The sequence below is a fragment of the Schistosoma haematobium genome, chromosome 4 (genome assembly GCF_000699445.3).
Source record: "Schistosoma haematobium chromosome 4, whole genome shotgun sequence".
Lineage (NCBI taxonomy): Eukaryota > Metazoa > Platyhelminthes > Trematoda > Strigeidida > Schistosomatidae > Schistosoma > Schistosoma haematobium.
This window is the reverse complement of record NC_067199.1, coordinates 35,812,827-35,957,005: the sequence shown is the minus strand read 5'-3', so window position 1 is coordinate 35,957,005 and position 144,179 is coordinate 35,812,827. Positions and strand designations below refer to the sequence as shown.

The 144,179-nt window shown below is 34.9% G+C and overlaps 1 protein-coding gene across 1 annotated transcript; it reads right to left on the bottom strand.

The window, feature by feature from the left end:
- Positions 1 to 47,331: 47,331 nt before the first annotated feature.
- On the bottom strand, positions 47,332 to 127,415 carry MS3_00007956 (uncharacterized protein). The gene is made up of 22 exons (XM_051216297.1): positions 127,073 to 127,415; positions 112,010 to 112,506; positions 108,490 to 109,119; positions 107,898 to 108,088; positions 105,384 to 105,656; positions 102,394 to 102,847; positions 100,555 to 100,618; positions 96,165 to 96,276; positions 92,199 to 92,313; positions 90,930 to 91,333; positions 87,471 to 87,581; positions 85,562 to 85,630; positions 82,811 to 82,922; positions 76,000 to 76,142; positions 73,637 to 73,935; positions 68,976 to 71,116; positions 66,786 to 67,375; positions 62,338 to 62,955; positions 61,030 to 61,482; positions 56,700 to 57,250; positions 55,901 to 56,044; positions 47,332 to 48,142 (listed from the first exon to the last, which is right to left on the bottom strand). Exons 2-22 carry the CDS (start codon positions 112,476 to 112,478, stop codon positions 47,827 to 47,829), a joined length of 8,259 nt encoding a protein of 2,752 aa, XP_051066874.1. The 5' UTR covers positions 112,479 to 112,506; positions 127,073 to 127,415; the 3' UTR covers positions 47,332 to 47,826.
- Between the last annotated feature and the right edge of the window lie 16,764 nt (positions 127,416 to 144,179).

Here is a 144,179-nt window from a genome sequence, read left to right as displayed (position 1 = left end):
TTTTAAATCACTAAAATAAGTACGAACAAACCCTGATATTGTCTTGTTAAAGCCTGATAAAAGATCAGGCGTGATTGTCAAGAACAAATGTGAATGTAAAAGTAAGACATTATCCATTCTCAGTGATGAAAGTAAATTAATGCCTGATGGTGAATTTGCAGGTATTAGCAAAGTAGAGGGAAGAATAAATTCAAACCTAGTGAAACTGTTACACATGAATATTATTGGTAGAGAGGAATTTAATTTCCTAAAGCCTATTGGTTCTGAGTATCGTCATTTACATGGATTACCTGAAATTCACAAACCAAACATTTGTTTACGTCAAATTTTATCAGTGCGTCGATCACCTACACATAACCGAGCTAAATTACTGGATCCTGTTGGAACACGTTTATATAAGTATTCTGTGAAGGATTCTTTTGAGTTGGTCAATCATTTAAGTGATATTAATATCAAGAGAAAGACAATGTGTTCATTTGACGTGAATTCCCTGTTCACAAATATACCACTGAAAACGACTATTGATATATTATGTGACCACATATCTTTGAACAGCCTTAAAAAATTACCTGTTCCTTTAAAAATCCTTAAAGATTTAGCACTACTATGTATTGACAACGTCCAGTTCATGTTTGAAGGTGAATAGTTTTGCCAGGTCGACTGGTTGCTATGGTTGGTCCATTAGACCATTATTAGCAGACGTGTTCATAACACACGTTGCAAATCTAGCTGAAGACCTAGTCGTAAACATGTCTGTTTATAAGAGATATGAAGATGACATCTTAGTTATCTGGGAAAGAAATAACGATATGGATTGTTTATTGAGTAGACTTAGCACTCTGCAAAATCACATCAGCCTTTCATGTGAAGAGGAGAAGAATGATCGGCTTCTCTTCTTAGATATGCTAATAAGTAGACGAGAAGATGGTTCAAGCAAACGATCCATCTTTCGAAAACCAACATTGACGGGCCAATACCTTGGTCACAATAGTTACTACCCGGTGCAATACAAATGAGGTTCGATGAGCGGTCTGTTTACTAGAATTAATCGTGTTCGCACAAACGACGCTATTGATGGGGACGTTAGGTTGTTAAACAAAACACTAATGGAAACTGGCTATCCCTTACAATTCATAAATAGATGGAAAGGTCACGGTATACTGAGGCCTACTATAACCTTGGCAGAAAGAAACCTGTCTACATCATTTTTCGATTTAGAGGTGATTCAAATAGCTTTTTACTGAAACAAAGGCTTAAATAAGTTGTTAAGAGGACGTGTTACGCAGCAAAGGTCTTTATGAAAGAGAAAACAATGTGCATGTCTCAGCAAAAACGTAAAACACATGGAAACGATTGCGTCACATGCCACTGTGTTTATCGATTTGAATGTGTGTGTGGCCACATATACATGTGGAGGAGTAATCGTGATCTCCAAATTAGGGTGTGCGAACATGTAGCTAAGTGGTTGCAAAAACAAATAAAATCAAGTGATCCAATAAGAGTAGATGATGAACATCCATTCATGGAGGAAATTCACTGACTAACGTTAATATTCGTAATAATAACAATAATAGTAATAATAATATCACTACTACTACCACCACTACTGCTACTCGAACTACTGCTATTTCAAAACTACTACTATTACCACTACTACTACTACTACTACTACTACTACTAATCTACTACTACTACTACTACTACTACTACTACTACTACTACTACTACTACTACTACTACTACTACTAATGCGACTACTACTACTACTACTACTACTACTACTACTACTACTACTACTAGTACTAATACTACTACTACTACTACTACTACTGCTACTACTATTTCTTCTATTGCTGCTACTGTTTATCCAAGACCAAATACTGTCGTGAACGCTCAGTACTCGAGATTCCTTAGAATATGTGCTCTGATATGGTCGACTTCCTGGAATTTATTATTCATGAGAATTCCATGCGATTTACATTCATCCCACAGTAACACGTACGATACCCCATACACTATTGACCGGTGAAACAATCAAAAACACAAATGTGAATAGTTAGAAAATTTATTTTCATTTTTTATATTACAAAATGGACATGACGTCCAGGCTTTTTGATTGTTTGGCCTGGACGTTTTAAACACGTCCGGGTTTTGCATAGCTTTAAATCATTGTTTGGCATTTTTCTGCCTGATGGTGTGCATCTTCCTTGAAAAACCGTGTTTTTTTCTTTTATTCGTTCGTCACAATCAGTAGGTTCTTTTGTAGAATAGTGATAATAATAATAATTACAACAGTTGCAGTAACAGTAATAGTGATAATTGTAGTAATAGTAGTAGTAATCACAATGATAGTATTGGTAGCAGTAGTAGTAGTAGTTCCAGTAGAAATAATGGTAATAACAATCATTAAGACATTTTTGTCCACAATCCATCTGACTGTCCATAAATATAATCACTTATTTGAGAGCGTTATATGATTACACCGCTCAGCAAATGCGTTTTTACAAACTGATTATCATCGCTCTAGACTGATATTATATAGACTTGACATATGTTTAGACTATTTCCATTCAAATTTGAATAGAAAAAGTCAATCGAGTCACGTGACTGTAAATCAATCAAGAATGTATGTTCGAAATCAATGTCATTTATGAGAACGATGATGAAAGTAAGGAGTAAAATGACGGAAACGTTAGTCAGTCAGCCATTTACGTTAGTCATGAAGGCTGATTTGGTGAGCATAATCTCATTCTGGAATAAGAATGAAAAACGTGAGTTTAGATTAAGCAAATGGTCAGAGTAGAGGTGGACATTGTACAAACATCTTAGGATAAGAAGGATGATCAGGTTTGTTCAAACACTGCTTTCGGACTGGTTGGAATATGACTGACATTTTCACGAGAACTAAATTTAACATCAAGTAGACGGGAATTCGGTCGACCTTGAGGATGCAGTATAGTCGTCCGTAATAAGAATAATAGTAGGTCAGATGACCTGTGTTAATCCTGGGTGTATGCTTACAAGTGAAGATTCAGTTTTCCTGGTAGACTCCTTCATATCTGTGTATGTTTTCTAATTTTGGTCCGAGTGTAGATTGTTATTATTGTTGCTGTTGTTGTCACTTTGACCAAGGCACCTCTGGATGTGTCCGATGCTGTGAGAGTATTTTCGTGGGGTGTTTCTCAACTCATTGGCATCGGCCACACTGTTTTGGCAGTTTCTGTCGAGGTGAGAAAGTCCATCTATCAGTACAGTTATCCGCGCGATTTTGAACAAGTGAGTGAGGCTATCGACCATCTACGGGAATTATAATTCAGAGTATGAGTAATCGGATGATAGTGGTTGTTGATTGAACTGATCATTCAGTTGATAGCGGACACGTGTAACAAGTGGAAGCTAATCAAGTAAGTGATTTTAATTTTAGTTCTGTTTTGTGTGTAACTAAATTTTTTTATGGTGTAGATAATTGTGAACTTGAGACAGGTAGTTGCAATTTGGACACCGATGATTCCCTGAATAATGATGACTCTGTAGATAAATGCTGATTTCAGATAAGAGAAGAAAGCGAGAATAAGAATTTTGAACAAAAGAGAGGATCTGACAATTACAATTACAATGAACTAAGAGCACATTATAGATACGTGGACAGACAAACAGTCTGTGTCAGTTGTGGTAATCGGACAATATAATTACTGTACAGTTAAATGTTTTTTGTTGTCTTTTAATCTGTCATAATTATCCAATACAGTTTTGTTGTGACTACTTGGAATTGGACTTCTTGATTGGGTGTTGTGAAAGTTCTAGACTATTTGAGATTGTTGGTAATTCGTTAGACCATTTCGAATCCACAGGCAATCATGTTGGTAATGAAAGTGAATGAAAGCGAAATATATATTGAATTCCAGTCGAAATAACTAAAGTTTGATGAATATGTATCCGTGTCACGTTCGAACTTGTTGGTTTAGCAGAGGGCATGAATTAGTTTTTATGTGGATGTAGGATTTCACCTGTTCTTACTTGACTAATTGACATCCAGTGTCGGATACTGGATCAACTGTGTACGCTAACCCCTACGTCTTTAAATAATCAAAGCTGAGACAAAGCTAAACTGTTGGATATAGCTCACCAATTCCTTAATCGTGGACCAAAGCAGAGAAGCATATTAACTATTCAGTATTTTAAATCACTAAAATAAGTACGAACAAACCCTGATATTGTCTTGTTAAAGCCTGATAAAAGATCAGGCGTGATTGTCAAGAACAAATGTGAATGTAAAAGTAAGACATTATCCATTCTCAGTGATGAAAGTAAATTAATGCCTGATGGTGAATTTGCAGGTATTAGCAAAGTAGAGGGAAGAATAAATTCAAACCTAGTGAAACTGTTACACATGAATATTATTGGTAGAGAGGAATTTAATTTCCTAAAGCCTATTGGTTCTGAGTATCGTCATTTACATGGATTACCTGAAATTCACAAACCAAACATTTGTTTACGTCAAATTTTATCAGTGCGTCGATCACCTACACATAACCGAGCTAAATTACTGGATCCTGTTGGAACACGTTTATATAAGTATTCTGTGAAGGATTCTTTTGAGTTGGTCAATCATTTAAGTGATATTAATATCAAGAGAAAGACAATGTGTTCATTTGACGTGAATTCCCTGTTCACAAATATACCACTGAAAACGACTATTGATATATTATGTGACCACATATCTTTGAACAGCCTTAAAAAATTACCTGTTCCTTTAAAAATCCTTAAAGATTTAGCACTACTATGTATTGACAACGTCCAGTTCATGTTTGAAGGTGAATAGTTTTGCCAGGTCGACTGGTTGCTATGGTTGGTCCATTAGACCATTATTAGCAGACGTGTTCATAACACACGTTGCAAATCTAGCTGAAGACCTAGTCGTAAACATGTCTGTTTATAAGAGATATGAAGATGACATCTTAGTTATCTGGGAAAGAAATAACGATATGGATTGTTTATTGAGTAGACTTAGCACTCTGCAAAATCACATCAGCCTTTCATGTGAAGAGGAGAAGAATGATCGGCTTCTCTTCTTAGATATGCTAATAAGTAGACGAGAAGATGGTTCAAGCAAACGATCCATCTTTCGAAAACCAACATTGACGGGCCAATACCTTGGTCACAATAGTTACTACCCGGTGCAATACAAATGAGGTTCGATGAGCGGTCTGTTTACTAGAATTAATCGTGTTCGCACAAACGACGCTATTGATGGGGACGTTAGGTTGTTAAACAAAACACTAATGGAAACTGGCTATCCCTTACAATTCATAAATAGATGGAAAGGTCACGGTATACTGAGGCCTACTATAACCTTGGCAGAAAGAAACCTGTCTACATCATTTTTCGATTTAGAGGTGATTCAAATAGCTTTTTACTGAAACAAAGGCTTAAATAAGTTGTTAAGAGGACGTGTTACGCAGCAAAGGTCTTTATGAAAGAGAAAACAATGTGCATGTCTCAGCAAAAACGTAAAACACATGGAAACGATTGCGTCACATGCCACTGTGTTTATCGATTTGAATGTGTGTGTGGCCACATATACATGTGGAGGAGTAATCGTGATCTCCAAATTAGGGTGTGCGAACATGTAGCTAAGTGGTTGCAAAAACAAATAAAATCAAGTGATCCAATAAGAGTAGATGATGAACATCCATTCATGGAGGAAATTCACTGACTAACGTTAATATTCGTAATAATAACAATAATAGTAATAATAACATCACTACTACTACCACCACTATTGCTACTCGAACTACTGCTATTTCAACAACTACTACTATTACCACTACTAATACTACTACTACTACTACTACTACTACTACTAATGCGACTACTACTACTACTACTACTACTACTACTACTACTACTACTACTACTACTACTACTACTACTACTACTACTACTACTACTATAATGCGACTACTACTACTACTACTACTACTACTACTACTACTACTACTAATACTACTACTACTTCTACTACTACTGCTACTACTATTTCTTCTATTGCTGCTACTGTTTATCCAAGACCAAATACTGTCGTGAACGCTCAGTACTCGAGAGTCCTTAGAATATGTGCTCTGATATGGTCGACTTCCTGGAATTTATTATTCATGAGAATTCCATGCGATTTACATTCATCCCACAGTAACACGTACGATACCCCATACACTATTGACCGGTGAAACAATCAAAAACACAAATGTGAATAGTTAGAAAATTTATTTTCATTTTTTATATTACAAAATGGACATGACGTCCAGGCTTTTTGATTGTTTGGCCTGGACGTTTTAAACACGTCCGGGTTTTGCATAGCTTTAAATCATTGTTTGGCATTTTTCTGCCTGATGGTGTGCATCTTCCTTGAAAAACCGTGTTTTTTTCTTTTATTCGTTCGTCACAATCAGTAGGTTCTTTTGTAGAATAGTGATAATAATAATAATTACAACAGTTGCAGTAACAGTAATAGTGATAATTGTAGTAATAGTAGTAGTAATCACAATGATAGTATTGGTAGCAGTAGTAGTAGTAGTTCCAGTAGAAATAATGGTAATAACAATCATTAAGACATTTTTGTCCACAATCCATCTGACTGTCCATAAATATAATCACTTATTTGAGAGCGTTATATGATTACACCGCTCAGCAAATGCGTTTTTACAAACTGATTATCATCGCTCTAGACTGATATTATATAGACTTGACATATGTTTAGACTATTTCCATTCAAATTTGAATAGAAAAAGTCAATCGAGTCACGTGACTGTAAATCAATCAAGAATGTATGTTCGAAATCAATGTCATTTATGAGAACGATGATGAAAGTAAGGAGTAAAATGACGGGAAACGTTAGTCAGTCAGCCATTTACGTTAGTCATGAAGGCTGATTTGGTGAGCATAATCTCATTCTGGAATAAGAATGAAAAACGTGAGTTTAGATTAAGCAAATGGTCAGAGTAGAGGTGGACATTGTACAAACATCTTAGGATAAGAAGGATGATCAGGTTTGTTCAAACACTGCTTTCGGACTGGTTGGAATATGACTGACATTTTCACGAGAACTAAATTTAACATCAAGTAGACGGGAATTCGGTCGACCTTGAGGATGCAGTATAGTCGTCCGTAATAAGAATAATAGTAGGTCAGATGACCTGTGTTAATCCTGGGTGTATGTTTACAAGTGAAGATTCAGTTTTCCTGGTAGACTCCTTCATATCTGTGTATGTTTTCTAATTTTGGTCCGAGTGTAGATTGTTATTATTGTTGCTGTTGTTGTCACTTTGACCAAGGCACCTCTGGATGTGTCCGATGCTGTGAGAGTATTTTCGTGGGGTGTTTCTCAACTCATTGGCATCGGCCACACTGTTTTGGCAGTTTCTGTCAAGGTGAGAAAGTCCATCTATCAGTACAGTTATCCGCGCGATTTTGAACAAGTGAGTGAGGCTATCGACCATCTACGGGAATTATAATTCAGAGTATGAGTAATCGGATGATAGTGGTTGTTGATTGAACTGATCATTCAGTTGATAGCGGACACGTGTAACAAGTGGAAGCTAATCAAGTAAGTGATTTTAATTTTAGTTCTGTTTTGTGTGTAACTAAATTTTTTTATGGTGTAGATAATTGTGAACTTGAGACAGGTAGTTGCAATTCGGACACCGATGATTCCCTGAATAATGATGACTCTGTAGATAAATGCTGATTTCAGATAAGAGAAGAAAGCGAGAATAAGAATTTTGAACAAAAGAGAGGATCTGACAATTACAATTACAATGAACTAAGAGCACATTATAGATACGTGGACAGACAAACAGTCTGTGTCAGTTGTGGTAATCGGACAATATAATTACTGTACAGTTAAATGTTTTTTGTTGTCTTTTAATCTGTCATAATTATCCAATACAGTTTTGTTGTGACTACTTGGAATTGGACTTCTTGATTGGGTGTTGTGAAAGTTCTAGACTATTTGAGATTGTTGGTAATTCGTTAGACCATTTCGAATCCACAGGCAATCATGTTGGTAATGAAAGTGAGTGAAAGCGAAATATATATTGAATTCCAGTCGAAATAACTAAAGTTTGATGAATATGTATCCGTGTCACGTTCGAACTTGTTGGTTTAGCAGAGGGCATGAATTAGTTTTTATGTGGATGTAGGATTTCACCTGTTCTTACTTGACTAATTGACATCCAGTGTCGGATACTGGATCAACTGTGTACGCTAACCCCTACGTCTTTAAATAATCAAAGCTGAGACAAAGCTAAACTGTTGGATATAGCTCACCAATTCCTTAATCGTGGACCAAAGCAGAGAAGCATATTAACTATTCAGTATTTTAAATCACTAAAATAAGTACGAACAAACCCTGATATTGTCTTGTTAAAGCCTGATAAAAGATCAGGCGTGATTGTCAAGAACAAATGTGAATGTAAAAGTAAGACATTATCCATTCTCAGTGATGAAAGTAAATTAATGCCTGATGGTGAATTTGCAGGTATTAGCAAAGTAGAGGGAAGAATAAATTCAAACCTAGTGAAACTGTTACACATGAATATTATTGGTAGAGAGGAATTTAATTTCCTAAAGCCTATTGGTTCTGAGTATCGTCATTTACATGGATTACCTGAAATTCACAAACCAAACATTTGTTTACGTCAAATTTTATCAGTGCGTCGATCACCTACACATAACCGAGCTAAATTACTGGATCCTGTTGGAACACGTTTATATAAGTATTCTGTGAAGGATTCTTTTGAGTTGGTCAATCATTTAAGTGATATTAATATCAAGAGAAAGACAATGTGTTCATTTGACGTGAATTCCCTGTTCACAAATATACCACTGAAAACGACTATTGATATATTATGTGACCACATATCTTTGAACAGCCTTAAAAAATTACCTGTTCCTTTAAAAATCCTTAAAGATTTAGCACTACTATGTATTGACAACGTCCAGTTCATGTTTGAAGGTGAATAGTTTTGCCAGGTCGACTGGTTGCTATGGTTGGTCCATTAGACCATTATTAGCAGACGTGTTCATAACACACGTTGCAAATCTAGCTGAAGACCTAGTCGTAAACATGTCTGTTTATAAGAGATATGAAGATGACATCTTAGTTATCTGGGAAAGAAATAACGATATGGATTGTTTATTGAGTAGACTTAGCACTCTGCAAAATCACATCAGCCTTTCATGTGAAGAGGAGAAGAATGATCGGCTTCTCTTCTTAGATATGCTAATAAGTAGACGAGAAGATGGTTCAAGCAAACGATCCATCTTTCGAAAACCAACATTGACGGGCCAATACCTTGGTCACAATAGTTACTACCCGGTGCAATACAAATGAGGTTCGATGAGCGGTCTGTTTACTAGAATTAATCGTGTTCGCACAAACGACGCTATTGATGGGGACGTTAGGTTGTTAAACAAAACACTAGTGGAAACTGGCTATCCCTTACAATTCATAAATAGATGGAAAGGTCACGGTATACTGAGGCCTACTATAACCTTGGCAGAAAGAAACCTGTCTACATCATTTTTCGATTTAGAGGTGATTCAAATAGCTTTTTACTGAAACAAAGGCTTAAATAAGTTGTTAAGAGGACGTGTTACGCAGCAAAGGTCTTTATGAAAGAGAAAACAATGTGCATGTCTCAGCAAAAACGTAAAACACATGGAAACGATTGCGTCACATGCCACTGTGTTTATCGATTTGAATGTGTGTGTGGCCACATATACATGTGGAGGAGTAATCGTGATCTCCAAATTAGGGTGTGCGAACATGTAGCTAAGTGGTTGCAAAAACAAATAAAATCAAGTGATCCAATAAGAGTAGATGATGAACATCCATTCATGGAGGAAATTCACTGACTAACGTTAATATTCGTAATAATAACAATAATAGTAATAATAATATCACTACTACTACCACCACTACTGCTACTCGAACTACTGCTATTTCAAAAACTACTACTATTACCACTACTACTACTACTACTACTACTACTACTACTACTACTACTAATGCGACTACTACTACTACTACTACTAATACTACTACTACTACTACTAACTACTACTACTACTACTACTACTACTACTACTACTACTAATGCGACTACTACTACTACTACTAGTACTAATACTATTTCGACTACTATTTCTTCTATTGCTGCTACTGTTTATCCAGGACCAAATACTGTCGTGAACGCTCAGTACTCGGGAGTCCTTAGAATATGTGCTCTGATATGGTCGACTTCCTGGAATTTATTATTCATGAGAATTCCATGCGATTTACATTCATCCCACAGTAACACGTACGATACCCCATACACTATTGACCGGTGAAACAATCAAAAACACAAATGTGAATAGTTAGAAAATTTATTTTCATTTTTTATATTACAAAATGGACATGACGTCCAGGCTTTTTGATTGTTTGGCCTGGACGTTTTAAACACGTCCGGGTTTTGCATAGCTTTAAATCATTGTTTGGCATTTTTCTGCCTGATGGTGTGCATCTTCCTTGAAAAACCGTGTTTTTTTCTTTTATTCGTTCGTCACAATCAGTAGGTTCTTTTGTAGAATAGTGATAATAATAATAATTACAACAGTTGCAGTAACAGTAATAGTGATAATTGTAGTAATAGTAGTAGTAATCACAATGATAGTATTGGTAGCAGTAGTAGTAGTAGTTCCAGTAGAAATAATGGTAATAACAATCATTAAGACATTTTTGTCCACAATCCATCTGACTGTCCATAAATATAATCACTTATTTGAGAGCGTTATATGATTACACCGCTCAGCAAATGCGTTTTTACAAACTGATTATCATCGCTCTAGACTGATATTATATAGACTTGACATATGTTTAGACTATTTCCATTCAAATTTGAATAGAAAAAGTCAATCGAGTCACGTGACTGTAAATCAATCAAGAATGTATGTTCGAAATCAATGTCATTTATGAGAACGATGATGAAAGTAAGGAGTAAAATGACGGGAAACGTTAGTCAGTCAGCCATTTACGTTAGTCATGAAGGCTGATTTGGTGAGCATAATCTCATTCTGGAATAAGAATGAAAAACGTGAGTTTAGATTAAGCAAATGGTCAGAGTAGAGGTGGACATTGTACAAACATCTTAGGATAAGAAGGATGATCAGGTTTGTTCAAACACTGCTTTCGGACTGGTTGGAATATGACTGACATTTTCACGAGAACTAAATTTAACATCAAGTAGACGGGAATTCGGTCGACCTTGAGGATGCAGTATAGTCGTCCGTAATAAGAATAATAGTAGGTCAGATGACCTGTGTTAATCCTGGGTGTATGTTTACAAGTGAAGATTCAGTTTTCCTGGTAGACTCCTTCATATCTGTGTATGTTTTCTAATTTTGGTCCGAGTGTAGATTGTTATTATTGTTGCTGTTGTTGTCACTTTGACCAAGGCACCTCTGGATGTGTCCGATGCTGTGAGAGTATTTTCGTGGGGTGTTTCTCAACTCATTGGCATCGGCCACACTGTTTTGGCAGTTTCTGTCGAGGTGAGAAAGTCCATCTATCAGTACAGTTATCCGCGCGATTTTGAACAAGTGAGTGAGGCTATCGACCATCTACGGGAATTATAATTCAGAGTATGAGTAATCGGATGATAGTGGTTGTTGATTGAACTGATCATTCAGTTGATAGCGGACACGTGTAACAAGTGGAAGCTAATCAAGTAAGTGATTTTAATTTTAGTTCTGTTTTGTGTGTAACTAAATTTTTTTATGGTGTAGATAATTGTGAACTTGAGACAGGTAGTTGCAATTCGGACACCGATGATTCCCTGAATAATGATGACTCTGTAGATAAATGCTGATTTCAGATAAGAGAAGAAAGCGAGAATAAGAATTTTGAACAAAAGAGAGGATCTGACAATTACAATTACAATGAACTAAGAGCACATTATAGATACGTGGACAGACAAACAGTCTGTGTCAGTTGTGGTAATCGGACAATATAATTACTGTACAGTTAAATGTTTTTTGTTGTCTTTTAATCTGTCATAATTATCCAATACAGTTTTGTTGTGACTACTTGGAATTGGACTTCTTGATTGGGTGTTGTGAAAGTTCTAGACTATTTGAGATTGTTGGTAATTCGTTAGACCATTTCGAATCCACAGGCAATCATGTTGGTAATGAAAGTGAATGAAAGCGAAATATATATTGAATTCCAGTCGAAATAACTAAAGTTTGATGAATATGTATCCGTGTCACGTTCGAACTTGTTGGTTTAGCAGAGGGCATGAATTAGTTTTTATGTGGATGTAGGATTTCACCTGTTCTTACTTGACTAATTGACATCCAGTGTCGGATACTGGATCAACTGTGTACGCTAACCCCTACGTCTTTAAATAATCAAAGCTGAGACAAAGCTAAACTGTTGGATATAGCTCACCAATTCCTTAATCGTGGACCAAAGCAGAGAAGCATATTAACTATTCAGTATTTTAAATCACTAAAATAAGTACGAACAAACCCTGATATTGTCTTGTTAAAGCCTGATAAAAGATCAGGCGTGATTGTCAAGAACAAATGTGAATGTAAAAGTAAGACATTATCCATTCTCAGTGATGAAAGTAAATTAATGCCTGATGGTGAATTTGCAGGTATTAGCAAAGTAGAGGGAAGAATAAATTCAAACCTAGTGAAACTGTTACACATGAATATTATTGGTAGAGAGGAATTTAATTTCCTAAAGCCTATTGGTTCTGAGTATCGTCATTTACATGGATTACCTGAAATTCACAAACCAAACATTTGTTTACGTCAAATTTTATCAGTGCGTCGATCACCTACACATAACCGAGCTAAATTACTGGATCCTGTTGGAACACGTTTATATAAGTATTCTGTGAAGGATTCTTTTGAGTTGGTCAATCATTTAAGTGATATTAATATCAAGAGAAAGACAATGTGTTCATTTGACGTGAATTCCCTGTTCACAAATATACCACTGAAAACGACTATTGATATATTATGTGACCACATATCTTTGAACAGCCTTAAAAAATTACCTGTTCCTTTAAAAATCCTTAAAGATTTAGCACTACTATGTATTGACAACGTCCAGTTCATGTTTGAAGGTGAATAGTTTTGCCAGGTCGACTGGTTGCTATGGTTGGTCCATTAGACCATTATTAGCAGACGTGTTCATAACACACGTTGCAAATCTAGCTGAAGACCTAGTCGTAAACATGTCTGTTTATAAGAGATATGAAGATGACATCTTAGTTATCTGGGAAAGAAATAACGATATGGATTGTTTATTGAGTAGACTTAGCACTCTGCAAAATCACATCAGCCTTTCATGTGAAGAGGAGAAGAATGATCGGCTTCTCTTCTTAGATATGCTAATAAGTAGACGAGAAGATGGTTCAAGCAAACGATCCATCTTTCGAAAACCAACATTGACGGGCCAATACCTTGGTCACAATAGTTACTACCCGGTGCAATACAAATGAGGTTCGATGAGCGGTCTGTTTACTAGAATTAATCGTGTTCGCACAAACGACGCTATTGATGGGGACGTTAGGTTGTTAAACAAAACACTAGTGGAAACTGGCTATCCCTTACAATTCATAAATAGATGGAAAGGTCACGGTATACTGAGGCCTACTATAACCTTGGCAGAAAGAAACCTGTCTACATCATTTTTCGATTTAGAGGTGATTCAAATAGCTTTTTACTGAAACAAAGGCTTAAATAAGTTGTTAAGAGGACGTGTTACGCAGCAAAGGTCTTTATGAAAGAGAAAACAATGTGCATGTCTCAGCAAAAACGTAAAACACATGGAAACGATTGCGTCACATGCCACTGTGTTTATCGATTTGAATGTGTGTGTGGCCACATATACATGTGGAGGAGTAATCGTGATCTCCAAATTAGGGTGTGCGAACATGTAGCTAAGTGGTTGCAAAAACAAATAAAATCAAGTGATCCAATAAGAGTAGATGATGAACATCCATTCATGGAGGAAATTCACTGACTAACGTTAATATTCGTAATAATAACAATAATAGTAATAATGATATCACTACTACTACCACCACTAATGCTACTCGAACTACTGCTATTTCATAAACTACTACTATTATCACTACTACTACTACTACTACTACTACTACTACTACTAATGCGACTACTACTACTACTACTACTACTACTACTACTAATGCGACTACTACTACTACTACTACTACTACCGTGTTTTTTTTCTTTTAATCGTTCGTCACAATCAGTAGGTTCTTTTGTAGAATAGTGATAATAATAATAATTACAACAGTTGCAGTAACAGTAATAGTGATATTTGTAGTAATATTAGTAGTAATTACAATGATATTATTGGTAGCAGTAGTAGTAGTAGTTCCAGTAGAAATAATGGTAATAACAATCATTAAGACATTTTTGTCCACAATCCATCTGACTGTCCATAAATATAATCACTTATTTGAGAGCGTTATATGATTACACCGCTCAGCAAATGCGTTTTTACAAACTGATTATCATCGCTCTAGACTGATATTATATAGACTTGACATATGTTTAGACTATTTCCATTCAAATTTGAATAGAAAATGTCAATCGAGTCACGTGACTGTAAATCAATCAAGAATGTATGTTCGAAATCAATGTCATTTATGAGAACGATGATGAAAGTAAGGAGTAAAATGACGGGAAACGTTAGTCAGTCAGCCATTTACGTTAGTCATGAAGGCTGATTTGGTGAGCATAATCTCATTCTGGAATAAGAATGAAAAACGTGAGTTTAGATTAAGCAAATGGTCAGAGTAGAGATGGACATTGTACAAACATCTTAGGATAAGAAGGATGATCAGGTTTGTTCAAACACTGCTTTCGGACTGGTTGGAATATGACTGACATTTTCACGAGAACTAAATTTAACATCAAGTAGACGGGAATTCGGTCGACCTTGAGGATGCAGTATAGTCGTCCGTAATAAGAATAATAGTAGGTCAGATGACCTGTGTTAATCCTGGGTGTATGTTTACAAGTGAAGATTCAGTTTTCCTGGTAGACTCCTTCATATCTGTGTATGTTTTCTAATTTTGGTCCGAGTGTAGATTGTTATTATTGTTGCTGTTGTTGTCACTTTGACCAAGGCACCTCTGGATGTGTCCGATGCTGTGAGAGTATTTTCGTGGGGTGTTTCTCAACTCATTGGCATCGGCCACACTGTTTTGGCAGTTTCTGTCGAGGTGAGAAAGTCCATCTATCAGTACAGTTATCCGCACGATTTTGAACAAGTGAGTGAGGCTATCGACCATCTACGGGAATTATAATTCAGAGTATGAGTAATCGGATGATAGTGGTTGTTGATTGAACTGATCATTCAGTTGATAGCGGACACGTGTAACAAGTGGAAGCTAATCAAGTAAGTGATTTTAATTTTAGTTCTGTTTTGTGTGTAACTAAATTTTTTTATGGTGTAGATAATTGTGAACTTGAGACAGGTAGTTGCAATTCGGACACCGATGATTCCCTGAATAATGATGACTCTGTAGATAAATGCTGATTTCAGATAAGAGAAGAAAGCGAGAATAAGAATTTTGAACAAAAGAGAGGATCTGACAATTACAATTACAATGAACTAAGAGCACATTATAGATACGTGGACAGACAAACAGTCTGTGTCAGTTGTGGTAATCGGACAATATAATTACTGTACAGTTAAATGTTTTTTGTTGTCTTTTAATCTGTCATAATTATCCAATACAGTTTTGTTGTGACTACTTGGAATTGGACTTCTTGATTGGGTGTTGTGAAAGTTCTAGACTATTTGAGATTGTTGGTAATTCGTTAGACCATTTCGAATCCACAGGCAATCATGTTGGTAATGAAAGTGAATGAAAGCGAAATATATATTGAATTCCAGTCGAAATAACTAAAGTTTGATGAATATGTATCCGTGTCACGTTCGAACTTGTTGGTTTAGCAGAGGGCATGAATTAGTTTTTATGTGGATGTAGGATTTCACCTGTTCTTACTTGACTAATTGACATCCAGTGTCGGATACTGGATCAACTGTGTACGCTAACCCCTACGTCTTTAAATAATCAAAGCTGAGACAAAGCTAAACTGTTGGATATAGCTCACCAATTCCTTAATCGTGGACCAAAGCAGAGAAGCATATTAACTATTCAGTATTTTAAATCACTAAAATAAGTACGAACAAACCCTGATATTGTCTTGTTAAAGCCTGATAAAAGATCAGGCGTGATTGTCAAGAACAAATGTGAATGTAAAAGTAAGACATTATCCATTCTCAGTGATGAAAGTAAATTAATGCCTGATGGTGAATTTGCAGGTATTAGCAAAGTAGAGGGAAGAATAAATTCAAACCTAGTGAAACTGTTACACATGAATATTATTGGTAGAGAGGAATTTAATTTCCTAAAGCCTATTGGTTCTGAGTATCGTCATTTACATGGATTACCTGAAATTCACAAACCAAACATTTGTTTACGTCAAATTTTATCAGTGCGTCGATCACCTACACATAACCGAGCTAAATTACTGGATCCTGTTGGAACACGTTTATATAAGTATTCTGTGAAGGATTCTTTTGAGTTGGTCAATCATTTAAGTGATATTAATATCAAGAGAAAGACAATGTGTTCATTTGACGTGAATTCCCTGTTCACAAATATACCACTGAAAACGACTATTGATATATTATGTGACCACATATCTTTGAACAGCCTTAAAAAATTACCTGTTCCTTTAAAAATCCTTAAAGATTTAGCACTACTATGTATTGACAACGTCCAGTTCATGTTTGAAGGTGAATAGTTTTGCCAGGTCGACTGGTTGCTATGGTTGGTCCATTAGACCATTATTAGCAGACGTGTTCATAACACACGTTGCAAATCTAGCTGAAGACCTAGTCGTAAACATGTCTGTTTATAAGAGATATGAAGATGACATCTTAGTTATCTGGGAAAGAAATAACGATATGGATTGTTTATTGAGTAGACTTAGCACTCTGCAAAATCACATCAGCCTTTCATGTGAAGAGGAGAAGAATGATCGGCTTCTCTTCTTAGATATGCTAATAAGTAGACGAGAAGATGGTTCAAGCAAACGATCCATCTTTCGAAAACCAACATTGACGGGCCAATACCTTGGTCACAATAGTTACTACCCGGTGCAATACAAATGAGGTTCGATGAGCGGTCTGTTTACTAGAATTAATCGTGTTCGCACAAACGACGCTATTGATGGGGACGTTAGGTTGTTAAACAAAACACTAGTGGAAACTGGCTATCCCTTACAATTCATAAATAGATGGAAAGGTCACGGTATACTGAGGCCTACTATAACCTTGGCAGAAAGAAACCTGTCTACATCATTTTTCGATTTAGAGGTGATTCAAATAGCTTTTTACTGAAATAAAGGCTTAAATAAGTTGTTAAGAGGACGTGTTACGCAGCAAAGGTCTTTATGAAAGAGAAAACAATGTGCATGTCTCAGCAAAAACGTAAAACACATGGAAACGATTGCGCCACATGCCACTGTGTTTATCGATTTGAATGTGTGTGTGGCCACATATACATGTGGAGGAGTAATCGTGATCTCCAAATTAGGGTGTGCGAACATGTAGCTAAGTTGTTGCAAAAACAAATAAAATCAAGTGATCCAATAAGAGTAGATGATGAACATCCATTCATGGAGGAAATTCACTGACTAACGTTAATATTCCTAATAATAACAATAATAGTAATAATAATATCACTACTACTACCACCACTACTGCTACTCGAACTACTGCTATTTCAAAAACTACTACTATTACCACTACTACTACTACTAATACTACTACTACTACTACTAATGCGACTACTACTACTACTACTACTATTACTACTACTAATACTACTACTACTAATACTACTACTACTACTACTACTAATGCGACTACTACTACTACTACTACTACTAATGCGACTACTACTACTTCTACTACTACTGCTACTACTATTTCTTCTATTGCTGCTACTGTTTATCCAAGACCAAATACTGTCGTGAACGCTCAGTACTCGAGATTCCTTAGAATATGTGCTCTGATATGGTCGACTTCCTGGAATTTATTATTCATGAGAATTCCATGCGATTTACATTCATCCCACAGTAACACGTACGATACCCCATACACTATTGACCGGTGAAACAATCAAAAACACAAATGTGAATAGTTAGAAAATTTATTTTCATTTTTTATATTACAAAATGGACATGACGTCCAGGCTTTTTGATTGTTTGGCCTGGACGTTTTAAACACGTCCGGGTTTTGCATAGCTTTAAATCATTGTTTGGCATTTTTCTGCCTGATGGTGTGCATCTTCCTTGAAAAACCGTGTTTTTTTCTTTTATTCGTTCGTCACAATCAGTAGGTTCTTTTGTAGAATAGTGATAATAATAATAATTACAACAGTTGCAGTAACAGTAATAGTGATAATTGTAGTAATAGTAGTAGTAATCACAATGATAGTATTGGTAGCAGTAGTAGTAGTAGTTCCAGTAGAAATAATGGTAATAACAATCATTAAGACATTTTTGTCCACAATCCATCTGACTGTCCATAAATATAATCACTTATTTGAGAGCGTTATATGATTACACCGCTCAGCAAATGCGTTTTTACAAACTGATTATCATCGCTCTAGACTGATATTATATAGACTTGACATATGTTTAGACTATTTCCATTCAAATTTGAATAGAAAAAGTCAATCGAGTCACGTGACTGTAAATCAATCAAGAATGTATGTTCGAAATCAATGTCATTTATGAGAACGATGATGAAAGTAAGGAGTAAAATGACGGGAAACGTTAGTCAGTCAGCCATTTACGTTAGTCATGAAGGCTGATTTGGTGAGCATAATCTCATTCTGGAATAAGAATGAAAAACGTGAGTTTAGATTAAGCAAATGGTCAGAGTAGAGATGGACATTGTACAAACATCTTAGGATAAGAAGGATGATCAGGTTTGTTCAAACACTGCTTTCGGACTGGTTGGAATATGACTGACATTTTCACGAGAACTAAATTTAACATCAAGTAGACGGGAATTCGGTCGACCTTGAGGATGCAGTATAGTCGTCCGTAATAAGAATAATAGTAGGTCAGATGACCTGTGTTAATCCTGGGTGTATGCTTACAAGTGAAGATTCAGTTTTCCTGGTAGACTCCTTCATATCTGTGTATGTTTTCTAATTTTGGTCCGAGTGTAGATTGTTATTATTGTTGCTGTTGTTGTCACTTTGACCAAGGCACCTCTGGATGTGTCCGATGCTGTGAGAGTATTTTCGTGGGGTGTTTCTCAACTCATTGGCATCGGCCACACTGTTTTGGCAGTTTCTGTCGAGGTGAGAAAGTCCATCTATCAGTACAGTTATCCGCGCGATTTTGAACAAGTGAGTGAGGCTATCGACCATCTACGGGAATTATAATTCAGAGTATGAGTAATCGGATGATAGTGGTTGTTGATTGAACTGATCATTCAGTTGATAGCGGACACGTGTAACAAGTGGAAGCTAATCAAGTAAGTGATTTTAATTTTAGTTCTGTTTTGTGTGTAACTAAATTTTTTTATGGTGTAGATAATTGTGAACTTGAGACAGGTAGTTGCAATTCGGACACCGATGATTCCCTGAATAATGATGACTCTGTAGATAAATGCTGATTTCAGATAAGAGAAGAAAGCGAGAATAAGAATTTTGAACAAAAGAGAGGATCTGACAATTACAATTACAATGAACTAAGAGCACATTATAGATACGTGGACAGACAAACAGTCTGTGTCAGTTGTGGTAATCGGACAATATAATTACTGTACAGTTAAATGTTTTTTGTTGTCTTTTAATCTGTCATAATTATCCAATACAGTTTTGTTGTGACTACTTGGAATTGGACTTCTTGATTGGGTGTTGTGAAAGTTCTAGACTATTTGAGATTGTTGGTAATTCGTTAGACCATTTCGAATCCACAGGCAATCATGTTGGTAATGAAAGTGAATGAAAGCGAAATATATATTGAATTCCAGTCGAAATAACTAAAGTTTGATGAATATGTATCCGTGTCACGTTCGAACTTGTTGGTTTAGCAGAGGGCATGAATTAGTTTTTATGTGGATGTAGGATTTCACCTGTTCTTACTTGACTAATTGACATCCAGTGTCGGATACTGGATCAACTGTGTACGCTAACCCCTACGTCTTTAAATAATCAAAGCTGAGACAAAGCTAAACTGTTGGATATAGCTCACCAATTCCTTAATCGTGGACCAAAGCAGAGAAGCATATTAACTATTCAGTATTTTAAATCACTAAAATAAGTACGAACAAACCCTGATATTGTCTTGTTAAAGCCTGATAAAAGATCAGGCGTGATTGTCAAGAACAAATGTGAATGTAAAAGTAAGACATTATCCATTCTCAGTGATGAAAGTAAATTAATGCCTGATGGTGAATTTGCAGGTATTAGCAAAGTAGAGGGAAGAATAAATTCAAACCTAGTGAAACTGTTACACATGAATATTATTGGTAGAGAGGGATTTAATTTCCTAAAGCCTATTGGTTCTGAGTATCGTCATTTACATGGATTACCTGAAATTCACAAACCAAACATTTGTTTACGTCAAATTTTATCAGTGCGTCGATCACCTACACATAACCGAGCTAAATTACTGGATCCTGTTGGAACACGTTTATATAAGTATTCTGTGAAGGATTCTTTTGAGTTGGTCAATCATTTAAGTGATATTAATATCAAGAGAAAGACAATGTGTTCATTTGACGTGAATTCCCTGTTCACAAATATACCACTGAAAACGACTATTGATATATTATGTGACCACATATCTTTGAACAGCCTTAAAAAATTACCTGTTCCTTTAAAAATCCTTAAAGATTTAGCACTACTATGTATTGACAACGTCCAGTTCATGTTTGAAGGTGAATAGTTTTGCCAGGTCGACTGGTTGCTATGGTTGGTCCATTAGACCATTATTAGCAGACGTGTTCATAACACACGTTGCAAATCTAGCTGAAGACCTAGTCGTAAACATGTCTGTTTATAAGAGATATGAAGATGACATCTTAGTTATCTGGGAAAGAAATAACGATATGGATTGTTTATTGAGTAGACTTAGCACTCTGCAAAATCACATCAGCCTTTCATGTGAAGAGGAGAAGAATGATCGGCTTCTCTTCTTAGATATGCTAATAAGTAGACGAGAAGATGGTTCAAGCAAACGATCCATCTTTCGAAAACCAACATTGACGGGCCAATACCTTGGTCACAATAGTTACTACCCGGTGCAATACAAATGAGGTTCGATGAGCGGTCTGTTTACTAGAATTAATCGTGTTCGCACAAACGACGCTATTGATGGGGACGTTAGGTTGTTAAACAAAACACTAATGGAAACTGGCTATCCCTTACAATTCATAAATAGATGGAAAGGTCACGGTATACTGAGGCCTACTATAACCTTGGCAGAAAGAAACCTGTCTACATCATTTTTCGATTTAGAGGTGATTCAAATAGCTTTTTACTGAAACAAAGGCTTAAATAAGTTGTTAAGAGGACGTGTTACGCAGCAAAGGTCTTTATGAAAGAGAAAACAATGTGCATGTCTCAGCAAAAACGTAAAACACATGGAAACGATTGCGTCACATGCCACTGTGTTTATCGATTTGAATGTGTGTGTGGCCACATATACATGTGGAGGAGTAATCGTGATCTCCAAATTAGGGTGTGCGAACATGTAGCTAAGTGGTTGCAAAAACAAATAAAATCAAGTGATCCAATAAGAGTAGATGATGAACATCCATTCATGGAGGAAATTCACTGACTAACGTTAATATTCCTAATAATAACAATAATAGTAATAATAATATCACTACTACTACCACCACTACTGCTACTCGAACTACTGCTATTTCAAAAACTACTACTATTACCACTATTACTATTACTACTACTACTAATACTAGTAATACTACTAATACGAATACTAATACTAATGCGACTACTACTACTTCTACTACTACTGCTACTACTATTTCTTCTATTGCTGCTACTGTTTATCCAAGACCAAATACTGTCGTGAACGCTCAGTACTCGAGATTCCTTAGAATATGTGCTCTGATATGGTCGACTTCCTGGAATTTATTATTCATGAGAATTCCATGCGATTTACATTCATCCCACAGTAACACGTACGATACCCCATACACTATTGACCGGTGAAACAATCAAAAACACAAATGTGAATAGTTAGAAAATTTATTTTCATTTTTTATATTACAAAATGGACATGACGTCCAGGCTTTTTGATTGTTTGGCCTGGACGTTTTAAACACGTCCGGGTTTTGCATAGCTTTAAATCATTGTTTGGCATTTTTCTGCCTGATGGTGTGCATCTTCCTTGAAAAACCGTGTTTTTTTCTTTTATTCGTTCGTCACAATCAGTAGGTTCTTTTGTAGAATAGTGATAATAATAATAATTACAACAGTTGCAGTAACAGTAATAGTGATAATTGTAGTAATAGTAGTAGTAATCACAATGATAGTATTGGTAGCAGTAGTAGTAGTAGTTCCAGTAGAAATAATGGTAATAACAATCATTAAGACATTTTTGTCCACAATCCATCTGACTGTCCATAAATATAATCACTTATTTGAGAGCGTTATATGATTACACCGCTCAGCAAATGCGTTTTTACAAACTGATTATCATCGCTCTAGACTGATATTATATAGACTTGACATATGTTTAGACTATTTCCATTCAAATTTGAATAGAAAAAGTCAATCGAGTCACGTGACTGTAAATCAATCAAGAATGTATGTTCGAAATCAATGTCATTTATGAGAACGATGATGAAAGTAAGGAGTAAAATGACGGGAAACGTTAGTCAGTCAGCCATTTACGTTAGTCATGAAGGCTGATTTGGTGAGCATAATCTCATTCTGGAATAAGAATGAAAAACGTGAGTTTAGATTAAGCAAATGGTCAGAGTAGAGATGGACATTGTACAAACATCTTAGGATAAGAAGGATGATCAGGTTTGTTCAAACACTGCTTTCGGACTGGTTGGAATATGACTGACATTTTCACGAGAACTAAATTTAACATCAAGTAGACGGGAATTCGGTCGACCTTGAGGATGCAGTATAGTCGTCCGTAATAAGAATAATAGTAGGTCAGATGACCTGTGTTAATCCTGGGTGTATGCTTACAAGTGAAGATTCAGTTTTCCTGGTAGACTCCTTCATATCTGTGAATGTTTTCTAATTTTGTTTGGAGTGTAGATGAGTGTTCTTAGGCGCAACGCAACCATGTATACTTTACGTATCCCACACTGTCATTTGTGCGTTCAGGTAACCACAGAGTTTATCATTTCATAATGTTTTTTTAATGAAATATCTAGATTTTGTAGTTTGTTTTGCTGTGTTTAATTTTTATTCGCCACTTCTGACTGCGTTGCACTTTACGTGCATTGCACGCAGGTGATAGTGAGTTTATTCACATAGTTGATTGTTTCCAGATAGACTGTCTGTGCGTGATTTTACTGAAGAAATGTTTGTTGTACTGTAAACTATGTTTCTATGAACAACTGCCTGTTGTCTTCAGTATGAAAGCAGTATATATGTATCCTTTTTTTTTCTTAGGTAAGTTTGTAGTGGTAAATAAATCCCCAAAATAAATAGCTCTGTAAGTTTTCGACATTGGATGCTGACCATATGTTTTAGTGGACTCATCTAGCTGAAGGCGCTCGGTCAGGCATCCGCACCAGATCACGTGTGGTAACGCCGTGCTCAACATCAACCGCAATCGCTAGCCAGATTAGATCAGAGAATTCCGATATATTGATCATCGCCAAATATACTCTTCCGATCTCCTCGACTCTGTCTTTTGATTTCTCTGGGCGGGAACGAAATATATTAGAAGGTGTTACTGGTAGAAGCGTTGTCAAACACTGAATACCTGTGACATCATCATTAGTGAGACCGAAGTGACCTGGTACACCTAATTGCAACTGTGAGTCTGTTCCTTTATGGGATTTTTATATATCATTGCCTTATTTTTTATTTTTTTAAACATTGTGATTTTTTTTTCGTGTTTTTTCTTGGATATATATATATTTTCCCCTCGTTCATTATCGTACTTCATACTTCATCATGACTGAACAGACACCTAAAGTACTCAAGCTTAAGACTTTGTCCCCGCCTTCGTTTCAACTGATGCCTTTCTGGCCCGACAACATCGAAGCCTGGTTTTGCTACGCAGAAGCCGACTTCTCCGAGCACGGCGTGATCGACACACGTGCACAATTCCTCACAGTAGTCAAGACACTACCGCGCGAATTCAACAGGTACGTAACACCTAGTATGTTTACTAGTGATGTTTCCGATCCTTACGAAATCTTAAAACACTCGATTCTTAAACGAGGAGACCTAACCGATCGACAAAGGTCAGATCAACTCTTCAATAACATTGACCTGCAACACGGTTCCGCGACGGACATGTTGCAACGGATGAGAGAGGTAATAGGCCCAAGAACTTTCGACGAAGGTCTATTCAAACAACTCTTCTTGTCAAAACTTCCCCAACAGGTGCAAGCAGTTCTGGTCTCGTTTCAGAACAACGCCTTGGACGAGCTAGCTGCATCTGCCGACCGCATTTTAGAAATTACGAAACCTACTACCGAGGTATTTTCAGTCAAAGAAAAGCCTCAAACGACTCAGAATGATATAACCGAGTTATGTCACACACTCACGCGTTATCTTAGTCTTCGTACCGACCGTAAGAGATCGTGCACACCACGTAGAAGCATTTCTCGTAAGCGATCTGTCTCCAGACCACGAGAGACAAATAACCCCGACTGGTGCTGGTATCACAACCAGTATGGAAAGCTTTCCAGAAATTGCAGAAAACTCTGCAATTTTCCCAACACGAAACCGACTGATTCGAAAAACAATTCGGGAAACTTCCAGGCCGGCACGCGTTAGCGGCAACCGTAGCCGGCGAACAAAGCCGTCTGTTATTCATCACAGATGTGACAACGAGAGTTCGCTACCTCGTCGACACTGGCGCAGAAGTTAGCGTTCTCCCAGCAAATCCTAACGACCGGCTTCAGGAATCGGCTTTTAACTTACAGGCGGTAAACGGAAAACCGATCGCTACGTATGGCAAAAGGTACGTTTACCTTAACGTGGGTTTACGCAAACCCATCCACTGGATTTTCGTTATTGCAGATGTTTCTATGCCAATCATTGGTATGGACCTTCTACAACACCACAATCTGATCATCGATACGCGCAAACGGAGGCTAGTAGACGGAAACACTAATTTGTCCGTTTGCGTAACTTCTTTTACTGGTTGCAAATTATCCCCAGTCACAATTAAACATATGATAGACCCACTCTATCAGCCACTTCTCGATAAGTATCCTGGGATACAACAAACGCAACCGAGATTACCGTGTGTAACCAGCAGTGTTACACATCACATCACGACTACAGGACCACCTGTATTCTCTAAAGCACGACGACTAGCTCCTGAAAAGCTAAGATTAGCGAAAAACGAATTCGATCACATGATGGACTTAGGAATCATACGACCGTCAAGTAGCCCATATGCATCTCCGTTGCACATGGTCCCTAAAAAGGACAGCAACGATTGGCGTCCAACTGGTGACTATCGGCGATTGAACGCGAAAACCATTCCCGATCGTTACCCGTTGCCTCACATTCACGATTTGACAGCTACCTTGAAAGGTACAACTGTCTTTTCGAAAATCGACTTGGTTAAAGCGTATAACCAAATCCCTATGGCTACTGACGACATACCGAAAACAGCTATCATAACTCCTTTCGGACTCTATGAATTTTTGCGAATGCCTTTCGGTCTAAGGAATGTTGCTCAAACATTCCAAAGATTCATAGACGACGTTTTTCGAGGTCTCAACTTCGTACACGCGTATGTTGATGACTGTCTAATCGCAAGTCCGGACAGAGAAACACATCTCAAGCATCTGGATCTTGTTTTCGAACGACTACAAAAACATGGCATAACTGTAAACGTTCAGAAATGCCAATTCGGAACCGACTCGTTAGACTTTCTGGGACACACTATCGATGCTCAAGGTATCCGACCCCTTAGAACCAAAGTGGCGGCCATTCTGGGTTACCCAGAACCGACCACCGCCAAGCAATTACGCACGTTCAACGGCCTCGTAAGTTTCTATAGACGTTTCATACCCAAATGCGCATTACTTATGAAACCTCTGACCGACCAACTTCGTGGAAATGCGAAATCCATTAATTTGGACGACACCGCACGAAAAGCATTCTCTACAGTTAAGGAACTGATTGCTAAAGCAACAATGCTCGCACATCAGGACACCCGAGCACCCATTAGCATCGCAGTAGACGCATCCGACTCAGCAATCGGAGGAGTCTTACAACAATGGGTTAACAACTCCTGGCAACCCTTGGCATTTTCTCTAGAAGGTTGCTAGACACCGAATCGAGGTACAGCACATTCGATAGGGAACTCCTAGCTATGTATTGTGCTGTACGGCATTTCCAACACTATATCAAAGACCGTGAATTCACTCTTTTCACGGACCATAAACCGCTCACTTTCTCGTTAAGCTCTCCTTCTGACAAGTACTCTCCCCGTGAGTCTCGACAACTGGACTACATTTCGCAGTTTACTTCAGATATTCAACACATCTCTGGAGCAAACAATGTAGTTGCAGACGCTTTATCTCGTATAACTTCCTTGAACAGTTTCCAAGGAATCGACCTTCTTAAACTCGCCGAGCTTCAAAAAGAAGACAGTGATCTTCAGCACGAGTTATCGTCCACAACACTTAAACTACGCATCAAACAGATTGGAACAGGTAAAGAAACCTTACTTTGTGACACATCTACAGGTAGGGATCGCCCAATCGTGCCGAAACATTATCGACGCAATGTCTTCAACACATTGCACAAACTTTCGCATCCAGGTGTTCGTGCAACCATCAAGCTTATAGCAGAAAGGTTTTGCTGGCCTGGAATGAATAAAGACATGAGGAAGTGGGCACGCTCCTGTGTAAGCTGCCAAAAATCTAAGGTTATCAGACACAATAAATGTCCCTTAGGCTCGTTTAAAACTCCCGATGCTCGTTTCGACCATGTCCATCTGGATTTGGTAGGACCTTTACCAGATTCAAATGGATACTCTTATCTCTTAACCTGCGTAGACCGTTTCACTCGATGGCCAGAAGCAGTACCTATCAAGGACATCACTGCTGAAACAGTGGCCCACACCTTCGTCGAGCGATGGGTAGCAAACTTCGGCTGCCCTTCAACCATCACTACAGATCGCGGACGTCAGTTTGAATCCGATCTTTTCCGTCGTCTGACCACACTTTTAGGAATCACTCGATTCCGAACGACCGCCTACCACTCACAAGTAAACGGGTTGGTAGAACGTTTTCACCGACAACTGAAAGCTTCACTATCAGCTGCAAACGTTTCACAGTGGACCGACGCTCTTCCACTCGTCTTACTGAGTATCCGCAATGCAGTGAAAGCTGACATTGGATACACTGCGGCTCAACTCGTTTATGGAACGACACTTCGACTTCCAGGAGAATCCGTGTATCCTTCATCCTCTTCAATGAACATGGATCTAACCTCCTACACGAACAGGCTTACAAACGCAATGCGTTCAGTTAAACCTGCTTTCACTCGACCTCAATCAACTGATGTTTTCGTTCAACCTGACTTACGATATACTACACACGTTTTCGTTCGTCGAGACTCGCATCGACGACCATTCGAATCAGCATACGAAGGACACTTCAAAGTTCTTCAACGTGAATCTAAGTACTATATAGTCGATAAGAACGGAACCAACGATAGCATCAGCATCGATCGCTTAAAAGCAGCGTATTTAGAAGGAAGTCCTATTTACGTGGATTTTCCTTCGGTACAATCGAACGACACGACTCCTACACTCATAATTCCTCAATCGACAACCAACACTAGCGATGATACTCCGAATGTATCTGAAAATTAACTTAAAACGACGCGTCCTGGAAGAAGAGTTAGATTTCCAGAACATTTAAAAGACTACTGCACGTAAGGCACTACTCGACATTTTATATTATATCGATCTTTCTTTTTACGATTGTTAGCGGGACATAGACTAGATTAAAGCATGCTCAATGCATGATTGCTTTGGTGCACGCTGATTGGCTAATTCTTATCCAATCAGCACTAGCCGACAGTTGGAGAATACTCTGGAATCTTCTTATGTAAAAACTATAAATATACTGACGTTTTCCCTATTGTGCTTCTGACTTGCTTCTTGCTTCCATCTAACCTTGTTATTTGGAATAAAATCTCCTTCCTGTTCAACCGTGTTTTGATTTGGGGACTTGTCGAGTGAATCGGTGTCCAAGAATACTAAGCAATAGGAATAGCTGGGTCATTACCGTAAGAGAGAGAGAGAGATTATAACAGTGGCGACGGGGAAAAAGGAAAACAAATTCAAGATGCCCATATCAGATGACCAGCTTGACCGAATACTACAACAACAGCAAGCACAACTTGATGCACAAATGCGGTTGTTGGAGACCCTGACTCAACAGCTCAACATTCACAGCTCGAGTTCACATGCTATTTCAAGTACGTCTTGTGATGCAGTTGCTAGCAGCATCCCAGAATTCATCTATGATCCCGAAAGTGGAAATACTTTTCTCACGTGGTTCAAACGTTGGGAAGATACATTTAGAACAGAATTCTGTAACCAAGACGATGCGTGGAAGACCCGATTGTTGGTACGTAAGTTGGGAAGCAATGAACTTGCACGTTTTGCTGACCATATATTGCCAAAGTTACCTCGAGAGCTCAGTTTCGAGGAGACGGTATTTCAGTTGTCAGAGATATTCGGCGAGTCATCCTCGTTGTTTAGTATTCGGTATCGGTGTCTAAATTTGGTGAAACACGAAGCTGATGAATATGGTGTTCTAGCAGACATTGTCAACAGAGAATGTGAACGTTTCAAGTTACGCTCGTTGACGGATGACCAATTTAAATGCTTAATATTCATCAAAGCTCTTCAGTCACCACAAGATGCTGAGACCAGGACGAGACTTTTAGCTCGACTGGATCAAGACCCAAACGTCACACTCAGAACATTGACAGATGAGTGTAAGCGTCTACAAAGCATCAGACACGACAAAGAGTTGATTGAACAGGTAAATCCTAAGTTAACCTGCGGTAGTGTAAATACTATTACTAGGTTAAAAGTTCAGAAGCCGGTAACAACTCGTAACAAACCAAGGACTGCGTGCTGGTTATGCGGTGATTGGCATTATGCCCGATTCTGTCCATTCAAGAAGCATAAATGTCAGGCGTGCAACAAACGTGGACATAAAGAAGGTCATTGTCCACCGAAGCGTACGTCTCAGCCTAAGAAGAAGCATAAACGTCCTCGACATGTGAAATCAGCCGAGTCCAAATCTCTTTCTTTGGTAGCTGCTTTTCAAACAAACTATGACATTCAGAGAAAGTATGTTACCATCCAGATAAACGGCATATCAGCTCGTCTTCAAATTGACACGGCATCAGATATCACGTTAGTGTCTAGAGAAACGTATAACTTGCTGGGTAAACCGCCAATGAAGCCATCTAAGAAAACGGCTAGAAACGCATCAGGTGGTGTGCTAAAACTGGTTGGTGAATTACAGTGTGAATTTTCCTTCAATGGAACTAACTGTACAGGAATATTTTACTTAACAGAACGGCCGAACCTTGATCTTCTTGGTCTAGATATGTTAGACAAACTTGGAATAATGGGTGTACCAATCAACAGTGTCTGTAACGTATCGCGTTCATCATTGGACAGCCCAGTACTTCCAAAGAAGACAGGTGATAGGTTACTAGGAAAACCGAAAAGAAAAATACGAACACATTTCGATGTCATCCGTCCTACGCCAGTTATTGAACCCCAACGAAACCTATCGATGGAGAATCAGTTTAACCGACATCATGGGGCACAAAGACGATTGGTTCACGGTGGGACAAAAAGTGCTTGCTATGGACTATCGTGGGAAACATCCTATATGGACAGCTGGTCGGATCTTGAAAAAGAAGGGGAGTGTGGTTTACGAGGTGTCAGTTGGCTCGGAAGTTTGGGTACGTCATGCTAACCAATTGAAAGCAACTTCGATAGCCAGCAACAAGATTCAATATCGATTACCTCTTGATGTTCTGCTAGACACCTTTGAAATCAAAACGCCGGGAATAGACACATCAGTTTCTGTGCAAGAAAAGAGTGATACTTCTTTATTGCCTAGACGATGGACTAATCGAAAGCACAGGCCAGTCACTCGGTTGCAGTTGGACCCTAGCACCAGATCCTACGAATCTGCTCAGAGGGGAGGTGTTAGCGGGACATAGACCAGATTAAAGCATGCTCAATGCATGATTGCTTTGGTGCACGCTGATTGGCTAATTCTTATCCAATCAGCACTAGCCGACAGTTGGAGAATACTCTGGAATCTTCTTATGTAAAAACTATAAATATACTGACGTTTTCCCTATTGTGCTTCTGACTTGCTTCTTGCTTCCATCTAACCTTGTTATTTGGAATAAAATCTCCTTCCTGTTCAACCGTGTTTTGATTTGGGGACTTGTCGAGTGAATCGGTGTCCAAGAATACTAAGCAATAGGAATAGCTGGGTCATTACCGTAAGAGAGAGAGAGTTATAACAACGATATATAATTTTTTTTTAAAAAGACAATTTTAATATGCTTATATATTTACATTTTTATTTTAAAAAAAAAACAAAAAATTTTTTAACTCTATAACGTGTGCTTGAGTATATTTTCCATTTTTTCGCCGACATGGTGTTTTTACGCACATACGAGTGTATTTCGACATGCACTTACACTTTCTTTTTTCTTTTCCAGGACGACTGGAAAAGAGCGATGCAGTTTACGAGGAGTCGAAATTTTCGTTGTAACTATGTTGTACCTCGGTCCCATATAGTAAGGAAAGACGACCAGACGCTGCTACACTTAGTAAGCTGTCAGAAGAGTGTTTACCAACGACAAACTCCTTGGGTTTAAACTTCTGGCTGGCCACGTCTTAGGGTCTTCACTGCCCCACTAGGCGGGGAGCGATCTGTAGCGGTAAATAAATCCGCAAAATAAATAGTTCTAAGTTTTCGACATTGGATGCTGACCATATGTTTTAGTGGACTCATCTAGCTGAAGGCGCTCGGTCAGGCATCCGCACCAGATCACGTGTGGTAACGCCGTGCTCAACATCAACCGCAATCGCTAGCCAGATTAGATCAGAGAATTCCGATATATTGATCATCGCCAAATATACTCTTCCGATCTCCTCGACTCTGTCTTTTGATTTCTCTGGGCGGGAACGAAATATATTAGAAGGTGTTACTGGTAAAAGCGTTGTCAAACACTGAATACCTGTGACATCATCAAGTTCAACTGGCCTATATTTCGTGTTTTGGTTTTATTGGCTTAATTATGTCCATTTAACTACTTTGAGCAACATGTCTTTGCAAATGAAACAATAACTATGACACTTGCTTAGTTTAGTGTTCTTGGTTGTCGTATAATTCAGTTTAGTTGAAAGAATTATGATATACTTAAGTATAGTGCTTGAAGCCTGTAACAAAACAGATCAGTTTAGTAAGTAGAGTTGCCTGTTTCTAATGTGTATACGGATTCAGATCAGTCTGATTAAAAATAGGAAAAAACGTGCCTTTGATGCTGTTGCTGTCATACATTATAAGATAGCGATAAGTATGTTTGGTGTTTATTTCTAAACTGTACATTTATCACTGACCATATTTCATTATCACTGTCATTAAACAATTTCCCCAGCAATAACATCGGTAGCAAGATAGCTAAGTGTCTGAGCTTTTATAAAACTATAGTTCCCCGCAAAACAGCAGTATAAAGTCTTAGAAGATGAGTGTTCTGTGTCTCAATTAAATGCAGCTGGCTGTGGACAAATGTTAAGAATCTTTTTGACAACTGGGACTTTTAGTTTATCAGACACTTACTCTGCTTGTATGTTTTCCTGTTAAACTAGACACAGATGCATGGGAACACTTAAATGGGAGCAAAATAATAAAAGCCTTGCAACACGGTACTAAGCCCATGTTATGCTTTGCGCAAGTAATAGTAGCTGACCTTATCTAATATTCATGAACTCAAGGTAAATCACAACTGCATAAATTCTTTGCTAAAAAACATGTGATTTGGTTATTTATATATTCCACATTTCTGACTAAATTCATCACCATTTTTTCATTTAGAATGCAACAGTAGTGAGCCTTCACAGACCATAAAAACTGTTTCGTCCTTGGAACTATGGCCCTATGGAACTGTTTACGGAAGACACAACGAACAGCAGATTATAAAAAGGATGCTGGACGTCCATTTTAGTCTCGCAACCACTCCCAGTATTTTTTGACTTCTTTTACTCTTTCGTTTGGAAAAAAACGACAAAAACTGCAGCTTAACATTACCAATACAACTTTTAAACGGGAACTTGGTTTAAACCTTTGTTTGATATTCAATTCTTAATGAACGTTCTTCAATAAATTTTTTAATCTAATGCTACTTTGTTTTATCTACTTAGTCGTTGCAAGAAACTTGTGATAAGCGAGCCTCTCAGCACCTAGTTCATGTGTTCAAATGGTTGTGGACTGAATAGAAGAAGCTTTCGCTTAACAGGCTTCCGTGTCTAGTAGCAGGGGATCACCAATACCTCAAGGCAGAAAACTAGGTATGTTAATAATAAAAGAGGAAAAAGAAATTGGTAAATCATAGTATGATACTATACTTAGTCCTTAAGAATAAATCCAGTTGCCTCTTAAAGGACTCCTGGGAAGTCGCTTGGACTAGCTCGGCCGGCAGCGAGTTCCAGCATTTGACAACTCTTAAGGGGTAGAAGTTGTGCCTACAGTCCGTCCTGCTATGTTGTGTCTCTAGGTTCTGGGTGTTACCCCTTAGGTTAGTGTTGGAACTAAGCTTAATTAGGTGTTTTAGGGGATGTCCAGAAGTGTTAAGGTTATTGTAAGCCATTAGGTCACCTCTAAGACGTCTATACTGTAATGAGTAGAGGTTGAGTGATTGGAGGCGCTTTTCATAAGGTGATTTGGTGCATATCCTCGTCATTTCCTTGGGAGACCTACAGACTCGGGTCCTCTCATAGCTTATTCTAACCACCATGAGTTGTCACGCCAGCTGATGGATGGACACGCGTTACACATCCTAACCGTACCTGCGTCTTATCTTATAGCTTCTAATTCAAATGCCATATGACAAGCAAGCAATGCCCCTACCTGCACTAATGGGACACTAGTGCCTCAAATGCACCCCGTATGGTACCTTACACTGGTTTACGCACTCGCTTAGCTCTTTATTGAGAATATTAATATGGTCCTGCTGAAAATCCCGTGAAACCCCCTACCTCCATCAAAACAAATAAGTCTGTATTTGCAGCATATAGCAATTTGATTATTGAAAAGTAAGATATAACAGTTAGAATTGCAGTAAAATGGCAGTATACAGCAGATGCACGTGGTACATGTCTTCATCGATTAACTGAAATAGAGAATACGGATATTAGCTTAACAGGCTTATTTAGAAAGACTAGTGTCTAATTTGAACTTGCTGCGTGAGAAAGTTATACTGGAACTACGAATGTTGTAGAAATAGAGTTTCTCGGGGCGTACGAAGCACTCAGACTGTAAGACAGTTGTCCAAAAATAATTCGAATATGGAGGTAAAAATTTGCAGGTACTTTTCATCGTGAGGGTGAACATATTAGGTACCAGTTGACATCATACCGTGGGAAAACACAAATTTGCGAGTGGTGAAATATAATCTATAAAAAAGTGAGCTTAATAACAGTTAATTACCTTTTTACTCCCTGATCATGACCCTTCGGCTTCCTTTTATGACCAAAACAGCAAACATACACTAGACACTGGTAGCAGATTTCCGGCTTTTCAATGTTAAGCTTGCTTTAACGCACTGAGTAATGAGTGCAACCCCTCTATTACTGTTATATGGCATATTTTTCATAACAAACCCTCTGCAATAGATTGGTAGCATCTGTGACTTCATCTATAGTTGTCGGAAGTCTGGGTCCTTTCGAAATCAGTATCGATATACCCTACTGCTGGGCACTCTGTATTAGTTTGACTCGTTGGTGGGATAGTGTTGTCCATACTACTGAAGAAAATTAAAAAACGCAGATTGTTTCCTTTCATTTTGCCGATAACATCATAAAGGACAGTTAGGAACGAACATGCGAACAGCTAGAGTCACAGACGGCAGCAACAATTATTTTAGCTAAATAAAAACGAACTTCGGCTTCGGATATCTAGAAAACAAGGTAAAACATAACCGATTGTCGTTTAAAAACGTAAGGCCTTATGTTAGTACTAGCCAGCTTAGCTGAATAAACACAGTGACTTCATTAGCAGCAGATAAAACCCAGAAAACAAAGCAAAATCAGGAAAAAATTTGCTCCAACGTTTAGAGTATTACACTAACTGCGGCATTTTAGCACTCTGAGACATTAAATTACAAAGCTATAAAAAAGAAATAGCTGAAAGCACAGAACGAAGAAACCCGACCGCCATTGCTTACGAAGATGGCTGATGTAATAATTCCCGCCTCATTCTGATTGGTTACTAAGCTGAAGGGCACATTTACGAAATTGAGTTGCGTTTAATTGCAGCCCGCTCTATCGACTTATAATAACATTGTGGAGGTCCGACCTTGCTTTGAATGTACCAACATAAGATGCTGATATCACTTGATCCGGCAGAGAATTCTAATAATTCACTACTCAGTGCGAGAAACGGAAATCCAGACGTAAACGATTTGGTCTCGGTTTTTTGACTTTCTCAGAATGTCCTCTCAGGCGATCGACATTAGATAGAAGGAAATGGTAGGACATATTGATACTAAGGTCATCGTTCAGTATACGACAAGCCAATATTAAACCAACCTGCGATGAGATAACTGAAGTAAGTCGAGGTGTCAGAGAGGCCTTTTTTCATTTTTGTACCTTTCCTTTGGACTCGTTCTAGCGTATCTGGCTCATACTTGAAGCAAGTACTCTTAAATTGAATCCCACATCCCAAATGCAGCCTCATGAAGGTCGAGTATTATACCCTAAAGATTTCTTCGTTCAAGTACTGAAAAGACTTACGAATACCCCGTAAAACACTAAAATCTTTGTTAGGAGCAGTAATAAAGTTGCTCGCAGTTTTTAGGTCTCTGATTATTATGAGTTCTAGATTTTTTTAGTCCTTCGCTTCAAGTGATAACTTCACATATTGTGTAATGATACGAACCGTCATAGTTATTTCATTGCTTCACTACACTACTGTCGGAGTTTAATTCTAGTGACCACCTGCACATCTATGGAAACAGTGAATTGAGATCGTCCTGTAATATTATTTTATCTGACATACTGTGTACAAGTCTCGAAGTCTTAGTTTCATCGGCGAAGAGTAGAACGGATAATTTTGCTACAGTTGGTGATTCACTTACATAAAGTAAAAAGAGAAGAGGACCAAAGATTGTACCTCGTGGAACTCCAACTAAGAGAGATACATTCAACCTTATCAGCCGTCTCATATCATCGAGAACGTCACTTGTCCAGTCTCTGATTTCATAATGGATTCCTAAACTTTCCAGTTTTAATTTAAGACCCAAATGAGATACCTTGTGAAAAGCGTTGCTTAGGTTTATAATGATTACATATGTGGTAGTATTTCTATCCTTTGCTGCAACTCAATCTACTCTTTTAATGGACATATTTGCCAAGCATGATAGGCCTTTACGAAAACCATGTTCTTCCCTGGAATAAAATTTGTGCTCTTCTAATCGTTTATAACAGCCATACGAGTAGTCATTTCCATTATTTCGACGATTACACTGGCCAAACTAACGGGTCGATAGTTACTAATTTTCTAACCTCACTCTATATACCAGACTGATTATTTAGTCTTTCCAGTATCTTGGTAGTCTACATTAACACAATGACAAATCAAACAGTATAGGTTCAGCAAATAGTTCCGTCAGGGCTTTCATAATCTTAAGATAAATGTCGTCATGACAGCTGAACTTGTCCGGCTTGAGATGTTGAAGTAATCTAAAGACAGTTCCTTTCTCAATAACTACAGGACCCATCGAAAAGCTGCCCTAATCACGAATAATTGTTGGTCGTTCCTCGTTACCGGTAAAGACACTTTACTAGAATATTCTGATAAGTCTTTAGTTTTTTCGGCATCATCTCTTATTAAAAGTGATGGGATTATATAATTTCTCTGAATTTACCTCTTTATATGCGTAATCTTTATTGTCTTAAGACTTCAAATATGAAAATATTCCAATGTTTTTCACCACGTCTAAGAAGCTTCTTGAATTGTTTATTTACCTACAGTGGACAGTAATTTGGTCCACGTGGTATTAAGTAAGGTGTAAACGAGAACGTAACTGAACCGAACTTATCTTTAAACATAGGCCATACTTTTTTCAAATGATAAACAGTTATCTACTGACCGGTCTGTTTTTGCGGCGCACTACTCAATGGTTGATATCTTCGCTCCCCATACCTTTGTGTGAAGTTTAGTCCAACCGTATGTTGAGTAACAAACTCTATGCGTGAGTGACAAACAGCATGATCGCTGTTTTCTGACGATAGGAGAATATTTAAATTGGTAATATTCTCAGTCGCATGAATAGCCACTAAGTCTAACAACGAACGCACTGTTTCCATGGAGAAAAGTTCAAACGTTCTCAAGTGAAAATGGCAAACTTGATCTCAAATAAGGTACGTGTTTGAATATAAATGATATAAATACATTTTAAAGGGATTCAAAGTGTATGGACTAATTATTTGAAGGTCTTAAAGAAGGGGATAGTATTTTTTGTAGTGCGAATGATGGCAGACTAATTTCCGAGTAGTCTTGGTGATCGGATTAGCATTATTCCTCACGGAAGATAAAATAGCAAGTTAGAGATCATGAAAACACGGATTTTTCCCTGTCTTCATATTAGCTGTTGAGTATTCGACCTGATATATTACCCTCTTTTGATCTGTTTGAATAAACAAAATGAAATTTTATACACAAAGCAGAAGAGTGTTTATTTTTGTAGATCCGCATCCAGAGTACTAGGAGTGGTTAAACTTTTAATGTTTCAGACGAAATTTTAAACGCGTTGGTAAGAAATAAAAATAAACTAAGACATTCCTTCATCTCACGTTTTGAATTCAAGCAACTGCTTCATGTGTTGAAGTACTTATTCAACCAATTTTGTCGCTTTGTTGGCAGATTATAGTCAAGTAATTCTTAAAAAAACGTGCTAATAGATCTGAAGACCACGTGACTGCATTCCGAAAATATGGGTTGGATATGAAACGTCCAAACAGAAACCGCTCTTCAGGAATGTTTGCTCTTAATTTAAGGAATTATGAAGTACAGGGTGAATGTAATTAATCGTGAGCTGGATGTTTTGTAGATTACTTAGGAGGTTGCGTGTTTAGCGGTAAATAATTCTCGAGAACAAACAGTTTGTAAGCAATAGAAACTAAAGCCATTTCAACTTTACAGAACGCAGAGGAGAAGGCGAGCAATTAGAAAACCGCAATAGATCACGCTTCAGTTGATCGTTGAAAATCATTCGTCCTATTAGAAAAAGTCTTCATTTTATTTTCCCTGTTACCTTTACTCATAATTCAGGAATAACGTCTTATTCAATCATCACATACTTCCTCGGCTGTTCTCAGAACATTTCTATAAGAAAATCCCTGATGTCAGCATCATTTAGCCATGTTGTATCAGTTTCCTATTCACTAAGTCATACTTTTAGAAGTAGAGTGCAGCTGACTGCATAGTATCAGTGTCAAAATAAAGATATAGCTCTTTGAACAAGCGAGTTGTTGTTCATCGCTTGATGTGAGGCTTCATGTTTGAAAGGCAGCAACTAATTTGTTCAAATGGGATTTTTTAAATTGTTACGCATGAAATGTATACATTTCAACCAGCAAATGAAGTACGTAGCGGAGCAATGACGAAAGCATTATATTTGTCCATCCAAACTGAGTGAGATCAACACATGCAGCAGATTGGTCGTAAGCTCTGCCTATTTTTATATTCTTAATTAAACATATGACTATTCCTGATAAAATTGTTTTCATTATATATACTGAACTAAACGAGCAAAACAACTTCACCGCTAAGTTACGGTGCAGCAGGCTTGGGAGTAATCCAGTAAGATATGAGCATATAAAACTTATTAACTTCGTAGGGTGTGATTCAGTAACATAAGTAGGTTGATTATATGGATGGCATTTCAGACCTTCATTTAAAAGGATCCCGGAAATTTACTTGCTGTTAACCTTTAAAATATCATTAAGCTTCACGGTAGTGTTCTTGATGTTGTGTCGCGCTTCACTATGATCACCACTACAGGGAGACTACGTGCCAGTTACCAGGTTAGGCCTCCCTGCAGGCCAAACGTCAGAAGGCGGTTGAAGGCTGTAGTTAATATGTATGTGTCGGCGATCACGTGGTATCGAAATGATACCGAGGTCGTGCCAAAATGTACAAGAGAGACTATTGAGCGTACGAAAGTTTGTACAAGGTCACAAAAACGGAAGAATGTTTTTGGTACACTCAAACAAGCAGGTACCGTAAACCAACCACTGGTATAGCTAGTTATAATAATAACAATGATAATGATTGTTTCCATTATACTAATCGCGCTCTGTTTATAAAGGTAGGTCGCTACAATAGCATCAAACATTTTTCTATTTTTTTCGTCATTTCTGAAAACCGCATTCTGAAACATGCTGATATTCTGACGTAATCTAACAGGTTGCTCGTCAGTAAATTAAAATCGACAGTGCTGTATGCAAACCCAAAAAAATCTCTTAATAATACGTCAGTTGCGTCTTTCTTCATAGGTAGAATAGCCGTAGGAATGTTTGTAACGGAACAGTAAAAAGTAAAAATGGAAGTTGAAGCATTTTTAAAGTTCTCGCATTCGCTTTTTTTAGTCGGTTCACCTACTTCAAATGAAAAAAATTTTCTGAAGACATGTTTGGAATAATAACACTCAGAATGACAGTCACGATGACAGTCGACAACACTGGCGGACATTTTATGTTTAGTATACATAACCGGGCCTAGACTTTGATGGATATTGACTATAATTCATTACCTTTAGATCTTACGAGTGAAGAAACTTAACCAGAAATGTGCTTCGATAAACAACCAAGGGCTTCCATCAATAGCGTGGAACCAGATAGAAATTAGGAGTGGCTCTTCACTGGCTACTCTTGACACTTTTCAAAACACACATCAACACGTGCCTTAAAACCAGTGAACTTGCCGTCTATTACCCATCACTTCCAGATAGAGGACATTTGACCAAGCGTTCGCCGTCGAAAAGTGACATGAGGTCCACAGGAGTCGTATTGTAACTAGCTGATGCAATAACACCACGACAAGTTATAGGTAGAAAATACTAAAAAGGGGTAGAAAATTTGTTTGACTACACATTACAAAAGGTAAAAAAACGAATACTTAATAAATTATCCAGAAGATACAAATACATGCAGATTAGTCCGTGGATCGCAAAAACTCCACCAACTATTACAAAGCTGGGTGTTAGATATTCTAAATGGTTTTATGGCAATTTTTTGTCAAAACGTTACACAAAGCATAGACTGGCTATTCAGGAATCGACGCCTCAAATGGCACACATGCCTTAAAGTTCTGGCTGCATTTTACCAAGTTGTGGACCCTGTAATTTACGCTTACGACCAAACTTACGCTGAAACATCACAAACATGTATTTGGATCTTATATCATCCAGCAGTTTATTTTCAACATGAATATAATGGGTCTGAGTGATCTGATCCCTCTTTCACATATTGGAATTCACTAAGTGTACCTTTAAGTTCAATTTAGCTTGCGAAAAACCCGATGAGTATTTTCCGTTAAAACATATCACCTGGGTTGACGGATACACCTCTTGAACATAAAGGATCCCAAACAGTACAGAACAAGTGCAGTAAATAATAAACAATTCATTATTGCAATGACACTACCAAATGCAGGAGGCATTGCTGACATTTAGGGAGTATTACGGAGGTCTAAATACACTAGTTATTACTCATTTACTGTTAAATATCGCGTAAAATAATGATTTACACAAGTTCCAAGTACCTATAATTGTCTGGTTATCCGTATTGTTATTGTGTTTCCCATTGGACCCGATCTACAGGGGTGGTGTAGTACAATCTATAAACAAGTTTCAAATCAAGAATGAGGCTGAAGTGAGCACAACAAAGGGGAGACAGGTGGGTTTGTGCTTTGCAACGATTTCGAAATTTTCATGCAATGAAAACTTACTAAAATATGAGAATGGGTAAAAACCATTCAGTCCGACAGACACAACTAACTTCCAGCAATCGAAATAAGAAGGGATACAGTACATCAAACTGCTCAAAGATACAAGCACGGTAGCTGGTAACTTTCAAAGTACCTTGAAAAGTTGTCCGCAAACTGGTTGAAAATTTTTCGTTCATATTTTTACACTTTCTGTATCACATGTAAGTAGATAAATGTAGTCGTAACACAGAGGGAAACGTGTAATTTCCGACGTGTGCAATTTCGCTTGGTAAGAGAATGGTTTTTTAGCACTCCTGATCCTTGAATCTTTTACTTAACAGCAAAAGTACATTTAAACACTAAATACATATATTCCATTTGTACGACACAATTATCATTACTCACCACATACAAAAAGAGTGATATCCGGCATGTCAAAGGTCGAGACAATTAGGCGGCAGATGTATTATCTCGGCTAGAAATGAGTATAATACAAACATCTACAGTATATTTTGAGGCATTAAGAGAAAATGGTAAAGAATTGCAAAACCTAAGGCAACGCATCAACCCTTCGTTCTCAAAAATATACGAAAATATTTCGTGCCTACAGGTAACCCTCGTTCTATTGATAGAAAAAACTAGACTGAAACTGAATAAGCCTTTATTTAGACTGTGGCACAGTCACAGTGGAGCAAGAGATTACCTGTTCAAACACACAAAGCTTTTTAACATTCAATGTAAAATAATAAGAAATATAATGCCTATACAAAACAAGGAAGCGAATGAATACATGAGCTCTATTGTTTTGACATATACTTAGTTGTTTGAAGTCAGCTCTTAACCAATCAACCTAAGGTGTTACATTAGCTTCCTCCTACAATCGACTTCCGTAGGAACGTCTGTTTGATCAACCTAGGGTGTTAAAAATTAATATTTAGTAACTTTTGTACTCTGTTTCATGCTGACGCAAACGGTACTACCGAACTTACCAGTACTAGGAAAATATGACTAAATTTACAAAACGATGTAAACAAAAAGTTTAGAGAGTGTTCGGAGTGTCAATAAGCAAAGCTTATCTGTCACATAAACTCACCTATCGGGGTTTTATCACAGCCGAATTCATGTTTTGTCCATGTTTATATCGATTTACTAGGTCGTTTATCGCTTTCTTATGGTCTTAATTATCTCATTACACGCGTCGACAGATTGATGAGGCTCCTAATAGCCATACAGAAGACGGACATCACAGACGAAACAGTGGTTAAAGCTTTGATAATAGTAATAAGGAGTTCCGAAAGCAGCCTATGTTACTAGTGTATTCTGTGAGACCAAATATTTTTTGTGGGACTAAACTCATTGGTCATGCAGACCGGAGGCTCAGAATCTTAATATGATTTCCGTAGTGACCGAGTTTACTACCTCTGTTATACCACAGTACCTAGTCAGTACTATGAGTTTATATAAGGTCACCCTGCCCGTAGTTCTGGTGCGTTTACTCACAGCGTAGAAAAAATACACCAACAGAACTAACAAAAGGAAAGAATAAGATGGCTCTAGTAACTGATAACAGTAATGAGCAATGTGTGAGTATTGGGAGGGGAAATGGTAAAAACATGGCTTCCAACACGCTAAAAAATATGAAGCAGACGTTGCACAAATCTCCTTGTATTATTTAATGTCCCGATATTAGAGAGCAGCTTATCAGAAAGTAGGGCAGTCTTTAATAAAGGATAGTGGGACAAATACTGTGCAATTCTGAGAAAGAGCATCACTTCAGCCACGCTATGCAACCTGAATAAGGACTAGAACGTGGCGAAAAATGACCCCCTTGGTTTAAAGTAACTTTAAGTTCAGCACACATTACAGGAGAAATTTCACTGATAGCTCAGAGACCACCGGTTAAGTGATCTCCCAAAATGCCAGTAAACGATGACCATATGTTATGCTGCTAGACCGGCAAACACCCAGGAACCGACCAGCACCGTAGTTCACGGAGTGCCTGAAATAAATGGTGGTTGTTGAGATGGAGCTGACGAATAAAATAAACAATTATGGAGCTTGGTACCACACATAGTAGATTTCATGTCACTACAATAATTATCGTGTTCAGGCTACCTCGTCCGTTACACCTCACGACCATTAAGTCACCCTATCTGATGGAAGTTAACTTTAGAAACCGAAAAGACTTAGCTGGCGCTCTTCAGATTTAGCACAGATCAAAAGGGAGACTCTCCAGTCACATTGGTAAGATAGCGGTAGAATGGCCCGATAAAACACATCTCGGTGTCGATAGGTTCTGCCCAGCGGCCCACATTACAGAGCAGAGAGACCACAGTCTTGATAATGGAACATGCTATTCATGTATGAAAATTACAGAGGCCAGTTTGTACGAAACAGGAGGACACACTTTGAGTAACAATTAGCCTGAAAAATAGAAGACTGATAATTCTGTAGAGTAGCACCAATTGATGAGACAAACCATCACGTGCCTTTATGACAATGGAATAGGACTGAGTGTAAAACTGGGAGGACCCATATACATATGCCATCAGTTACATCTGGAGGTCATAGCCCCAACCGAAACATGGTTGCCGCCCGACGTCATGGATGGAGAAGTGAGAGAGGAGGGCATGACAGTTTTCAGATACAATAGGGTACACAAAAGAAGAGGTGACGTGACGCTACACATTGGCAGCAACCACATAGTATCAAATAAACAGCAGTGACAGAAGCATGTTGACGTTGATTCAATATGAACTCCACAAAGCGCTTGACTGAAGGAGTATGAGGACCCCCATAGGTTATAGCACTCAAACGATGCAGTAATACAGGCGATACGAAAGCTATAGTACCTGGGGTTTGACCAAATACTACTACTGGGAGATTTCAATACTCATTCCCTATATCTCAGGAAGAAAGGCGCAACCCCTACAAGTTTCTTCCATAAGCGGCTTCCCATAGCCAATAGAAGTTTGGGACTAACTGAATACGTGTGTAAAACGTAGATATGGAATAGGGACAGAAACCTCCCAAACTTACATCATTTACGGACAAATAATCATATTACAGTTGAGGATATCCATGTTTGACGTGGTCACAAACGAGATAGTTCGCAAGGACGGGAATGTTCCCCACCTTAGCTAAACTAGAGGAGATTACACAGTGTTGAGGGAGCATTTTCAACACACCTAAAGGCCATGACAGTGGTGAAGACTAACAGTAGATGACCATATGGAGGAGTGAAGATTATCACGCAAAATGCCACCCAACATAGTGTACTTCAGCGTAATTACACACCTGGAAAGAAAAAAACTGGGTTAAGAGAGTCAGAGAATGCTTGCTACAGGCCGAACTGAGAGCCTGATAAAAGTGGAAAGTCACCATGAAGAATTCTGACCGTAAATCTTACTTGACATTGAGAAACAGGCCCACAGCGACAGGTGCTTTTACGGCAACTCAGCAGTTAAAATACAAGCTAATGCCAAATATCTCTACAGATTCATGGCTAGGAGGAAGCCTGAAAGCCAAAGGGTCTGGGCTCTTAAAAAGCCAAATTGCAGAGATCTTTTTAAATCAGATTCGGCTGGGATCTTTAGTGAAAACTTCATAGATCAGTTAAACCAAGAGCCTGTGATCTCGGGACATCTCTCTGTTGTAACGGGTGGACTGCAGGTTAGATGCGCAGCGTATTTATCGATCGATTCAGTGACACGTAAAACACGTAAGGACGACCTAGAGACCCGATTGGCCCTGCTCCGCGGTCTATCCCAGCCAGCTGAGTCCAGAACGCAAGTCACAGCCTCTGAGATATGAATCATTATATTTCAGACATACTCTATCTATATACCAACCAACCAGACCACATCGTACCATTAAATAGAAAACAACATTTGTACAATATTTGACAGGTGAAATGAATATCGACCAATGGAAATGTCCATTTAACGTCCAAGGACACCATTAGACTTAACACGATAATTATTGGTATATTCCTCTGCATCCCTGACACTCTAAACTCCAGTGCCAGTTGAGGTTCTGGGAGATATCTAACTACCTTCCAGGTCAGTATTAAAGCGACTGAAATCCCTGTGCTTAAGAAAGCTAGCAGGATGTGACAACGTTCGACCTATAATCCTGAGATAATTCGCGGCGGCCGTTATTACGCCAGTGCATGACCTGTCCAGACACTCGCTAGATTCACTTCAACTCCTGTGATAATTGAGGTGCACAACTCTCCCCAATCTTTGAATATGCAGATAGAAAATACCTGTTAATAGCCAGCCACACTACTCCCAAATGTAGTGGCAGGACTGATCAATGAATAAATGAGGGAATATATGGAACCATAGGATACCGATTCATTTTATATTCCTCAACTTCACAAAAGTGTTTGACAGTACCTCGTGTACTTCTCATAGTGAAGATTGCGAAGATGGGTTTCACTGATTCACTTATGTTCTAGCTCTGACACTGTCAGCAGAACAAGATGTTTCGTACCAAGATAAATAGAGTTGGAAGATCTCAACACCAAGAGTTTCACGAAAAAACAATCTTAGCTTCACTCCTGGTCTTGATCTTTATTAACGACCTATTAGTTAAAATTAGCTAGGCAGCACTGATCTATGTAGATAATGTAGAGATCTGGAGGTCTATAAAAGGTGAAAAGGATTCACTCGAACTTCAAGATGACTTTACAGCAAAGGAGAAATAGGCAGTAGATAATGGGTAGAAGTCTAACCTGTTGAAATATCATGTCATGAACATTCTTTCACATTCAACACAAAGTATTTTCATTCTCCATGGAACTCCGCTCCTAATCGTTTCCTGAGAGTGTGGTCTCGCTCTTATAACCGTCCCTCACTACAAAGGAAACGTAGCCAAGACAAATGAAACTGTTCACTTTATGTGAAAACAAGATTGTGTGATCTTCCCGGAGTTGCTCTTCATTCTGTTTAAAATGTACGCACGGTCCCACCTTAAAGTTGACAATGGTGTTCAACCATGAAAAAAGACATAAATCTCTTAAACCAAGTACAGAGACTGGCCATATAACATATTAACTACTTCAAGCCACAAGCATATTACCGGAACATTATCACTACACTCCTCAAGGTGACTCTCAAAAGATTGTGAGTCGACAAGCGAACACACAGGTACGCTCTCATTTTTTTTCATTGAGAGTTGCCCTCATTTAGAAAGCTCTTCCAGTGACCACAGACCCATCAGGTGATAGCTTTAAGAGAAGTGACAAACACATACTCACTATAAGTTTCCATCTTTCCCTCCCACTAGTTATGTTTGAACCATATCCCATAAACTAGCATGGTACTCATTACCGCATATCACTGACAACTTCCTATTTCGTTTATTATCATCTTTTCCCATTGTGACGACGGACCACCGGTAAACTCGAGGAAGCTGTAAGAGGCTCAGAAGGAGCCGAAGACGTTCCATCCAATCACCTGTCGGAAGAATGTTCTAGAATTCCAACGTGTAGCTTCCCCATTGGATAATGCTAATAACCCCCTGTACGCGGATTGGAAGACTGTAATGATGATTTCGTTCTCACTAAAGACTATAAATACCTGATAATTTTGTACTATGTTTGACACTGTTTGGAATAATATTCCTTTCGTTAGACTTCTGTCTTCTTATTGCGACTTGGAAGGGTTTGGTGTTCTAGTGCTCAGTTATACGCGGTTGTATCAAGAAAAATCAGCTTTTTCAAGTTATAACACCCATCTTATTCTTTTAATTTCGTCCTCTTAAATAATTGTCAGATGAATAAACGTATGGACAAAATTTACTTTACCGAAATTCCTACCTAGATGTTTTTTGCTTGACTTTTGTATTATAACAAAACTGTTTATTATAAATATAAAGCTGTTATTTTCATGGATCACTTAATTGTTGTTAATCATGATGAACAATAGTTTCCTCGATGAATAGGAGGAAGAATCATATACGGTTACGATATTGAACAGTAAGAAAAGATTCTGTTGCTGCGTAGCAAATCAGTAATTTGAAAGTTTTATTTATTTTGGCAACTTGATTGGGAACCATTATATTCAACAGCACACTGGAAAAACCACTGAATTATCCTGTAATCATGGAAAAGTCTTCAATGTATATCAGTTTGTGTGAATGCAGTGCAAACTACCGGTTTGTCTATCCTGGCGTGCTAATCAGTTTCTATTAATCATCGACATTTTATATGCTTCGTTTTGATGCAAAGTCACTGAAGGCAACCAGGAGAAAGGATTAGTTCTGAGATTAATCCCATAATGTCATTAGTAGACAGGACAGGTCAGTATTTAACTATGAGACTGATTTGAACAGTACAGGAATTAAAGGTAACCCCATGATTGGTGATAAAATTCACTGAAAAATGCCGATTGGCACAGAATCTATCTTCTGTAAACTGCTTCAAACCATACAGAACCTTATAAGGCAGCTTTACTATTTTCTTATGAAATGGAAAATATTTCACTTCAGCATAGATCAAGTGTAGTTTTGCACAAAATGAGAAAACAAATATGAAAATCTTAGACGGCAATCAAGAAGAATAAATCAATCTTTTGAATCTTGTTTCACTTATCTCTTCATAAATAACACTAGTAGTAGCAAAGTATTTATATAAGTTATACTATGTTATATTGGTGACAAATTCCCATTTCCTAATCATAGTAGCTTTAATTTTTATTAAACTGAGTAAAATTGCATAACTCACTTAACGCAAAAGGCTAATATGAAAAATTTTATTGTTTGGAAATATAAACAAAGTTTATGTACAATAGACACTGAGTATGTGTGTAGAAACAGTTAACAAATTATTGACATATTAGAGGTAATGCGAAGAAAAGTGTTGATGAGAAATGGTCCCTGTCCTATTTTATATTACAATCAGGGCCATATGAAGAAGAAAAAACAATTAGTTGCTTTCAATATGTTTAAAGATCACCATTACCGTATTCGTATTGTAAGCAAATGTCAGTTATTTGTCACTAAAAGATACACATAATCACATTTTTCACGAGCAACAGGGACATTATAATGTATGACTGAATTTAACGTGAAAGTGGCAGGAAACAGCTTAAAATAAGTGACTGAAGATGGAAATTGAAAATTTCAAATTACAAATGATCAGATATTGCCTCCACTGATGATATTTTGAAGTGAACGTAAGTATCGTTTCCATCAGTATTTTGTAAGCCATTTATCTTGTCAACATAGATTGGTCAATTCTCAGTACCACTAGTACTCTGTACAGACATAGTGTTTAAATGTTTCGTTTCTGTAGTATCTTCACAAATTGCAATGAGTCTCTCTGGAACACTATTGGTAGCGATTAGTTCTTTTTGAGATTTACTTTCATCATCTACTTCATGGCCATTTAAATTCACTTTCTCATCAAATTTAGACCAACGTGATTCAAAATAAGCTCGCATAGCATGTCCAGCACGTCCAACCTCTGAATCATCTTCATTAAAGAATTCACAATTAGAAAAAATGAGACGAACATCATGAACCCAATTACTGAAGGTAGTATATGCTCTAAAATAAAATAAGAAAGTGCGTGAATAGATTACGTAATCCGAGATTCCTGATAAACAAAAGAACACTTTCTAGGATATACATTTAGTGAAAAATTAAAAATCCACCAGGAAGATGTTGAGAATGAAGAGTAAGAAAATAGCTATTGCATGGCAATTTTGAATATGATAGAAAAGTACTATTGTTGGTAGTAAAATATATTCCCAAACGTCGTAGAAACTACAACGTAGTTAGACCACCACCACCACCACCACCACCAACAACAACAACAATGATTCCAATAAGCATTTTCAAGAAGAGTGTTTTGTTCGGTGAATTGTCACTATTAAGCCTCATTGTCATTTGGAATTCGTTTTCCTAATTATCATTTAAACACTTTAAGTAAAATACAGAGAATTATTGAATAAATGAAGACATTTAAGTGTATATACTTGAAACTATATAACAAATCACTTAATTTGAAAATATACTTATTCTTTATAAAATTGTATGTACAAAAAGACTGGATTTACATTGATTTCAAATACTTTACTCGATTGTCATTGAAAGTTACAGGACAATACTGTTATGACTTTATGTTCGGCTTTTATCACGTGACTTGTCCACAAATCAAAATACGACTTAGCACTGTGCCAAACCAATGACGTTCGACCGGTATGAGCAGTCTAGCGTCCTTATTGATCCTATGTCCACCTAGCCCGTCCACTTGAGTCCAGAACACCAATACCAGCTTCCACTATGCGAATCGAATCGAATCATTTATTTCAGACATACTGGGTTTATATATCAAACAAACAGACTGCAACACACCATAAAATAGGAAATAACATTTGTACACAATAAAGCCAAAAAGTGGCTATGAACGTGGGAGGCAGTAGTCAATAAACTGAACATAGCTTAGGAACAGTAAATCGTATAATAATAAATTATAGGTCAAAACAAACCTTATAATAAGAGGAATATAAATATACATAACCTAATTATTGAATAAACTCCGCCTGGAGTCCCTCCGGGGGCTACTGATGGTCCCAAGCCCGGATAAAGGAGGAGGGTTGGGCATGGGTTAGCGTCCCCATCCCGTAGAAAACTAACTCGCTAAAAAAACGCTAACCAGAAAAAATTATTCAAGCCTTTTAAACTCTGCCCTGGGAGTCAGAAGATCTTCATCTAGAAGAATTATGACGCCTCATGATGAAAGCCGAATCCCTTCGGAAGTTACGAGGCCGATGCCCCTTCTGACAACCAGAGCGACCATTTATTTAGGTACATGGAATGTTCGTACAATGTGGGACACCGGGAGAGTCTTCCAAATTGCTGCAGAAATGAGAAGATACAACCTAGAGGTACTTGGGATCAGTGAAACACATTGGACACAAGTTGGACAACAACGACTAACTACAGGAGAGCTCCTGTTATACTCCGGCCATGAAGAAGAAAATGCACCACATACACAAGGAGTTGCATTGATGCTGTCCAAACAAGCGCAAAATGCACTTATAGGATGGGAATCTCATGGACCAAGGATCGTCAAAGCCTCGTTCAAAACAAAGAAAGAGGGTATTTCAATGAACATCATCCAATGCTATGCGCCTTCCAACGACTACAATGAAGACGCTAAAGATCAATTCTACAATAGGCTGCAGTCAATCGTCGAGAAGTGCTCAACAAAGGACCTGACCATTCTGATGGGAGATTTCAACGCCAAGGTTGGAACGGACAACACTGGATATGAAGACATCATGGGACGACACGGACTGGGAGAAAGAAACGAAAATGGTGAGAGATTTGCAAACCTATGTGCCTTCAATAAGCTGGTCATAGGCGGCACCATATTCCCACATAAACGCATACACAAAACCACATGGACTTCACCGGATCACTCTACACAAAACCAAATCGACCATATTTGCATCAACAAAACGTTCAGGAGGACTATAGAGGACGTGAGAACCAAGAGAGGAGCTGATATAGCATCAGATCATCACTTGCTGGTCGCTAAGATGAAATTGAAACTCAAGAAACACTGGACAGTGGGGCGGACAATATCACAAATGTTCAATACGGCCTTTCTTCAGGATACTAACAAACTCAACAAATTCAAGATAGTCCTCAGCAACAAGTTCCAGGCCTTTCATGATCTACTCAATGGAGAAGGAACTACTGTGGAGAGCAACTGGAAGGGGATCAAAGAGGCAATCACTTCAACATGTCATGAGGTCCTGGGTCACAAGAAGCACCACCACAAGGAATGGATCACTGTTGGTACACTGGATAAGATTCTAGAAAGGAGGAACAAGAAGGCAGCGATCAATACCAGCCGAACAAGAGCAGAAAAAGCCAAGGCACAAGCTGAATACACGGAAATAAACAAACAAGTGAAAAGGAGCATCAGAACCGACAAACGTAAATATGTGGAAGATTTAGCAACGACGGCGGAAAAGGCTGCAAGAGAAGGAAACATGAGACAATTGTATGACACGACAAAGAAACTCTCTGGAAATCGCCACAAACCAGAACGACCAGTGAAAAGCAAGGAAGGCGAGGTAATCACCAACATTGAAGAGCAACAAAACAGGTGGGTAGAACACTTCAAAGAACTGTTGAATCGACCAGCTCCACTGAACCCACCCAACATCGAAGCAGCACCCACGGACCTCCCAATCAATGTTGGCCCACCAACAATTGAAGAAATCAGCATGGCCATCAGACAAATCAAGGGTGGCAAAGCAGCAGGACCGGACAACATCCCAGCAGAGGCACTAAAAGCAGACGTAGCGGCAACTGCACGGATACTCCACATTCTCTTCAATAAGATTTGGGATGAGGAACAAGTACCAACAGACTGGAAAGAAGGACTACTGATCAAAATACCGAAGAAAGGCGATCTCAGCAAGTGTGATAACTACAGGGGCATCACTCTTCTCTCAATACCGGGAAAAGTCTTCAACAGGGTATTGTTAAACAGGATGAAGGACTGAGTGGACGCCCAACTTCGTGACCAACAGGCAGGATTCCGTAAGGATAGATCGTGTACAGACCAAATCGCAACTCTACGGATAATTGTGGAACAATCAATTGAATGGAATTCATCACTCTACATCAACTTCATTGACTACGAAAAGGCATTTGATAGCGTGGACAGAACAACACTATGGAAACTTCTTCGACACTACGGCGTGCCTCAGAAGATAGTCAATATCATACAGAACTCATATGATGGATTACACTGCAAAATCGTGCATGGAGGACAGTTGACAAAGTCGTTCAAAGTGAAGACCGGTGTTAGGCAAGGTTGCTTACTCTCACCCTTTCTCTTTCTCCTGGTGATCGACTGGATCATGAAAACGTCAACGTCCGAAGGAAAGCTCGGGATACAATGGACATCTAAGATGCAGTTGGATGATCTAGACTTCGCAGACGATCTGGCCCTTCTATCCCAAACGCAACAACAGATGCAGGAGAAGACAAACAGTGTGGCAGCAGCCTCAGCAGCAATAGGTCTCAATATACACAAAGGGAAAAGCAGGATTCTCCGATACAACACAGAATGCACCAATCCAATCACAATTGACGGAGAAGATTTGGAAGATGTAAAAACCTTTACGTATTTGGGCAGCATCATTGATGAACAGGGTGGATCTGATGCAGATGTGAAGGCGCGGATCGGCAAAGCAAGAGCAGCATATTTACAACTGAGGAACATCTGGAACTCAAAGCAACTGGCAACCAACACCAAGGTCAGGATTTTTAATACAGATGTCAAGACAGTTCTACTGTATGGGGCAGAAACCTGGAGAACTACAAAAGCCATCATCCAGAAAATACAGGTGTTTATTAACAATTGTCTACGCAAAATACTTCAGATCCATTGGCCGGACACTATTAGCAACAACGTACTGTGGGAGAGAACAAACCAGATCCCAGTGGAGGAAGAAATCAGGAAGAAGCGCCGGAAGTGGATAGGACACACATTGAGGAAAGCACCCAACTGTGTCACAAGACAAGCCCTCACATGGAATCCTGAAGGTCAAAGGAAAAGAGGAAGACCAAAGAACACATTACGCCGGGAAATGGAGATAGACATGAGAAAAATGAACAAGAATTGGATGGAACTAGAAAAGAAGGCCCAGGACAGAGTGGGTTGGAGAATGCTGGTCAGCGGCCTATGCTCCATTGGGAGTAACAGGCGAAAGTAAGTAAGTAAGTAATTATTGAATAGTTATACCATAAGAATGTATAGATAATATTAGTCAATTAATGTCTCAGAAGTTACTCGTGATTTAATTTTCCCTCGGATATAACAAGTACAATGTTTATGGCTACGTATTAATGGATAGTGACTCTTTTTCAATGATGTACCTTTTGTACTTAAGAGAATCGGACCTATGGTAATTCCTAATTACGAACTGTTGGGTTTCTTCTAATACAACCATGATGTAATGACATAACAGTTGAACAATAATCCTTAACGCAATACAAGGTAAGACGTGGTCACACAGTTAGAGAAACTTTCTTATCATGAAAAGAAGCCAAATTTATGATTGAACAATCAGTATATGTAGCAATCAACACTGACCTTAGAGCACAACAAAACTAACGACCTATAAGTAAGAATAACTAGTCAAATGATAGCAAAGATTAGAGACGAATTATGAATTAGAAATAAGTTAGCTGTACAATCCTTTCACAAGCGAACAAACATTTAGCTAACCTGCCTTTCCCTTACCAATATGATCTCTATTTTTTTTTACTTTTCATATAAACAATAATGAGAAGAAAAAAGATTTACACTAAAAGTTGGAGTATTGTGTTACATGTAAGGGTTTGTAGAAGTGAAAAAATAAGATAAAGTAGGATGATAGATAAATTGATTTTAACGAGTAAATTGCACAAGTTAAAAAATATATCTGATGTCAGTTATTTGGGATTCTTAATAATTGTTGATCATTTAACTTGAATTCCCCTATCAACAAGGGAGGCCTGCTTGAGCTTCAGGGCTACCTGTTCCTGCCATCTAGATATTTCAACAAGTTATCTATTTTTATTTATTTTAATATATCATTATGTTTATTAATCGCATGATCTATTCTGCTGCGTTTCTGAAAAGTGTACAACCTTTCGTTGTCAAAGTTACAAAAAACTCAATAAGAGCCAATGTGGTTGCTGGCAATATACAGAGAAAAGAATGCACATTATTCAGATGTTCATTTATTGAACTGCTAACATCAAACTGGCGATCGTTCGGTATTTATCGCCAGAACCGACCAAGAAGAAAGAAACGGAAACTTGTTGAAATACTTTACGCTGAGAATTCTATATTGTACCAAAAATATAATATTGAATAAAGCTGATAATAATAATAACAATAATAATAATAATAGTAGGAGAACTTTGATTCACTAAAAAAATTTCTCCTGGATCAATGAAGAAGCATTTTAGTTCGCTTCTAATACTTTGTCTAACCTCATGTTCAAAACAAGTCCATAGGCTAAACCTTTCTACTTTATATTTTCATAAATCAAATTTATTTGGTTCCATTATTACTATTATTATTATTATTATTATTATTATTACTATTATTACGTATTTTTTATACATAAGGAGTAATGGTTTAAAACTTATCCCAGATTACTTTGTAGTTCCGTAAATTACACTACCTCATTATTATTTACATCATCAATTCTCACATCTTACGTCACCTATTTTTATTCTATCTATTAATCATACAGTTTTGAGTGACCTATAACTTTATTCAAATATATATTACATACCAGTCATTTTACGATATATTTACAAAAGGCTAAAACGCTTGTTTTATTAAGAATCCTAGGTTCATATAAATTTTTAGTGGGCCTTCAAATGCCCTGGTATGGCCGAGAGTGGGGAGAGTCATCTCTCCTTCCCAAAATGCTTTCACATGATCACGTGCATACAACCACCGCCAGGAAAGTCCTATTCACTGTCTTCTCGTAGTGGGAGTGTTGTTCACGAAATTGAGAGGACGAAAGGTAAATGTCCGGTGGTTGGTGGATATGGAGGATCTACCTAGGGGAATTGGAAAAACCTGATTTCAAACCAATGGTTCACATAGGCTCTATGATACTAAGGAAATAAATAGTGTATGGACTAATTGTTAGTCACCGGTTACCATGGGACTGCATCTCCCTACGTTGCTCCACTGCCTTGTGGATTAGACCTTTAGGTTTAAGGCCCTTGGTGTGGCCCCCTAAGAATACCACCTACTTTGGTTTGAGCACCGGGCAGTATCCCAGTCCTCACACAAATCGAATGATTTATATGGTGCATATCTATTTGGTGCTCCTTTGTACCGATGTTTATATGTTTAAATAAATAAAGAAAGATATTTTTGACCTGTTCATTCTGATGATTAGTTGGCATTGATAACTGCAGAATTTTATGAGAATCTTAGAAGTTCACCAATCAAAGATGCAAAAAATAATATTCCCGTTATATGAGTAAAATTTTCAATGGAATAAATTACGACATAAAAAAAGACCTGAAGTCATTAAATAAAGGTAAACTTTCAGTGGATGAATAGTAATCTAAAGAAAGGAGCAAACTTTTATACTGAAGAATCTAACAAAAATCTTTTCATCAATAGGTTATTGGTTGAAGGTTTTGTCATGAAATACTGGATGTTCAAAGTAAGTAGATGAATTTAGTTTCAAAATTCAGTATTGCAAGTTGTTCAGATTTTCAAAACAGAACTTATTTCGACTTGATAAAATTATTGTGTAATTGCCCTTCAAAATGATGAACTCAATTCTAGTACTGGGGTGAAAATCAACTCTGGGATGCAAGTAGGTTGAAATAAGACAAAATGTGCGTTCTAGATTTGGCTGTTAACCATATTCAATCTATTCTACATAAATTTGCGTAATGATGGCTATATTGATGTAATTCACAAATCCCAACCGAGACTGATCAAAATATCAACAACGGGACAATCGAAATTGTTATAAATTGAATCAAAATCCAGTAACTGCTTACATATTAACTTAAGTGCTGTTAATAAGTAATAGTAAAATGTAACTAAAAGTATTTTTACAGAAACGAATCTATTTTATGTCAAGCAAAGTGTTTGATCTTATGAATCGATATTAAAAGAAATTAATTTCCCAATAACAATCAATACAGTATGGGGTTGTGGGGACTGTTAGTTTTTTTATTGAGATCATGAATCGATTCATGATCTCAATCAAAAACAATCAATACACGTTGAATATGGATGAATAACAACTGAAAGGAGCTGGAAAAGATTACCCAGGACAGGGTTGGATGGAGAATGCTGGTCTATGCTCCTTCACGAGGAGTAACAGGCGTATGTAAGTAAGTCAGTGTTCTGTCTAGTTTAACTCAATAATCTTATGGATCAAATAATTGTTCATTTAAAGACTCACTCAATGAAAAAACAAACATTGACGTACATAGACTTAGTTGGTCTGTTTAACTTCAGGTTCTGTCATCATTCACAATTAAATATTACCAAATTGCAACAAAACATTTAGAAAAAAACAAAAAATTATCTACTTTGAATCAACAATGAGAATTTTCAAATCACTTTTATGTAGGATCGTTGAAGTGTAAATGAAGTGACATTTAATGGTACCCTTATTGTTGATTACAGAATTTATTGTTAATAGATAGATTTAAATATATTGTAAAAATACAATGACTTAGGATTTAACCCTTTTCAAATGGTATGTCAAGCAAAACTATATACATATATATACTTACGCAGGATCCTGTACTTTTCTCCATATTGTAGATAAATCCATTGGATGCTTAATTATTTTTCGATAGATAGGTACTTGTTTTAGATTAACTGGTTTACGAAATGCCCAAGAAGCTTCATGATTTAGTAAATCTTCTGTAGCTCGTCTGGTTAATATGTGTATATAAAGAAAAATGACAGACAGAACAATTACAACTTACACAGATGGTTTATTATCTATTTATAAGTAAAATATACTGATACTTTTAATTCAGAAAATGGTAGTTTCCTGAAGAACTATTTTTACACCAGAAAACATTATGTGAGAAGAATTCAGAAGTACAATAATCACTAATAATTATCAATGATCTATTTCAATATGTTTTACATCAAATGTTGGTATAAAGCTATGACTTATAAAGTTAACTGAGTTAATGATTAGATGGTGATCATCTAAAGTATTTGATGACCACTTAAGTCAACTTCGAAATGAAGGACTATGAAAAGTACATTTTTGAACCTATAAAAATATATAATACACTAGCGTTTGTATGAAATAAATTAATGTCATTATGCTTTCTACATGATTTGAAAAAGAGTTGTCCATATGCTCAGTATTTAATTTTGCCTAGTAGACTATAGTTGGATGACCACTACTGTATCCTGACAGTCTCATCATTTTCAGTTACTGTATTCTAGGCAAGATTTATTGATTAAAAATTAGGCATTTCATAACCAACGGAAAAGAAGCTTATAATACTAAATATTTTAAAAGATGTCAACAATATCAGAAAGCTAATTTTTTTACTTTACAAAACTTACCGACACCATTCAAGCTCATTGGATTTCATTGACTGATAAGTTTGACACAAAGGCTGTATAGATTCTGTTGAATCAATGGTAGAAGATTTATCATCATTGCCATTTGTTATTTCCTGATGTAATGTGCGACAGCGACGACGAGGACGACCTCGGGATCCAGATATATTTTTAGATACCAGCAATATAGATCGACGATGATAATGACGTTTGGGTTTTGTAGGCAGTGTATTTAAATGGTAAGTTGGTTTTCTACCAGGCTTTTTACGCAATGGAAATTCATTGAATTCTTCGGAGGCATTAGGTCTCCGTCTCTTATTCTCTAAGTCAGTATGAGATCTAGGCTTATATTTTCTTATCTTGGATTTGGTAATTGGAATAGTTCCGCTATCAATATTCTCTGTACGTTTCCGATATTTATGGACTTTCCTCCACCAACCTTGATATTTTCTATTTGGATTTATAAATTTACTGTCAACTATACTTAATGCATCATAGGAGTTCATACTTGGATGTTCTAATTTCAAGGCGGAACACATTTTACTCCTTTTTAGCTAAAATGAATTCAAACCAATAGTTAACAAACTTTCTGAAAAGAAATCACCTCAACACATTTTAAAATGCTTTTACATAGTATGGTCACTTCATAATGTCGATATCTACATAATACTAAGAACCGTTAAAATTAAAACAGGCGATATTTAGTAGTTTCCTACTAGAGAGTTACCAAAAAGGGATGGCTAACTGGTTACTTTTAATAAGTTGAACTGTATACACATAAATATACAGAACGAGAAAATTTTATGATTCAGTGATTATGTATCTTTTATCATTCAGTCTCTACTTATATTCAACAGTTGATTCTGTGTAAAGTTAACATTTAGAATGTTGTAGTAATTCATTACATAAAGGTGACAAGTGTTATCTTCTCTCGTCCTCAGTTCGAATTTAATTCTGTGAACCAAATTACACTGTAATTTTCAATTTGAATAAGTATCAGAAGGGGTTTGTGGAGATTTTAGAAATTTCACAGATTGAAACCATGAGTCAGTTGAAGCTAGAGCACCATGGAAAACCTGGTGGTCTAGCTTCAATTGACTCATGGTTTCAATCTGTGAAATTTCTAAAGTCTCCACAAAACCCGTTCTGATAATAATCACCTACTCACTAGTAAATGACTTCATGAGATACTCCTGGAGTTCTAGTGAGAAGTCGTTACCAGTGGAGTTCAACCAGGTCTGTTGTGAGATATCAACTCACTGAAGACAATGGTGTACAGTGGCGCAACTTCGTGGATTGGTTGAAATTAGACATTAACACCATTGGATGCCGGCTGGTTCAGTAGTCTAGTTGGTTAAGCGCCTGGCGCGAGAATGATAGGTCCTGGGTTCGAATCTCACGGGGTGTGGGATCGTGGATGCGCACTACTGGTGAGTCTCAGTACTAGGACGAACCGGCTGTCCAGTGGTTCCAGGTTTTCCATGGTGGTCTAGCTTCAATTGACTCGTAAGTTCAATTTGAATAAGTGTAAATTGTTATTCATTATGTTTTATATCAAGCGATGAAAGACAATCATTTGGGAAATACTGGACCAAGGTTTCTTGCCAAATGTCCGTCTGTTATCTCAAAAAGATTATTACTATCTATGAGATTCAGACATGTATTATGTAATATTGGATTTTAGACATATATATACCTTGGTAAGAAGTGTTAAATAATAAAATGAAATCTAGGTGCAGAACTTTTGCGTCCACTACCTTCAAATGAAACATATAGGCTTACATTTCACCTATTTCTATTCATAATAATAAAACAATAAAATAAACACAGAAAATTGGAAATTACTAAAAATATGTTCTATGGATTATGTCATATATACTTACATGGTGGATTATTCATATTGGTAAACAAATTTTGAAAAAGAACAGTTAAGTAATGATAACATGTTTTTTTCATATTTCACAAAATAGTTCATATGATCTAATCTCCACAACCCCATATTGATAGTTACCATGTCCTCACTAGTCATTAGCTTTGAGAAGTAATTCTCGAAGTTCTAGTGAGACGCTGTGATCAGTGAAGTTAATCCATATCAGGCAGAGACACGTATCTATGTCAGACAATGAGAGATGGTTGCCCAGTTCCGTGGATTGATTGAAGTTAAACATTAACACTATTGGATACTGACAGGCTCAGTCATCCAAAGGTTAAACGTTCGCGCACGAGACCGAAGGTTCTGCGTTCGAATCCCGCGTACGGAATCATTATTGTGCACTGCTGAGGAGTTCCATACTAGAACAAAACAGCTATTCAATACTTCTAGGTTTTCAATATTGATCTAACATCAATGATCTCTAATGTTCTTAGCATTAATCATAACAACTGAAATATCAAATATTAATGTACTTTATAATTATTCTGTCAAATCTTAAATCTATAATGTATGTTATACATGAAGCATTAAACTATTCATCATATGTAATTCTTGATTAGAGATTACATGTTATTGTCATTTTTATTTATGATTCCTGTTTTCTCTCCTTCTAGTAATTGATTGTAATGGAATTCATTTCCTATTCTTTTTTTTTCTTCTTCTACTTCTTTTGTTTATAAAGGATAAAGTGAATGATCATTGATATTGAAAGATAGATAATATTGACACTTATTATTATTATTATTACTATTGAATAAGATAGTAGATAAAATAGGATATAGAAAAAGATTTAGAATAATTGTCTGTCTGTTTATTCGTCTGTCAGTCTATCTTTTTTTTTTCTAATATAAATTTGATCATTCTTTATGAAGATTATTTTTAATAAACTTGGCAAATTTCTAATTGGTAACTAAGTAGGACCATTGTTTTTTTTGTGTTGCTGTTGTTGTTGTTGTCGTTGTAGTAGGTTAATTATAGGCTTATTTTTTTCTTCTTTTTTTTACCAAAATTATTGTACCTACCTAATATGAATTGATTTTTTTTTCATGTTAAAACTTTACTTAGTATGTTTATATTTTTCTTTGAAACTTAAATGGGATTATATTGGATAATGAATTTATGAAATGGGAAAAACAGAAAGAAAGAAAAGAAAGTAGTTTCAAATGATACGTTGTTTAAGAATAAGGATCGTTTAAAATGTACATGTGTATAGTAACTAGAGTAATTAAGGTTGCTTAGGTCAAGTTTGTTTTAGTTTTGTGCCAAACTGTTTTGATATAAACTTTACGATAGCATTCGAATAATAATAATAATGTATAGAATACGTATGCATTGTACATTGTACAGATAAATAACCTTAGTAGTTGAGATCATGAGTTAATTGAAGCTAGACCACCATGGAAAACTTGGAAGTATTGGATAGCCATTACATTCTATTATGGGATTCTTCAGAAGTGCACATCCACGATCCCGCCTTGAAGATTCGAACTTAAGACCTAACAGTCTTGTGAGCAAACAATTAACCTATTCAAAATCTCCTTAGGAATATATTCTGTAGATTTTAACCTTCATAAATTATTCAAAAATTTCAATATTTGAATGTTATATTAGTTTACTAACTGGAAATAAGTAATTAGAGACTTTAGATGAAATTAAAAACGAATAGTTGACAACAATATCGAGTAGTTTCTACTCATTACTTTTGATTACACTGGTGAAGAACTATAAATAATAAAGCAATATTGTTGATACTGATGAACTGCTTAGATAAATTCTAAGTTTATAACCAATCAATAAACATCTGTATCTTCATAAAATCATTTTGGTATTAGTATATGCGACTAACCTGAATTATTGTCTGTAATCATGTAAACCTTTTAAGTGAAAAATTGGTTACCATATGCACTATAAACTTAAGTAGTGTCCTAGAACATCTGAGTCAATCTTCTTCATGGCCGGAGTATAACAGAAGCTCCCCTGAAGCTAGTCGCTATTGTCCAGTCTGTGTCCAATGTATTTCACTGATTCCAAGCACCTCCAGGTTGTATCTTTTTATTCTTGCAGCAATTCGGAAGACTCTCCCGGTCCCCCATATTGTACGAGCATTCCATGTACCTAAATTAATGGTTGCTCTGGTTGTCAGAAGGGGCATCAGCCTCGTGACCTCCAATGGAACTCGGCTTTCACCATGAGGCGTCATAAATTTTCTAAATGAAGACCTTCTGACTCCCAGGTCAGAGTTTGAATGGTATGAATAATTTTTTCTGGTTAGTGCTTTTTAGCGATTAAGTTTTCTACAGTATTCAGTGTCCTATAATCAATTCTCTAATTTATTTATTTGACATTATGCATATAGAATAAGAAAAAATCGAGTCATGGTTACTAAATAGTTATACATACCATCTGATTATTATTTACATCAGTATCTTCATATACTTTGCGTTTTCTTCGGGATTTCTGTAGAGATAAATTAGAATTTTCATCTTTTGTTTTTATATATTTTAAAAATATACAATTAGAACAATACCATTGTTTTGGTATGCGTACAAATGCTGGTCGAGCACAACTATTATGGACAGCTCGTGAACAATGATAACAAACTGCTAATCGTTTAATTTCTGAAATTGATGAATTACTATCAGTTTGTTGTTGAATATCGTCAATTTCAGATCCACCACATATATAACATAAGTGTTTTGAAGTTGCTTTTGATACACAATCATAACAAAACCAATCTCCAGATGGTATATTAGATAATTGTGGACGAAAACAATAAGTATGATAACCACGATCACATCCATCACATAATAATAGACAAGCTTCATTGTTATCACGTCTGCATATCTGACAGAGCTGATAGAAAAAAAAATAACCATTCCTTAACTCTTTGGAAATATTAACAAAATTTAGTGAGGTCAATAATTGTGCCCTACAATCTCGCAAACTTGATTGGTTTACTTTATTTCCATTACTTACTATAAAGTAAATTGTCTTTATTAATATAGCGTCAGTGAAATTTCTCCTTGATACACCATGAAATCTGTTCAGTGATAAGCGAAATGAATCTCGACTATATTAGTGTGATCTATCTAGTAGAGATGAAAATTTCACTCAAAATATGAAACTTCATAACAGAAGATCTCATTCTTTGATCATAGTTTACATGTATTAGATGATGAAGGAATGTTAAAAAAATCGATATGGTTCGAATAAATAAGAGAAAAATGATCGAATGGATTATCTTGATTAATTCAACAACATAACAGATTATCCAATGTAAACTTATTCCAACCACATAGTAGCATGGTATTGCAGCATGCAGTACATATTGTATCATGAAGAATTATCCATTCACTACATGGACTGGAAGATAATCACAAATCGATTAAATTTTGAAATATAAACTAATGGATCCTAATTCAAAGATCTGGAAATTAAGTGTTCACAACGAGGATTGAAGTTCTTGGGTTCAGTCTCTAGTAAGATAGTCGATGCATACCATTGAAGGATCCCATACTAGTGAGGAACAACTGTTCAGTACTCTCTAGTTTTTCAATGGTTATCTAGCTACATTTAGTACTCCACGTAAAGTACAGAATTGTCAACATTAGTAAATTGAGAAATTCATTATGAACAAATTATAATTTAATGTTTAATATATAAATGATATTTTTGCATTGCATATACTTCTACAAACATTTAACTTACTACTTTCATTATTGATTTATCCCATGCAATTGCTAGAACTAACTGATTCATGCAACTACGTATTGTGTTAATATCAGATGCTTGATTTAGGTTGGTACGCCAATCCATAAGATCCTGAGGAATATTGTTACTTGTTTGGTCATGTATAGGACCATTTAATCCATCTGGACGGTTAGAATCTAGCTGATAATCACACGCATTACTAGTATCAACAGGATCGTTTGAGTTAGATTGTTTATTGGTTACATGACGGATTTGTGGTACGTGATTTTGTCCAGAGACGTTAATATCATCTTCAACTATTTCAGTGTTAAATTCACATCTATCATATTTTATGTCATTGCACTCTCCTTCAGTTTCTATCCCTGTATCTGTAGACTCTGTATTACTACGTACTTCCGGAAGAAATGGTACATCAGTAGTTTCAACTTCAGGAATAATATTTAGATGAACTTCGGAATTAAATGGTGGAAGTAGATAACGGCGTTCTATATGACGTTCAATGTCTAATAAACGATCTCGTGCCAATTCCAGTGGCCAGTGTTCAAACCGTGATTTCTTGACTTCAGTACGAGGAATGAGAGAAATTATTTCATCTTCAGATGTTTTATTTGGAATCTAAAAAATAAAACATTATTCTTATTAACAATCAATGTTTTACAGTTGAAAATGAAAATGTAAAGCACAATGTTAAACAGAGATTGAATCATTAAATTATCATGTCTATGATTCAAATATCAATAGTTAGTTTAACTATATCTATAGATGAACATTACGTAACAAATATATATATATATATATATAGATTATACTTCATAGCTTTATATTATATTCTGTAGTAAATACTCTTGAAATCACTTTTCCAAGATCGCTAGCCTGTAAATTTCTGCGTACGAACTTAATGCTAAATGTACTTCATAAATCATTTCAAATATATATATATATATATATATATATATATATATATATTACTAGTATTTGACCACAGATGCCTTAGAAATATTGCTGGTGTCTGCTGGGATCACCGGGTAAGTAATAGTGAAGTTAGACGCAGGGTATTAGGTAATGATGGTAAATCAGTTGATGGAGTTGTGAATCTTCATCGACTGAGATGGTTGGGCCACGTGTTACGCATGCCTGAACACCGACTACCACGACGTGCAATGCTAACCGGTGTTCGGGATGGTTGGAAGAAAGTTAGGGCGGCCAAACCAAAACGTGACATCAGTGCTTGAAGTCACTAACTTCTAGTCTAAGCCATGTTGGTAGATGCAGACTACTTGGTTGGGGGTCCGCGTGACTGTCGTAACCAATGGTTGAAGACTCTTGTTGACATGGCTCAGAATTGATCACAATGGCGTCGGTGTATACACTCTCTGTCTTCCCTTAAACTAAGAGACCAAAATCGCTTCATATCTTTCTTTCTACGAACTAATTCTTTCTTCCTGTACTATGTCCTTATTGCAATCTTTCTTTTATATATTACCCTCTCTGAATTAACTACTTTTATGAATCCGGTGTCCATCTTGTTGTGTTAATGTGGTATGACAACTTGGACCGATGCATATATGTGCCTGATCCTACGTTGTATGTATATATATATATATATATATATATATATATATATATATATCATTTCAGTGTATTGAGGTTACGCAAATAGTTGAATTTGCAGTTTTACAACACAAACTAATTTATATGTTATTTGTCAAGTAGTAACAGATATGTAAATAAGTATATTTACCTTGTTGAACTCATTGTTTTATCGATTAGATAATGTTGAATAATGTACATATTTTTATGGTCATAGAAAATTTCAGTTACCAAATGGAATAAGTCATTATAAGTTACCATTATAGATCAATAAATTATTTGACGAATAAATTCAGATTGTAATAGGGTATGAAAATGTCAATTAAATAAACTATACAAAAAATGTGATTAATTCAGCTACTATTATTTATAGTAATTTCAATAGTTGAGATCATGAGTCCATTGAAGATAGACTACCATAGAAAACTTGGAAGCACTGGACGGCCATTTCCTCCCATTGTGGGACTCTTCAGCATTGTGCATCCACGATCCCGCCTCGCAAGATTCAAAATCAGGACCTATCGGTTTCGCACGCGAACTGTTAACCAATAGACCACTGAGCCGATCGGCATTCAACGGTGTTAAAATCTAATTTCAACTAATCCACGAAATTGATCGACACATCCACCATTGTCTTCAGTGAGTTACTATCTCGCAACAGGCCCGGTTGAATTCAACTGGTCACGGATTCTTATTAGAACCCCAGGAAATACCTCTTGGAGACCGTCACTAGTAAGCATATGTTGATTAATATTAGGTTAAGCGTTCGCGCGCGAAACCGATAGGCCACGGGTTCGAAACTCTTGAGATGGGATCGCGGATGCGCGCTGTTGAGGAGTTCCATACTAGAACAAAACGGCTATTCTATACTTCCAAGTTTTCAATGGTGATCTAACATCAATCGATTGATGGTCTCAATCAAGAATAAGAAGAACTTATCCAAATATCTTTTCTTAAGGTTCCACATTGTACTGAATATATAACACTGAGTAAAGCCGTTATTACTATTATTTCTATCACTAAGTGATCATGAAAACTGAGAAAGATGAAAATAAATTTTAAAATTTCATGGAAAAACAGACGATTCTGTAATTTTAATTTGTTAACTGTACTTAAAATGAACATGTGAAAAGACAGTAATTTTTTTCTGTGTTTAAATTCACTTGGTATTGTTTAGCTTGTATCCTCCCATTGAGGTTTAAGACTGCAATTGATCAGTCTGTTATTGGCATATGTGCATACTGTGCGTATGCCTCGATATTATGTTTGTTTTTTTTATTCATGTCATATATATATGGAAAGATTTGTTCAGTACAAATACAGTCCGTATAAAAAACTGATATAGATTGGAGAGGATTTTGAAGAAATAGCAGACTTCAGTAAGGATGTACGTCTAGGAACTAGGGCTTTTGTGGTGATATACACTTTACTTATAGACCACTTAATCTAGTGATTATCATTATATGACACTAATTAATTCACAATATAATTCGAACATTATCACATAACTTAGAGCATAGTTTACGACTCGAATATTTCGTATTTATGAGGTTTTTACAGACTGTCGGAGCCCATATTTTGCACCACGGGTTGATGTTAAACAGACGACCATTTAAAAACTAAGAAATCCCGGTCAGTAAGGATTTAACGTTCAGACCAGTAAGTTGGCACTCAGATGTTTTTATTTCTAACTATAATCAATCCTAAATATCTCTCAACCGCTATTCATTAACCATTGGAGAGTAACCTTATAAAACTGAGTGTGATTAAATTCTACTAATCACAATTTTTCATCACAACTCTGAAAATTATCTCATGAAATCAATCGCAAGAGTGCATATGATTATCATCAGCGTAGGATGTTTGTAGGAATTTTCGAACTTCACAAGTTATACCACGAAGTGACCTCAATGTTCTATAGTTTAAGCATATGCCGCAGAACCTGATGGGATTTTAGTTGTTTATCAATGAAGAATTTTAACTTAAAACAAAACAACTGTCTAGTGTTTCCTGATTTTCAACGATTATTTAGTTACCGTCAGTCTGTAATGTAAGCTACAAATACTTGGATTTTTCGATATTCCCCCAGTGTATTAAATCTAAATTTTACATATCGGTTATATTCTCATCAGAAGGAATTTTGTGTATATTATAGTAATTTCAATGGTTGAGATCATGAGTCGATTGAAGCTAGACCACCATGGGAAATCTAGAAGCACTGGACGGCCGTTTCGTCCTATTGTGGGTCTCCTCAGCATTGTGCAGCCACGATCCCGACTCGCTGATCACTAACAATACAAGTAAAGGGAATCTAAGTTTATTAACATTCTATTCATCTTACAATTCAACTTTAGTATCAAACTTGTTGAAATATGTTAAAAATTCCCTGAATAGTCTAGATCATCATATTCAATAACTCAATGTTAAAGTGATAATGTTATGTTAGCAACCATCAGTATGATTTTAATTATCCTAAACTAAAAAGAAATATTTGCTTATATAACTATACTGCAAAATTCATTTTCTGTGTCGAAGTATCATATGTACGTAGTTGGATAGTATAATGAGGTTACGATTTAGGGAAATCCATGATCCAGCTAAATCAGTTAATTTTAAAAAAATTTGATGTCAATTATAGATTTCTCATTGTGGGAATTAGAGTACTAGGTGAGTAATTATAGTATTTGGCTTTCAATACGTAGGTTGCAGGTCCAGATCTAGCTTCATGTATTAATGTTTAAGTAGCCGGGGATCATTAGCAAGCTTCACCCAGCAGAGTGTATGAAACTGAACTTAATAAATGAGTTACAGTACATTATTACAACGAAAGATTAAAATTAAAAAGTTTTTTATACCTTCCATTCTTTAGTTTGCAAGCTGGCATATATTATTTTGTCCTCGAGAGCTTCAACATCATAAAGCAGTTGACATTCACTCATAAAATTTTCATATTCTGTTGAATTATCCTCCCATTTCAACCCTTTATTATCAAAAATTTTGTATTTGGAGCTGATAATTTCAATTGGATTTACTGTAGACGTAAGTGAAAGGTTATGATAACCACGACACATGTCTACAAGAGTGCGTTTGGAACCGGCTAAAGATGTGACTGTTAGTCCACTATTAGTATCACTAGAACCATCATCACTAGAACACAGAATATCAGAACGAGAAATATTAGAAGTTGATGAATGCAGACGTTCGATCTCTTTACTTTCACTAGAATTATTTCCTTCCCAAGATGAAGATGATATAAAACCATTTGAAGTTTTTCCAGATAAACAGTTCCAACTACCACCTCCAGTGTAATAAAATCCAGAACTCATTTTTGTTGTTCCATGGCCTCTACCACTACGTCTTCCTCTACGACGATGAGTACGAATTTGCATAAGCCGTGAGTTCAATTTCGTAGTAGGTAAAGATTTAACAACATCATAGTCGGAATCTAAATGAAATAATTCAATTAATATAAATAGTTGCTGAGCCGTTTAACAGAGTATTTAAAATCATTTTCTTAAATATTTATAATTGAAGAATCATTTATGGAATTAAACCTTCAATGAATCAGTAAAACTATAAATGAGCGATTCATAATTTGTTACAGAGTCCATTTTTAGAGTGAACTTTATTCACAAAATCCATGACTGAAATATTTCAACTATTAATAAACTCCGCATGGAACCTCTCTTGGGCTACTGCCGGTCCCAAGCCCGGATAAAGGATGACGGATGGGCATAGGGTTAGCGACCTCATCCCGTAGAAAACTAACTCGCTAACCAGAAAAAGAAATAATAGACATGTAGACTACTATTAAGACATTGTGTACAGACATAATTCATAAAACAGTCAAGTAAGCAAACTCCCTGAAAACGGTAAACATGTTTATGACGATAATATACATATAAAAATCATGTATTAATTCCATTACAGAATAGGATATATTTAAATAGAAGATGGATAGAAATATGCATAGATGGTGGATAAAAGCCTAATTCTTAACAAGAATACATGTAATTCAAAATATTTAGTACATTCTTGCAAAATGATACATAAAACCACAGTTTGATGAAAATACACATAATTTTCAGTCATTTCTATGTTCTGTAAACTAGCTAGTTTAAGTGTGAATCTTCTAATGTTTTATGGCAAAAAATTATCGAACGCATTTAGTAGCCCATTATCTGACACCATTTGGATTGTATGAATGATTGTTATTGAAATATACATATCGTCAAGTTTCGAATATAATAATCGACTCAAATTACCTTAGTGAATAACAGAATTAAATAAGTCAAATATGAGAATGAATTTCGAATACATGTATTTCGTACAGTTATTGATCCAGACAAATGATAGAACAAACGAAGCCAAAAGAAGAGATCGAAGAAAAGGCATGTGAACCAACTCGATCTAACCAAGCGTAAATCAATATTTACAGTCAAATCGAATTGAGGCAAGGAAAAGCAAGGCGACGCAAAGAGAGTAATTAACAAGGTGAATGGATAAATGAATAAATTAGCTTGTCTAGAAACTAGAATAACCTATGTGGGCTTAATATAGGGCCAGTCACTACACGCATACTCCTATATTTTGCCCCAATGTCACATTTCATTAGAAATGAATATATATATATCACGATTGATTGCATGTCTAGTCCTAGGTGTCGAGTCACCTAGGCTGGTGGCCACATTGCAACATGGTCGATAATATTCGATCTGCACTAAAAAGGACTTGACACACATGACATTGATCACCACCCAGTGATCAATCAATTGTGATTACATCTCAGTCCTACAGTAGGTCGGTTGCGGCCCGGATAGCTCAGTGGTAACGTCTCTTACTGTGAAGCTGTATGACACGGGATCGAATCCGTCAGGGAGCACCAGTTCCCTCAAGATTACAGGTACACCTTGCTGACGAGTGCCAAGTAGCACGAAACCCGGCTTCAGGGTTTCCTGTCGACTACCTCCAACCACCATCTAATATATATATATATATATATATATATATATATAGAACAAACTACGTTATTAAGTTGAACTCACTTCTTTTCAAAGCTACATGCATAGACAATTCTATAAAATCTTTTGAACGTCGAATACATTTCGCTAATTGTTTTTCTCGAACTCCACGACAATTAAGAGCATCTAATAAATCTTTAAGTTTATTTATATCTACAAGTTCATACCAATTTGATTGTATATTATCATTTTTTAATTTTAAACATGATAAATTTTCTTTCATTGTTTGAATACGTCTATTTTCTAATTCATTATTAACACATTCTGTTATATCAATATCCAATTGATAATGATTATTATTTTGTTCATTGATCATTTGTGTTTCATTTAAGGGTTCTGTTTTAAATTGATTTAACATCATCTCTCTTAATTTGACGATTGATTCTTTCAATGGTAAATTCAAAAGTGATACATTATCAGAATTAGAACTTTTAGAATAAACCATTTCATCTGATATAGCAGAACTAAGTAAAAATTTACAATAATTCATGATAGAAATCCAAGAATCAGAATACAGTTGATTATCAACGGTTGGTAAATTGATTCCAGCATGATTCATAAATAACATTACACTTTTGGTTAATGTTAAATCATCCAAATCTGATTTAAATTCAGTAGGAAGTGTTTCATGATTTAAATTTTCATTTGAAAATGGTTCTGAATGTAAAGGTTTATTTGATAAATCTAATGGTTGTCCTAAAGTGTATGTCTTATATGTGAAAGATTCTAGTTTATATGGAGAAATTTCATTGACAAGTCTATCATGACAATCTTGTCCATTAGTTTGTCTATTATTATCCTCTAGTTTAACATTATCTCTATTGATCATAGTATCTTTAGTTATATTATCATGATTGATTAAGGGAGTTGATATTTTAACTTTAAGTTCCTCTTTGCATTCGACACCATCAACTTTATTTAAAGGAATGGGATTCATAGATGAATCACAAATACCATCATGGCTAACATTGCTTTTTATTTCAAAATCATTCTTCGACTGATTTGTTGATTCTTCAGCGTCGTCTTTGTGTGAAATATGATTATAGACGAAGCCTACTGGTCCATTTGTATCATCTATACAACTTCCTAATGATTGAAAACTTATATTATCATCTTGTGTTGAATGAGACTCCGTAGGATATTTTGGAACAATAATGACGGGATATTTCTTAGTTGATAATTCACTTGGATTGTTATCAGGTATTTGAGCTAAGGATTCACAATTTATGTCTTCAGAAATATTTTTAACATCATAATTGGAATAAATACCAGAAGAATCTTTTATACAACTTGGATCATCAGAATTTTCTACTATTTTCTCGTTATCAGGATGTGATATGTGAACACAATTCGGAGATCGTGGGCAAACATTTTCATTCACAGTTTCTATTACATCTTTGCCGTTTAAATGATCAGAATTTTTCAGTTGTACATCATTTAAGATTGTTTCAGGGTTTATATCACATTGTTCTGTTTGATTTAAAATAGCGGCATGTGAATTACCATCTAGCTGCAGTTTTTCAAAATTTGAATGAAGTTTATTTTCAAAAGGAATATCATGGCATGGATAGGAATTAGCTATGGAAACAGTTAACTTAAGTTGGCGTTGTTGTGCAAGTTCTCGGCGTACTTTTATCTGATTCACAATGTGATCAAGGTGAGAATCAGGAAGTTCAGATAAAGTGCTGTCAATAGGTAATATGGGATTCTCACCACTTTCTGTTGTTAGAGACTCAACACAACAATCACTTTTTGTTGACATATTGCCAGGAGATTCACATTCAATGTAAATACCACCCATATGTTTCAAAACATAATAGTTAGAATAATATCTGTCTTGTCCAAGAAATAGTCCAGACAATCTAGACGAACATTCATCAATTTCTCTTTGTTTTTGTTCTGTTTTTCGAGTTAGTGATTCAATCTTAGCCTCAAGTTCACTTATTTTACAAGTACTATCTTCATCATCTGATAATGAGGTAGAAGATATTGCACAAGAATTACTAACTATGGGCATTGATGTGAGTTTTGGCAATGTAGTTAATGGCATATTTTTTTGATATCCAGTTGGTTCCATGTCGATTGCTTTTCTATCATATTCTGTTATGGTATTATTGATTAAATTCCCTGTGATTGTCAGTTTTTGAGCAATCAATAAACGCAATCTAAAAGATAAAATGTTACCTCCATTAATAACCGTAACAAAGTTATCATTAATATGAATAATAAAAAATGTGACGAATTATAGAGGAACCACATAGGTTGTATTTGTCCTAAATTAATTCCAGTCGATGTCCATTAAAATGCAAAGAGTATTGAACAACTGTTTTGTTACAGCATAAGACTCTGCTGTAGCGCGTATTCATGATCTCATCAACTAGTTAACCCATAACCGATAGGTTTCGCTGAGAGCACTTAGTCATTACAACTATTGAATCGGCGTCTAATGATAAAAATTAAACTCCAATTAATTCACGGTATAACATGACGGCCACCGATTATCATCAATAATGAGATAACTGTTAATGCAATCTGATTGTCACTAGTACATCGAATGAGATTAATCCGTGACAGAAACAACCTATAAAATAAAGCTAATTGTCGCAAAACTCCTTTCAAGTAAGAAATAAAAGGTCAATTTACTTAAATGACAGAATGAGTCACATGGTGATTGTCCTAGAGCATACAGACAAATTATTGAATCCATTTATCTCTTAATCAACTAAAAATTTGTAAAGCGAGATTTGGTTTTCTCCGTTAAACTTATAATGACAGATTACAAGAAACTCTTCCTTATTAAGGTTCTATATAAGTTCTTGGCAATTTAAAACACGTACTACGCAAAAGCTTGAAGGATTCGATACTTTTAACAAGATTTAAATTTATATCAACCAACGCTAACGCAAAGTAGATTATCTCTGAACTATTCACGCTATTATTGATCTTTTTATCCTAGATTAATTCTATTAACCGGTTACAGAATACAAACAAACAGACTGATATTTCATAACACATTAGTATATATTTACTCAAACAAAAATGAATTTATCGTTATTAACGTCGGATGATTGCTTGCTTATGTTAACAATGTTTCTTAAAGATGATACTTGGAAAGATTCCAGGATAGTTCCAATGGTAACAAGCTAGGAGGATAGCCTTAAAAATGGCAAGCGTTAGTACTACAGTTAGCACTACAGTTAGTGTATATTCAAATGGTACTGTCTATAAGTAGAAACATATCTTTATTCTTAGAAGAGATTAAATTCTCATACTTTACGAGATTCGAAAAGTAACTACTCTTCAATCTCAGATAGGTTACTAAGAGGAAGGTGCACATTTTAAAGTATACAGAACAGATGAGTGTATCAAGAACTCTTAAAATGCAACTGATATGTATTCATTTGAGATCAGAGATAAAATATACCAATATTTCAATTGACTCATTATTTTAATATGTGAAATTTCTAAAATCTCCACAAACCCCTTCTGATAATAATCATCTGCTCACTAGTGACTGACTTCAAGAGATACTCCTGGAGTTCTAGTAAGAAGGTGTTACCAGTGGAGTTCAACCAGATCTGTTGTGAGATATCAACTCACTGAAGACAATAGTGTACGGTGGCGCAACTTCGTGGATTGGTTGAAATTGGACATTAACACCATTGGATGCCGGCTGGTTCAGTAGTCTAGTTGGTTAAGCGCCTGGCGCGAGAATGATAGGTCCTGGGTTCGAATCTCGCGGAGTGCGGGATCATGGATGCGCACTGCTGGGGAGTCTCGCACTAGGACGAAACGGCCGTCCAGTGGTTCCAGGTTTTCCATGATGGCCTAGCTTCAACTGACTCATGATTTCAATCTGTGAAATTTCTAAAATCCCCACAAACCCCTTCTGACAATATTTTTATGCAAAAATCCTGAAGTAATATTAAAATATTCACTTAAAAACTAAATATAACATACAACTATATTTTATTTTCAACAAAAAACTGTTTGTTCAAGGTATTGGCAGATTTTGTATTTTATATTATCTGTACTTAGTAATTCATTTGTCTATCCCTACTCTATGGTTTCCAGTTTTCAATGTAACATCTCTTTACCTTCAAATGTAATTTCTCGTCTAATTCAATGTCTTCGATTATTAGTTATCTATTATTTAAATATTTACGTAAGAAGTAACTAAATGTCGTCAGCTAATCACTTGTGAATATGCTTCAGATAAACTTTGAATTTTTAATTGAGTTCATGAATCGATCACTGTTAGACTACTGGTTAAAACCTGGAAGCATTGGACGGCTGTTTCGTCCTAGTATCTCGTACACAGGATTCGAACGCAGAATCTTCGGTCTCTCACGCGAACACTTAACTTTTGGATCACTGAACCAGTCGGTATCTAACGGTGTTAATGTTTAACTTCAACTAATCCATGAAGTTGCGCAACCATCCTCCATTGTCTGAGGTAGATACCTGTCTTCACCTGACATGCATTAGCTGCACTGGTCACAACCTCTTACTAGAACTCCAAAAATTACCTCTGGAAGCTAGTTACTAATGAGCACATGGTAATTATCAGTATGAGGTTGTAGAGATTGTTGAATTTCTAATTGAGATCATGAATCGATCAATGTTAGACTATCAGTGAAAATCTGGAATCAAATAAACTATTATAATATCATACAATATGTTACCTTCGTATTTTTGATTCAATAATCCATTTTTCACGTTTCAACAAAGATTGTTGTTCAATTGTTCTATCTATTTCAGTTGATATAAGACGACTTGAACAAATTAATTCGTCACAAATGAAAGCTAATAAACTAGCCTGTTGTTCTCCAGTAAGATCAATAAATTGAATTGGAGGGTGAAGCCAATCGGACATATCATCTTCATAACCATTTCGACTAATAATAAATACTCGAAGTATGATACTAATCGTTTGTTCATTTAATTCTATTTCATTAAATTTCTGACCAAGTAATTGAGTAATCTATAAGCAACAGTTACAGTGAATATTAGATTAAAAAGAAATACCTTAAATACGAAATAAATAAATGATAGTGGGATTGTGAGTATATAACACTGAATAGTACTATAACGTAATAAGATAGTTGTATAATCCTTCCTGATTTTCCATACCACCTTAAATGAGATTAATTTGTGATGAATACAATCCACAAATTATATTATGTTAAATTTAAGGTTACGAAAATAAATAAACATTGAGCAATTTTATTATTTATCAATTTATTAGAAATTCCTCATCAATACACAACTTCGACTGTAGCGCTTCTGAGGTTACTGCCGATCTCAAGTTGGAGAAAAGAACAAGAATTCGACATGGAGTCAACATCCTTAATCAACTTTGCTAAAAAAAGAAAACGCTAACCATCAATGCATACTTATGAATTTAATAAACAGAGAATGCTTATACTTAATAATAAATCCTTCCACTTTTGAGTATTTTGATGGAGTTTTGATCTCTGAGCTGGATGGTTTGGTCGTGGAGCTTTCATCGTTCTTCTTAAGATAGACTTCTACCTGAAGTTTGTATGAATAGAAAATGATATTCATTCTGTCTACAATAAAATAAACTCAACAGACACGTAGAGCTAACTTATAATATCATATACACAGAAACAAATAGAACATAGTCAATATGAAGCTTGAAAATGTATTTTAATCATCTATATAACCTTGGTTTATGTCTGAATTATATTATTAGCATCTTCCTTACATTGTTTATAAGATAGATGTTAATACTTCACACACAGAAAAAAAGAATTTAGAAGATTATTTGATAAACGATCTTTCATTATAGAAAATATAAAGATTGATTGGACAAGCAAGTCACTATCAGGACTCAATATCTAAGCGGATAACGCAATGGTGTTTGAAGTGAACGGTACTAGGTTCGAGTCTCAGAGTGAACATGAACTCTAAGATTAGGGTACATCCGGTTGACGAGTCCCAAATTGGACGAAACGCGTATTCTGGATTCCACTGCTAGCCACTATCCATCTTTGCTTATAGTACGAATGACTGTTTACCTTAAACGTCGGAATGTAGACATTTTTTCTACTATTATTTTCTATTTTAACACTTTTTTTAAAGTAAGAAATTACATTTATCACTTTCTAACTGAATAATATAAATATGCTTAGTTGGAAATATATTAATGAAGTCAATTAGGATTCAGTGAGACTTAATGAAAGATGTAGTTTCTTTTACAAGATAGTGTCTATCTAATCAAAATGTTGCCACAAAGTTGATGATTGAAAGAATCATTATAAAATTGGCTTTTTGATTACTTGATCAGTAAACTATAATACCACAGAACTCCAACTTCAATTACATTGAATTTTTGAAGTATTTTGATTGATTATTGTATATATGTGAAAGATATATGCGTTCATTAATCATTAAAGCAGGCACTCAGTCAGGTAAGTTATCTTTTAACTGAAACCAAACTGGATTAGTGATGAGTATTTAAAAGTTGTGCCCTAATAATAGCACCAACTCTGATTCCATTAGCTTAGCTCCACTGATCATAATTCTTTACTTAAATTAATTCTGTTTTGTGAAATGTTAAAGTTTTCTTAAAAAATGCTTAGTTTAGTAAGGGCTTGTATTTTATCGTTGTTGACATTCAAAACTGCAATCGATCAGTTTCTTTTACTGTATGTATAATCTGGGTGGATCATTTTAATAAAACCACTTTCTTATAAATTTCTTTTTATTTAGTAGGAGGTTAGTGGTGAAATCCAGAACATTTGTTTCATCCGATTTGAAATTTGTTTGTTGGATGTACGTACCTACATCCCAATGTTAATGCTTATACTGAGATTCTGATCCAGTACCTTACACTTCAGGCACCCAACGAGTGATTCACTAGGATAATAATTCTAGACAGTCTATTTATACAGATTTGATCGCTCGATGTATTGTTATGTGACTTGAATGACATAAATACCCTGATATTATATTTGAATATACTGTTGATTAACTTGTGGGATGTTGGTTCTAAAAATAGATTTTTCTACTCAAAACTTACAAGTCTTGGACTTGGCAATCCTGGATCCTCAACAGCGAGTTTAAGCAATCCAATCACCAAATGTACAAGAAACCGTTGGCATTGAGGATTTCGATCAATTAATGCAGATTGTAATTCTCCCATATTTGGAATGATCTCAGGGTCTAGAAACCAATTAGAAATTTAGGATACATAAAAGATATTGGATATGAATTAGCTACAACTTAAGATTTTGACGAAAATGTCTTTATAATGTGATTTTCAATAATACTATTGGGAAGAGTGTAGATAAACCTTGTTATGGTTTATTCAATGGAAATTATTTTAATAAAAATTTAGTAAAAATTATTCAAACAAATTTTAATGATCAGATAGAAAGTTTATTCCTATAGTGTTGATGAATGTATTCAAACCAAACAACACATTAATTTTCATTGATATTACGAACCCATTTAGGTTAGACATCCGTTAAAAACCCATAATTATAAAACAAACGTTTTGTCTTAGTAAACGAACCCTCAGGAATGCGCATTTACGACTCCAAAATAGGGAATTGAACTCAAGATTTTCAACTTCTCACGTGAACGCTTAACCTCCAGAACACTGAGATGGGGTTGATTGGATTACAATAATGTAACAATAAACTATAACCTTACTTCTAATAATTAGTACAATAATAATAACAATATGGTAATAATTTAGTTAATATTTCATTCTCTAAATCCAGTGGTCTCTCAATGAATTCCTTCATCAACACTCTGTCAACTCATTCGTTACATCACTGAACATAATTTCAACCAAATTCTCTACCTTAATCACACATCCTCATCACTTATCACTAACCTTTTGTCAAATAGACAATCGTTTACATTGACAATAATTAGCTAAGGACGATCAGACAAAACAATATGTTATGCCAATCACATGAAGAATTCATGGACATTCTCATCACCCAGTCATAGACTATAATGAATTAATAAGTAAATATAATATGATATATATTCAAATATGTTTGTTAGTTGAATTCATGCGTCGATTTAAGCTAGACCACCATGAAAGTTGTGGAAGCACATCCACGATTTCGCGCAAAGGACTCAAACGTAGGACCTATCGGTCTCGCACGCGAACGCTTAACCAATAGACCGGTTGACATCAAACAATGTTATTGTCTAACTTCAACTAATCCACGAAATTGAGCGATACATCAATCATTGTCTTCAGTGAGTTACTATCCCACAACAGACCCGAGTGAACTCCACTGACCACAGCTTCTCACTCGAGCTCCAAGAAATACCTCTTGGGTTTGAAAGTCGCGAGGCTGTATCGTGGATACGCACTGTTGAAAAGTCCCATAATAGGACGAATTGGCCGTCCAGTGCTTCTAGGTTTTCCTTGGTGGTCTAGCTTCAATTGACTTATGATCTTCACCGTTAAAATATATTTGTGTTTAAAAATACATCTTATCATATTGATATGATAATCACCATGGAGAAAGGCAAATTATTATAATTTGATCTTTCATTATAAGCAAAAGAATTTATATCAATAGTAAACCATAACCAGTATAAATCAACAAATAAGAACTTTCGTCAAAATTTGAACGAATAGTTTCACAATATTTGAGCGCCGAGTTAATGTGAAACATTAAAAAAGAAGAATGTATTTGTAAAATCTCAGCGAAAGAATTTGAAGTAATTCCAACGTTTCACCTGGCAATCTGATTATATTTCCTTGAAAAAGCTTGGACCAGATTGCCAGCTGAAACATTGGATTTACTTCAAATTCTTTCGCTGAGATTTTACAAATACATTCTTCCTTTTTAGTATAAATCAACCTTCTAAAATCATATTGATTCATTTAAAATATAAACTAGGCAATTAATTTAACAATAATTATTCATCAAATAAAAAAAAGACGAAAAAGAAAGAAAGAAAGAAAGGAGGAAAGAAAACAATAAACGTTTGCCTTTACACTTAGACTATTTATTTATTTAAGTAATATTATCAATATTTTTTTGCTTTTAAAATAAGAATAATAAGTATAATATAGACAGAAATTTCAATTTATGTTTCTATATAAAAATACCCCCAGGCTGATTTTTGAATTTTTATCAAATAAAAAAAAACAGAAAAGAAAGACGAAGAAAAAAACTATTAAACTTTTAATATTTTCTGTATTATATGTGTATACTTGTAAATTAACAGAATATATACAAAAGCAAACATACACACACACATACACACATACATACATACATACATACATAGATACATACATAGATACCCTAAAGAGGCATAAAACTGTATCTATCTTGATTTTCACGAATATATATATATATATATATATATATATATATATATATCAATTGTTGTTTTGTATTAATATTTTATTTATTTGTTCATCTCTAATTCATATTCATTCGTTTTTAAAAATCTTAATATCTTATTTGTAGAAAAATGTGTACGCACTGAATATGACGCGTAAAATACACAAGACAATATATATATATACACACACACATACACGCACACACACATACACATACACACATATACACTTAGAAACAAGTACATATAGGCGTACATCAAAATATACGTACAGTTTTTTTTTTTAATATTGTTATTTAAAGCGGCTTAAAAAGAAATCTATCCATTTCTAAATTCTAATCGACTAATAGAATAAATAGACTGAATTAAATGACAGACGAAAACTATAACTATTGAGATAGATATATATGTATATATGTATATTTTAAACTTCCCTTAGTTATTAGTTGGTAAAAGGCCGAAAGGTAGTAAACAATTTCATTACATATCTAGATAGAGGAAGAAACACAGCACCTGATCTCTTTGTTTTTTCGTTGGTTTGAGAATTATTCAAGTATACATATATATATATATATATGATTATGTGGAATGTAATTACAACATATGAGAGAGAGAGATAGAAGAAAAATCAATATTCTTACTTTATTGTTTATCATTTATTTTTCCAAAGATAATTTATCATTTAAAAAAAAGATTGAATTTTCTTATTATAAGGTTAATGGTTTGACTTTATAATTATATATATAGATTATATGTGTATATATTAACCGATCATTGAGAAGTGACCAATATCATGTATTATTAATCTTTAAGGTTAGTCAAGTTCTATATATCCAGTTACAATGATGCCTTAGGTTTCAGTAACTTGACAATGTGTGAACTATGTTTTCATGTCAAATAATTGGACGTAGTCAAGGATAGTTAGTCCCTAAAAAACTTAATGTTAACTTTTCAGATTTTAAAACTGCATGACTCAGGTTCGTGTTTTATAAGGAGTATCGATCTGTTGTAGTTCTTGTTAACTCTTGTTGCTATGTGTTAACTAGCTTGAAACCTATATTCAAGGTTTTTCGATTATCTCTAACCCTTAGACATATATATATATATATATTCCGATGAATTGATAGCTAAATAATCACGTTTACTTTGGAATCTGTCTGAAACAATCTCATTTAATGCCTTGTCAACTATTTTTCTTAAATTCATGCTAATTCATATAACGCTTATGTATTGTGTATCTTCAATCTAATGTAAGGATCATCATTTTGTAAACTTTTAAAGTGAATTTATCTAGTAACAACAGAAAAAATACAACTAATTATCTGTTGGAAGGTTATTTTAAATGAAATATATGACGAAATTCTGCCTACTAATAAACTTGTTTAAAAGTACACAATAAACGTGCAAATATTTTATTCATTTAAAAGTCCATTAATTTATTGATGATAACATGTAATGTATAAAATGAAAATAGATTTGATCAATAGATATCATAGATAAAGGATAAATTAATTGACTTTATGTTATACTACAAGTACATAGATAATGCAAAGGACAATCCTTGAATAATCTTAAAAATCTATATTTAATAATTGTTGATAGGTCCTGAGTTGGAATCTCGTGAGGCGTGGTCGTGGATGCACACTGCTGAAAAGTCCTACAATAGGACGCAATGGCCTTCCAGTGCTTCCAGGTTTTCTATGGTTGTCTAGCATCAAATGACTCGTGATCTCAACTGTTGAAATTACTACAATGCCTGCTTGAATATCTGGGCTACCTGTTCCTCCGATCTAGATATTTCTTCAAGTTATCTGTTTTGTTGTTTGTTTTAGCACATCATTATGTCTATTGTGCTCACAATCTATCCGGGCGCGTTTATGAAAAGTTTACAACCTTTCGCTATACGGGATACAAAAAAGTACAATCAGCAACATCATGGTGGTTGGCAATATGCATTGAAACGAATGAACATTAATCAAATATAGATTACCGAACTCCTAACATCTAACTGGTCATCAATCGAAATTTATCGTCATAATCGATCAAGATATAAGAAAAGGAAACTTGTTGAAATACTTTATGCTGAGAATTCTATGTTGTACCAAAAATATAATAATAATAATAATAATAATAATAATAAAACGCTTTCTGATACTAATTGTTGGTATGTTACATATTTTGTATATAAGTATGTGTAATGTCGTTGATTCACATTTTACCAATGAGTTATTCCATTTTTCTGACATTTGTTTATTAAGAGCATCTTATATCAACAATATATATTTATAAATAATTATAATGAGATCAGATTAATCGGAAAGACTATCGTTAATGGACGATCTTTGAACGACGCTAAAGTGGCCTTAAGAATGTTCACCTATGTACTAAGGCTAAATGAGAGTTATAAACTTGTGTGAAGAATAAGGAATACGATTTACAAATGATGATTAGAGTTAGGATTTCGATTTAGAGTTTTCATCGCGAACTGATATCAGCTAAAACGCCAAAATGTTATTTAGACAAATAATTGAATGAATTTCGCACCAAAATCCAAGACTTGTTATCCTAAATCTGCCCCCAAATGCCCTGGTACGGCTGAGAGTGGGGAGTGTCATCTCCCCTTCTCGAACTGTTCTCACATGGCCACACATATATAGCCTCTGTCAGGGAAGTCCGACTCACTGTATTAAGTGGCCGAGGATGTTGTTCATAAAATCGAGAGGACGAAAAGCGAATGTCCGGTGCTTTAACCGGGTTGGTTGACACGGAGGGTTCACATAGGGGAGTTGGAAAACCCCGATTACAAACCAATGGTGCATATGGGCTCCAGTATCCTGAAGGAACAAATGGCGTAGGAACCAATCGTTGGCCACCGGCTACCATGTGAATGTATCTCCTTATGTTGTCCCACTGTCTTGTGTATTAGACCTTTATGTCGAAGGCTCCGAGTGTGGCCGGCTAAGAAAACCACCTGTTTCTGTTTAGGCACCCGGGCAGTATCACAGCCCTCACACAAATTAGGTGACTTGTGTGGTGCATATATATCTGGTTCCCCCTTGTACCAATATCTATGTGCATGAAATAAAATAAATAAAATATCCTAAATCTGACTGATTCGTCCATAAATTATAGTCTTGCTGATTAATCACCTGAATTTAAACAAAAAAACCATACAATCCTCACAGTCATACACATTTCCTTCATTATGAAAATAAATGATACTGTGTCGATCTAATTATGCTTGGCTGGTAAGTGTTTAAGTATATACAAGGTAACTAATAATATAGAAAACAGTAAACAGTAACATTGAAATAATCTTGTGATTATTCAGAAGGAGTCTTTATAATTCAAAAGTAATTTTCCACAGAAATAATAAAACGTATTAAAGTTTAATGACTTTAAAAGTTTCACTGGTTGAAATCATGAGTCAATTGAAGCTAGACCACCATGGAAAACCTGGAAGCACTGGACGGCTGTTTCGTCCTGGTATGGGGCTCCCCAGCAATGCGTATCCACGATCCAGCACACCGCGGGATTCGAACCCAGGACCTACTGGTCTCGCGCGCGAGCACTTAACCACTGAACCAGCCGGTATCCAACGGTGTTAATGTCTAACTTCAACCAATCCACGAAAATAGTAAACAGTAACATTAAAATAATCTTGTGATTATTCAGAAGGAGTTTTTATAATTTGAAAGTATTTTCCCACAGAAATAATAAAACATATTAAAGTTTAATGATTTTAAAAGTTTTTTCTTTTAGTTATTCAGGGTTTATTATCTATATTTTACAATCTGAATATTGTAGAAAAATATCATTGAATACTGTTGAACTTATCACAGGGCTAAGATATTTATTTCCTGAATCCTTCATATTAACTATAAATAGTTTGATAGAATATTTATTGATGAACAAATTCATTGAAGAATTAATAAGATGTGGGTAATGAGACAAAGACAAACGGAAGTAATATATATATATATATATATATATATATATATATATATATATATGCAAACATAAGATATTCTAACATTTCTACATCACCATCTCATCCGTTATTCAGTTAATTATCAGTAATAATAATAAGAGTGTACTATGAACATAGTAATGTGAGATAAGAAATCATTAGTTTGACTAATATACGTATAATCTATGCATAAAGAATCACTTGATACATTTTATATGGTCATTTCTATTCTTTGATAACTGAAATGACTTCTTAAACATTTAGATTTGTACGTAAATATTCTTAATTATTTTTTTTAGTTGATATGCCATAAAAGTCATTCCTTTCTCTTTCTTCTTCTTTTTCTTCTTTTTTTTTAACTTCCCTTAATAAATCCAACTTTGTTCTCTTGATTCTGATTGGTTAGTTTTTAAATGGTAATTTTATCCATAGATCTATATATACGCTTGAATATTGATTTAAACAAATTAATCAATAATGAAAATAAATAAATAAATAAATACTAATAATATAATTCTTTTATTGTCCAACTCACCTATACATAATACATCTGAGAATGCATGTAAGAATTCAATAATCATAAGACAATTTCCAAACATTTTTCTAGTCATTCTATTGCCTGGGATTGAATCCAATTTTGGTAATGGCTAAATATTTTGTAAAAAAAAAAACAAGAGACACTACATATATATATCGCCAATACATTCAGTTAACAGATGAATATGCTTTACTCAATGATAAGATCACCAGAGAGTGAGAACAAATGACGCAATACCCCCCCCAAAAAAAAAATAAACACTTCACATTGGATGGTGGTTAGAGGTAGTCAACAGGAAACCCTGTCGTCAGCAAGGTGTACGTGTAATCTTGAGGGGACTGGTGCTCCCTGACGGATTCGATCCTGTGTCACCCAACTTCAAAGTCAGAGACGTTACCACTGAGCGATAGCATTTGATCTGTATTAATAAGGAATTGACACACATGACATTGATCACCACCCAGTGACCAATCAATTGTGATTACATTCTTTATTGATATCAACTTGATGAGTAAATTAAACCATTTAATTAAATTGTGGTCAGAATTTCATTTGAAATTTCGAATGTAACATTGACAGTACTGTGTACTTTTATTTTTTCAAATCAATAATGTATACAGTAAACAATGATACATGAGATAGTGGTTACTGATGAGTTATGTTATTTAAATTTCTAAATTTTATGAATTCTGTTGAGAGAGTGAAACTTCACCTGGAGCCCCTCTCAGGTGCCTGCCCGTCCAAAGCCCGGATAAAGGAGGGGGTTAAGCATAGGGTTAGCGACCCCATCCCGTAGAACACTAACACGCTAAAAATACAAACGTCAAAACAGTCCTACTGTATGCGCCGGAAACCTGGAGAACTACGAAAGCTATCATTCAAAAGATACCACTATTTATTAACAGTCGTCTACGCAAAATACTTCGGATCTGTTGGCCAAACACCACACTATCAGCAACAACTTATTTTGGGAGAAAACAAACCAGATTCGAGCGGAGAAGGAAACCAGGAAGAAGCACTGGAAGTGGATAGGACACACATTGAGGAAAGCACTCAACTGCGTCACAAAACAAGCCCTCACATGGAATCGTTAAGGTCAAAGGAGGAGAAGACGACGATTACAGAACACATTACGTTGAGAAATGGACACAGACATGAGAAGAATGGAAAACATTTGGACAGACCTGGAAAGGAAGACCTAGGACAGAGTGGGTTGTAGAATGCTGGTCGGCGGTCTATACTCGATTGGGAGTAACAGGCGTGGGTAAGTAAGTAATTGAGAGAGCGATAAATAAATTTAAATAAACCGGGAGCCTTATGAAAATGTAGTACAACTGATCTTTTAAAAGCAGACTAAAATAATGAGAATGGTAAGCAATTTACGGTTTTGACAGACGGAATAAACTGATGGTACAAGGAATAATATATTTTTCAGCTTGATAATTCTATAACTATAATTAATTCACGAATATAATTTTAAACCGATATTAAATGTTTTTATGGATATTTTGGTTTCCAGATAACAGTGGAATCCAGGACTTGTCAACTGAATATATCTGGATCCTAGTTTAGACATTCACAGTGGCGAGAGATTAGAATGTGAATATAATATCTACTACGTTACGAAGTTTATCTGTTATTCATCGACGTTATTTGACGTCTAAGACAAACTTCAAATGGTAAAAGTATGGTATATGAACGAGGTTGAGGACTTCTCAAAATGACTGCATAATTCCAAAATCACTTTTATTATACTAACATAGAGCTATAAGTATTTTCCAACAAATGCATTGAAACCTGTTAAACTTTGGTTGGTTCAGGAATTTTACTGATTTTTCAAATGATATTATCAGTTTTTCGATCATTACATATAATAATTAATCTGAGTGTTAAATTATTGACCCTAATGGATTATTTCTGAGCCCTTCTCATAGTGATAAGTTGTTTTGTAGAACATTCATTCACAACGAAATCCTAACCAACAAATTATTGAAATAGTTATTAAGATGTAGTTATAGGAGAAATATAGTTGCTGCCATACCTATTTTGGCATTCCTACTTCATCGATTTATCTACCATTCAGTGAACCAACGACCGAATGATTTCCTTGTGAGTAAACTGAAATGTGGAATGTATAAATTTCTTTCTATAGAACCTGAATTTTATGGAATATAAAATTATTCCTTTTTTGAAAATTGCGCAAAACACGAACAGATTTTTCTGTTTTGATTGGCTCACCCCTTACGAAATTTTTATACTTAGTCAAGAGTATCAACCCAGTTTAAACTTGGATTTCAAACAGTATTATAATCCCACTTATAATTTAATTTAACTTCCCTTTCAAAGTCACTAAAACCGTTGTTAAGAAAGTAGTGGGGGGTTTGTGGAGATAGTATTAATTTAATAGTTGAATTCCTGAGTCGATTTAAGCTAGACCACCATGGAAAACCTGGAAGCATTGAGCGGCCTATCCGTCCTAGTATGGGCCTTTTTATCAGTGCGTATTCACAGTCCCACACAAGAGACTCGGACCCAGAACTTGCCGTTTCGCGCGAGAACACTGAGTCGGCTGGCATTCAACGGTATTGATGTTTAACTTCGATCTATCCATGATCTTGAGCAACCAATCATCAATTGTCTGAGGTAGATACCTGTCTCTACCTGACACGACTTCTCACTAGAACTCCAGGAAATAGATCTTGAAGCCAGTTACTAGTATTAACATTAGACTATCATGAAATAACTTACTTTAGGATCAATCAGACGTAGGTCTTCCACTGGTCTCTTTAATTCTTGCTCAATAAGTTCCCGAATTTTCTTTTAAAGAAAAATAAGGATTGTATCAACGAATATATATCATAAAAATTCATATCTATAGAAATATAAGAATATGTGCCATATAATATGTTTAAATGGAAGTGATTCTCAGTATAAACATTATTTTCTCAGTAGGATGGTGTTGACAATTACAGATGTATGATTTTATTAAGTGATGAAACTGAAAAGATTGTTTATGACACCAACTCCTGGTTACTGATAACGAATATTTAGAACGTGAATAAATCATATTGTCAGTTACAAATCTGATTTGATATATGTAGTACTGTGGTAAACGAGAACACAGGCTGGGGCAACCAAATGTATTTCAATACAAAGTTACAGAATTTCTAAATAAAATCTGAGAATTATGTAGTAAATAATTCGTTTGTAAAATATCCATCAACTGTCTCAGAATTTGTTGTTTCTTCGTTTCCATAGCAATCACTCTCTGTGTTCATTTTCGTCTTTTCGATTTCCTCAACCTTTTAACGTCAAGTATTCCTCTTTCGGTTAGTGATACATACTACTTATATCTGTCGACATCAGTAGCACACACCACAATACCATTATTCTGATTGCCAATGATGTGAAATTGCATTTTACTTTCAAAATATTACAAATTTTACTTTTATTGAATTTAAGGAATTCTTTTTCAATGTACCCAAATATTCATATATTTTAACAGTCACTTAAATAATATTCAATTAATACTGTATACATCACAGGTATTTGTATAAGTTATGTCTTGTTAAAACACAAACTTAAAGGGATTGCTGAGTGATAAGTAATAATTTACATACATGTCTATTGAATTACGTCTTTTAGTATGGTATATTATGGTCCAGGAGGTTAAGCGTTCGCGCGCGAGACTGAATGAATTAAGTAGTTCCTACATTTGTAGGTTCCATTTGTCACAGATTGATATCATTTAAGGTATAACGGAAAACTAATGGACATTGTAAAATGGTCTCATTCTAGTATGGGACCCCTGAACAATGGCTAACTATGGACTCACAAACAGGAAAGTTCAGATATCACAATGAACGTTTGATCAAAAGAACCACTAAGTGATTTAATGTTCAATGACTTGACCTTATCTTCAATCAATATGTGTTATAACAAAATGATCATTCAATTCCACTGGTGACAACTGTTTCATCCTTAATGACATAAAACTTCACCAGAATTCTCCACAATAAACCTACATCCCTCTATTCAATTCCTGATAGGATTATAAGAGTACACTAACGAATAATCCAGCACTTAGAAACATTTATATATTGTTCCCTGATTTTTACTGGTACAATCTACTTCTAGGGTTGAAGCTATCACGAATTCACTTAATCTGCGAACGAGAAACAAGACTCGATGACCAAAGACCAGTGAGCTAGCTATTGATGCGTCCCAGCCCCGCTAACTAGAGGGAGAATTCCAAACTTGGAATGGGGAAGTATATTCTGCAAACAGCCAGAAACGAGTGATAACAACAAACACAATTCAAAACGTATATATATAGTAAAAAACCGTCCTAGGGGAGAATTGCCAAATAGCATACTAAAAGAAGCGACGGATCAATAGCATTCAAGATAGTTCTCAGTGAGAAATACGACATAACGGTGACAAGAGCGCCTTCGGCGCGAAAACAAAGGAGTCCAAATTTTCTAAATAAAATTACAACATTAGGTCCTTTCCCAAGTGAGTTCTGGGGATCTAACGTCCCCACACATCTACCAATTACAAAATCTCTTTCAACTAAATTAGTTTTTTTTTCTTTTTTAATTTTAAAAAAAACAGACAAACAAAAAACAATATTGCATAATCAATTAATTTTACTTACCATTTCTTTTAATTGTTTTTGTTCTTCTTTTATGAATTCATCTTTTTCTTTTTGTAATTGTTCTTGTTGTTTAACAAATTCAATGAAAAAATTTTTTAAATATTCTTTTTCCTAATCAAAAAAAGAAGAAAAAGGAAAACAAAAAGAAAGAAAAAAAGAGAGAAATGTTTAATGATAATAAATGTATATAAGTAGTATTAAAAATCATATTAAAAATAAACTACTGAAATGAAATATTTTGGCAGTAAACATAAATGTTTCGATTAAAATTTTTAAAAAAATTGGAATAAGGTTAAGTGATTTGTATCAGAAGGGGTATTTTGGAGATCGTAATAATATCAATAGTTCAGATCATGAGTTCATTGAAGCTAGACAACCATGGAAAACTTGGTAGCACTGAACGGATATTCCGTCCTATTGTGAGATTCCTCAGTAGTGTGCATCCACGACCACACCTCGCGAGATTCGAACTCAGGACGCATCACTCTTTGAAAACAACTGAATGATTTTAAAGTTAATTTTTATCTAATCAGGAAAGAGATTGTATAAATCATAAGTATTTTTCAACAAATGCATTGGATTCTGTTATAAGCTTAGGGATTATAAGAAGTTTATTGCTTGAACAATGGATATTGTCAAATTTCCGATTTTAATAATTTAGAGACTTCGAATGCTCTAGTATGGACGACGGTGGGGAGTTAGCTCTCCCTCTCGAAATACTTTCACATGGACAAGCTGACAGGGAAGTTCTGATCACTGCCTTCAAGTGGCCGGGGATGTTGTTCATCAAATTGAGAGGATGAAAAGCGAATGTTCGGTGCTGTAACCGGGTTGGTGGACATTGAGGATCCACCCAGGGGATTTAGAAAACCCTGATTCCAAACCAATGGTGTACATGGGTTCCAGGATCCTAAGGGCACAAATAGTGTATGAACCAATTATTGGTCACCGGCTACCATATGACCGCATCTCCTTATGTTGTTCCACTGCCCTGTGTATTAGGCCTTTAGGTTGAACGCTTAGGGAGTATGGTCCTCTGAGAAAACCACCCGTTTCGATTTGGGTACCCGGTTAGTATTATATGGGACACACAAATCAAGTGAGTTGTGTGGTGTTATGTATTCGGCGCTCCTTTGTACCAATATTTATGTGTTCAAATAAATAAAACATTCATCCGCATCTACAAAATCTGTACTATTTAACTGACTGAAGAGTCATGGATATAGAATTATGAGAGAACTAATGTTGCTGTTATAGTTGAATGAAAGAATCACCGTTTGTTTCAACATTTCTACTTCATCAGTTCATCTACTATTTAGTGGATAAATGATTGAATGATTTCTTTGTAAGTAAATTAAACTGATTGATTCATGTGCTTATGCAAAATGTAAATTTATATACAGTGAGAACTTGATGCCAAAGAGGATCAGATGCAGACGTAAAGGCAAGGACTGGCAAAGCAAGGGCCGTATTCCTACAATTGAAGTATATATGGAACTCAACACAACTGTCAACCCATATCAAAGTGAGAATCTTCAAAACGAATGTCAAGACAGTTCTATTGTACGGAGCTGAAGCTTCGAGAACTACAACAAGAAGGTACAAGTATTTATTAATAGTTGTCTACGCAAGATACTCAACATCCATTGGTTGGATACCATCAGCAACAGCCTACTGTGGGAGAGAAAAAACCAGCTTTCAGCTGAAAAGGAAATTAGGAAAAGACATTGGAAGTGGATAGGACATACATTACGCAAATCATCAGACTGCATCACGAGGCAAGCCCTAACTTGGAATCCTGAAGGGAAGTGGAAAAGAGGAAGGCCAAAGAACACATTACGTCGGGAAATAGAATCAGATATGAAAGGCATGAATGACAATTGGAAAGAGCTGGAAAGGATTGCTCAGGACATGACTGAATGGAGAATGATAATGGTCGGCCTGTACCCTTCCACAAGGTTTAACAGGTGTAAGGGAGCACATGATACATTTCATATTATTATTTTCACTCTATGATATCAGAAAGAATTTGTGCAAGCAACTTTAAACGTTCTATGTAATGTATAAAGTTATTTTCATCGAACCTATGTTTGATGTAGTATGAAATATCTTCCTTTTCTCACTATCATACGTTATACATTAACCGATACTTCATTTCTTGAAACAAAATTGGAAGAATATCATTGAATGATATTATGATCAAAATACCTTCAACTTAATAGTACCCCCCATTTGATTTTTACAAGAATATCAAATAAGTAAATGGTCACTTCAATAATTATTGAATGATATTTTAAATTTTAAAAAACTTTGGCAGATTTTTTGATTTTTTTCTGATTATATATTGAACTGTTTCAATGTTTAATGGTAGTTACAATTTCACTACATGATTTGAAATAGTCACTATGATTCAGATTTAAAAGTTCACTCTACAATCCTCAGAGAAAATATGATAATCATTTTCCTTATACTTAAAAAAAAACTCGTAATTTCTAAAACAGTACTATTTTCCATCAGTCAGTCAGTTACAACGCACGACCAGGCACATACATGCATCGGCCCAAGTTGCCACACCTCACTCATTAGCACAACAAGATGAACACCGGATTCATAGGAGTGGTTAGGTCAAAGGTGGTAATATGTAGGAGAAAGATTGCATATAGAGATATAGTACAAGAAGAAAAAATTGGTTCGTAGAAAGAAAGGTATGAAGCGATTTTAATCTCATAGTTTAAGGGAAGACAGGGAGTGTATACACCGACGCCATTGTGATCGATTCTGAGCCATGTCACCAAGAGTCTCCAACCATTGGTTACGATAGTCACGCGGACCCCAACCAAATAGTCTGCATCTCACAACATGGCTCAGACTAGAAGTTAGTTACTTCAAGCACTGATGTCACGTTTTGGTTTGGCCGCCCCTAACTTTCTTCCAACCATCCCGAACACCGGTTAGCATTGCACGACGTAGTAATCGGTGTTCAGGCAGACGAAACACGTGGCCTATTTTCCATGGTGATCTAGTTTCAATTGACTCAACACTTCAACTGTTGAAATTACTATAATGTCCTCAAGAATCCTTTCTGATACTAATCAACATATGCTCACTAGTGGCTGACTTTAAGAGGTAGTTCCTGGAGTTCTATTGAGAAATAATGGTGGGTTTGTCGCTCGACTTCGTTGACTGGTTGAAGTTAGACATTAACACCGTTTGATGCCGACTGGATCAGTGGTCTATTGGTTAAGCGTTCGCGTGACACCTTTAGGTCCCGCGAGACGGGGTGCACTGTTGAAGAGTCCCACAATAGGACGGAGCGACCGTCGAGTTTTTCCAGGTTTTCCATGGTGGTCTAGCTTTAATTGACTCATGATCTCAACTATTGAAAGTACTATTTTAGTATAAAGGCTTTTATACGTGACAATATGAAGAGTTCATATTTTATATTAACATAAAACTTACAGCTGAATTTTGTTGATACAATGAATTTGTTGTGTTAGAAGAAAGATGAGAATAATTATCATCTGAACTGGATAAACTGGTTGATTTAAGTATATTTTCTGATGTACCATTATATAATCCATGATGTGTTTTTTCATTTGTTGGTTGATATAACTGTTGATTTTGTACTGGTACTTCCTGATTTTTTGTATTATTTAAACACATATCTGTTTTAGGATGAACTTGAGAAACATGATATGGAAACATTTTCACTTGATTTGGATCCATAAAAGAACTAGTAGGAGTTAAAGATGAATAGGTTGGAGCAATAGAAGAGTTGATTTTTTCTTCGGATGGACAGAATGAATAACTAGTATCACATATGGATTTCATTTCAGTTTGACTTCCGATTTGCGGTAAACAGACTGAAAATGAATAGGAGCATTTCAGAAACTTGATTTTTAGAAATATATTGATATTCATATCATACTGGAATCAACAATAATAGATAGTCACATTATTTCTAAATAAACCACAAACCTTTAAAATAATGTAAATTAATACGTCTAAATAGAACCACTGAGAACCTATCAGAATCATAGATATTTTGATAAGATTTAAGAATAATGACATTTTTGCTACAAAACTCTCAATTATGATCGTATTAGTTCTTACGTACAATAGAAGTTCAAATAATGTTAATCAATTTTCTTGAAGAGAACATCCAATTTAATTCAGAACTAAAACGAACAATTCCTATAACAAGTACAGATCAATCGACAAGAAATGTGACCTGAAACTTCAAATTTAGTAAGTTTTGCGATATCCAACAATAACAATTATCATATACTTGCAAATAACTAAAATCAATACACAATTCCCTGAGTTCTAGTGAGAAACCATAACTAGCGGAGTTCACTGATGTTACACATGAAACAAATAACACTAATAGTAAACGATAATGATTGTAAAATATCGTGAAAAGATTAGGATTAAGCATATATACTACTGGATGCCAACATCGCATTCAGAAAGTTAAGCGCTGTTAGTAAGAATTGAAATCTCTGAGTCCGATCCTTGGTGAAGTCGTGGATAGATATTATTGAGAAGTCCCATCTTAGAATAAAACAGGTATTTGTTGCTTCCTAGATCTAAATGTTTAACTAGTTACAATCAGTTAGTAATGTGAAAATTCAAATTTGTACATATTCAGTTATACCTTGTAGTAGGAGAATTTTTCAATTGAGAAATTAATATAACAGACCAATTAGTTTATATTGAATCACTAACCTTTAGAATCAACAACAGTATTCAAATTACATTTTGTTGATGATGCACAATTATTTAAATTTGTTTCTGTGAATTCAGATTGGTTGAAATAATTTCCTGTTGTATTAGGCGCCTTCTATAAAATTTAATTCAATAGAAGACAGAATTACTTGATCAATAAAGCAATATATATACATTTATCCAACCACTACTAATAAAAGTGATGGAGTTAGAGAAGATAGTCAAATGAATCTTTTTACATGGAAACAAGATAATTATTCATAGGAAATGCTTAAAATCCGGCACTAAACACTTACTGGCTGTAATGTGAATGCACCTTTAAAAGGATACAAATAATAATAATTTTAAAGCTACAACATGAGACTAACCAATATCAAGTCTTGTTTTGTTTTTCACTAAAAATGGACGACATCAACTCGACAACAATAATCTGTGTGTAATCAGCAACACCAAAAATGTCAAGAGTTACCTAATTGATGATCAATATTTGTTACGAGCACAATGTATTCATTTGTTTAGTAATCCCTATATATAAGCCATTTATAAAGTGAACAGTTATATTTTCCATCACACTAAACACTGCAGTGATGAATGGATTAAAAATTTAGAAGAATTAGAAAGGTTAACAGTCAACTACATTTTTAGCTTTGAGATTCATAAACTTCTAACATGATGGGAAATTATATCGAAATTAAATCTTTAACTGAGTCAGTAATACCGGTTGTATAAAAAATCAACGGTAAAGTCACTCAGTTTTGCTAATTGATAGGATTGAAATACATGAATCATTGAATATCAGCTCAATAGCCTTATGATTAAACGCTCGTCACGATATCTGAATGTCCTGAGTTCGACCTCCATTGTGATCATCAATGTGCACTAATAAGAAGTTGTATACTAAAACAAACCTACTCTCTAGTACTTCCAAGCTTCAACGAGTTATCTAAATAAAATCGGTTAATTAGTAACAAACGTTAAGATCATTTTAATTTTGTTGAAAATTAGAACTTTAGCGTGAATAAGTTTACTCTAACATAGTTTTCATTTAGAATAGAAATGAATTATACGTAATAATAATCGTACTCAAAATATTTTAACGGTTCTAAAAAAATCGTCATTACAAAGTACTTGAACAGTAAAATGGCAATATTGTTTAATGAGATGATAATTTCTATGAAAAGTAACAAAACAAGCTGGATTCAGGAGGTATTTCCTGGAGTTCTAGTGAGAAGCCGTGACCAGTGGAGTTCAACCGGGTTTGTTGTGAGATAGTAACTCACTGACAACAATGGTGAACGGTGGGGCAATTTCATGGATTAGTTGAAGTTAGACATTAACACCGTTGAATGCCGATCGGTTCAGTGGTTTATCGCGCGAAACCGTTCGAATCCCGCGAGCGGGATCGTGGATGCGCACTGCCAAGGAAACCCATACTAGAACGAAACGACCATCCAGTGGTTCCAGGTTTTACATGGTTTTCTAGCTTCAATTGACTCATGAATTCAACCATTAAGAAAAAAATTAATAAAATCCCCACTAAAGAATCTAAGGTCGTTCAAAATAGCATTTTTTAAACATAATTACACGGTTATTTTTCTTCTATAAACTGAAGGATAATAATTCATGAACAAATTGTTTTACATCTTGTGTAATTAAAGCTATAGAAAGTTGGGAATGATAAAACTGTAGAACTGAGACTAGAATAAGTATCGGTTTTTTCACTTATAGTATCACAATATTACAGTATAAGGCATACCAATGTATCTTTAAGGAATTTATCTCGAATATGTTTAGTAGAGGTATTATACCATTCGATTATGTTATGGATATTATCACAAGAAGTAAATTGAAGTTTAACAGTAAGGAAAAGAAGTTTTGAGATAAAGGTAAAGACGCAGAATTCAGGATAAGTAATTTCATTTGATGAAAGATTATCTCGATTACTGTTAGAGATTTATGGGCGGTTGAAATTTCCCTGCAGCTAACACTGTGGAAGGATACTTGTACTTGAAGAACTTGAGAATGAAACTGGGTTAGCAATAATCTTTACAACTTTGAGAGTGACATGAAAGCCCAAGGAATAAATACTTGAGGTTTAACATGTAATACCTCTTTGTGTGTATTATTTGATGTGCCAGCTCTATTATTTTTCAAACAGTGCCCCCGGCTTTAGAAATCCATCAAGGAAGTTAAGTATTCATTTTTTAGGATCGACATTTTTAACCGTTTCCTTCCTCCGTGATGAAACATTGTTACTGGAGATGCTAACTGTCTGAAAAAAAAAACACTTGAAACTCGTCTTTACCAGTACAGTTCGGGTACACCTATTTATTTATTTATTTGAACACATAAATACTGGTACAAGAGGGCACCAAATATATATGCGCCACACAAAACAATAGGAATTTGAAGAGGAGAAGGAGAAAAAGTGAGGAGCGCAAAAAAAGAACAATAACGAACAGAATAAGGTAAGGTGGCGTAATAATAATAATAATAATAATAATGGGGGAAACGAAAAGGCACAATCAGAAGAAATCTTTCAATTAAGGAAGAAGCAACCACTTTGTATGAAGAAAGTAAAAGGTTGCAGAAGGATCGCCACCGGCTTCTATTCTGAGCCATATCTGATAACGTTTCTAGCCACTGTGTTAAACCATCTCTAGGACCCCAGCCAGGGAGTCGTGAAGGACCAACACAAGCCAGCTCTTTGCAGCTTTCTTTCATACCACTACTCCATGTCATACACTGACCACCTCTCCGCTTTTCCCAACCAGTCCCAGAGTCGGCAAATAATGCACGACGTGGAATTCTCTGGGACGACATTCGTAGAACATGTCCAAGCCACCGAAGTCGGTATTTCAAGATGGTGACACCAATCGCATTACCATCTCTGTGCCCGAACACACGATGCCGAACCTCTGCATTACTAACATGGTGTTGCCACTGGGTGTCAGTAATCCTTCGGAGACAACGATGATCGAACACAGAGAGTCGTCTAACGTCCTCAACTCGGAGAGGCCAGGTTTCACAAGCATAGAGAAAAACTGCTCTCACCGACGCGTTGTAGATCCGACCTTTCACAGCCAGACTAACATAACGAAGGCGCCAAAGGTAGCCCAGATTGGCATAAGCCGCTCTGGCTTCCACTATACGTGCATTGATTTCATCACCCAGACCACCACCAGCACTTATGCAGCTACCCAGATACACGGACTTCTCGACTACTTCTATCTGCTCACCATCCAGGGTGAGTGCAGGAATCGGGGTACAACTTGCATTCAGAGCTCAGTTTGCTGCTTTTAATCTTACTGTTCGTCAGCCAACCCACACCTATCAATATGGTATCTAAGAGGACGAAGATGTTCCAGTCAGTATGACTTAAGCGGATCATCATGATAGGCGAATCTGACTACAACGTCAAGATAACAGCTACGATCAGGAACAGACACATCACAGATCATTCTGTGGTTTATTATTCGAACAACTAGTATATAAAGTAAGTTAACAATTTAGAAATAATCCGTTGGATAATTCAAGAATTCGATCCAATAATTCTCAAAAGATAGTTCTTTATTTCCTTTGTAATAATAAAATTAATCAGTTATTCGAGTTGGCAATCACTCGTAAACATTATTATTATTTAATAGTTGAATTCATGAGTCAGTTGAAGCTAGACCACTCTGGGAAACCTTGAAGCACTGGACGGCTGTTTCGTCCTAGTATGAAACTCCTCAGCATATATTATTTATAATATTTTTTTAATACTAATGAGAATTTTTACAGACAGTATTAGGAACAAAATTCATCCATTCTGTAGATTGTTATTTTTTAAAAGGCTGTTTAACGTAAACCATTTTATAAAATTTAGTATTATGTAACACATGAAAAACAACCACTTGAAAAACAAGCTTCTAGAGTAGTAACATCTGAAAATACAAAAACTCAAGATTTTAAATAAGAACTCACATCTTGAGGGTTATTTTGATTACATAGATCATGTCCAAGAGCATTCAAAAACATAACTCCTCCTAACATACTAATTTGTCTAACATTTTTAGTAACATCTTGTAGATTCCATCTACAATGAAATAAACACAATTGTTTGTAATAATATTTAATCAAAGGTTCCTATAAACAAATCTTTCTAGTGAAGTTATTATTTTCTATGATCATTATGTAGTTTACATGTTCAATGTATGAATAATTAGTTAAATATAGTTTATATTAATTATCATAAATGAAAAATTCCGAACATAATAAACAAAACATTCACTTTGGTTTCTATTGATTTGTTTTTTTAATAAAAAAACTTGTTTCCATCATAACTTATTTTCATATTATTTGTTTAAACTTCTAGGTTATTAATTTGAACACATGAATATTGGTACAAAGGGGCACCAAATACGTATACACCACACAACTCACTTGATTTGTGTGTCCCCCATAATACTAACCGGGTGCCTAAATCGAAACGGGTGGTTTTCTCAGAGAACCACACACCCAAGCCTTCAACTTAAAAGTCTAATCCATAAGACAGTGGAACAATATAAGGAGATGCGGTCATATGGTAGCCGGTGACCAATAATTGGTTCATACACTATTTGTGCCCTTAGGATCCTGGAACCCATGTACACCATTGGTTCGGAACCAGGGTTTTCTAAATCCCCTGGGTGGATCCTCAATGTCCACCAACCCAGTCAAAGCGTCAGACATTCGCTTTTCATCTTCTCAATTTGATGAACAACATCCCCGGCCACTTGAAGGCAGTGAGTAGGACTTCTCTGACAGGGTCTATATACACGTGTCCATGTGAAAGTATTTCGAGATGGAGAGCTAACTCTCCTCAACCTCAGCCGTACTAAAGCATTTAGAATAAATCAAATTTTAACATCTTCACATCATTCTACTAAATTATACTTCATATTGAGCAAATCTATAATTTAGCTTAAACAATTCATGTTATCACAGTATATTAAAAAAACAAAAAAAAATTGTTTTGGGGAGAAATATACAAAATCAATAAAGTTTTACAATCATTGTACATATTAAATGAATTTGAATTTTTATTATAAAAACAAACAAACAGAACTATGGTCGGATATAGAATATGACTATCATTTTGAGATAAGATCAATTACATAACATATGAAAGCAATTAGAACTCTCTCTTTTTTATTACGAAATAGATCAAACATCTTTATCAAAATAGAAATGAAACAATTTCATAATAAATTTGGTTTATTTGTAAGAAACTAATACTTGAATCTTTTCATTCATATTTAGAACAGTAATGGATCAGTCTCTTATTGGTATATATTGGTGTATACTTCAGCCCCCCCCCATTGCATAAAGCAAGTGACTATTAGGATTTAGTTGCTAAGTGGATAATACAATGTTGTGTTTGAAACGAATGGTATTTGAGTTCGGATCCCAGAATGAATATCAATTCTGAGATGCAGATACATACAGTTGATGAGTCCTAAATAGGACGAAATGTGTGTTTTGTGTATTCGACTGTTAGCCACTGTCCATCTTTATTTATAAATATTATTATGGTTGTAAGCAAAAAATATCAGTATTTCTTTTCTTCTATTTTTATGCGCATAGGGTAAATTTATTTTAAAATGTATATGAGTATAATATGTCCATTCGTAAAATATTTGCTTATTTAGCCCAGATTGATATTGAAATTCACAATTATATGGATAATTTTTTATTACTAAACTATGGAAATATATTATCTGGTTGTAGCTGGGATAAGGAGCATGAATAATGGACAAGTAATAGATGAATGTGAACGAAATCAGAGAAGATTAATCAGTTTGATTTTTTAGTATTGATTTATATTGTATCGCTTCAATCATGAAAACAGTATTCGTTTTTGACCAACGTGATTGACAGTTAGATGACAGAGAAGATATGGTGGAGTTCGTTGTCTGACTTAGATGGCTTAATCTTTAGGTTTACGTTGTTCTTCTGAACAACATCATCAACAGAAACTTTCCTTTGAAGTTTTTCCTGATGAGGTTGTTCAAAAGAACTATGAAATTTTCATGATTAATTCATTTAGGTTAAGAAATGAAACTCTTCTGCTGGTGAAGAGGAGAAAGACAATAGTATAGTTATCTTTGGTGTCCTACTTTCTAGAAGGATAAATCGTTCCATAAAAAGAAAGAACACATGGACAGGTCAGTACACCTATTTCCTTAGCTTTATACCTCTTCAATACAAAACAAAGTTGGTTAAACGTCTCAATCACAGAATCAAACTAATATGTTCTGAAAATAGTGTAGACGGCGAATTAGATACACTAAAGAACACGTAAAGAAATAACAGCTATCCAGATAACCTGCAGAAAATCCCTATTAGAAGGTATTAAAAAAAGAATAAACTGTGACTCAGTCAGTAAAAAACCTTGTTTTTGAAGCTGGGTTTTGAACGAGACATAGGAGGGACATTTTAACACGTCGACTCAAAAGATCTGTTGAAAGGACATTACACACCTCCAAGTTACATGTGATTTTCTCAACTAAACCACTACTTACACAACAAATCCAGGGTAGGTTACCGTTGATGAGCCGTACTCAGAGGACTTTATCCTTAAGTGTTCTTGAACATGTACCAGCATGGTTGGGAAAAGGAGTTACTAAATCGATCGACAGTACTATTCTTTCTAACTTGGTAGATATTGAACATCGTATCAAAATAGAAAAAGCTTTTTTGTTTTATATCAAGTTCCAAAGAAATCTACCTCAAGGAATTGGATTACGGCTATTCTGCATAGCCAAAGTCATCTGAATCAACTTCAGAAAACCGAACTTATGTATCAAGAAAAGGTTTATCCAGCCTCTATGTTTACATTGGCCTACGACTGGATAACAAGGTACCCAAACTAGATATTATAAACCTCTTACCTCCCTCTCTCCCTTGTTTTATTACATCTATCTTAATCTTTACATCCATCTTTCTTGATTCACATGAGTTCTTTTTTTATCGTAATTACCTTGATAACATACCTCTTATTGCATATTATAACCACACAACGATCTTATCATTATTATGTTATATCGATTAACAAGATGAAATGTTCCTACTATACATCTTATCCACATAATTTTTTTCTCATTTTCATTTTGTTATTTTATTATTACATTGAATGTGACTTGACACTTTACTCCAAATCATTCTGACCTTTATTAAATGACCTTTCTAATTGTACGAATAACACAATTTTAAAGTGATCTATGTCGTAACAGATGAAAACGTTCACCATGATTAACAAATAACATTGTTAAATTCATTAATATATGCCTTATTTTGGCCTTTGTTAAAATATGGACTTATAACTGCAGAGCCTGATGATAAAGTTATTGAAAACAATCGTTCGTTTAAATATTCATCAGTTTTGTAATAGTTTTAATGGTTGGATTGTTAATTAATTTAGTGAGGAATTCACAATATGAAGCTTTTTTTAACGACGCTCAAAGCAAACAGTGAATTGTTTCAACAGTTGAGATCATGAGTCAATTGAAGCTAGACCACCATGGAAAACCTGGAAGCACTGGATGGCCGTTTCGTTCTATTATGGGACTCGTTTGTTACTTTGTGTCACATTGTAAAGTAAAAATAACCTTATCATCTTCAAGTTAACTTATATCAAGTTCTGCAGTGATAAAATTTCAAATTGTAATGGTTTAAGTATTATAAGTCTTATTTCCTTTCGAATTCAATTATAGTTAAGATTAAACGTTTCAAATACTGACGAGAGAATATACATTAGTCAGTCAGCTACAACGTAGGACCAGGCACATATAAGCACCCTTCCTTGTGACAAGACGTCGCTGTTATGCTAATTGCCTGAAGGAAACACACTACCGCCGTCACACCTCTGTACAGTAACCAGTATAGAGGTCGCCCTCAGACCTTAGGTTTGCTGCTTTTAGTCTTACAGTTCTTCAACCGACCTGTATGGCATGGTACGACCTTGAGGAACGATTGTTCCAGCCAGTATAACTCGATTGGTTCATTATGAAAAGCAAGCCCGATCACCACATCAAGGTAGCAGTAACGGTCGGGGAATATACATTAAATGTAATATCATATCTTATTCAAGTTTGAGACAAGTCATATATTAGTAGCTACTAGTATAAATCACAGTAGTTATACAGTGAATATATTAAATATCTTGTTAATTATAAAAACTGTAAAGTGATGGCCTACTGGTTAAACAATTTGTGTTTGAAACAAAAGGTCAAAGGTTAGAGTCTTTCTACATTCAATTTTAATTTAGCAGTTGGATAGTATATCATCACACAAACAATGTGCTACAAAAGCTGAGTAACATAAACGAACTTACTCGGAATGAATTGGGACATGTGAACTTGATTGTCCATGGGATATTAAAGACGGATTATTTGTATCTGTAAATAGAAAAATAAGAAAATTATAGAAAGACGATAAGTCGCATGTATGATAGATTGTTAATTTGAATTTAATGTTAATTTATATCCGTTGATAGGTTATTACTCTAGTGGACATCATTATTTTGGCTTAATGGTCTTTAGAATAAAATAATGTTGAGACAGGTTTTAAGATTTATTACACTCTATCTAGCTTAACAATAATTTTGTGACCTATTAGTTAGGTTAGTTTGCTTCATGAGTCATGCTAATTAGCAACCACTCAATAAGTCTAAAGTTTCAGTTTTAAAGTTATGAAATAGATGATCATTTTGTGACCAATACAAATGGGCCAACAGATCATCAACTTAACTGATAAGCATTTGTTCATACTTCAGGTATCCAATAGTTAAAAAACAAGATCCTACTAGTGAGTTATACACTTATTAATATGCATAAACTTGGAAGAAATATGACTGAAAGTTATTCTAGAGTACTGGAAGTGTTTATAGGTAGTTACAAAACCAATGAATTTTATCAATATCTACCAGACTTAGCATTTATTTGTATTATAATTTTCATAAAAAATTAACTGAAATTTCTTGGTTTACATTGATGACTGATGTGAGTTTGACGATCATTGACTTCTGTTTTGTACTAGAATGAGATTCTTCAACAATCCGCACCCATGAACCCACCGGTGACCCAGGACAAACAGGTCTTGTGCGGAATGCTTAACGTTTAGACCACTGAGTTGTGGTTTGTGTGTCCAATTTCTATTAATTTGTTACATTGTGCAACAATCACTCACTCTGTTTGATGGTTAATTCACATTTAACATCGTTAAACTCTACTGAAACGATGAATTATTGTTTGTCTTTACATCCATAGTACGAATCTAAAAAGAATAGAACCAGTCTACGGATTCGTTTTCTTACAGGATAATTTCTCAGGGTTTATTCTAAGGTGTAAGAGGAACTATTGGGAAAGACTTCGTGTCCATTACAGATCTCCAGAACAGATGATGCATCAGATACACAGCTCTACAGACTTTGTTGCATGAAAACAATCTTCACACTACTGGAGTCATTGACTGTAGTTTTATTAAATTGTAAAAAGATAAGAACTTGCTTGACTAAAGCTGAGAAAATATTTAAAAAGCAGTTCAATGACCAAGCTAGAAATCAGGTGGGAAATTACTGTAGGTATAACAAATAAACGAAATTAGAAATTAAGTAATTTAAGCCCTCAAATGCCCTGGTACGGCCGAAGGTAGGAAGAGTCAGCTCCCCCTCTCCAAATGTACTCACATGAACACGTGCGTACGACCACTGACAAGGAAGTCCTACTCACTGCCTTCAAGTGGCCGAGGATGTTGTTCATAAAATTGAGAAGATGAAAAGCGAATGTTCGGTGCTGTAACTGGGTTGGTGGACATTGAGGATCCATCCAGGGGAGTTAGAAAACCCTGATTCCAAACCAATGGTGTACATGGGTTCCAGGATCCTAAGGGCACAAATAGTGTATGAACCAATTATTGGTCATCGTCTATCATGTGACTGCATCTCCTTATATTGTTCCACTGTCTTATGGATTAGACTTTTAAGTTGAAGGCTTGGGTGTGTGGTTCTCTGAGAAAACCACCCGTTTCGATTTAGGCACCCGGTTAGTATTATGGGGGACACACAAATCAAGTGAGTTGTGTGGTGTATACGTATTTGGTGCCCCTTTGTACCAATATCTATGTGTTCAAATAAATAAATAAATCATAGTCCATAGAAAATTGATGTACTTACCAGATAGTTTAGAAGCTAAATCTGAAGTTGTGCTCATATTTACGATACATGAATCATTGTTATCAACCTCAGTTTGATCTTTACAGAATTGTTTGTTTGAAGTGATTCCTAGGGTACTATATGCCAACTGGCTAGCTAATGTTGCAAGATCACCTTTACAGTCTGCAATACTTTTCAGAACATCGTCAATAGTTTCCTCCACACTCGATTCATTCCTATCAGTAGTTGTGCTAAGTAACTTTTTTTCTTGAGAATCTGGTTCAATTTTAATTTTGGATTCACTGAAACACATAGAACCTGGGAACATATTCAAATCATTCATATCAGTAACACCATGTGCATTGCCTTTTGGTTTAGAAAACGACATGATGAATTCCGGTTTCATTTGAGAACAATTTTGATCGCAGTGAGATATACTATCAGACACAACAGCTAAATTTCCTTCAGTATTGTCCTTGAAAAAGAATGAAAGATCAAAGAGTAATTAGACTATACGGTCAAAAGAGAGGAAATTTACATGACACTCAAACGGGTTAGTGAACTGGCTGAGTCAACCACTATCAACATAGGGTTTAGCAAAAGTGTGTATTGGCCTAAATTGTCATACCGTATCATAATGATGAGACGAAATTAGCAGGAAGCATAACAAAAGAGATCGCAATAAAGTAGTAGCAATAACAATGAAAAAGACTAAGCATTGAGAATAGGGTTCTAAAAGGCAGCATGTAAAGGTATACATGGACGAATACTGGGATTCACAATTGAGAGGAAGATAAAAGGTAAGTGTTTTTGGGCCATTATTAACGATTACGAGTCAAACCATTCAAAATCTTCAGCCCTTGACTGCAGTTATTGAACGGACATCAACTGGCATAACTCAGATCAACAGTCAATGACTTCATAGATCGATGTCATGTCTTTCAATAACCACTCTTAGCCTTCTTACAACCTATTCGTACACCAGTGGACATCATCTATGGAAGTAAGCGGTGGTTAGGCTTATATAGTACGTGTCATAACCATCTCAATCGACGAAGATTAATAAACTCGTCAAACGATTTTCCACCCTTACCTAGTGCCCTATGCCTCAACATTGCTTACTCGGTCATTCCACGAAAAGTCAGCGATACTCCGATGATAACGGCCGGCAGAAAACTATCAACGCATATCTCTTACATCCAAAGACCATGCCTCACAACCATAAAATAAGATTGCTGAGCAGTATACACGTCACAAGTGAATTTAGAAAACATTCATCGAACTTTCTGAAACCGCGCCAAGATTTCGTCAAACAATAGCTGAGCATTTAGTTGTTTTCGATTTCCCCCATATTTTTATGCATGAAGTTCTCTTCGCAATAGTACTGAATTATGGTGAAAAATCGATGTGAAAACTTAATCAGGAAACAAAATAACTAAGTTGTATTCCAGCTAATTTGCATATTTTTATGATGTTAATTAAGAAAATTGTCTGTAATCCATTCTATATTTTAGAAGGTGATATAGGGGTTTTTTCTCTGAACAAAATTCATCAACCCACTTTCTTTTCATTACTAGCAAAGTGGTTGAGGTAATGATATTAAAATTGATTTTGCTTGCTCATTATCACCAATATTTAAACTATTTAATACACCATATTATACTTGTTATTGTTGTGGTGAAGTATACAATCTTACTACTTAAATCTAGTATACCGAAAATTAGTTTGTATATATTAATTTATACAACCAATTATAGTTATAACCTGTTTGCTACTTTAGGGTATTCTTCATTTTATTGGGATCATGTTATTCCATGGTAGAACTACCTGACCACTTTCAGATGTTCCAGATGAGCTTTGCTTGTTTTAGTACGCTTACATTAGCTTACATCACTAACAAATCCCTAGAAATGTTTTTGTGAATTCTCTTATACTGATAACTAAAAACTCAAAAGTATAGTTTACTTTTCAGCTTTTTACAATTTGGGAGTAAACATTTCCCCTTTACGTCACATTAAGTCTTGTTATGCATTTTTCAGCATCGATCAATAATCTACTGGAAATGACATTATCTCTAAGCCTAATAGCATTATTTAAATGTTAGCTTAAAGAATTTTATCACAAAGGTACCGTTTTTAATTATGACGTGTATACAATATTGTAAGCTATACCTACGAAATGAGAACAAATCTTCGGTACTTTAAAGACGAGGTTAGAAATAGGGAGTATGGAACTTGGATGCCAACTATGGGGTAAGTAAGCCTGTATGTTTTTGTTGTACAACCATCAAAGAACTGCTTCACGGTATATTTTACATGGTCTCCATTGTAACGTATTTGGATTCATCAAATATTGTCATATCTTTTACCGTCCATAAATTATAAATCAGTTAATTATGTGTTATTCAGCTAGGTTTTAAAATGCCCTCTTTGAATATTTATTAAGATCATAAAATATAGTCTTGTGTCTAACTAATATAGACACGTCAGTTGTGATGTGAAATAATAATTGTACTGAGATTAATCCTTACGACTTCTGCTATTCAGATTGGATGTTGGGAGCCATGAGAATCAGCGTGACATGTGGATTAGGTGACTGGTACAGCAACGGTGTTGGCATAACTACTGTTAGTGACGTATATAAGAGCACAGCAGACTCAATAAAATACTGATATGCAGTGGGAAGGATAACTTTGTATATTGGCTGTGACAATCGTCACTTAGTTCCATATAAAACTAGTGTCAGTTATTAAAAGACATTTTCTACAAACTACTCAAATAATGTACAATCGTTTTCTGTTATCATCACTTACCCATCTCAGATCCATAGCCTAAAAGTGACTGTGATTCCTTATTGACTAACATTTTTTGGAATATTCAGAAAGCCTTTATAACTTACATTATTTCATTCTTAAACAAAGATTTCATGAAGCAGTTTCATTACAGACAATAAGTGATTTATGTACATTATATGTGACCAACATACAAAAGTCGGTAATCAGTCTTACTAACCTGTGGTTGTCTATCATTGTGAGCTGTCAACTGATTTCGTTTGTGCTGTTGTTGTTTACTTTGTGTTTGATATTGTACACCAGCTAATTTTGGTGGTCTACCTCTACCACGATGAGTTGTTGTAGATGTAGTCGGTTGATCTGACTGATGGTTTCTGCTAGTCGTTCTTTGTCTTCCAGATAACTTTTTTGTGGTAGTAGACTTTGAACATGAGAGATTTGTTACTTGCTGCGATTGTTTCACAGATGTATTCTGTTGTCGATGTGACAACGTCTAAGGAAGTAAGATAAAGCAGAAGAATATAACTTAATGATATAAATTAAAATTTATCAATAGGGTAAATTATCTAATGACTTTAAGTTTACTAACTGAATAAAGTTGAACACAATATGTACTTCAACAACCTGTGTTAACAATACAATGGAATACTAAGACATTAACTGTTGAGATACCTTATTTGGTATATATATGAGATGGTGGAAAAGATTTGTAGCTCAGATGAGTAATTTTGGTGGAGTTTTTTTCTCTGAACTGGATAGCTTGGTTATGGGGCTTTCATCGTTATTCTGAACGACATCATCAGCACAAAATTCAGGTAGATGTGGTGTTCAAATTTCTCCACATATGATTCGCAGCTTATCTTGTAGACTTAGATCTTGATGGATTATAACGATGAAAGATCAATGACCAATCCATCCAGCTCAGAGAACAAAACCACACCATAAATATATATATATATATATATATATATATATATATTTATATATCAGAAGGGGTTTTGTGGAGATTGTAGTAATATCAATGGTTGAGATCATGAGTGAATTGAAGCTAGACAATCATGGAAAACCTGGAAGCACTGTACGGCCGTTTGGTCCTATTGTGGGACTCCTCAGCAGTGCGCATCCACAATCAGTTGTGAGATAGGAACTCACTGATGACAGTGGTGGATATGTCGCTCAATTTCATGGGTTAGTTAAAATTAGACATTAACACCGTTTGATGCTGGCCAGCTCAGTGGTCTAGTAGTTAACCGCCCGCGTGTAAGACTGATAGGTTCTGGTTTTAAACCCCGCGAGTGAAATCGTGGATGCGCACTGCTGAGGAATCTCAGAACAGGAAGGAGCGACCGTTCTATGCTTCCAGGTTTTCCATGGTTAATCTCAATTTAAGGATTGCATTTAATCCGTTTCTATTGCCTTATGTATATTAACAAATGAACTTCACAAAAGATTAATCTATTAGACAAATTGATTTGATCCACTTTAAATATTTAAGTATCTAGAATTAATCTACACTAAAAATAATTCAAGTAATGGTTGATCTGATCATTAATATAATTGTCAGAAGGGGTTTTCTGGAGATTTTAGAAATTTTCCACTGATTAAAATCATGAGTCAATTGAAGCTAGACCATCATGGAAAACCTGGATCAATAGTGTGCATCCACGATCCCGCACCCCGCAAGATCCGAACCCAGGATCTATCAGTCTCGCGCCAGGCGCTTAACCAACTAGACCACTGAGCCAGCGGTGTTAATGACTAACTTCGACCAATCCACGAAATTGCCCCACCGTAAACCATTGTGGATGCACACTACTGAGGAGTCTCATACTAGGATGAAATGGCCGTCCAGAGCTTCCAGGTTTTCCATGGTGGTCTAGCTTCAATTGACTCATGATTTCAATCAATGAAAAATTAATATAATTGTCAAATAGATGAAATGTCACATATTAAGTGATCTGTAGAATAATTTCATATATATTTATCAATCGTCCTAATATATAATAACACTTCAATGTAACCATTCATATCTCAAAAAAGAAAAGAAAAAGGAAAAGAAAGAAAGAAACTTTTATGCAGAATATTTTTCAATCAAAAGCAAAATTATTTTTTTTGTTGTAGCAAATATTTATTTTCTATTAAATCACAAGGGATTGGTTAGTTTTTTTGTTTTTGTTGTTGTTGTTGTTGTTTTGGTTTCTTTGATTTTATGATGTTGGGCTAAATAAATTTATGTCTTTGTGTGAATATTTCAAAGGTTCATATTTATGATAAAGTGTTTATTCTGACTATAGTGAACACATTTTGTTTTTAACCTAATTCATTTATTCAATGACCTTGACCATAAACTTGGATAGGTTAGACTATAATTATTAGTCGTCTTTTTTTTTAAATTTTTTTCTTTCCTAGTTAGATCTAAGAATGATGGAAACTTGAAATTTTTGATCGAATTGTATGTAAAAAAGATATAAATGGATTGATTTTTTCCCCTCCTTAAATATTGAAATGACTTTTAGTATGAATCCAATTATAGATCTATTACTTTATGGATCCAATTCAAGCTCGAAATGCTCATTGTTTATCGATTGTTATGACAAGTTATCATTGACATAGAAGTGTTTTGGGCGAGGATACAATTAGATTAAGGAAAACTATCCAATTATTGATTGATAGTTAATGTAGAGATAATCACATTTTTATTTTAACAAGAAAAATCAATTCATTTTAAACTTACTTTATCATTATAACTAGTAGAACTATTCAAACATTGACCTAGAAATGTTAGAACATCATTGAATGATTCTTTTGGTTCTGTATTCAATGGTGTACTAGTAACAGTAGGTGAATTTATTGACTGTTGATTTGTATTATAATTAAATAAACCACTCTGTGGTAGATTTAAACCATTGGGTTGATCATTTTGAACTGTAAATTAATGGATAAAATTACGATGATAAATTGAATAGTTAAACAAGAATAATTTTATAATGGTCTGTGGAGATTATTCAATTTCGTTGAAATCATGAACCCATCTTGGCCAGACAACTATGACCGTTTTATCCTAGTATGGGATACCTTCGAAGTGAGCTTCTACGAACCCGCACTTGAGAACTGAAACCAAGGGTCCTGGGTTCGACTCCTACATATGGGGTTGTTCAAGGAGTTTCATACTAAAACGAAACAGTCATCCAGAGCATTCAAGTTTTCAATCGTTATCTAATTTGGATAGGTTCATGATCTCAACCTAATTACAGACACTTTGTTATTGTTAATATAAATAATAAAATTATTAAAATGGGGTTTATATTAGAAATAAGTTAGTTTACCTGAGGTTTGACCAGTTTTGTAGCTACCATACATAGCATTCATAATCATCATTAAAGCTTGAGCATAGGCTAAACTATTTGCAGAAGAAATACTAGTTTTATCATTTAATGAAGTGATATTATTTGATGCAGGAACAGAGGTATTTAAGATCATTGGGTTAACTGATCCAGAGGAACAATATAATTCATTAGTAGATGTTGTACTATTTAAAGGTATTGGATTTGAATACTTCAATGTATCAGAAATATTATCCGAAAAGTATATATTATTTTGTCGTTGTTTTTGGTTTTCTGCTTGAAGATTACAAAAATTATTGAATATTTGACCTGCTAAAATTGAATTATCATTGTTTGTAAAATGAATTGATGGATTCGATTTAGAACTTAAATCTGTTAAAGTGACATCTTGTGAAGAAATTGTAGTTGGATGATAATTTCCAGGAATATTAATACCTGGTATATCTGTAACTAATGTATTAGATTGAGATATAGAATTAACATTAAAAGAATTAGATTGTCCTGTATTCAATTGATTATATATTTGATTTAAAAATGCTAATTGTTGTATATCTTGAATACTTAATCCACTAGATGTATTTTGAGTTTCTTTAATAATTGGATTAGTATAAGCTGTAAATAAAATTAATTAAATTTAATTCATATGATTTCTAGGTGAAAATAGTATCTCTTTATTAAAAACAAATAAATGTTAGCTACTATTGGAAACAAAGTCAGTCAGTCAGTCAGTCAGTCAGTCAGTCAGTAACAACGTAGAACTTCGGACGTACGTACATCAGTTCGAGTTACCATACCACATTAGCGCAGAGATGCAATTGTCGATTCAAATCCCGTAGTGGTAGAGGTAGCAAGAGTATAAGCAGTGATCGGGAAGATTAGGGTTTGGAGATGTTATTTAAAGAGTATAATCCAGTGAAATAAATTTGGGAAGAGAAAAAGGAGACAAGTAGTAATCAGGAGATTAGAATTTGGGAGAACACAAAGAGTGGGTGCACCTGCGCCATTGCAAACGATTTTGAGCCATGTCATTCAGGGTCCCCAACCAGGTAGTCTACACCTACCAACATGGCTCAGTCCACTTGTCAGTGACTTCATGGACTTGTGCCATGTTTTAGTCTGGCCGCCCCTAGCTTTCTTCCAACCTACTCCTATACCACTGAACATAGCACGTCGAGGCAGTCGATCGTTGGGCATACGTAACACGTGTCCCAGCCATCTCAACTGATGAAGTTTCACTACGTCACTTATCTCAATTGATAAATTATTGAACTGTTGGACAATAAAACTAAGAGGTATAAATGAGGATTATCTAACATAAATGTTAAGAATAATAAAACTATAACCTATTATCAGTGTTCTATTCTCTAAACTGCCCCCAAATGCCCTGGTATGGCCGAGAATGGGGTGGGCCCGCCCTCTCTCTCGAAGTGCTCGCACACGGCCACGCGTATACAGCCTTTGTCAGGGAAGTCCTACTCACTGCCTTCTCGTGGCGGGGGTATTGTTTACGAAAATGAGAGGACGAAAAGCGAATGTCCGGCGCTTTAACCGGATTCTAAAACAATGGTTCACATGGGCTCCAGGATCCTGAGGGATTAAATGGCGTATGAACCAATCGTTGGTCACCGGCTACTATGGGATTACATCTCCTCACGATGCTCTATTGCCTTGTGAGTCAGACCTTTACGTCCAAGGCCCGGGGTGTGGCCCTCTAAGAAAACCACCTGCTTCGGTCTGGGCACCCGGGCAGTATCCCAGCCCTCACACAAATCGTATGATTTATGTGGCACATATAAATTTGGTGCCTCCTTGTACCAATGTTTATGTGTTCAAATAAATAAATAAATATTCTCTAAACTAGATGATTTACTTATGAAACTTCCAAGTTTGAATTTCTAGACAATGTCATGAATAATTACTGTAAGAATATGACATTGGAGTTATAAATTTTTTCCTACAATTTAAAGTTTAATATTCTAACATCTATTATTATCATCATTATTTTGTAAAAAAACGAATCAAAAACAATCTATTGAATAATTCAATCAACCTATTTTTATTGATTGAAAACACTTGTGAAAAAAAAACAACTAAACTTTCATTAGTTACCACTTGGCACAACATCTTAATAATAGTAGTAATTAGTTATTTAAACACATAAACATTTGTACAAGAAGGCAACAAATACATATGTGCCTTATTCGATTTCTGTGAGGGCTGTGATACTGCCCGAGTACCCAGACCGAAGTAGAGGACCACACCCCCAAGCCTTCAACCTAACGTTTTAATCCACAATGCAGTGGAGCAACGTGGGGAGATGCAATTACATGGTAACTGGTGATCAACGACAGATTCATACACCATTTGTTCCTTCAGGATACTGGAGCTTATATACATTATTGGTTTGGAATCAGGGTTATCCAACTTCCCTAAGTAAATCCTCCGTATCCACCAACCGGTTAAAGCACCGGGTATTCACTTTTTCTCCTCTCAGTTTTGTAAACAACACAATAATAATAATAATAATAATAATAAGGATACTAGTAATGACAGTAGTAACAAACTATCAGAAAAACTACTTTGTACTGAACAGAAAAATATTTTTAGTATATTTGATTATGTTAAACTTTGAAATTATCGGTATAGCGGTTGTGGAGATTATTAAGTTTTTGGTTGAGATCATGAACTGATTCCCATCTCACAACTGACCGTGGATGCACATTGCTGCGAAGTCCCACAACAGAACGAAACTGCCGTCCACTGTTTCCAGGTTTCCAACGGTGGTCTAACATCAATCGGTTCATGATCTCAATCAAAAACTTTGAAATTGTCAAGACAAAATAAACTAGAACTATCACTTATGATTTAGTTAAATAGTAAAGATTTAAAAAACTATATTGAGTAATTCAATTTATAGACATCTTACTAAAAAATACCCAATAAAATAACTTTAGAAAAGGGATACATCAATGTCTCAATTATTTTCGATAAGTGAACATTTGGAACAAGATTTGAATTCGCACATTTCATTTATTTACAAAAGTACTTGCTTAAGATCGGCATTTGAATGGTAAGTAATTATAGTCTTTGAAAGCTTTTTTTATGACTCTATCACGTTAAGTAACTCCGCCTGGGGTCCCTCCGGGGGCTACTGATGGTCCCAAGCCCGGATAAAGGAGGAGGGTTGGGCATGGGGGTAGCGACCCCATCCCGTAGAAAACTTACTCTCTAAGAGAACGCTAACCAGAAAAAATTATTCAAACCTTTTAAACTCTGCCCTGGGAGTCAGAAGGTCTTCATTTAGAAAAACTATGACGCCTCATGATGAAAGCCGAGTTCCTATCACGTTAAGTGGTTGAATATACAATATGAATTTATGCATCTTGATATGTTATATCCAATAAGTAGAACCAGTTCTGTGAATAATTAGATAATTTGGAGGTAAAACATTCTGTGCATATTTATTTATGTTTAGATACTTAAAAATAAAAGTGTAACTTACCAAGCATTTCCGGTAGCATCCTTAGATTATTCCAAAAATTCATATTCTGTGAACCACTAAGAATATTATGATTTGGAACATTGACATTAGTTCCACTTAAATATTCCATTTTATTTCCAAATATTCGATGTTCTTTCGTGACCGATTGTGGTTCTTTACCACTTTGTTCCATTAATAAAAGTTGCATTTGAAGTTGTTGCAATTTTTGTTGGTCATCAAGATAAGGGAGGAAATTAGTATTTGTTGGAAAACTATGTACTTCTGTGTTAGGAAATGATTTCTGCGACCAATAATTCAAACCATTTAAGTAAGATAAAGATGGATTAACACATGGTGTATTGCCATTTAATAATGTTGAAGGCTGAGCAGACATAAATGGTAGTTCAAATGATGAACAATTTTTATCATTTGAAGTAGTTTTATCAGCATCCCTACCAGATGAAGTATATGTATTCGAAATAGATGACATGTTTTTTTACAGCTTTGCTCAGTTTCTTCTAAAATGAAAGGAATTGAAACGGACACAGTGGTAAGTAAATATCTGAAAATCATGGAGAACTGAAGAGTTTACGAAAAAAATATATTTCACTATTTACTAATTACAATATATTTCTATGTTTATCTGGAAGAATACTTTTCTAACAACTTAAAGGTTTTATTTTCCTGGACGACTTTCAGCACTACTACTACTACTACTACTACTACTACTACTACTACTACTCTTACTTCTTATGTTAGATAACTGATGAAGTTTTATCGAATTAGTTCTATACAAGCTCGTTTAAGACAGATTTATTAGATTTAAAAAGGTTTCCAGTTTGAACAGAATTAGAACTTAAAATAGTCGAGCAAAATAGCCCGCCGATATTTAAAGTACTCCCTATTGACAAAACTGGTGTTGGTATTCTCGTATGCATAATCTGTCATGTGTTTTAGTAGCATATTTGGTTTTCTGGTATGTTTATATGAAACAATAACTTGACAGATCTATATTACGTCTGATTATATTCGTTTTTTTTCTTTTGCTTTAGATAAGCATTATTTATCAAAACAGTGGCCAAGAAAGTATCATGTAACGTTTGTTTTTGCAATGTGATGCTCCTCTATATAAATTCTTGCTTTATACTCACAAAGGTAATAGTTTGCATGATGCACTGACGGAAGATCAAAACTAGATCCTACAGGCCTACTTCTGAGCCCTTAAACTTTAGAAAAATGGGTCGAAATCCAATAATTTACATCAATCAATCTGCAATATTGTGTGATTACCATTCATTACTGTTTGATGATATTCGTCTCATGGGTGAGCTAGACTAGTGATGTATTCTCACTAGAAATCTTGGAGTCACCTCTTGAAGTTAGCCTCTAGTAAGCATTATGGTAATGTTGCTATAGTGTGTTATGCAAGTAGTTGAACTTCATAATGTACATCACTGTGATACAAACCATGACTGATCATCAGATTATTTATCAGACACAACTGAGATGTATAAGTAGGTAGATAAGTATGCATATGCTTACATTTTACTAATGTTAACTTTGTCTAAACAAGTTATTGTGTTTTAATCCTATGTTGAAAAGTTATTAAATAAATCCACTCATGTACTTTTATGAACAGCACTGCTAGCCACATACTCTTAGTTCCATTGGTTCATCTACTGCTTGACTACCGGTGATGTTGTTCATAAGGGCAGTGAAAAGTCCATAACCAGATCGTCCAGCTCAGAGACTACGACATCTCCCATACCCTTACTTTGAACCAATATTATTTATCATCTCATAGGTAACTTTAGTCAATGGTAGGATATTATGACCTATAAAATGATTAATCTTAAGTATTTTAAGAAAATTATTCATGCATTTAAGGAGTATGTGAGGAAACTTTTTGACTGAACCACCATAATCTTAGTTGTATGAGGTCAATCAAGGTAAGCGTTCAACCTAGAACAAATCTACATCGATTAGAGTTGCCAGAGCTATTCATCACGTAGAAATGAAATCGACTAGATGAATGGCTACGGAGTCGGAATAATAGTAATCTTGATGATTATATCATCCAAAAGAAGGAAAGACGTAAGAGAATAAAAGGTAATAAATTATATTAAGAGTGATACGTCGACTATTCCATCATATATGATCAATGCTTTGAAAAAAATGTGGTTAAATACTAATTAAATGTGAATGTTCTATACTTTCAGAACCCAAGTTTCTCAGACAAAAATCATAGTTAAGTGGACTTTTGTACAGTAAACTAGGCAGATAATGAACAAGTGGATATCTTGCTTCCATTGTGGGTGGGTCAAATTTTCTGCAAGTAATGACCGAACAAGGGCCATGACATTTCTAAGATAAGTGAGATTTTCAACCAGTTTAAGTGTTAGGTTAGGATTGAACAAAGACCAATGTTAGAGTAACATTCTTTTACTGTTACTCAAGGCGTTCAGAAGACACAGCATTTTGTCAGTATTTTCACTCAAAAAAAGCATATCATCTAAACACAATCTAAATTAATAAGTGAATCTTCTGATAAAAATCGATCACCGAAAACTCGCAAGAAAAAAGGTTTATATATTTAAAATAATCACTATGATGATAGTAAATAAAAATGGGGATAATTAGGATCTTTGACGATTAATGTGACTAGTTCGGAGCCTTAGCTAAGAAAATATTGTTCTAGCGCTCAATATATTTATGTACTATTACGGTTCGCCTTTCAGTGAGATACTGCAATGAAATTTATTGAATCGAAGAGTAAAACGCAACATTAAGATCAAGAAACCCAATTCAAGTCTAAAGTCGGTAAGCATGGCTGTGTTTTAAGACATAATGAAGGGTATATATATGACAGTTAGTGAACAGAAAGTTTTTGAGAATAATAAACAAAAATGCTGTGGAATATTGGACAATGAATTCATTAGTAAATCTTCTGATCTTCAGGAAAACCCAGGATACAGTGGAGCAATTAGGTAGTCTTGTTGGTGCATTACTTTGACGATTTGTGTTCAAATCACTACTAATAATGATATTGGGCATATAATGTAGTCTTCGAAGTATTACTTTACTTGGAAAGTAAGTTTTCTACAGGCTGTGTAAATAAGGAGTATAATAACTTCTATAATTTAATGAAATTACATGTTTAAATTCAAGCTAAGTTTTATTCTAGTTGATGTTTCCTATTTAAAGACGCTACTCAACGTTCAAGTAGAGTATCTGTGCTTTAAGATCCTATTGAAACTGAACATTAATTTTCAATTGATAGTTTCTTCTAACCAAAGAGTATAAGAAGCAAACCAAATCCTACCATTCAAGGTACAAGCTTCTAATTACAATTAATAATTATCACTTTAAACATGGGAAGATTTATTACCTATTATATTCTTACCCATTCAGCAACTGGATCAACTCCAAACCCACGTACTTTAGTTTAAACAAACAAGTAGCATTAATAGTCATCACATAAGTACCAGCCTCTAAGTTGAGTACAAAGTTTTGGGAATCGGTAGCTGGGTTATGCTGATCAAGATTATGAATACGGACAACTAATTTTTGCGTTAACTCCTAACAGAAAACCTACTTATATAGTTCAGTCAGAAAAGAAAGGGGTTAGGACAGAGTAATTACAGAACCTACATTTGTTAGTTATAGCAATTTAATCCTATGATATTGTCAAATGCTACCCATTTTAATTGATTCAAATTTGAAAAATAATCCCAGTAAATAAGACAATGAATGTAAGAGTACTGGGATATAATCTGTGTTAATTTGTCATCTTTGACCTCTCCTTCCCATTGAGCAGTATAAAACAGTTCACAATAAACTATGCATATGTTTAAATTGAAGATAAATCTATGTCCTAAGATGTAATGAACGAAAAGAGATGACTTCTGATACATCCTAAATAATTCATTTGTTAGGGTTTAAACCTTTCCATTGTTGATGCTAGAGACTGAAATCAATTAATCATTTATGGGATGGAATTTCCGAAAGGATATCACCAATGAGATGAAGGTGTATTTAGCTGATGAGTACGAACTCGAACAACATACAACTCCTGGGTTCCACTGTTACCATGCTTTGAATAGCTATGCCAAAGAATGTTTACATCTAGAATAGTATGATACCAACCAAATTATCATAATTGATTAACTTTCAGATCTATTAAATTTCTTTAACTTCATTTGTTTATTGAACGTGAATAACACAGATTTTATTCTTTTGTTGTTGTTGTTATACACTGATTTTTTTATTACTGTATACGTTAGAAAATGTAAATTGTTATGATAAACATATAAACAATCAAGTTATCTCTTAATGTAATTAACTATTACACACAATTACTTAAGCTTATAATATGTACATCGATGTATCTAATTTTGTTGTCCATTCTATTAACAGAAAACAAATCAATAAAGCATCGAATTAATCCGCTTCTTAACGAATACATTTAATAGAAGAAATCTAAATGGACACTATATTACTATAAATGAATATACTTTAATTTGTGTACCAGCTTCTTTTACAGAATAAAATCATTAAAACTAGTAAATATGTAAACTAGGACTCACAAAAATTCAATTTTGTAAAAATACACTTATTAAGAATTATTTTATGAAAGTATAAGTTGATAACATTTGGATGGAGTTTTGTTCTCTAAGTTGGATGGTTTGGTCGTGAAGTTTTCATTGTTCTTTTGAACGACATCATCAACACAAACTTCTGGATTCGATTGCTGTATGCGGGGACGTGGATTCGCACTGTGAAGAAGTCTTGTACTTTAATGGAACGGCCCTCCAGTGCTTTCACGTTTCCAGTGTTAGTCTAACATCAATCGGTTTATAATTTCAATGAAACGATTGCTACAACCTCATACTGACAATTACTCGGTTTAGTGTGCGATAAAAGGATTTAGACGTATTTATTTATGGAGTTTGTCGTCGGAAAGGCATTCTATAATCCTTAACCAGATCCATGACATTTATTGTAAAGTTGTTCTGGAGGAGTCGATTTTTAGAGTATAATCGAACTAGGATATATTAATGACTGATCTAAAGGATCAATGGAGTTACCCGCTGATGACAATGGATAACTGTTAATCTATTCTAGAAATCGATTGGAGTTAGAAGATGAGGAGCATTAAATCTCAGCTCAGCGATCTAACAGTACCAGATCCGTGTTCATAACTGGAAATCTCTCAAACAGTGTTTGACAAGCTTTTAGGCACAGACTACTGGAGAGTGCTATACAAGGATGAAAAAGCTAATAAGTACTGCCTGATTTCTAATCGGTTCTTGACTTAAATTGATCCATAACACGTTTGACAACAACTTAAAAGCCATTGATACTTCTAACAAACTGTTTAAGGTTAAAAGAAGGTAAGATGCTTCCAATTGAAATATTTAAGAATCCACATTTTTTAGGTTTGAAGTTGAATCACTTCTTTATGTGCATGCATTATCTATCGAAAAACCGTTTGAAAATATATTCACATGTTACAAATATTAAGATGATTGCAGGTAATCGACAGGAAACCAAAAAGCTAGACTTCTTATCAGTTGACCCTGGTTAGCAAAATGTACCAGGAAATTTGAAAAAAACTAATTCTCCCTTGAGGGATTTGAAACCAAGTCACCTAGTCTCATAGTTTGAGAAGCTAACATTAATTTATTAGAGCTAATAATTAATAGTACACCTTGCTGACAAATGCTAACTAATACAACAATCAAGTACAAGGTCTATTTGTTGACGACCTCCAATCATTTCACAACACAACTTAGTGTATACTATATCATATCACTTAGACTAGTGGACATATATTTCAACTTGATCGATCAAGACAACATATGATATTGATCACTAATCAATAAGTTGTAACCATATATTGTCTATCGGTCATTTCATCTCTGATTTGATTTTGTTAATATTTTAAAAAAGATATACTCAAGTTCATGATCCCATAACATGATCTAGAAATAGATGATTCATTAGATGAAAGAATGAATTAAACAATAAACTGAATCACATCGTGAAACAATTGAAGGTACATCTTTCTAACCATGTCAACTGATAAGAAGTCTAACTTTTTGGTTATATATCTTTTATCTTTAAGCTTTATTGTTAAAAATTCATAATTATTGTATTCAATAAAAAGATAAAAATGAAAATTTGTGATTGAATTAGTCATTGGTAACTAGTTAACAAAAGAATATCACATAGATTATTAGTTAAAGGTAACATCAAAACAACTATGGTATTAGTTCTTTGTTGTTAACGCCAAATCCTAAGCGTATGACCAAAAATCGTTTTTAAAAAAAAACACTGTTTTAAATACTAACGAAATATGTACTCAGTGTTTTTTTAGGGGTGTATACATTTTTCGTCCATATATAGACAGGCTAAGAAACAAATTATCGCTTATTGTAACTTCAATCAAATACGAGTAATCAAGTGATTAGTTTATTTATTTATTTTTATTCAAACAGATAAATATTGGTACAAAGGGGCATCAAATACATATGCGACACACAAGTCACTTGATTTGTGTGTGGGTTATGATATTCCTCAGGTGTCTAAACTGAAGCAGGTGGTTTTCTTGGAGGGCTCTACCTCCGAGACTTCAATCTAAAGGTCTAATACACAAGATGGTGAAGCAACGTGAGGAGATGTAATCCCATGGTAGCCGATGACCAACAATAGGTTCATACGCTATTGGTTCTCTTAGAATTCTGGAACCCATGTGCACCATTGGTTTGAAATCAGGGTTTTCCAACTCTTCTATGTGAACCCTCAGTATCCACCAACCCGATTAAAGCACCGGACATTCGCTTTTCATCCTCTCAATTTGGTGAACAACATCCCCGGCCATGAGAAGGTAGTGAGTAGGCTTTCCCTATCAGTGGTTGTATGCACGTGGTCATGTGAGTGCATTTGGAGAGGGAGAGAGAGCTAACTCTCCCCACCCTCAGCTGTACTAGGGCATTTGAAGGCCAAGTGATTAGTAGGGATCAACGTTATCAATAAAAAAACCACTGAACGAACTATCAGCTTTTAAATTCACTTGGCTTGTTTTGCCTGTATCTTCCCATTGTTATTTAGGACTGCATTCAGCTGACAAGTCCCAAATAGGATGAAACAAGCGTCACTGCTAGCTACTACATATATTTGCTTAAAAAGCTTGTGAGTTAAGGCTATATCAAAGCAATTCGCACAGGATGCACTTATGCCAACATGAGACTGATCAATTGCAGTTCTAAATAACAGTGGGAAGATACAAGTAAACAACACCAAGTGAATTTAAACTTCACCCCATCGCACAAGCAGGTGGCTAACAGGACTCAGTAGCTAAGTGAATAACGCGATTATGTTTGAAGTGGATGGTAATGGGTTCGAGTTCCGGGGTGAACATCAACTCCGGGATGCAGGCACATTCATCTGACGAGTCCCGAATAGGACGAAATGCGCGTCCTAGATTCCACTGCTAGCCACTATCCGTCTCTGCTTATGAGCTTTTATGCTCATCCTAAAACAATAATAACCGATTATATCATTTTTCTAAGTTACTAATATATTTTGGGCGACAGATTGGAAGAGTTCAGTAGTAGGAAGTCATCAAAAAATTGTTTATTAATACAAGGTCTGGCATGAAATATAAATGTAAACCATAATTATTTTAATGTTATTGACTATATAAATAATTACCGAATATATTATTGGTATAGTTCAAAGGTCATATAACAAAAGGTAAGAGAAACCACACTAAGGTGATAAATTATAATCAATATAGCGAAATTACGGGTGCGATAAATGTTATGCTTCAAAAAATCTAATGACAATTATATCAATTAGGCTCAGAAAGATTAATGTACAATTAATAATATTCCATTGAAAGGGGCTAGTGCAAAAATATACACATAACTGTGTAAGAGAGACCATAGTTTAGCCATTGGAACACTATACCTATGAATTTAAAACAGCCGAGTTCAAAGATGAATTAAGTTTGGTTCAGCAAAGAGTTCTTTATTCGGCGAATTCATTTTCAAAGCTTCACAATGGTATATATATATACTTAGTCTTTAGGATAATAATCGTTACAATAATAATGATAATAAAACATATTTGCTACAGATTTGAAAATGAATTCACCGAATAGAGAACTCTTTGCTGAAAAAATCTTTTTTATTTTATGTCTCAATTGGTATATTCCGTTTACTCAAAAGATAAACTAATTAAAAATAACATTTTTTTTCATCAGGTATTTCTCATTTTTTTAACCTGTTTGAGATAAAAACACTAAATAGAAGTGTTCGTAAGTATGGTATTTGCTTTTCACCACAGCGCAAAATACTTTTATATGATGGGCAAGACCCTGAACGTACATTCACCCTGGGTATCGAGCAGATAGAAGTAGTCGAGACGTTCATTTGTCTTGGTAGCTTCGTAAGTGCTGCTGGTGATGTGAGTGACAAGATCAATTCACGTATAGCGAAAGCCAGAGTGAAGTACATTAATCTGGATCATCTTTGACCCTATCGCATCGGTAAGAGCAGTTTTGCTCCATGTTTGTGAGACCTGGCCTCTCTGAGCTGAGGATGTTAAACGACTCTCTGTGTTTGGTTATTGTTGTCTCCGAAAGCTTGCTGACATCCAGTGGCAACACCATTTTGGTAATATAGAGATTCGGCATCGTGTGTTTGGGCGTAGAGACGATAATTCAATTGGTGTCACCATCTTAAAACATCGACTTCGGTGGCTTGGACATATTTGATGAATGTTGTCCCAGAGAATCCGACGTAGTACATTAACTGCCGACTCTGGGACTGGTTGGAAAAAGCGGAGAGGTGGTCGGTGTATGACATGGAGTAGTGGTATGAAAGAAAGCTGCAAAGGGCTGGCTTGTGTTGGTCCTTCACGACTCCCTGGCTGGGGTCCTAGAGATGGTCTAACACAGTGGCTAGAAACGTTATCAGATATGGCTCAGAATAGAAGCCAGTGGCGATCTTGCTTCAACTTTTTCATAAAAAATGAACGTGACTTCTTTAATTGAGAAAAATTCTTTATGGTTGTATTTTCGCTAACTAAAATACCTCTCCCATTACTATTATTTCACTCTCATACACTAATTTCTGTTAGTTGTTGTTGTTCTCCTTTTTCGTATACATACTTTACATTCACTATCTCTTCACAGCCTCATTGTTATTGTGTAATGTATATACATCTGGTGTCCCTTTGTACTAACATTTATGTGTTCAAATCAAAATAAATCAACAAAATAAGTCTTTATCTAGAATTCGACTGAAAAAGTGCTCGCGCGAAACCAGTAGGCCCTGGGTTCGAATCTCGCGGGGGGCGAGGTCGTGGATGCGCACTGGTGAGGAGTCCCACAATAGGACGAAAAGGCTGTCCAGTGCTTCCAGGGTTTTCCATAGTGGTCTAGCTTCAACTAGCTCATGATCTTAACCATTGAATTACTATAATATCCACAAAACCCATCTGAAATGGAAAAAATATCCTAACGGTGGTTGAATTAACATGATAGAGTCAATGCATTATAATCATTCTTTATCACAATATAATGGGATTTATTAATTAAGATTATGAAGAAGAAAAAAAAGCGTCTATTTTGTGTATTATTTACAAAAGATACAAATAATTACGTAAATGGAAAATGTTTCATTTCTTGTAGTTGGTGATAAACTCCCTAATTTACAAATATTTGACCGGAACATTTCAATGAGTAAATTATTGCATCCGCTTGAAATATCAAGACCGTTAATGAAGACAAATGTTTTTAATTTCCAATAATCATAAAGGTATTATATTTTACTGATAGCTAAAGTCATCACTTCTATTGTAAACTATCCTTCAGTGTAAGTTGTGATTGGATTAGCTCTATTTGAAGTTTCACACCATTGAATGGACTTTGGCTAAATGATTATTGAAAGCGAGGAAGTAGTGTGTAGATTTTTAATTTTATTATGAGGCTCGTTAGCAGTGATTATTCATGACTCCATTAAGGATTGAACCTAGGACATCCAAGCCTTGCTGCAAGCGCTTAGTCTTTAGACCATTAAGTTAACATTCAATAGTCGACATAATTATCGGTAGTTCTATGGAATATGTACACGTCCAAAATTACTAGAGATAAAGGGTTAAAAAATACTATCACTATTAATGCAAAAAGGAATTGTTTGGATATAACTGTTCATTATCCACTGAAAACAATCTCTGTATGCTAATAGTGTAAAATAGGAATATATACTTCATTTTAAACTACAATAAAGAAGCTTCTGCTAACACATATGAAAATTTGAACATACTCTAGAAAGGAATTGACTGAGGTTCATATAAGTGGTAAATTTCCTAAAAATGGTAACATTTACATCAAAAAACGTTATGATTGACTGACCATTAATTAATTATATATTCATCTTATCATAACCTCAAACCGATCATCTCATAGTATTAACCCTTTATAACAACAGGTTATGACATTAACTATTGAGTAATATTATGAGTCAGTTAGCCTAAATACAGCCTATTTATTAGTAGGGCGTAGTTCTTTTTTAATTTTGTTTATTTTCATAAATATATAAATGACTACAACTATTTAGTCTTGGCCTCCAAATGCCCTGGTACGGCCGAAAATGGGGAGAGTCCCCTCTCCCTCTCCAAATGCTCTCACATGGATACGCGTATATAGCCTCTGCCAGGGAAGTCCTACTCACTGCCTTCTCGTGGCCGGTGAGTTGTCCACCAAATTCAGAGGACGAAACGCGAATGTTGGAAAAACCTGATTCCAAACCAATGGTGTACATGGGCTCCAGTATCCTGAGGGAACAAATGGCGTATGAACCAATCGTTGGTCATCGGCTACCATGGGATTGCATCTCCTCACGCTGCTCCACCGCCTAGTGGATTAGACCTCTAGATCAAAGGCTCGGAGTGTGGCCCTTTAAGAAAACCACCTGCTTTGGTTTGGGCATCCGGGCAGTATCACAGTCTACTTACAAATCAAGTGATTTGTGTGGCGCATAAGTATCTGGTGCCCCCTTGTACCAGTATTTGTGTTCAAATAATAATAATACTCTTAAAGTTTAAGGTTACTATAGTTAACAGTTCTATACTCATTTCAAAAAGAGCAAAGTATAATTATTTTCTTAAATTTAAACAGTGTTATGACATTTGTAACGAGACATGTTTATCATTCAGTTATAAACTGAATATACTTTAAGTTTCCAAGTTTGTTTATCATTAGATATAGATATTTGATTAATGAGATATAAGAGCTAATGAGATTAATATAGAATACTCATATAACAAAGAATTGCCAGATGAAAATTTTTAAACGATGGAGTGTTTAAAGTATCTATATTGCATTTACTCTATAGAAGAAGGCATTTGAAGATTGGCTTGCAACGAATGTCATATATTTAAAAAAAGTATGAGGTTAATAAGGATAGTGAGCCACTTTCCTTACTTGAGGAGTTAAATGAGACATGAGCTAAAGAACTTTTGAATATTGGATTGTTCAAGTAATTAACTACCCATTCTGAACAACAGTGTACCTTCACATGCGAAAATGAACGGGTTAAGGTAAGACTGGAAAAAATTAAGGATGCTTAAAACAAGGCATAGGATTAATCCACAGTTTCATCAAGTCATGAGATTTCTATGAGATAGCATAGGCCCTCAGCCTGATATCTATGAAATGTTAAGAGTCAGTGAACCGAGGCTTTTGGTGAAATAGCTCTGAACTAGTCCTGATATTAATAAGATATCTACTCAGTTCCGTCCTTTGTATGTTATTTTTTCAGTCATATGTTTTTCATATATTTCAATATTATTTCATCTCTATACAACTGGAAGGACTGGTATATATTTCGAAAAATCTTGCTATTCAAGTGACTGACCGAAAGTGGCTTTTTCATTATAATGTATGCTTTATCACAAGATTCAAAAGGAATTGTATAATGTGAATATGGCGGTTAACTTTTTATTCGGTGTTTGAGTTATTTTGTTTAGTGAGTTATGCTAGACCTACTTTACATACAAAAAATGATCCAGAAAGCAGTATAACACTGAAACTATTTAAACAAGCTTTCCTTAGTCTTTATCTTGACTCTTCATTTTACAATAATCTTGTATAATAAATAGATGTTAGCCTAAAGAAATAAATCAGAGATTCATAAAGTTCATTTCTAATTCACATATATCAGCTGACAAAGCTTATTTTCAAGAAACAAAACATTAGTGCATCGAAGGGATTATCGATCCTCGAGATTACAGGTACATCTTCCTGACGAGTCCCAACTAGCATAACAAATAGATCCAAAGTTTCTTGTTGACTACCTTCAAACACCTTATATCACAGTCTAGTGCATGCGATATCGTATCGATAGAATTTGATCAATACTAAGAAGAACTAAACTAACACAACATCGATCGCCATTCAGTGATCAACCAGTTGTAAACATAAATCAAAGTACTACACAGCATTCCAACATTATAAAAAAACCTCTTACGTAACACAGATTACGAAAGATAACAACAACCTTATCACCCCCGAAAACCGGAACACTAGTGATATTTTGAAATTTCTCTACAAAATCATCGGTAAATTAGTTTTATAATGTTTTCGTCTATTACTGTTTAAAGTATATACTACATATTAGATGCTAGTAAAATGAGAAAATCAATTCCTCATTCAAGATTCAGGTTAATGCAGAAGTAACTGTGAACATTAAGATAACAAAAACCTATGGAGACATCTAGTTACTGAGAAAAAGACTTGGTATATAAAAACATTGTCGGTTCGATTACATTTTACTTTTAAAACATGATATTCCGTTTGTTTATAACCCCAAGAATGGAATAGTGATATCTATGAAATACAATCAATGCATAATCAACTAACTTGAAATAATAATCTATCTATCTATCTATCTATCTATCTATCTATCTATCTACCTATCTATCTATCTATCTATCTATCTATCTATCTATCTATCTATCTATCTATCTATCTATCTATCTATCTATCTATCTATCTATCTATCTATCTATCTATCTATCTATCTATCTATCTATCTATCTATCTATCTATCTATCTATCTATCTATCTATCTATCTATCTATCTATCTATCTATCTATCTATCTATCTATCTATCTATCTATCTATCTATCTATCTATCTATCTATCTATCTATCTATCTATCTATCTATCTATCTATCTATCTATCTATCTATCTATCTATCTATCTATCTATCTATCTATCTATCTATCTATCTATCTATCTATCTATCTATCTATCTATCTATCTATCTATCTATCTATCTATCTATCTATCTATCTATCTATCTATCTATCTATCTATCTATCTATCTATCTATCTATCTATCTATCTATCTATCTATCTATCTATCTATCTATCTATCTATCTATTAGATTATATTGATCTATACAAGTTATATTTGTTTGCTAAAATGTATACATATACAATAATGTTTATTTATATGTAATTACTACTACCTATGGTCAATCATCTCTTCTAGCAAACTAATAGGCATGGTATTATACTATACAATAACAATAGAGACAAACATTAACTATTCTACTTAAGATTTAGTTAACATACGTGCATGTATATTCTAATTTAAGAAATGAACATTTCAACAATTAAATCCAAACTGAAAATAAACAAAATACGAATAAATTATAGATTGTTTGTGAATTTTATTTTTAAAAAGTATGTTTCACATTTGAAGCCTATCAATGTTACTGTGAGTATGGTTGTTTTGTTTTATTTTTTGTTTTTAGTTGCTTTATCAAAATTTGTCACCTATGTATATGCTGCCAGGTGAAAAGGAAGTTAAGAAAAGATACTGGAGGTGGATAGGAAATACATTATAGAAATCACTAACTAGAAATCCTGAATGGAAGACCAATGAATACAGTGCATCGAGAATTGGAGGCAGAGATGAAAAGGATGAATAGAAATAGGAAAGAATTACCTAGGAGAGAGTTGGAAAGAGAATGCTAGAGAGTGCCTATGGTCCTCCACGAGAGATAACAGGCGTGAGTATATAACATATATATATATATATATATATATATATATATATATATATATATATATATATATATATATATATATATATACAGCAAAGTAAGAATGAAATTCTGTCAAATTGTGGAACTATTTGTCACAATGAACAATATATTTACTGTATGAATTTCACTAAATCAATCTAATTCGCTATTATTAACAATACATAAATGCAATAATCATTTCTATACAGTTACAAATGTAATTCTCCTTTGTAATCACAATTAACAATTTATGAATCCACTGAAAATATTAAAAGAACCATGATACACTTAATTTGTTCACTTTAAACTACAATTAGAAAGAAAGGCTTAAGATATAGTAGGTTTGGAAGTTTCTAGTTAGCATTCTATACTCCATAAGGTGGAATAGAAGTAAGTAAGTAAGTAAGTAAGTAAGTAAGTAAATGCAATATATATGGAGATATAGTTGATATTATAAATAAATGAGTTATAACACAGTTATATAATATACCCTTGTGGGTCAGGGTAATTTTACATCGGTTTTCGTGAGAACCAGACACCATCCGGACTTTCAGGTGAAAACCCAAACAGTACAGCTCAACCCCGTTTAGCAGGGGAACCAGACACCGTATAAGCTTTAACGCTACAATCTGAATAGTACAGCTCAATCCTGTGGCGCAATCACACAGGTACCAAGCACCCTGGTGGACCAATAAATAAATGAAACAACAGATATTATGTTCATTTCTATTCTATATCATCATAATTTCTTCTGCTACTGTATATAAGGGTATTATGATTAAAGTTATTGGACTAGATTTAGTTGAATGATCAAATCCTTGTCTAACAATTATCAATAATAATCAAGTATAATTCAATGGTTGACAATTCATAAATGAATACAATATTATAATAGAAACAACCATACATGTTTTATGATTATAAACAAAATATAATAATCATGAAAACTTTATAAAACGTTCATAAAGTTACTTACCGTTCAAGTAAAAATAATAAATCGAATGTTTTTTTTTATCCGTTTATTCAGAGACTCATATTTTTTGTTGTGGTTGTTGTTGGTCTATAGGAATAAGTGCTTTTTATACGAATAAATAGTATATTTCCACTGATTGATCAATATCCTCTACTATGCTGTAATGTTTGAGCAAGAGACAGTGTGTGTGAGTGAGAGAGAAAAAGAGAACCAAAAAAAAAAGAAAGTGGGAAAAGTAACACGAACAGTAGTAATAGTAGTAATATTCAATAGTAGTTGTTTTAATTTAATATTAGTTTATTATGATTAGATAATTAGGCGTTGGTATATGAAATTGGTAGTAATAATAATAATAATACGGAACAAAGAATTTTAGTTTGATAGACACTTCCATGAATAGAAATAAAAAGAACGGGTTGGTCAAGACAAATTATTATCTCTAATATGAAAATTAAACAAACTTTTGCATATATATATATATATGCATACACATATACTACATATATGTACCTCTATATGATGTTCACATGTAGTTGTTACTTTTACACTACTAAAAAGTCAGATTGACTGCCTGTCTACACTACAATAAATAAAGTTTTACAATAATAATAATAATAAAAACCTTCGTCCCATAATTTATTTTATATTATTGATGAAAAATTCGTATTCTAATTCTGGTAAGACAGACATCTAAATTAAGCAAGCAAGCAAACAAACAAACAAATAAGTTTATATATTGCCTGCTTACTTGATTTAGACCCGATATATATATAGTGTGTGAGAGAGAAAGAGATAGATATGTATAATAATATAAAGAGACTTACAAGGTCTTTTTCCAATTAATCGACATATTTATTTTAATCAGCCTGATGTTGTTAAGACGGATAGATAGATAGATAGATAGGTAGGTAGGTAGGTAGATAGGTAGATAGGTTAGAAAAAATTTTGGAATAAAATAGATTAAAAACAGGGGCAATGAATTAAACTTTTATAACCTTGAAATAGAGAGAGAGAGAGAGTGAGGGTATTTTTTGTTTTAATTCTTTTTTAAATATTAACCAATAGATTGATTCGACTATGATAAATTGTTTACAAGTCCAATAAAAAAAATTAAAAAAAACAAAAAAACAAAAAATACACAACAACAACGACAACGACAACAGTAATCTCTACCTTAACATTATTGTTCAGACCTAGAACTATTGACTAAATTGTCACAATATAATTCCTATATATATATGAATAAGTAAGAAGAAAGAAAAATTATGGTTAATATAATTTCCTACGTTTCTTTTTGTTTTGTTTCGTTGTTATTGACCAGATTTGAGTTGTAAGTTTTATGAGTTCAATTTCAGTTCGACTATCATATCAAAGTAAAATAAAAACATCCAGTACTTTCAAATGTTTTTTTCAATAATGATCTATTATTATTATCAGAATGGGTTGAGTGGAGATTTTTTTAGAAAATTCACTAGTTGAAATCATGGGATAGGAACTCATTGAAGACAATGGTGTACGGTGGCGTAACTTCGTGGATTGGTTAAAGTTAGACATTAACACCGTTGGATGTCCACCAGCTCAGTGCTTTAGTTGGTTAAGCACCTAGCGCGAGACTGATAGATCCTGGGTTTGAATCTCGCGGGGGGCGGGATCGTCGATGCGCACTGCTGAGGAGTCCTATACTAGGACGAAACGGCCGTCCAATGCTACCAGGTTTTTTTATGATGGTCTAGTTTCAATTGACTCATGATTTCAACCAGTGAAATAATGATCTAGTTTACATGGACTCATGTATTCAACTATTTAAGAAAAAATATGTTTTGTTGTTGTTGTCCGAATGTTTAATGAAGTTACTTTATAAGAATATGTACTGGTTACTACTTTATATAGGATTATATTTTTAAAGAATTTAAATTAATTTCAATAGTTGAGATCATGAGTTAATTAAAGTTAGATCAATATGAAAAACTTGGAAGCATTAGATGGCCATTTCGTCATAGTATGAGACTCTTGAGCAGTGTGCATTCATAATCCTAACTTGCAAGATTCAAACTATTGAAATATTTTATTCAAATGTAGTAAATGAATTACAGATTTCAAGCAGGTGTTTTCTTACAAGCAGAATACACTGTCAAAATAAAAATTAAACCTGAACTTTAGTATATTTAATGGGTTGATGGATACGAAGGGTCTATCTTGGGGAGTTGGAAAACCTTGATTTCAAACTAATGGTGCGCATAGGCTCTAAGATCCGGAAGGAATAAATGAAGTATAAACCTATCGTTGGTCGTTGGCTACCATGGGACTGATCCACTAGTTTATGAAATAGAGCTGTAGGTCAAAGATACGGGGATTGGCCCCCTTAAGAAAACCACCTGCTTCGGTTTTTTGGCGCCCGGATAGTAATCCATCCCTTACACAACTCGAATGGTTTGTGTGGCACATATGTATTTGGTGCTTCTTTGTACCGATGTTTATGTGTTTAAATAAATAAAAACTTGTTATTATACAACTGCTTAACATATGTTGCATTTATTCCTTGAGGTGGCTTATAACGTTGTTTGGCTCCTCTTATTGAAATCGGTTGATTTTAAGTGCTCAACGTGACATTCTAAGGTTCTGGGTTCGTGCTTCGGTGGGATCTATGAAAGATTTCCATAAGGAGATGAAATAACTATCCGGAGATTTCTTTTTTAACCGTTGTTCAATCAACTAAATAATTGAATTTCGCTTCACTTTTTTTAACTGAATGATTATTTTATTGCTATTAATATATGGTAATTTACCCAATATATTCAATTGTTTTATTTACTTTTTACTATAAAGTGGTCGTAAAGACGATAATGTAACTCTTACTAAACTTATTGTATTTAGTTGAACCTACTATTTGTTAGTGGGATTAGTTACGAAAAAATTGTCTGTAAACAAAACAATATACAAGTGACGTCAATATGTAATGAGAAACCATGACCAATGGAACTAATACGTGTTGAGAGTGAGGCAGTAACTCACCGAAGATAATAGAAGATGGTCAAGTAATGTTGTGGACTCATTGAAATCAGAACTTATTACCAATGAATCACGGCTTAGACTAGACTAGAGGTTGAGCGTTCGCGATCAAAACTGAAGATTCTGGACTTGATTACCGCTTGCGAGATCATGGATGAGCAGTGTTGAGGACTCCCATACTACTATGACACGATCATCCATTGTTTCCAGGTATCCAGTGTTGGTCTAACGTCTATCACTTCATAATTTCCGTGGAAACAAATTGTCAGTTGTTTTTTATTAGGACCATCTTCAATGATATGTAGTTCGATTATGAAAAAATAAATTATTAAAATGTAAAATTTCATTTTGAATTGTGAGTAGTAAGTACTACCTTTTTAATATATCAGTTCTATCTTCGAACACTCTTAATGTGATAACTGGATTTGTGATGAAATTAGTATTTAAAAGGCTTTAGCTAATATGATTTTTCAACTTCCGTATTTAAATTCACTCGTATTGTTCCAACTTTCGCAAGATAATGAAACTGTGAAGAGAATGTGTTCTTAGATCTCCGATATGCTGGATTAAACAGATAGAGATCAAATGAAAAGTGAGCAATACTGATAGGATCATGTTATTGTTGGTTGAAAATATGACTTCATTTTCTGATTGATATTTATCTACATTTATGAATAAGTTACAGATATACTTTTGATTTAGTTAGTAAACATAAGTTTCCTTTTTATCATATAAATAGTTAATTTATGGACACACATAGGAATATCAGTATCAGACTTGGTAGATTGCGGACCATAACAGTCTTTAAATAAAATATCGGGTGTGAAAATTAATTACATAGATTCGTTACCAATAATAATAATAACAATAATAATAATAATAATAATAATAATAATACCGGTTTACATAAACTGAGCTAGAGTGATATTAGTTTCTTAAAGAGAGCAAGAACAAAGATTGGTGTAGAATAATATGAATTCATTTTATTTCATTAGGTTCTCATCAGCTGGTTACAACCTAAAATATTTGAAATTCAACATTATCACAGATATTAACCTACTGATACATAAGAGGGTGATTAAGGATAAATAAATGTATCATGGTGTAGCGAAGATTTCGATAGAGTTAATGAGGTCATAAAATTTTGTCTCGAATAAATAAAGTTTGAGAGGGAAAGTTCCGGAACATTGAAATAGTGATTACAACTCATGAAAATAGATTAATGGAAATAAAGAAAATATGAATTGAAATCAATCAGTTATGTATGATGTAATCTAAAAGAGTTGGAGTAATGACGCAATAAATAAATAAATAGAAATAAATGAATAAAAAGGGGGTTATTGTTACCAGGGTAAAGAAAGATTTATCACTGTCTCTTTTTGTATACATAGGTCTGGTTTTAAGCGTTTGATTGCTAATGCTTCAGCAAATTTCAAGAGGTTGGAGCTTGATTGTTTATTAATTACCTTGAAGGACTTCAGTGTATTGACTTCATGTCCTGTGTCAAGGAGATGTTTTGCGATGGCACTGTTAAATGCTTTCAATCCATTTGATGTTAAACTTTTCGGAATATGTTCTTTGAATCGGCCGTAGGCTCTCCTTTCTGTTCTACCAATGTAACTGCTTTGGCAGATACATGTGAATTTGTATACACAGTTGGTGGTAACATGAAAGGGATACCTGTCGACCTTTGATTGTGTCTAAGAACATGTTGTTTTGAACAGGACAATCAATTTTGCTGCAGGATAAGTTCTTGTCAGTGCAGTGTTTAGTCTCATATTGATTGATCCTGTGGCATCGTCACCTTTGAATTGAAGTTGAATAAAAATAGGCTTTTAATTTGTTGTGATTTATTTGGGTTTTTTATCTTCACATTTGCCATATTTCTCAATAAATTTCAGTGGGTATCCGTTATTCTTTAAAGATTTTTTAACATTCATAACTTCCTCTTCTAGTGTATCGGCAGTACATATTCTTTCTGTTCTGTGAAACAGTGTTTTGACCAGTGCCCTTTTGTAACTGATTGGACAAAAGCTATTGAAATTGAGATAACTACCATTCCATGTGTCTTTTTTATAAACTAAACGTTCAACTGTACCATCCTTTCTTCGTTTTATAGCGATGTCAAGAAAATGGAGCTTGTTTTCTTTTTCATGTTCCATAGTGAAATGGATATTTGGATGAGCTTCGTTGAAAAACTTTAGCAGATTTGTTGCATGTTGTTGATTATTACATACGATGAAGGTATCATCAACATACCTCGAATAATACATCATTTCATCAATCGCTCCTTTGAGCTTGGTTCTTTCGAGGTTAGCCATGAAAATATCTGCTAGGACAGGACCTAACGGACTTCCCATTGCTACACCGTCGGTTTGTCTGTATATGATATCGTTGAACTGGAACTGAAAATCTTTTGTACAAATGAGTAACAGTCGTTTGGATTAATTTTGATGGTTTTTAGTATTTGGGTTAAATCAAAATATTAATAGACTTGATTAGCAGCAGCATAATCGAGAAAACAAAGCTGATTGAAAGGAAATTTACGCCAACACTTAGAGTATTACATTAACTGAGGAAATTCAGCACACTGAAACATTAAATTATGCAGTTACACAAAAAAAATACACAGAACGAAGAAAACCGACCGCTATTGCTTACATAGATGGTAGATATAATAATTCCTGCTTCATTCTGAAAGGTTGCTAAGTAGACTATCACAATTTCGATATGAAGTTGAGTTTAATTGTAGCCATTTTTTATATTATCTTATATTCAAAAGATTACACTACTTAAATTTTCTAAATTCCTATTGAATATTTTAACGTGTTTATCATACGTTCTATGGGAATTTCCTAAACAAACTATCAGTTGATAACACCAATGAAAGTTTGAAATATAAATATTCTTTGAACTCAGCAACTGTAATTTCATTATTGAATTAAGCTATAAAGTTAAGTTACCAGTGGTTGATGAGTTAAAAGTGGAACTGATTCCTAGACGGTTGAACAAATCTAAATTCTAAATTTACTAGAGTTGTACCATATATATATAGCATGAGAAAGAAAGAAACGGTACACGAAGAGTCTGTGATTGTTACCCTTCTAGATATTCAGATAATTTGCCTAATGTGGAACTCTTCAAATGAAAAATAATAGAAAGACTTGCCTGGAACAAATAAAAATATGAATTATTGAACATTTGAACAATTAGTCAATGACAGAATTTGGATCTTTATATCATAAAATTTCTTGTTTTTGTCTTAAGACACTTTTATTAATGTGTACTTTTGAAGGGTTCTAAGCTTGATTGAAATGGTTTTTTTCTTATATACTGGTTTATAGTTATTCATTGACTCATAAAGTGACTTGAAATTGAATGATTGAATATGTGCATTGTTTTGCAGTTATTCTTCATATCATTACGACTAGACAAATCTATAACTCTTAGATTCTGAGGTGAGTATATTCGCCGTGAACTTTGCTTGTTCAATGATAAAACTAGCTATCTAAAACTTAATCATGTTATTAGTGTTACAGTTCCTTCTACCATAGCGTAATAAATAGTATCATAGGATGGGGTTTATATGATTTTATAAGATAATATGGAATATAGAGAAGGATGTATCTAGGTCGACTGAAGTAAATCTAAACATAGAGATATGCTATTATCTCTTGATAAATATCAATTACTTGGAGAATGAAAACACTGTTGACAAAGCAAACAGGTTAATTCTGGGTATTTATATAAAAATATTTTTAAAAAGATATATTCGGCATTATCTGTGATTATTCAATTCTAAGTCTACATGAAGGAGACGCCAATGCTGTTGTCCATATTGACTGCGAAGTATCCGGAGTTAAACCATATAGCTCAGAGAAAACAACACAGCCAAAATCACTCACCGGGGCTGTGGATCATCTCCATCATTTCAAAATTCGTTATTCCTGTTAATATTAACTAGAACATTGGCTTATTTAGCATGTAACACCAAACAGTTTAGTGACTTAACATTATGGTTGAATAGTGTCAGACAATAGATATGAAGTGGTTATGAATGTTTGTTTTAAAAAAATGAAACCTTTGAGGAATTGCATTTTCTTAATATGTAAATTTTTAGAAACGTATATTATTGATTCAATCAGAATGTGCAAGTAGTGATCCTTATAGATTGACCTATATCGGGGTAATACTAAAAGCCAGACAGGGCTGAACAAGTATTTCGTCCTAGTATGGGGCTTCTCAGAAGTGAATATCCACAATCATACCAGGGATTGAATCCAGGACGTTCAAGTGTTGTGGTGAAAAATTAACCATTAGAAATACTAGACACCGGTCTATTGGTAAAATTTCAATTACAGCTGATTGGGTACATAGCCTGACCGTTATTCAACGGAAATACTGAGAATCATTTATAACACCACCATAATTTCATTATGCGAATACTCATTAATTTTAACTGCTATGTCAAGTTATCCACTTTTACGGAGCAGAGTAACTTGTGGGAATAGGTGTCAATAGTTTGGCATCACCATGTTGTAAAGGTCATAATAATAATAATAATAATAATAATAATAATAATAATAATAATAATAATAATTGTTACTATGTCCATCACATTATAATCCAATCTGTGATACCGAGAATGCTTCAACTTGAAAATAGGAAGGTTTAATCGATCGTCCTCATAACATATATATCCCTAATTTTTATTTTCATAGGTATTCCATTATATGAGAATTAACAAATTAACTGATAACCCATACTAATCAACTGCATACTTTGAAATGGAATGTAAATAAACATTGACTGACGTTATTGTTTGTTATTTACAACATTCTAGGGAAAGTTAAGTCTTGATTGAACAGTATAAACATAAAGAAAATCAGAAAAATATATTTCTGTCTTATGTGAGATAGAGAAGGCTAAAACTGCATCTTTGTACTTCTTAAAGTTAGATGATCGTCCAAATACTATCCCTCTGCAATAAGAATAATAATGATAATAATAATACTCTTCAAGTTTATGTTACATGAAGTTGTCCACTGTAGGTTTGAATAAACCCTACCTTCTTATTTGACAAGTTTGACTATTCTGAAAGTATAGTAGATTGATAATCTTCGTATCATTTACAAGAAAAAAGTAAATAACAGTTTATATTTTTAATTGTGTAAAATTTACAGCATTGTGAATGGCATTATGGATTTAGAAGCTTCTTTTATCTAGATGTAAGTTCTTACACAATAGTCATTTATTTAATTATTTGAACACATAGATATGAGTAGAAAAGGGCAATGAATACATATGCGACACACAAATCACTTGATTTGTAAGTAGACTGGGATACTGCCTGGGCGCCCAGACCGAAGCAGGTGGTTTTGTTAGGGGACCACACCCCAAGCCTTCAACCTAAAAGTCTAATACACAAGACAGTGAAGCAACGTGAGGAGATGCAATCTCATGGTAGCCGATGACCAACAATAGGTTCATACGCCATTGGTTTTCTTAGGATCCTGAAACCCATGTACACCAATTGTTTGGAATCAGGGTTTTACAATTCCCCTAGGTGGATCTTCTATATCCACCAACCCGGTTATAGCGCCGGACATTCGCTTTTCATCCTCTCAATTTGGTGAACAACTCACTGACCATTTGAAGGCAGTGAGTAGAACTTCCCTATCAGTGGTTGTATGCACGTGGTCATGGGAGGGCATTTGGAGAGTGAGAGCTAACTCTCCCCACCATCAGTCGTATCAGGGCATTTGGGAGCACTCAATGGTTATTATATCATTATCCAGCTATCTTGAGGACATACCTAGTTTAACTTTAGAGCAAATGCTAGTGATTTCGTAATTCACGGAAATGAAACAAGATAGTTTTGAATGTATTGGTTATTATACAAGATTCATCACAATTATTGTTTATATTTTTTTAAACATTATTTTTTGGTTTGTTGTTACGTAAAGTTAACATGGATGTTACCACATATTATTAGCCAAGTAATCTTGAAAAACGTTACAGCAGTTTACATGACAATGAAAGTTTAGTTTGCGAAAATTGTTTTGATTAATGTAAAATTATTCTCAACCTCTGAGAATTTTGCATATGCTCAGTGCATCCTTGATTTTAATAATTCAATGAGAAGGTTAAGTTTTCGAGACTGTAATAAATTAGTCCACTACACTTCGAACAGTCTGACTACATATTTACTTGTCAATACACTTACATATGAAAAAAATAAGGGTCAATTAGTATATCTGTAAGATGAGAAAAACGAAGATAATATAAAAAAATACAATATAAATCACACAGCTCCGGGTAATAACTCATATGTATTGCTTGTGCCTACTTTATAATTTGTCAGTAGTATGAATATTTGCACAAAATTTGAAGTGACGAATCAAAATTGTTTGACGTATCATCTAACTTTTATTCATATGGTTTATTTTTAGATTTTTATTCAAGGAAAAACCGATAAAATGCGTCTCAATCCGGTTTTTCACTTATCTGATTCAAGTTGAAGGCTTAGGGTACATAAATTAAAATAATCGATTAATTTAACTCATCGGTTCAATAAAAGTAATAATTTAAAACTTGAATTCACTTGGTGTTGTTTACTTGTATCTTCCCACTGTTATTTAGGACTGCAATTGATCAGTCTCATGTTAGCACATGTACATCCTGTGCGGATCGCCTCAATATAGCCTCAAGTCACAAGCTTCTTAAGTAAAGATGGATAATGGCTAGTAGTGGAATAGGATGAAACGTGCGTCCTGGATTCCACTGCCAGCCACTATCCATCTCTGTTTAATTTAGAACTTGTTTGAGTAAATTAATTTGAAAATTTTGCTTTTCATTCGACGTTTAGTTTTATCCAAGGTTTGATAATTGGTCCACAACTCATTAACCAAAATACCTTTACGACATATACAGTGTATGGGCTTTTTGCACGATACTTCATTTGCCATACCACTTGTGTATTTTGACAAATATCTAATAAAAAGGGCGCGATCAAAATGGCAACTATCAAAAAGGCTAATAATTATGAAGGTGAACATGGAAACAAGGAATAACATTTTTATGATGTGAAATATGTTTGTTTCACCCTCTATCTTACGACTAATCAGAAAGTAGTTTTCTTGAGGTTTAGTGCAAACCCTACTTTCAACAAATGCTGTAATCCTTCAAATTTAGTAAACGATTTTTATTTGTATTACCTTAGTCATATTATGTCGTACATCTATTTCGAACAGTTAGGGGATAGTTTATTTATAGGGACTTTTTAAAAAATCCTTAGTTGTAATATGATTAAATTATGCCTTTTCTTGTACCATAAAAACGTTATGCTTGGTATTCTTCATTGAAAGTACTTTTGAAAACATTGTCTTTCATACTCTCTAGTTAAATTTACTTACTAACACTTGTCACTCCTTGTGGAGGAGCATAGACCACCCACCAGGATTCTCCATCGTATATTGTTGACGTCTGTGATAATACGTCAAATGACTAGGTTTTATTTAATACTAATTAGATGAATAGATGGAACATATTAGGTGGATTGTTTATTACTCTCGATATTTTTTCACAGATTAAGAGGGGAAAGAAAATAGTTAAGTGACTTACATATTTAAACCTCGAACCCTGATTCCCCGACATGTTGATAACTCTGAGGCCTAAGAGGAGAACTTAATCCTACAATAAAATAATCTCTGGAATATATCAACTGATTATATATAATTCATTAAAAGAGATTATTAACATCAATTTGATATAGATGTACAAGTTGCAGATATTAGTAAATTTTCGTAACACAGTTTAACATGCTAATCTATGCATATTCAAATTATGTTCTGTTTCAAATGCATAATCTAGTGTAGATATTTTTTTGTAATCTTCTACGAACCAGTTTGATATATACTGGTACTTATACTTTCTTTCTAAGTGCTCTTACTGGATTCATGCAACAGACTGTTCGATTTTCACTCCATTTAGTGTGTTCCTTTTTCAGAGCACCAGCAAACTTCCGTATACTTGGATAAGCGACACCAGTAAGTTGGCTAAAGTATATATGCAATCACTCAATCACATTGTTCGTTTTAGGAAGGTCTTTCACAACAAAGGTTAGATCGAAGATATTTCGCACCATTAAATATGTTAGTCACATTTCAATGCTCATTTCTATTAATATGTGCCCTTCAGATGGTCGCCCTTTTGCTCCCACCCTTATTAGTTTGAACCATCTTGAGGTATAGGATAAAAGATTATGTTGAGTGAATTACATACCAGGTAATGCGAAGAGATGAACAAAATTCTCCAATACATTGTCTAAAATTATACTTTATTTGGATGTTAACATCGCTGAACTTTGACGAAATGAAAACCGCAATGAAAATTTAATCCTTTAATAGTTAAGAGTATAAGACATCAGATATTATATTGTTTACAGGAGGCCTGAAGGTCCTGGGTTTGATATGGTATGGGACTCTTTGTTAACGAGCAATTCCAGTTTCAAATAAAAATGAGATGATATTCATGTTGAACAGGAGTGACTAACGCATAGGATTCTTAGTATCTATGACGTTCAGTATGTGTCATAATGAGGACAATTAAACATAACATCTGTGTAATATTTACGAAATTAAGTATAAGAATAATAAGAAGAGTATTCCATTGGGACCATGAACCGACCTATGTTACACCATCAGTTGAAACCTGGAAGCACTACACGGTCGTGTTATTATAATATGAGAATTCTCAACACTGTGCATCCGCGACCCCACGAGCGAGGCTCGAACTCAGGACCTATCGGTCTCTCACGTGAACACCTAACCTCTAGACCATTGAGCCAGCCGGCATTCAGTGGTGTTAATGTCTAACTTCAACCAATCCACGAAATTGCGTCACCATCCACCATTGTCATCAGTGAATTACTATCTCACAACAGACCCGGTTGAACTCCACTTATCACAGCTTCTCACTAGAACTCCAGGAAATACCTATTATAGACTGTCACTAATGAGCATATGATGATTATAATCAGAGAGAGGTTTTAGTGGATAATATAGTAATTTAATTATTGAATTCATGAGTCAATTGAAGCTACATATCGCCATACTAGGATGAAACGGCTGTCCAGTGTTTCCAAATTTTCTATGGTGGTCTAACTTCAATCGACTCATGTATTCAACAATTAAATTACTATAATATCTCAGAAAAAAACCCCTTGCTGATAAGAATTATTAAAAGAATTAAGAAAAAAAAACAGTTGTGTTAATCGATTATATGTAAAATAAGTAGTATATTAATGATTATTTTTCATTGTTATTCTAGAATGGCCTGTTGTTAATACGTTTATGAACTAACCAATTGTATAAAACGTATACTTTTAAATATTCACATGTCATTCATTTAGTTAATAATAAGGATTAATTTTGACATGTGACCTTTTAGGGGATTGATTAGAAATTAGGGAATTTTCATTTACTATAAGGAAATAGAAATAGAATTTAATATTGAAATTTTTGTATAACAATAGATTGTAAATCTTATGGGTAAGTAGTGATTTTCTTTTTTTCTTCTTTTTCCCAAGTTACTATGACTATCTTTAATGTAAATCTCTTTATAAATGATGTGCATATTGATGAAATTAGATTGGTTAAAGATAGGTAACAAAAAAAGGAATTATCTTATTTGAAGTTTATCATATATGGATATCAGAAGAGGTTTTGTGGAGATTTTTTAGAAGTTTCACTGACTGAAATCATGAGTCAATTGAAGCTCGACAATCATGGAAAACCCGGAAGCACTGGACGGCCGTTTTGTCCTAGTGTGGGACTCCTCAGAAGTGCGCATCCAAGATCCCGCACCCCGCATATCGCGGGGTATATATGGATATATATGGAATATGTTAAATAATCCTTAAATAGAACGTAATGTATATCTTCGATTAAACTGTATACTACAAATAAAAACAAAAATCCAAATGATATTTAATCTTGTATATAAAGTATGAATAACTATATACTTTGATAATGTATACTTATTTATGTATATTTATTATGAACAAAACTTATTAGTTAACTTTTAGATAATCTATGCGAATTTTTATAAAAATGAGGGTTTGTAGAGATTGTAGTAATTTTAACAGTTGAATTCATGAGTTGACTTAAGCTACTGAGAAGTCTCATACTAGAACGAAAAGACCGTCCAATACGTCCAGGTTTTCCATGATAATCAAGCTTCAATTGACTCATGATTTCAATCATTGAAATTACTACAATATCCATAAAACCTCACTAATGACTAGCTTCATAAGGTAGTTCCTGGAGTTCTAGTAAGAAGCCGTGACAAGTGGAGTTCAACCGGGTCTGTTGTGAGGTAGTGACTTACTGAAGACAATGGCGGATGTGTGGCTCAGTTTCTTGGATTGGTTGAAGTTAGACATTAACACCGCTGAATACCAACCGGCTCAATGGTCTAAATGTTAAGTGTTCGCGCGCGAGGCTGATAGGTCTTGGGTTCGAATCTCGTGAGGTGGGATCGTGGACACGCACTACTGAGGAATCCAACAGTGGGACGAAACGGCCGTCCAGTGCTTCCAGGTATTCAGTTGCGTTCTGGCTTTAAATGATTCATGAACTCAACCCAGTTCGGATAATCTAAGATTCTTACTGTTTATTCAATTATATTTTTACTTGTATGAGTATCGTACTATTTTATGGTATGCTCATCCATTATAATTGAAAACAAATCGCTGTAATTTTTTTATTATTACAAAATTACACATTCGAATCAGGCTACTTTATTAGTCCAGTATATTTTTAAAGTTTCTATGAATAGACCTTATTATTTCTTAATAGACATATATAAATTCAAAGATAACACTATATCCGATCTTACATAACATTCTATAACGAATGATATACATTTCCATTTCATGATCGATACAATTTCACCAAATAACAATTCATAGAAATGACTTCTAATATAACTCCAAATTTTGCTTGGTATTGTTTGTTTGGATCTTCCCATTGATGTTTAGAACTACAATTGATCAGTCTCTTATTGGCATATGTGCATACTGTGCACATTGCCTTAATTCCCGAGCATTACAAGCAAAGATGGATAGTGGCTAGCAGTGGAATCCAGGGCACGCGTTTCATCCTATTTTGGACTCGTGAATTCAAGCTTCACCCCATTGTACAAGCAAGTGGCTATCAGAACTCAGTAGCGAAGTGGATAACGTGATGACGTTTGAAACGAACGGTACTGGGTTCGAGTCCCAAAGTGAACATCAACTCTGAGGTGTAGATGAATCTAAATGACGAGTCCCAAATAGGACGAATCGCGTGTCAAACTGGATTCCACCACCCATCTTCGCAGAAAATAACTTCAAACTATTCAGGTAACTATGATTAAGAATATATTTTGATTTTTCATTTATTAATATTATTATTATACTTGAAATTATCTCGTTATCTTTTCAAAATAGTCATTTTATGAACACTTTATGTTACTGATATTCAGTTATGTCAAATATGTATAAACAAATATCGGTAGTGATTTATTACTAAAGAGCTGTTGCGATTTGATTACAAATGATTAACTATTATAACAATTAAATTCACGAGTCCATCTAAGATAAACCATCACTGAAAGCACAGGATGGCTGTTTCACCCTATTATGAAACTCCTTAGCAGTGCTCATCCACGATTTCGCATACGGGACTCAGTAGTAGAACCTTCGATTTTATGCTCAAAAGTTTAATCTTCTGGCCACTGAGCTAGCATCCAACGTTGTTAATGTCTAACTTCAAACGATCTTATTTAACTCTTCATCTATTGTCTGACACGGATTGAGCACTACTAGTCACGACTTCTCACCAAAACTCCAGGAAATCCATCATGAAGCTAGTCACTAGTGAGCTCATGATTATTATCAGTATGAATAACCAGAGATTATAGTATTTTAACAAGTGAAGTCACAATTCGATCTAAGCTTGAACTTTTGGTTTAATCAAAAATCAATAACAATTTCTTCTTCATTTTAGTAACAGATATATTAGTATACGGATACTGAGTTACAATCGGAAAGATCCTGTTTACGTAGTGTGAACATTATATATATATATATATATATATATATATATATATATATATACTTCTATCAACCACATCCATATTTGAAAATATTTCTTCTGAACATTCATTTAAATGTATGAGTTATAAGAGGAAAAATAATCATCATTTCTTGTACAAGTTTATAGTTTTGTAGTGCATCATCACAATTGGTTGATCGCTAGATGGTGATCAATGTCATGCTTGTCTAGTCCTTATTAGTGCAGATCGAATGCTATCGATCATGTTGCAATGTGGCCACCGGTCTAGGTGACTCGACACTGTGGGCACTATGTATTGAGATTTTAGATGGTAGTTGGAGGTAATCGACGGGAAACCCTGGACCCGGGTTTCGTGCTACTTGGCACTCGTCAGCAAGGTGTACCTGTAATCTTGAGGGAACTGGTGCTCCCTGACGGATTCGATCCAGTGTCACCCGGCTTCACAGTCAGAGACGTTACTACTGAGCTGTCCGGGCCGCGAATGACCTCCTGTAGGACTGAGATGTAATCACAATTGATTGACCACTGGGTGGTGGGATCGAATCCGTCAGGGAGCACCAGTCCCCTCAAGATTACAGGCACGCATTGCTGACGAGTGCCAAGTAGCACGAAACCCGGGTCCAGGGTTTCCTGTCGACTACCTCCAACCACCATCTAATGTAGTGCACTATAGATAACTGAGTTTTTGTTTTTCTCAAGTATCATTCATTTCATTGTAATGATTGTATTCTAGTACTTGATTCTCTTTGATGAAAGTAGTATATTGTCAATAACACAATGTACGTTTATGGCATAATATTACTTTACTGCTTCAAATATTCACACTTTTTTTCTTCTTCTTCTTCAAAATATGACATTTAGAAAAATTTGCTACACTTTTCTGTAGGATATAAGTTACAAATATTTTTTAAAGAGAAAAAACAATCAATTATGGGTTTGTTTTGTTCTTGTACAAAAATGCATTACTTATCCTAAGCTCTTAGTTGTCTGTACTAGTTAATAGAAAACTGTTTAATTAAATGTTTTTGGGTTATTCGAGAAAACAAATTAACGGTGGAGTAATTTTGTGGATTGGTTGAAGTTAGACATTAACACTGTTGGATGCTTAATGGCTCAGTGTTCTACAGGTTAAGCGTTCGCGAGCGAGACCGAAGGTCCTGTGTGTGAGATCATGTACGCGTACTGCTGAGGAGTTTCATACTACTAGGACGAAACGGCCATCCGGTGCTTCCATTTTTTTATTATGGTCTAGCTTCAATCGATTCATGAATTCAACTATTAAATTACTATAATATCCACAAAACTTCTTCCTCATTATTATCTAAATTTAATAACCAATTGGTTTTAGCTTGTTAATTTTAATATTTCCCTATAATCAATGATATATGTTTGAATTGGTAACATTGTTTGGTAACATAGCTTGTTTTCCAGTCAGCGATTCTAGTTACGAACATTGAACATTATGACACATTCAGTAAACACGGATTATTAGTTCATTCCATAAAAATTAATTACCTTCTTGATTGACATATTCATAATATTTAAAATTCTCTGTTATGTCACAGCTTTGCTTGCTTAGTAGTTACTTTACATTGAAAGAAAGCTTGAACGATAACATTAACTGATTTTTTATATCCTTTTTAATTGTTTAAGAACTCAGTTATTGTTTCATGACAACAAGGAATGCAACTCACAAATTTCCCATTTGACAAGTATCGGAACATTTGTTTTGTATTACAAATAATATAAGTTGGAAAACTATAGACCACCTTTTTATATTCATGGAGAAATGTAGTTAATCCTTATTTCATTCAAACTAATTGCTTATTACATGAATTAAATAGTAAACATACCCTTCAGATTCCTTATTTTTGATGTGGATGTTTATTTAGATTAGACTGTGAGTATCATCTCTTATTTTATTACATCCAAAACAAATTTAAGTATTGAATTAGACTAGACAAGCATGACATTGATCACCA

Excerpts from the sequence above, each read along its gene's own strand:
- MS3_00007956 (XM_051216297.1), bottom strand. The coding sequence starts at position 112,478 with ATGTCATCTATTTCGAATACATATACTTCATCTGGTAGGGATGCTGAT. Across the intron at positions 61,483-62,337 it reads ATAAATCAATAATGAAAGTA|CTCTGTCAGATATGCAGACG; the intron begins GTAAGTTAAATG and ends TTTTTCTATCAG. Across the intron at positions 48,143-55,900 it reads AGAAAAGTACAGGATCCTGC|AGCATATACTACCTTCAGTA; the intron begins GTAAGTATATAT and ends ATTTTATTTTAG.